Source organism: Podarcis melisellensis, assembly GCF_964234715.1.
Source record: "Podarcis melisellensis genome assembly, chromosome: 4".
Lineage (NCBI taxonomy): Eukaryota > Metazoa > Chordata > Lepidosauria > Squamata > Lacertidae > Podarcis > Podarcis melisellensis.
In genome coordinates, this window is record NC_138531.1 from 58,820,043 (window position 1) to 58,964,221 (window position 144,179).

At 41.1% G+C, this 144,179-nt stretch overlaps 5 protein-coding genes across 10 annotated transcripts in view; 3 read left to right on the forward strand and 2 right to left on the reverse strand.

Annotated features, from left to right (window-relative positions):
* SAMSN1 (SAM domain, SH3 domain and nuclear localization signals 1) overlaps positions 1-14,508 on the forward strand; it is a 46,445-nt gene extending 31,937 nt beyond the window's left edge. The window contains exons 10-13 of the mRNA XM_081909124.1: positions 1,977-2,144; positions 5,090-5,296; positions 8,133-8,283; positions 13,368-14,508. Of these exons, the coding sequence (XP_081765250.1) occupies positions 1,977-2,144; positions 5,090-5,296; positions 8,133-8,283; positions 13,368-13,567 (726 nt within the window). The 3' untranslated portion in view covers positions 13,568-14,508. The remainder of the gene's footprint in view (positions 1-1,976; positions 2,145-5,089; positions 5,297-8,132; positions 8,284-13,367) is intronic.
* Positions 14,509-34,131: 19,623 nt separating this feature from the next.
* Positions 34,132-42,843, forward strand: HSPA13 (heat shock protein family A (Hsp70) member 13). The gene is made up of 5 exons (XM_081907882.1): positions 34,132-34,289; positions 36,172-36,512; positions 37,100-37,313; positions 37,643-37,810; positions 38,589-42,843. The coding sequence occupies exons 1-5, from the start codon at positions 34,265-34,267 to the stop codon at positions 39,266-39,268; spliced, it is 1,428 nt and encodes a 475-aa protein (XP_081764008.1). The 5' UTR covers positions 34,132-34,264; the 3' UTR covers positions 39,269-42,843.
* A 1,052-nt stretch (positions 42,844-43,895) lies between these two features.
* LOC309368068 (multidrug resistance-associated protein 1-like) lies at positions 43,896-72,898 on the reverse strand. 5 transcript variants are annotated; one of them, XM_081907857.1, is made up of 28 exons: positions 72,623-72,887; positions 71,074-71,135; positions 69,202-69,343; positions 68,421-68,575; positions 66,398-66,575; positions 64,753-65,007; positions 63,738-63,803; positions 62,757-62,894; positions 61,767-61,913; positions 60,060-60,144; positions 59,892-59,958; positions 58,492-58,618; positions 57,954-58,130; positions 56,781-56,948; positions 56,491-56,677; positions 55,099-55,159; positions 53,827-53,869; positions 53,354-53,573; positions 52,616-52,770; positions 50,810-50,965; positions 50,211-50,410; positions 49,487-49,613; positions 48,880-48,981; positions 47,579-47,722; positions 46,531-46,689; positions 45,608-45,774; positions 44,907-45,101; positions 43,896-44,159 (listed from the first exon to the last, which is right to left on the reverse strand). In XM_081907857.1, the coding sequence occupies exons 1-28, from the start codon at positions 72,791-72,793 to the stop codon at positions 44,024-44,026; spliced, it is 3,990 nt and encodes a 1,329-aa protein (XP_081763983.1). In that variant the 5' UTR covers positions 72,794-72,887; the 3' UTR covers positions 43,896-44,023. The 5 variants fall into 5 exon arrangements, 3 of the variants coding, with proteins under 3 accessions (XP_081763983.1, XP_081763984.1, XP_081763985.1); XM_081907858.1 differs by lacking the exon at positions 50,810-50,965 and having other exon boundaries at positions 72,623-72,888; XR_014167523.1 differs by lacking the exon at positions 43,896-44,159 and having other exon boundaries at positions 44,963-45,101; positions 45,608-45,788; positions 72,623-72,898.
* Positions 72,899-74,321: 1,423 nt separating this feature from the next.
* On the reverse strand, positions 74,322-84,505 carry RBM11 (RNA binding motif protein 11). The gene is made up of 5 exons (XM_081907913.1): positions 84,027-84,505; positions 79,843-80,005; positions 77,907-77,979; positions 76,535-76,628; positions 74,322-75,681 (listed from the first exon to the last, which is right to left on the reverse strand). Exons 1-5 carry the CDS (start codon positions 84,126-84,128, stop codon positions 75,394-75,396), a joined length of 720 nt encoding a protein of 239 aa, XP_081764039.1. The 5' UTR covers positions 84,129-84,505; the 3' UTR covers positions 74,322-75,393.
* A 204-nt stretch (positions 84,506-84,709) lies between these two features.
* LIPI (lipase I) lies at positions 84,710-102,867 on the forward strand. Of its 2 annotated transcripts, XM_081907883.1 has the most exons (11): positions 84,710-85,157; positions 86,471-86,902; positions 88,798-89,174; positions 90,390-90,498; positions 91,534-91,635; positions 92,675-92,764; positions 95,041-95,208; positions 95,936-96,031; positions 97,488-97,599; positions 98,244-98,417; positions 101,486-102,867. In XM_081907883.1, exons 2-11 carry the CDS (start codon positions 86,815-86,817, stop codon positions 101,559-101,561), a joined length of 1,392 nt encoding a protein of 463 aa, XP_081764009.1. In that variant the 5' UTR covers positions 84,710-85,157; positions 86,471-86,814; the 3' UTR covers positions 101,562-102,867. The 2 variants fall into 2 exon arrangements, with proteins under 2 accessions (XP_081764009.1, XP_081764010.1); XM_081907884.1 differs by lacking the exon at positions 95,041-95,208.
* Positions 102,868-144,179: the final 41,312 nt, after the last annotated feature.

Sequence of the window (144,179 nt, forward strand, 5' to 3'; positions counted from 1 at the left end):
GCATTACATTTTGAGGGTGTGGTGCTTCTTTTAAATTATCATGACCTAGCAACCGTATTTATTCCTCCCCCATGTATAGCTAAGCAAGCACATCAAGTGAACCAATTTTTGTGTTCCATTATCTGTTTTGTCGTGGGAGAATTCAAGATGCTGCCGTTATCTAAAGCATATTTGAATGGAATATTTCTGTGCTTGCTCAAATGTGCTGATGCAGGTTTCTTTAGATGACAACATGACAGAAATCTTGAGAGTAAAACTTTTTCCTCTCCAGTGTGCAATTCTTTTGAAGTTCTGTACTTTGCGTATTCTAACACATCACCTGTAAAATGTTATCCCTGTTTGTCTGAATAAAGAGGTAACAGTCAGCAGATGGTTATTCTACATCGTATATGAAAAACACACAGTATTAGTTTGGGACCATTTTATTTCAGTGAGCCCTGAATAAAATCTAGGCTCAAGTCTTCACATCACTCTATTGATGGAGATTTTAACCATTTTAATTGCATTTCCATTGTTTCAGGATTTTGAGAACCAAATAGTCTATCTCTTAGCACTTTATCACAATTAAGTATTACCCTGCAGCATATGTTAATTAATTGCATGGGGCATGATCCACATTTGCACATCCACAGACACAGAATAGAGTAAGAGGCTCTTAACCTCAGGGTTGTGGGATTTGAGCCCCACACTAGGCAAAAGATTCCTGCATTGCAGGAGATTGGAGTAGATGACCTCCAGGGTCCCTTCCAACACTACAGTTCTATTATTCTATTAAATCCACTGCTAAATCCTGTGGACTGAATTCAGTAGAACTGTACATAGCTTATTTTTGGCTGGAATGCATCTACTCCATAGAAAGTTGACAGTAGAGATTAATAGGAATGAAGAGTAGATTTAAATGAAGCCAAGCCTAAGCCTTGGAGGAATTGGGTCTTTTCAGAAGTCAAGCAGGATCTCTGTGAGATGGCACAGGTGAAGTGGAAACCCCTAAATCACCTCATAGTACCTTGGTAATCCAGACATTTAAAAAAATCCTAGAGACATGCATCTACTAAAAGCAGAAATAGTGTCTCTCAGCTTGCCATATGAGAAATATAACCAAAATTGGGTGATGAGGGAAGAGAGAGGAAGTACCAGGGTGGGGAGAGGATGGATGGAAAGCCTTGTTGTGGTGGACTGGTCAAGCTAGTAATCAGAAGGAATTATTTTTACTTTGAACGTGAATCTATTTTAGTTCTTCCCACCCACAAAGTCAAACTTATTTGTGTAGCAGGTTTCTTACTCATGAACATCTCTCTTATGTGTTCTTTTTTTGCCCACCTGCAAACTGCAACAGCTGTCCTTGTGGGTAAGCCACTGCAGCTATCCTTCTGAAATTTGGCATAATTTATACCCTCTAAAAGGGTAAAGTTGAAGACATATCCTTTTTTGTTGGACAAACTTTAAAGGTGCCCAGCACAACAGTCAGTGCCCTATTTCACTGTAATTTAGCAAGCTTTGATTCTATCAAAGTTAAATTGTATTTTAATTATCTATTTTTCTATATTTTAGTGGTTCTTGTTTTATCTGTAAGTCACCTTAAGTCCTGTCAGGGGAAAGGGTAGGGTATAAATGAAATAATAATAGCAACAACAAACTCCTTCTTAGCAGTAAGTATGCCTTCAAATTTCATCCACTTCTGTAAAGGGAGGGGGGAGTTATAGTCTTTTTTTAAAAAAATAATACTTCCTCAAATAGTGAATTGAGGTGGGATGAAGTGGTCTCAGGTGAAGCCCAATCCAATTCAGACAGCCTACCAAGTGTCTCAGATTGAGGTGGGCTGTTTTCCAAAGGGCTGAATTGGGAGTCCAAACCAAATCTTGTGGCTCATGTACACCTCTTGTGATTTTTCTGTTTTATATCTTTCAAATGATTTCATCTTCAAACTCTTTTGGCTTCATGTTGTATCCATCTTAAATGCTGTGAAAGGTTGACCATTCTTATTGCTTCCAGGTGGGGTTACTAGTTGCTCAGATGGGACAAGCAACAGGGACAGCCTAAGGCTTGATGATGAAGTTCCTTACACTGGACCTTTCTGTGGCAGAGCTAAAGTACACACAGACTTCACACCTAGTCCTTATGATACAGACTCTCTCAAAATCAAGGTGAGTTAACTATTTGTTAAATTTGCTTTATTCCTGAAGTCACTTTCCACCTGTGATGCTCTCCCAGTTCAGGCAGCATTATATAGAAGTCATTTTTTTATAGAAGAACAAGTCTTGCCAATGAAGAACTAGCTTGGTTTCCACAAAGCCAGCTTGTGTCTAACTAATCTTTCCACTGAGCGTCTCAATGAGCATGTAGATTGGGTTGATTTGGTATGCTTTCAAAAAAAAATTGACATAATCCCTCACTAAAAATTCCTGAGGAACCTTTGCAGTCAAGGACACGTTCTCTTAAGATGCTTAAAGAGTGGGAAGTAGATAATAGGAATAAGTGGACAGTTCTCACAATAGAGGGATGTGAGAAGTGGAGTCCCCCAGGTAAGTAGACTGGAGTTTGTGGTTTTTAATTTGGTCATAAAATATCTGGAATTAAGAGTGAGTGTTGAAGTGACCAACTTTGCTAATAATATCAAATTGATCAGGATGGTAAGAAACAAGATGAAGAATGGAAATTGGGGGATCACAAAAAGAGTTTCTCAAAACCGGGTGAATAGGCATTTGAATAGCAAATGTGATTTAATATAAGAAAGTGTAAAGTGATGCAAACTGAGAAAAACAAACCAACCTAACTTCACATATATGCTAACAGGGTCTGAACTGGCAGAGACTGAGCAAGGTTACAATCTTGGAATTGTGGCGGGTAGCTCAACGTAAATGTCAATTCAGCGTGCAGCAATTGTGAAAAAGGTGGCCTCCATGTTAGAGATCATTAGCAAAGGGATTGAAAATAAGCCTGCTGACATCATAACATACAACATACAAATCTATGGTCGGATCACACTTGGAATTCTGACTACAGTTTTGGTCACCTCACCCTTCAAAAGCATATTGTAACTGAAATGACTGAGGGGCTGGAGCAACTCCCCTATGAGGAAAGGTTACAACATTTGGGACTTTTGTTTTAGAAAAGGGGGAGAATATATATAGAGAGAGAAGTATATACATGGTGTGGAGAAAGTGCAAAGGGAGACATTTGCTGGATCCTGGAGAAGATGGATTTTGGTCTGCTCTGGGGGGTCTCTTGATACGTTCTTATCAAACTTGTACCTTAAGCTTTTGTGTCACAAAGAAAAAGATGTAACTAATAATAATCTTCAGGTGTCTTTTCTAGCCTTACTTCACATTGTGCTGCCTCACACTCTGCTGTAGTTCTAGTTGAGTTATGGCTGAGGAGTGTGACGTGTGGGGAGGGAGCTGTTTCACTTTTCCATATTAACAGAGACAAGATGACGTCTCATGACCATGTTCCCAGCAATGTGGGGCATGATTAAGTGCTGATTTGCTACTAGGGGAACTCTGAAGTAATAATTTGAGTCCCAGGAGAAAGGAGGGACTGCCCAGGTTGTCAGTATTTACTGGAGCATAACGGTGATATGCTCTCTTTAAAGTGGCTGAAAGCAAAAACCAATGGCTGCTCCCAAAGTACAACATAATGCAGATGTTTCAAAAACCGAACACAGTACTTGCCTAACAGATGTGTTTGGATCAGGTCATATTTGGTAAGCTGCATATTGTGTTAACTTAAGTGCTTTGGCTTAAATTCTGCCTTGCCAGAGCAGAAAATAATTTCCACTTGCACATGGAGGTGGAAATCCCTTTTACATCTGCAGCAGCCCCACATACCACAATCCATTCTGTTTCTGAGGGTCCCCCAACCCTGAAGAGCAGATTGGGGGGGCACAGGTAGCTGCAGCAGGAAAGAACTTAAAATTGTGATATAGAAGCTGGTGAAATGTGTTGCACAACTACTTGTCCTTTGTCTTGGCACCTGTCTGGAAAGATTACCTCCTGTGTTTCTGGATATTTTGATGCTGCTCTTTCATTTTTGCTATTTACCTGACATATGTGTTTGGATTAACATGTTTTGAGTTTGAACAAAGCACATAGTTTTCATTTTTTTAAAAAAACCCGGCTTTAATTTTTATAATACTGCTTCATATACTAGGGAAGTGCAAAAGGGTAAATGACACATTAGTAGTGCACAGACCAAATGCTAGAGTTACATTTTAAGTAAGTATGTGAGGGGGAGTGCAGGGTCAATGATACTGTCATTGGAAATAATGAATTGTATTTAGCTAAGTCTTCCTCACTGAAATTAATGAATCTGTTAATTAATTAATGAACCATTAACTTCAATAGACATATTATGACAGGACACCATGACAAGTGTCAGAGCGCAACAGAAACAGAGTTTACCTCCCCACCACAGTGTTACCTATTTATCTACTTGCACTGGTGTGCTTTCAAACTGCTAGGTTGGCAGTACTAATAATTATATTATCAACCTAATAATTATAGCAATTGGTCTGTTACTTCTCTTCAGACCTTCCTGAAATGGTGTGGGAAACAGCTGTGTTACTGCAGTTTCCACTTGTCAATACGGAATTAAATCTATGGATTGGGCCATTTTTGTCTATCCTATTTTCTATTTCAGTTAGGTGTTCTTGTTTATAAGTCCTCATCCATACTGTCGTTTAATGTGGATATTAAGCTTCCTGTACCTTCATTAATTCTCTGTTGTCCATATGATATTTTCCTCTGTCGCAGCCTTCCCCCACTTTTCCCTCTCTCAATCTGGATTTTCTCATACTAGGGATACTCTGAAATGCAGAGGGCATGAGAAAATCTGGAGGGAGGGAGGGAAAGGTAGTGATTTAGAGAAGAACGTCATATGGACAACAGGATGCTTACTCTCCACATTAAATGACAGTATGGATAAATAAGCTCTCCTTTCTTTTTAGATAATGTGCATCACTATTTGAGCCAACTCTGATTTCCCATTGGTCTGCTTTTGATCAACTGAGGCAGACTAGTCTTGTGTATCACAAATAATACGTACAGTACTAGTTTCAGAGTTACATTTTGTTTCTTTGTTTTTCTTCCAGAAAGGGGATATCATTGATATCATCTGTAAAACCCCAATGGGTATGTGGACAGGACTGCTAAACAACAAGGTGGGGAATTTCAAATTCATTTACGTAGATCTTATTACAGAAGAGGAATCTGTACCTAGAAAAATAAAGCCACACAAGAGGAGTAAAAGGGCCAAGCCTAATTCGCTTCAAGAACTCTTGGACCGACTCCATCTCCAGGTTGGTAAAACTCAAAAAAATTATTTGGTAAAGCTTCTTTTTGCATATCATGATCATTCTCAAGCTCAAAACTTGTAGCTTCAGGCCATACCTTGGGAGCCACAAGCAAGATTTGTTGTGTACTTTGGCTAAAATGGATAATTCCTTTGACCTCTAGAGTCAAATTGCTCCATTTATTAGGCAGCTATCAAATTATCACCCAGGTTGGTTACATGTGTGTGGCCAGATATAATTAGCCAATAATCAGATAAGTGCCAATCAGGTATTGAAGGGGAGACTAAATAAATCCTCTGCTCCCCCTCCCAAAGGGTTGCTTGATGCTGTCACTGATTATCTGACTAGGGTTATGCATGTACAACTGACTCCTTGTGCAGACTAGAGTCACAGGCAGTGGCGTAGCGTGGGTTGTCAGCACCCGGGGCAAGGCAAGTAATTTGCGCCCCCTAACCCGTGGATTTTAGTAGGGGCAGAGAGCTGTGAGTGTGAGCGCGCACCCCCCCAGATGTTGCGCCTGGTGCGGCCGCCCCCCCCCTACACCCCCACGCTACGCCACTGGTCACAGGTGGCACATTTGCAGAATAGGAAAGTTTCTCAGATTTATATTGATGTTTGGTAACATCAATATACAGTAATATGTCTCTGACAATGTAGTTTGGGGGTTACTCTGTGAAATTAGATCCAAGCTCCCAGGTGACCCAGATCTGATGACATGCATAAAATCAATAATATATAATCTTACCACTTGTATTTTCTCAGCATTCAAAGCATTTCACGTACATCTATTAAAATAGCTGCTTTGTTTGTCCTCAGAGGAAAAGGTAGGGTATATATTGTCTAAAATGAATGATCAGGTTATAAAATTGTTGGGGTAATCTACGATTCTCCGGTTGTTACTGGACTAAATTCCCACCACCTCCGACCATTGGCTATGCTGACTGAGGTTGATGGGATTTGAACAACAACTGGAGGACCATAGAGTATCCTCCCTCATTTTACAACAGTCCTATATGGAGGGATGTATTATTTCTTTGACTGTAATACAGAGAAAATAACAATAACCTGAACAAAGTGTTGTAAAGGTTGCTAAAATAATACGTGATACAAGCTTCCAGTGCTTAAGAAAGCTTCTGTATAAAAAAATATCAAATTGATATTTATATAATTAAGATTATTATTCATCAGATCTGAGACAACAAGTAGACATCAGGAACCAAAGCTGAGCCATAGGCAAGGATACAAACCTATCTTGAAGCGGCAATTCTTTCGAAGAACCTGCCAATTGTATACTTAATATTTCATTAATAAAAATCCTTCACTCCACTTTCTTTATCACTAAAGAATGGTTTGTAGCTGATTTCAATGTAGTTCCTAAGGTATAGGAAACTTCCACACATAGTATTGGTCTATTTAACTAGGCATGTCCAAAGTCCGTTTTGGGGTCTAATCCGGCCCGCCGGTCGGTTTAATCCGGCCCCTGTGACAGTTTATTTCCTGGGATAAAATCCTTGAAAAACCTCAACAACTTCAATCCTAAAAAAGGTCAACAACCTTGGCCCTTTGGTTGGCCCCCATGGCCCTTCACTTCATCAAATCTGGCCCTCTTTGGAAAAAGTTTGGCCACCACTTTTTAAACCATAGAAAAATATTACAGCATTGATGTAATGCAATATAATCAGCATTTTTATTAATGCTTCAGAATCACAATGTCATTTTCTGTTGTTAATTAGTCCTCTTAACTTTGCACAGTAAGATACACAAATGCTTTTTTTTCACATGGACAGTCTTCAGAAATGTATGCCTATAAATATATAGCGTGCCACAAAATAAAAGACATGCCTGTGCTACTGCACTTTATGTTGTGTGCAAAAATGCAGTCCTGCTTGAAATGGCATATTTATAAATTATACTGGTGACATAATGATTTCCTCCTGCAAACTAGATATAAATTTTTCTTTATATAATATTCAGCAATGATTTGTTTGAAAAATGCATTAAAGAGGAATGTAAATCAATTGTAAAGTAGGAGAAAAGGTCTTCAAAGGGTTAGGTTTGCTCCAGCTTGCTTGTTGAAACCTTTCACTGAAACTGTAGGTGTATAAATAAAGAAAAACATATAAAGTTCTAAGTGCATTTCTAAAAAACTTGGGAATAATCTTGCCAAAGTGAAGCAGTTGTAAGGAAAGGTGCATAAAATCTTCAGATGAATCCTGAGTAGAACTGAGGCTTGGGAGCTTCAGAAAGATTCTGGACTTATCCAAGCTGAAGCAGGATCTCTCTGGAGTGCTCCAAACCAAACTGGGGGCCCAGTGGCGTAGCGTGGATTGTCAGCACCCGGGGCAAGGCAAGTAATCTGCACCCCCTAACCCGTGGATTTGCGCCCCCTAACCCTAACTCCCAGATGTTGCGCCCGGTGCGGCCAGCCCCACCTGCACCCCCCACGCTATGCCACTGTGGGGGCCACTGAAGCATATACGGAAAACACCAGAGTGGGCCCAAACAGGGAGAGTTCTTTATGACTGACAAGTTTAATCAGGGAACAAGTTTAGCTTCTGGAGGGACTACTATGCCTGCAAATGTCATTCACTTTTGTCAAAAGGAATAAAATGCCCCATTACTGAATGTAGCAGGGGGGAACTAAGTGCCCTACCAGAACAAGGCAGTCTGTTTTCTGAAATGCCAAGTCAGGGCCAAATCAGGGTTCACACCCCTGAAACAAACAAACAACACACACACACACACACACACACACACACAATTGCTTTTCTCTTCAGCAATACAATCAAGAGAGAAAAAACTGTAAATGGAGAAAATAACAGAAGTATGTTGTTTTTTTCAGGACTACTCATCAACCCTCTTACTAAATGGCTATGAGACTCTGGAAGATTTGAAAGATCTAAAAGAGAGCCATTTAATTGAACTTAATATTGAAAACCCAGAAGACAGAACAAGATTACTGTCGGCTATTGAGAATCTGCAGGACTATGAAAGTATGTCTGAAGTTTCCATTTGGTATTATATATCGTCACTTTTATGTGTAAACCTCTATGTCCCCTACCCGGGGGGGCGGGGGGGACTGTGATGGTGATGGTGGGAATCTAATACAGTAGTAGCTAACATGGTTGAATTTCAGCTCTTCTCAACCCCATCCAGTATGGCAAAAAAAAAGGTAAAGGGAACCCTGACCATTAGGTCCAGTCGTGGCCGACTCTGGGGTTGCGGTGCTCATCTCGCTTTTTTTGGCCGAGGGAGCCAGTGTACAGTTTCCAGGTCATGTGGCCATGACTAAGCCGCTTCTGGCGAACCATAGCAGTGCACAGAAATGCCGTTTACCTTCCCGCCAAAGCGGTACCTATTTATCTACTTGCACTTTGACAGGCTTTCGAACTGCTAGGTTGGCAGAAGCAGGGACCGAGCAACGGGAGCTCACCCCGTCACGGGGATTCGAACCGCCAACCTTCTGATCAACAAGACCTAGGCTCTATGTTTAACCCACAGCGCCACCTGCCAATAGTCAGGGCTAATTGGAATTTTTTTCTGGCAACATCTGGAAGGTATCCCCTTGTCTACCCCTGGTCTAATGCGCTACCATAGGTGTGCCTTTAAAAGATACTTCCAGTCTGCCAACACTCAGCTTCATGGGATGACCCTGAGTTCTAGCTGTATAAGGAGGGAGTAGAAAAACTACCAACTTATAGGGGCTGAACTGTCAGTAATTGATCAAGCTAGACAGTGTGCAGTCAAACTGACCGCTAACCACCTGAGCACCTTTTTGGTTATACAGAGGTAGGAGCTCCATAGGGCCAGGACCATGTATGTCTTCATGATGTCAGACAGAGGAATCTCTGAAGTAACTCCCTCTACCCCTAGAGAGGGAGATCTAATTCTTCCAAAAGGCCCTTTGATGCTCTTGCAGAGGCCATAGGACTGCAGGGCCCACTATCTGACTCATAGTTATAAAGAAGCTCTTAGCAAGACATTCTGCACTTAGCTTAATGCATGTATAAGGAACACTTTAATAAAGAAACTTGAAGCGGGTCTCAATGGCAAATTGATCTTTCCTATAGAACAGTAGCGTTTTCCCCCAGTGTAGATTGGTAATGCGGAAGATAAGAAAAATCTGCAAAAGTATGCAATGGGATATATTAGGTCATCCAGTCAAGTAATTATAATGAAAGAACGGCAGCCAACATGATCCTGGGGTTAACTCTTAGCAGAGTAACTAATTCTGCATGACCTTGGCAATACCATTGTGTTTAAGTCAACCCGAGTGGAAAATTGGGTTGAAAAAGCTGGACATCGTTGTTGTAACTAAATATTGCATCTGAAATCAACTTTCCAAGGTCAATATTTTTTTCTTAAATAGGCATGACTCTGTCTACTATAAATGATTTCCTAATTAAAATTGATTATCTGTACTGCTTAGAAGTGAGATGCATAATTACCCAATTGTACTAGAGAATCTAGATTCTGACCACAGAAATTACACTAAAGTGACAAAAATATAAGCATCACCTACAAATAGAAATGATCTTTTGTTGAGATTGTATGGGAAAATTCCACTTAAAATAAAAAGCTTGTCTTCCTTTAACAAAGATCCATAGCACTACGGATCCTCTTTTGAAGGTTTAGATGGCTGATTCACATATAGGCCAAATATGACATGTGAGTTTTTTCAGTTTCCCAAAATTTAGACAATTGGCCTTCCATTAGTTTGACTCTACAGGAAATAAATTACATCACCAATAACTTTATTTTTCCTAAAATAAATTCCAAAGAAGACTGACCCTGATCTTGTGAACAAGGTTTGTACTGCTAAAAATCCATTGTGAATCCCTTCCATGTGAAGCCATGGCAAATTCAATCGAGCTCCCCACCCACAACTGATGACTTCACACCACCTGAGCAACTCTGCAGCTGTTCTTATAGCTAAAAGATGTCTACTTTATTGTTAAGAGTTTTATTACAAATAAAGGTGATTGAATTGTATGATGAAATGAACTTCCAGCCCTCAGACCACTTTCTCGAGAACTGAACTGACCCCAAGAATACAGCGACTAGAACATCATCCAGTGTCTTTATAACAATTGTGTTTTGGGAAATAAGAGCCCTTTACATTTTAAACCCATCACCTGTACAGTTTTCACAGTGAGGAATCAAAATGATTGTTGTGACTCACCACTGAAATAATTGCAGGGCACAACTCTTGGGATTCTAAGAGCGCAGGTGGCCCATGGACTACATGCCTGGATTTTCTGCACATAGAAAACTAGCATATCACTATGCTAGAATCCATCTCCCTTATATGCTAGATTATGTGTCTAGGAGTCTTTATACTTGAGTAAAAAACTAAGCATGCAATCACTCATCTACAGAGTGTGGGTTGTATCCCAGCAGAACTAGCACATATTTCTATTTGGATCTGACGATCAGTTCTAAATGGACCTGCGGTTCAACTGAAGGACGTATCTAGAGCTTCACCAGGAGATGTCAAACTCATGCATACAGCAATTATTCTCCAAAGATCCTTTCAACTGCCATTTTCTTTATGAAGCAAGCCATATTATCACAACTTCCATTGCAGTGATCTAGACACCTGTACATTTGCAAAGGCAGGTTCCAAGGGCAAAACAAGGGCAAAAATGGAGATAATGAATATTTATAGCATAGCTCTTGTCAGTGTGTATGCATCAGCCTTATATTTCTTCAATATCCATAGCCTAATCCTACAGACTAAAGTAGTATCAGACTATACATGTCAAAATGATGCATATCATAGGCTGTGCTAACCCTATCTTAGACAACTCTGACTGAAAGCCATTTATCTTTTATGAAACTGCTATGCTTTAGGAAAATTACATGACTTCTAGTAGCTGATAAGATAGCATGTTCCGCTGATTCTGCAACATTTAATAGTAGCCCTTTAAAAAAAATTCTATCCTGGGCCTTTAACTAATATTTAACAGATTAAAACCAGCATCTGCCTTAAGTGGCACAACGCTTCAAATCAAAACTTGTGCATTGAGTCACGAAGCAAGCTTGCTACTTTTAAAATTAGAAGATTGAAGATTGGCATATGCTAAAATTTTCTGGTCTTTGGAGTTGTAGTCCTTTGTTATAGCAAGGTCTCAGCTTAGTTAGGGTCCCAGGAGTGGACTGAAGGAACAGCTGATGCACTCCTGCTGGGACTGGAAGGAGTCTCCTCCACATTTGGCCAACAACCCCTTGATAGGACAGTTTGCATGGAGCAGAGGCAGCTCACTTACACCTCTTCCTAATGGGCTTTTCTGGCCCATAGGTGCTACAGTGCCGGTATTTCCTCCTTCCATATAGGGCAAAGGATTAATTTAGCTGCTGCATAGGTTGATCCAAAGCTGATCTTTTGGAGTAAGGTGTTTGGGTTCTAGTGGTTCTACCATTGGTAAACTTAAGGACAGACTATTGCAATGCATTATCTGTTGAGCTACCCATGAGGCTCGTTCAGAAGCTGCAACCTGCTTTCAATTCTGCAGCCCTGTTTTTCTCAGGCATAGGCTACGGACACCTATATAAACACCTATACAGTATAAACACTGGCTGCCAGTATACTACTGAACTATATTCAAGGTCTTACTATTAGTATTGTTGTTGCTTAGTCGTTTAGTTGTGTCGGACTCTTCGTGACCCCATGGACCAGAGCACGCCAGGCACTTCTGTCTTCCACTGCCTCCCGCAGTTTGGTCAAACTCATGCTGGTAGCTTCGAGAACATTACCCAACCATCTCGTCCTCTGTCGTCCCCTTCTCCTTGTGCCCTCCATCTTTCCCAGCATCAGCGTCTTTTCCAGGGAGTCTTCTCATGAGGTGGCCAAAGTATTGGAGCCTCAGCTTCAGGATCTGTCCTTCCAGTGAGCACTTAGGGCTGATTTCCTTAAGAATGGAGAGGTTTGATCTTCTTGCAGTCCATGGGACTCTCAAGTCTCCTCCAGCACCATAATTCAAAAGCATCCATTCTTCGGCGGTCAGCCTTCTTTATGATCCAGCTCTCACTTCCATACATCACTACTGGGAAAACCATAGTTTTAACTATACGGACCTTTGTCGGCAAGGTGGTGTTTCTGCTTTTTAAGATGCTGTCTAGGTTAGTCATTGCTATTATACTATTAGTATATAAAGCCCCAAAAGAAATGTGGCCAGTGTTCATAAAAGATCACCTTACTCCTTCTACCTCTGCAAGTTCTTTGCATTCTGCCACTGAGGCACGTCTGACAGGGCTTGGCAGTGTTCGACTGCCCTCAACAAGGAATTGAGTATTTAGTGTAGTGGCAATGGTGTTGTAGAACTCTCTCCATAATGAAATCTAAGTTTGAAATCAAACTGGTTGCCATCTGTAACGAGGTGTTTTTTTAGGCAACAACTTATAAATTGATTATTTATTGTGAAAATTATCTACTTTTTATAACTTCCTTGTAGGACGAGTCATTCTGCACTTCTGTTTCCTTCCATTTTGTATTTTGATTCTATTTGTCATGTTGTTTTGGTTTTGAGATTCATACACACCATTTTTAAATAGGTCTGTGACATAGAAATGAATAAATAAATTTGGTGCAAGAAATCAGCCCTCCGTTTCTCTTTCCCCAATAGTAGATTATGCCCCCTGCTGTTCCTAGAGCAGTGGTTTTTTTCATCTTTTGGGAAAGCACGTGCAACACTGGTTTTCACATACGATTCTTCCTATAGGATTAGGATGCTATGAAAGCATGCCGTTTTTGGTTATGATTTATTTTTGACATTTTAAATCCCGCCTTCCTTCCCCAGAGTTCAGGGTTATGAGCAGAGTTCAACTCATGTTGTCCTTGCAATATGCTGAAAGATAGTGACAGGAGCCAAGGTCACCCAGTGAACTCCATGGTTGAATTGGGATTTGCATCTAGGCCTCCCCAATTCTGCTACCCTACACTGGCTTTCTGTGATATGAATGGAAATTGGCTAGTAAGTTGTCTGATGCCCTTCCTGCAGGTCGAACCAAAGCAGCCACATAACTATCAATCTTTTACTCAAAGGGATTTTTATAGCATATTGTTTCAATTTTACAGATGAACAAGACCAAGAAGCAGAGCAAGTGCCACAGACCTTAAGCCCTGACCTCAGCTTTAACAAGTCACAGTTAAATGACTGTCCAAGAGACTCTGGTTGCTACATCTCACCAGAAAATTCAGATAACAGCAAAGAAGACCTGGATACAGAGAACCTGTCTGACATGGTGCGGGCAATCACCATCACTGAATCAAACTGAAAACGGCTCGCATTTCCAGCATAGTGACTCACAATGAATTTGCCACTTCAGCAAATGCATGGAACTGATCTGTTAGTCTGGGCATGCAATAATTGACAATACCATGCATTATCAATGAACGTTAAGACTGGATAAGCCATTTGATTTCCATCTTTTAAAAAACTGCAAGAACAAATATGTCTGTTGAATCTTCTATATGTCTGAGCAATTGCATATGTTTGAACACTTGCATTTTTATACATTATTTGTACAGTAAACTGCTTTTCTATCATGTGAGAGTAACTAGATAATGGTTTATAGTTCCAAGATTGTTCATTAAAAAAAAAAAATCTAAATATTGTAAATAGTGTATGTAATTGCTATTTTGCAAGTTATCTTATTCTTTGTATCTAATTATACTTCCTCCACCACCACCATCAAAACACCACTGTGATTAAAATGTAGCCAGGCAAATATTTAAATATGAATTTTTCTTGCCCTAATTTCAACAATGCAATGCAGAGTTAACTCTAATCATCACTTAAAACGATTTATATTGTCATAAAGTAAAGGAATGTTAATATACATAGAAATTAGACTATAATCGCACTGAGTAGTGTCTTCCAAATACTTTATGCATGTGCTCCTTTTTATAAAGGGTTTACTTATTCATTTTGTTGTTTTCTTTGTAAACAAGTGAAAGGAGAGTTATTAGAAGCAAGTGATTTTCTTTTTCTTAATTCTCTATTTCAAACCCTTCTTCAATGTGCTTGATATAAACATAGACATTCAGAAATTTCTATTTATTAGTGAACAGTCAATTACAGGTTGAAAAATGAGTATATAACATTGTCTATCCCTCAGAGAACTATCATGTCTGCATGTATCTTGCAATGAAGTTTTTTTCCATTCTCTTCTTAAAAGTACTCTCCTTGAAAAATAAACCAATATCACTGAGTCCATTTAATTGTTAATGTTTACATTTCTACCCCTATTATTTATACTAATTTTTTCAGAACATTTTATTCTGTATTATAACAACATAGACAACATATAACAACATATTCCATATTATAACAACATATCAACATAGAAGCTCACACTTCACAATATAACTCCCATTTTAAAAATATATACCGGTAGTTTTAGTTACAAATTGGAATTTATTGAATTTGTAAGGTGCAAAGCAAAACCTACTAAAGTTGGGTGAAAAATATTGTATTCTGATCTAAAAATGGTTCAGTGAACCTATATTGTTCATCAGTCTGTAGAAGATCAACTCCCCACTGCAACTTCTGGAATCCATTCTGGACTCCAGAGGCCCACTAGTGGACTCCGCTAATGAATCTGCCAGAAGCTGGCATGTTCAGACTTTATCAGGTGCTTCCATGTTGGCATGGAATATGTTCTTTTCTGTGGTTCTCTTATATTTGGAAGCCTGGAACCAATTTGTGGTAGAAGTATGCAGATACCTTTCACACAACTGTTGTCTTTGCAACAAACTCCGTTTGGAAGAACTAGTGTGAATTGCCCCATGTACATGATTGCAAGTTTCCAAATATTAAAGCAGTAACCAAGGGTGATATGCAAATAATTTTGTACTCGGAGTAGAACCACTGAATTTAATGAACATGTCCACATTAAGTCCATTGATCTCAATGGGTCTAATTTGAGTAAAATGTAGTTGACTGCCACCCGTAATAAAGAATTAATACCTGGTTAGTATTACCTGAAAGAAGTAGAACCGGGTTAACAAAAGTGAATTCTGTATTAGAGCAGGATGTGAGATATGGGACTGCACAAGTCCAGGCAAGGAACAGAGGCTGTGATCCACCAGGCAAGGAACAGAGGCTGTGATCCACGCATAGGCAAACTCACCCCTCCAGATGTTTTAGGACTACAACTCCCACCATCCTTGACCACTACTCCTGTTAGCTAAGGGTGATGGGAGTTGTAGTCCCAAAACATCTGGACGGCCGAATTTGCCTACGCCTGCTGTGATCGAAGGGTGCACAGTTGTCGCATCCCCTCACCACCCTCTCCAAGTGGCCTTGCAAGGCTCAGATCTGTGGAGGGTGGCGCAAGAACGGAACAACTGCCATTCCACTTGGGGCTGGTGTCGCTCTAGTGGCAGCGAGGGCTGAGTATGAGTGATGGGCTCCGTTTGTTCTCCACCCTGCCCCTGGCATGCGTGCGCACGCATGTGTGGGCACACACAGCTACCCCAGGCAGCATGGAAACACACTCCACCACTGGAACTAGTGGTTAGCAAAATCCACTTTTCCCCAATACCCCAATGTCCTGGTCACTCACCATCCCCTGCTGTACACTGTCTATTCTAGCCACTTGCAATATTTTGGTGGAGCCAGTATTGGAAAACAGACCTAAAGATTGTGGGTAGAAAGCCATTGTCAGACTAGGACTGGGAGAACATGATTCAAATCTCTGCTCGGCCATGAAGGTCACTAACCTACTTCACAGGGTTGTGGTGGTGATTAAATAAGGAAGGAGAGAGCCATGTTTGCCACCTTGAGCTCCTTACGAGAAAAAAGGTGGGATATAAATGCAATAAATAAAATAAATAAAAACTTTGAAATAATTATAGTCTAAACCAGGAGAACTTAGCTTGTGCAAATAGCATCAACACCCAAAGCATTAAAATGAACAGGGGAAGAAAAGTGCTTTATTGTTGTGGAAGTGACAAAGAGTTTTGATATTAAAAGCCAGCAGTTCTCAAAAGTTATGTTCAGCATTTAAAATTCTACATGAATTGATTAGCTCCACACTGTACAGTACCTTATAATTTCAAACAAAAGCCTAGGTACTACTCATCCAATTAAAACCTACTCAACTGAAAATCCTATTTATCAGAAACAAATGTTTGTCCTATCTATACCGTCAACAAACTATTCACATGAGCGGCTAGCAATAAACAACAGAAAGCTGCACAATGAATGTCAATTAATGCAATTTGCTTTTCAAATAAACTTGCTCTCTATGTGCACAGCGTAAGTACTGTCCTGTGTAACCATTATATAAAGGTCAATTAACTTCAATTCTAGTTAACGTGCTTATACTAAAATAAACCCAGCAGAGAACCTTTTTTTTTTCCATTCTGTGCCGCTTGGTACACAAAGAAGTTGAAAACACTTTTCTCCCAGAATACCCCATGTTTCATGTTATAGATCATTCTGAAACACACACGGTCTTTGGCATCTACTGGGTGCACTTTTCTGTAACTTTAACATAAAATTTCATTATCTGGCACATCATATAACCATGTCAGGAAAGCAGAGGTCCGCAGTCTGTTGGCATACAAAGACTTTAAGACATGCACATTAATCCAAGACAATGCCAACACCTCTCTTGAAGTTGAAATCTTTCCTAAAGATAGCCCCAATGCTTTCAAGATTGTAAATGGGTTTTATCTTTGGCCTCAGAATGTCAGCATTTATAGCAAAAGTCAATCAAGTGCTTCCTTTGCTTAATCAGGAGGAATATTTGCCATGTAATGGGCAGCTTTGGAAGCCCTTGTGTGGAATTATGCAAGCAGCACTAATTGAAAGGCCCATCAGTGGTTTAGAAATAATTGAAGCAAAAGCAATTGGTTGAAGTCAGGAGTATTGGTCTGGGAAGGTACAGAACCCTATCCTCGCCAAAAAAGAAAAGGGAAAAAGGGAAAAAAGGGAAACTGTAAAGGCAGGTAATTTGAAAGAGCATTTGGTCTGACTGCTGTGTCATCATTAGCTTTTCTGCTGAATCTTTGTTTCTTTAGATCAGCAGTTTCGAAATGTTTTTTTCCCTTACAGTGAACCACAGAATTTTATTTTATATTGTTCAAGAAACACATGACTTCTTTCAGCATCTGGTGTGCCCTTGCCACGGCCAAAGTAATAGTGACCTGGCAACCCACTTCCAATCTTCCTTTGGTGGGTACAAAATTTATTATCTGGGATAGTATTAGAGTCAGTTCATACAGTCATTTTTTAATTCAGTGAAGTCAACCCAAGTCATCTTTTCCAATACCTGGCACGCTAGCCTAGCCTTGAAAATGTTCTAACATAACTCAAGACCTCTTTGCTCATTTTCTGAATGAAGGGTCAATGTGGATACAAAGTGGGTCTGTGGGATGTACATTTACCTCCCTGCCCCAGAAGTCACAAGGTTCCTCTGGCCCCTCCCAGGTGGAGAAGTAACTTCTGAAGTGAAGTGCCTTTTCCATCAACATAGCCTTCCTGAACGGTTTGGTACTGTGGATATTTAAACTATGGAATTCACTATGACAAGATGCAGTGACAGCTACCAACATGGAAGGCTCTAAAGTGGGACAGACAACTTGATCAAGAATGGGTCTATTGGTGACTACTAGTCATGATGGATATGTTCTACTTCCAGTGCATCTGGTTGGCCCGTGTGAGAACAAGATGCTGGACTAGATGGGTCTTTGATCTTATCCTGCAGGGCTCTTTTTCTGTTATTAAAATGACTAGGGAGTTACATTTCTATATCTGTTAGAAGATCACCAAATGTTTATGATTACGTTTTCGTATCTTAAACTTACATAACACATCATGTACCAGAAAGAAGTCCCAAAGTGATTTACAAGACAATAAAATACAGAAATACAATTGAAATCCATTAAAACTGTGCAATACAAAACTGGTTTACTGCAGAGAAAGCCTCTGTAAATGAATATCCAGATGGGTTGACTTAGCTATGTAAAAATAAGCATGAGAGCAAGACCTCAAAATCAGCATGTTTTTACAAACACCTGCAGTGTCTTATATAAACCCTGACACAGAATCATTTTCAAAGAAATCAGTGAAACTGATTCAGGTCAGTGCTTGGTTTCTTTTGTTTGTTTTAAAAGTATTTTAGTTGCTGATCTGATATTTCTGAAAACAAATATAATTCAATGTGGCAGTTGGCATCTTTTTTTTTAATAAATCACATATTCCGGATTACAAGGAGTTAGGAGTCCCAAAAGCCTCAATATAATTTTGAAGTACTTCCAAGTAGCCAGCAAAGGACAGATGAGGGCACAGACCTTAATGAATTCCTACAAATACGTAACCAGAGTTTTAAAAATATAAACTATTGGGGGTTATTCCAAGACAAATCACAAGCTCTGGGGAACTCTGGAGTTAAGGGAAAGTTCAGCTAAATCAATGCACTGCAAGACCCATTCAGACAAATTGGACCAATATAATTTCAGAGTTCAAACCTTGCAGCTTGACATTGCTCTCCATTCTTCTTGACAGGGCAAAGCACTATAGCCCTTCACTTTTATTAATCACTATGTATTTGTGTTTTAAATACTATTTGCTGTGCCTAACTATTTAAACCAAGGACTATCTCCCCAAAAGCAATGGCTGGGTTGACTGCATTCTTTTTAACAATGTGGTCCTTGTTTTATCAAACCACCAATATTCAGACTTTTGCTAGTTTACCTCTCAAGAAATTCAACAGAGGAATGTAATCATAAGTCAGTTGGTCATCTCATCTACTGAAACCTCAAGTGATTTTTCAAAGTCTGTGGGTTTTAAACAATATTGTATCATGGACATTTTGTTTATTTTCTGTAAACCCACACATAGCTTTGTTGCGGTCCACAGACCCAAAATATACATACAACAATAATAAATATCAACAGTTATTAAGGTGTAAAATCAGCCATGCTAGGAGCTTTCGCCTGTACATACAAATTTCTGATTTTCACTGCCTCTGAGAGGAATTTTGCTACAGCCAGTGTAATAGTATCAAATTTTAGACTTATTTTTTGATTAAGTGATCTAAACAACTTGCTAAATAAATAAGCAAATAATATGGCTGAACAAGATAGGCAATTATTTTCTACATTCATCTGTAGTAGAATCATGGAATCATAGAAGTGTAGAGTTGGCATGGAACATAAGGGTCATCTAGTCTACCTCTGGCAATGGAGGTATCTTTTTCCCCCAGCATGAGGTATCAACCCATGACCCTGAGATGAAGAGCCTCATGTTCTACTGACTGTGTCTCTGTCAGTCTCCAAGTAAAACCACAATCCTCCAGCTAAATGTGTTTTAATCTAGTGATGTGTATGTGAAAAGAGCCATACCTATATTAAAACAACCTTGGCTAGGGGTGGGGGAAAGGTTGTTCTCTTCTCGGATCTGCTTTTTCTTATTCAGAACTTTCCAAGACGGTCCATCCAAGATGGTCCTGTCTCAAACAGCAATTGTCTAACCTTAAGCTCTCAGAGCCTGGTCAGCAGGTTTGACAAAAACTTCAAATAGTCCTTTGGCTCCGTCAACCCTCTCCTGTCCCAACCTCATTAGTCTACAACAATATCAAATGTAGACCCAGATGTGTATTTGCATCAGCTTCTGCACACAGAGGTGGTCTGCATGCACTGGTAAGCCAAACCATGACTTCGTGCATATGGACAAGCATGGCAGATTCTGGAGAGAAGATTGTGGCTGCTGGTTTGGTTTCAGTCCTGCTGCTGTGAGCTAAGCTATGGTTCAGCTTAACATGTTGTCTGAACCCAAGCTCATGGTCTGTCTCCTCCAGACAAACCATGAGCTGTAGAGCCAAGGATGAACCTTGGTTAAAGCTCATGTCAGCTTAAGAGTAAATTTTGCTGAATCCGGGTAACAACATAAAATGGTTGCAATGGGATTTGCTCAGAACCTTTTCTTGATTTCACAAAGATTACTAGCACTGTATATTTGTATGTGATAGAGATCCTTATGTGTTAGCTATCTTTTCCTACAAAAAGCATTAAATAAGATTTCTTATTAACTGGCAAAAACAGCAGTGAGACAGCTCAGTGGACCACCTGAGAGCCTTTTTCAGAGAAGAAAGTATGATTAATAACTCATGTCTTATATTTTGATAAGGCTTCAAGAAATATGCCATCTGAGGCAGCCAGTTTGGATTCAGGCAATACCTCCTACAAAGCATCTTGAACATCATCAGGGTCTTGTGGAACAACATTTTGATTAGCTAAGTGAAAATGAATCACAAGTGTTGGCATACAGTAATGCTACAGTTTTTATTCAAGGAATGATCAATTGGTTGCAGAGTTGATGAAACATTAAAGCAGGAAGATCAATGGAAGACATTATATCCTTATAAGACTCTGAGATCCTCTGCTCAAGGCCTTAAAGGTTCCACCATCCTCATCAGACACGGATCATAATTACAGAGATATGGTAATTGGGGACATTAAATCAAGCACACAAGCGAGATCTGCTGTCACAGCAGGAACTCCTTCACTGAGAGCTGGCAAATATTTTCTCTCTCTCCCACTATTGGCACAGCAGGATCATCAGCCAGCCACTCGCACAGTGGCTGGCCCCATTTTCAATCTGTTGTAGCTACACCCTGTTGAAGTAATTCAGTTAATTGCAGGCATCAATCTTCAGAGAAATCTTTTGCTCTGCTTGTTGTAAGAGATATAAGGAAGACAATGAAACAATGTAGCAGCACACACAAGACTCTGGAAATTGAGCCAGAAGTCCGCACTGGGGAGGAAAAATCTTCCATAATAGTTTAGGCGTTTTAAAAATGCCTTAGAGTTCAATCCTAGGCATGTTGATTGCTTACAAGGGCTTTACCACCAATGCAAGGTTTCTGTGCTGAGGATGAACCTATATAAGCAAGACATCAATTTATGAATGTAACAAATGTTCTTTATTTACAGTGCTTTTACATAACATGCAATTCACTCCCACAAATTCTCTATTATTCTCCCTGCCCTGCAGATTCGTTTAACTTCCTTCCTCATTGCACTTAACAGCTGCAGCTCAGTGTGTGTCTTCCAAGCAGCACAGAAGCAAACAAACAGAAAGCAAGAGCCCTCTGGTTCCAAGCCCTCTTCCAGTTTAAGATTTAAACTCTTAGTGATTAGGCAAAGTGATTAGATGTTCCCAAGTGATGAAAGCCAAATCAGAGACTGGCTAACAGGAGATTGGCTCTGGGAATATCAATCTGGAACTAAGGTCTCAATTATGTATGCTAAATGAGATAGCAGTCGGAAGATGTTTAACATCTTGAACTGCTTTAGCATCTACATGGAACCACTAAGTGAGGTCCGCTAGAGGTTTGGACTGAGGTGTCACCAGTATGTAGGTGACACACAACTCTATGTTCCATCTACTAATCTCAGGGAAGCAGCTGAAATCCTGAGCTAGTGTCTTGAGGCAGTTCTGGGATAAATGAGGGCAAATAGATTAGACTGGAAAAGCCTGCTAATCTGGATTGGTTTCTTTCAAGTGGAATTTAAAGGCATTTAGGTATGTTTCTGGCCTGTCCTTCTGCTCTTCTTTTTAGTGAGGAGAGTTGAGTTGGGTCTGCCCTTTTATATACATTTTATGGATGAGGATTGGTGGTTCTTCTTTTATTCATGCTTTTATTTGGGATTTTAGTCTTTATTTTTGCATTGTGCATTGCTCTGAGCCACTTCTGTGAATAAAGCAAATGGTGATAGCGGTTGTTCTTTTCTTTTTTTAAGATAATACAGGTTTGATATATTGTAGATCCTGCTATTTGGTTTTTAAGAATTGTTTTCAACTTAATTGTTTTTAATTGGTGTTCTATATTATTATTATTATTATTATTATTATTATTATTATTATTATTATTATTAATACCCCGTCCATCTGGCTGAGTTTCCTCAGCCACTCTGGGTGACTGTATGTGTTTTAAGCCACATTGTGAAGGTTCTGTCAAGGTGAACTATAAATATATAAAATAAAATCACCACCACACAATCAGCCTGGTGACATATAACCTCATATGCACAACCTCATAATACCTAGTAACCCACTGGACATTCCAAGAGCAGATAGAATCAATGGTTAGATGGTGGCTTTTTTCTTAAAGTAAGTTGGAATAATTATATCCACTGATAAAGAGAAAGAATAGATAAAATGAATAAGGGCCAACAGTACAATATGACAGTGGTTTGCCTTAATAGTAATATCACATGTTAAAAACAAACAAACAAGGGAGATAATTATTCTGCTGTATTTGGCAATGAGCCTATACAGCTTGGAATGGACTTTGGCTTTTTGTATTTGACTTGGCACCAGCAGGCCTCATTTGGAGAGCTGCATGCCATGTGGGGCACCACATTTTAGAGGAGAGAGAGAAAAGCTGAAGAGAGTTCAGATGAGAGCAACAGAAATGATGATGGAGTCAGTAAATAACAGCTCTGAAGGAAGCTTAAGGGTCTGGAGCCCCATCATTCAAAGGGGAAAGAAGACAGAAGGGAGGCATTATCGTCTTCAAATATGCAAAGTGCTGTTACACTAAAGACACGGGCCAATTATTCTCATTAGTGCACAAGCACTAAGCAAGTTGTAATGGCCTTAAGATGCAACAAGGAAAATGTTTCATTTTATTAGGAGAAAAATTTGAGAACTGTCAGAAACAGGAAGTACTGAAGCCGTTCAGCACCCAACTCTCTTCTACTGGAGATACAGAAGAAGAAGGCTGTACAGGTCACACCCAAATATGTAGCTTTAGAACACTGGGTGACTGTTCAATAAAAATGCTAGAACTTTGATTTCAACTTCAGTTTCCTTCCATGCTGTGATGGGCTCATCTCAGTTTGGAACAGGGTAGTCTTTCCCACTCTTTTTGGCACAAATCTTCAAAGAGAACCCAGAACTCACAATATCTTATCTGTGAGGCTGGGCCAGCACAACAGTCCTTTTGTTTCCCTCTTTCAAACCCAGGAAATTCATTGTGCCTCTGAGGCTGGCAGATGTAGATGAGGAGCTGTGCTTGATCTGGCAAGTCACAAGAAAGGTCTGCAAAGCTCAGAAAGATCAGTGGCTAAGTTTCAAGATGGGAAGGAGGTAAAATAGCATCCAAGGAGTTGTTTATATAGCTCAGTTGGTAGAACACAAGTCTCTTAATCTCAGGGTTGTGGGTTTGGGCCCCATGTTGGACAGGATTCCTGCACTGCAGGAGGTTGAACTAGATAACCTTTGTGGTCCTTCCAGCTCTACAATTCTGATTCTATAAGACGGGGTGGGAAACCTCCACCCCACGGGTCTAATAAAGCCCTCCAGGCATCTCCATCCAACCCTCAGAATTTTCTCCAGGCCACACCCCTCACCAACCCTGCTCTGTTCTTTCCTCAAGCCCTCAGCTGGTGAGGTGAAGTTGCAGCAATAACCTTCTAGCAGTGGCATCACTGTCACTTCCTGGAATGGGCAAGGTAAGGGCTGTGCAGGCACACTAGTACAGCTAATACAGCACTCCCATTAGTGCACCCAGTATTCTTTGTGACCTTCCATGGAACCTGATTTACATGCAGCACTCATTTTGCAACCAACAGTTGCCTCAGGTGGTAAAATGTCTTCAGCCAGCCCTAAGCAGAGATGGGATACTTCCAGCATCTGTCACTGGGCCAACCCGACTTGGGACCTATTAAGTTGAAAACAGTCCCCCTATGCCTGACAATCCTTGGTTTTTGTTTCAGACTTTCAGTCAAGTGCAGGATGTCAATCAAGCCCTTAGGACTGCTAGATTTATGTACTGTACTAGATTAGCACTGGAATTAATGTGACTTACTAGGTCTCAGCTTGTCTTCTGTATCAGGCCCAGCTGCCTGCTGATGGTGAGGAGTAAGCTGTGCACAGAGGTGGTCTAGGTTGCTAAAGACTGAAAGGAGGGCTTGCCCTTGTGAAGCAGTGGCCTCCTAACATAGGGTGCTAAGCTTGCAAGGCAGGGGGAATGGCTCCATGTTGGGTATTGTTGTTGGCAGGACTATGTACCTGTCCCAGACCTTCTGCTTATAAGATATTTTTTTTAATGGAGGTCTTGAGAATTTATTCACAGGTGGAAATGCATACACACTGCACAGAGTAAGTGACTTGTCCATAAGGGCACAAGCAATCTTTTACATATTGGAGTCAATGGTAAATATTCCTTGCTTTGCTGGAAGGTGATTACTCCAGAAAAATATCTGGCATTGACTCTTTCAAAGCACTTTTTACATGAGATGGTAATAGTTCTAAGATCAACACATGGGCTGACAAAAGAACCAAGATGCCAGAATTCCTACTTCTCTGGGGTGGGGAGTGTGGAGAGAGAGAGAGGCCAGCTTCTCTTTGCAAGCACAAGATTATTAAAGCCAGCTTGGCAAAAAAGCAAACCCCAAGGAAAGGTGCCAAAGTTGGAGAGAACTGTGACGTTCTTTCGTAGCTATAGCAATAATTTTGCAAACGACTAATAATAAAGAGTCAATAATCAGAAAGATGTTCTCTGAAGTGAACACTACTAAATTACTTCAGGGAGGAAATCAATTATCTCCAAGGTAGCTGCAGCTCCCCAGCTCAATATCCAAATTTATGATAGCCACTGCAGCTACAGAATGCTGAAATTCAAAACCTTTCAGCAAGGAAGTCACCGCGGTTTCTCGGGAAAACTGACAACTCCCCTGCATTACAGAAATATTTTTGACAACACTCTTTACTATATTTTTTTTGTAACCTGCAACACTATTGACACAAAATTCACGTACAATGGCTAGATCAGCCATTCTCAACCTTTAATGCAGCATAGCCAATGTGGTTCCCCTCCAGCTGTGGTTGGACTGAAACTCTCATCAGGCCCAGCTAGCATACCTATTAGATATGGATGATGGAAGCTGGTAGTCCCACAAATATTTGGATGACACCATACTGACTACCCCTGCAGCATATTCACTGAATGCTCCCTCCTTAAAACCACCAGTTAAAAAATTGAGAACAAAGAGCACTCCAGACAAAACAACTCATATATTTGCTATATATTTGACTATACAGTGTATGTAGCAGTGAGAATGGCTACACAGACACACACACACACACACACACACACACACCACCTTTCTTCCATTATGGAGCCCAAGGCAGTGTACATGTGGTAGCCAGGCAGTCATTAACCAAGCTCAGACCTGCTTGGTAAGGTGGCAAGACCACAACCTGGGAGTCATCTACCATTTTTATAGAAATGATGCTTAAATAAGGTGACATATATTGGTGTTTATACTGGAAATGCATAAGTGCGCATATATATATATATATATATATATATATATATATATATATATATATATGAGTTGCCCATCTCTACTATATTTTATAGACTCTTTCATGTACTAATCTGCTGGATATTGCCTCTTGCTTTCAGGATTACTAAACTATTATTCCAATGAACATTTCACTCCCTGGCTGTCCTCTTTCTTTATAATTGCAGTTAATGTGGAGCGCTTATGTACTATATCAATTTAATATCTGATATGGCCTCTGTCAAGGTATTACATCCTGCACTTACTGGGTGATGGACTCTAGCCTAATAGGGCTTTTCTGTCTCTAACTACCCTGATTCAGTGTCCATTTTGCTATTCAAATGGAACAGTGTCTGCTGAGATGGAAAACTAGAAAGCAATACTTAGATGGAATAATTTAAATTTAACAGCAGTTTAAAAGCATTTGTTTTAAATTGCAATAATAACAGAGGGAAAACACATATGGAAAAGCTGATTCATTTGTGATGAATACATCATCCAGAAAGCCTAATCTTTTGCACAGACAGCATACAAATCAATTGCAATATCTTTGACCGTCTTTATGTTGTGGGTGTTTAGATTGGAATGAACATGCTAGGTATAGCTGTACATGTCACACTGAAAGAGGACTCCATGGCGGTCAAAGAAGAGGAAGAAACAGCGAGATCCAAAGTGGACTCATCTCAAAAAGAAATAGGGAAAGGAGTTAAGTACACATTGAATGCAAATACATGTGACTGAACTCCAACACCATTTTTAAAAATGAAAAGCCACTTCAGAAGAGTGGAGAAATGGAAGGGGGCAAAGGGGTAATCAACTTGTTCTCCATCTACAGATACTTTGTCCCAAACCACATCCTAAACCATAGCAGTGTGGACGGACAGACAGGTACCTGGGCTGCGTCTGCATTTTCTCCTAACAGCACATGAGCTAGTAGCAGTGGAAAGAGATAGATAATTTTGAACAGGCAAATGTGAGGACAGGAAAGATTTCCACTCATCTACCAGCTACATAGCTCAGTCTGATTTGGACTCATCACTTGGTGACTTCTTTTATCTTAAAGAAACAGTGTGTGCTAAATTTAAATGGTTTTTTTAAATTAAGTATTTTATTTAAAAATATATAAAAAAAATGATACAATAAAATTCATGGATTTATGTCAGCATCACAACCAGTTCTAGTGCATACATTGACATAAAAAGCCCAGTCAACTTGGGTCCCAAATATCTGAAGGAGCACCTCTTCCCATATAGAAATGCCCAACTGCTGACATCTGCATGGGACGTCCTGCTGACAGTTCTGTTGTCCTCTGTTCATGGGGCAGCAGTGCATGAAAGGGCCTTGCCTGTGGTGGCTCCTAGGTTGTGAAATGCCCTCTCCTCTGAGGTGCACCTGGCCATATAATTTTATTTTATACATTTCAGTGCCAGATCAAGCGTGGGTGGCGCTGTGGGTTAAACCACTGAGCCTCTTGGGCTTGCCTATCAGAAGGTCGGCGGTTTGAATCCCTGCAACGGGGTGAGCTCTTGTTGCTCGGTCCCTGCTCCTGCCCACCTAGCAGTTCAAAAGCATGAAGTACAAGTAGATAAATAGGTACCGCTCCGGTGGGAAGGTAAACGGCATTTCTGTGCACTGCTCTGGTTCGCCAGAAGCAGCTTAGTCATGCTGGCCACATGACCCGGAAGCTGTACGCCGGCTCCCTCGGCCAGTAAAGTGAGATGAGCGCCGCAACCCTAGAGTCATCCGCAACTGGACCTAACGGTCAGGGGTCCCTTTACCTTAGCGGTAGAAGATGAGATGAGACTATCCCTGCCATTTAATATTTATGTAGTACGTGGTTTAATTATATTGAGCTGTGTGTAACCCACAAGGCAAAGGGTGGGATATAAATGAAGTTGACTGCAGTGGGGGAAAGTAGCTGTTGATGAAAATGACTAAATTGGAGGGCAGAAAATGTCTGAGGGTAGGAACAGACCCAATGGGAAAATGCTAACGGAGTGTGGTGTCAAGAAACAGGACAAATGTGACTCATTTAGGGAAACTGTATGAATTGCTGATAAACTGTAGCAGTTGGATGGCAACAATCAAAATACAGTCATACCTCATGTTACATCTGCTTCATGTTACGTTTTTTCAGGTTGCATCCTGCGGCGACCCAGAAGTACCAGAAAGGGTTACTTCCGGGTTTTGCCGCTTGCGCATGCACGGTAGCACTAAATCACGCCACGCACACACGCAGATATGGCGCTTCAGGTTGCAGGCTTTTCACGTTGCGAACAGGACTCTGGAATGGATCCTGTTCGCAACCCGAGGTACCACTGTATAGTAGAAATGATAGACTGGCCAAAATTTGGCCAATCACATGTTTGTCCTGGCATTTATTAAGAAGGCAGCTTGAAGAGTAAAAGTCCAGGTGTAAAAGAGTTTCAGAGACAGGAGGACTATAGGACAGGGCAGTAAGGGAGCTTTACATTATAGAACTAGGTTTCCTATACATGCCTATAGTTAAAGCTTTAGTGTTCCCAGTAGTGATGTATGGAAGTGAGAGCTGGACCATAAAGAAGGCTGATCGCCGAAGAATTGAAGCTTTTGAATTATGGTGCTGGAGGAGACTCTTGAGAGTCCCATGGACTGCAAGAAGATCAAACCTATCCATTCTTAAGGAAATCAGTCCTCACTGGAAGGACAGATCCTGAAGCTGAGGCTCTAATACTTTGGCCACCTCATGAGAAGAGAAGACTCCCTGGAAAAGACCCTGATGTTGGGAAAGATGGAGGGCACAAGGAGAAGGGGACGACAGAGGACGAGATGGTTGGACAGTGTTCTCGAAGCTACCAGCATGAGTTTGACCAAACTGCGGGAGGCAGTGGAAGACAGGAGTGCCTGGCGTGCTCTGGTCCATGGGGTCACGAAGAGTCGGACATGACTAAACGACTAAACAACAAATTAGGGAATTGGAAACTGCAGCTGATAAACTCTGTAAAAATTTCAGTAAGTGTAAGTTCCCTTAATGCATAGTTATTCAGAGGCATAGCGGAAGATCTCTCTAACACACACAGACACACACTAAATGGCATATACAATAAACCAAGAATTGGTACAGAGGACATAGTAATGGCAAGTTACATAAAGAGCTAAGATGCAACCCAATGGGCCTATAAACTCCAGCCAGGCAGAACAAAGCTAGAGAGCCTTGCTGGATATTTTTATTGTTCTGCAGTTTGTGCAGTAAAGAGTTGCTTCTATTTTTACAGCTAGATCATGTTCAAGAGAGGTGCACAGCCTCTCTGCAAGGAATGCAGGTTTACAGTATCTGCTTTCAACAAACTTTTTCTCCAGGCAAAACAGACACTTGCTACTCACATGACAGCATACGGGGGAGTGATGCTGAGAAAATGAGACAAGTTGTGGGTAACATTTTTGCTTTTCTTGTAAGAATAATCTGACTAATGTCGGAATGATTCCATCAGTATTGTCAGAAATAGCTCTAAGAACCCTCCAGGTATGTTGAAAGTCTTAGCAGAGGCTACAGCTAAAGCAAACTGGATGCCAAATGACTAGAGATTTCTGGAAAGATATAAAGCAATAGCACTAAGGACCTTGACTTATGCTGATGAGTTGGAAGTTTTCACTTTACTAATTACAATGAGGTCTACTGGAGCTGGACTTTCTGCACCTTCACAAATTGTCTTACACAGTGTCTAATAGTTTCTACGTGACCATACCTAGAGAATGATAAAAAATTGATTGGTTTTTTAACAATTCCAACGGGGCATTATCCCTTATTAATCATTATCTCACTATGCATTGATTAACTATATCCTACTGTAAAATAATGATGGATGTTCACATACTAATGACACCTCTCACCTCTGCCTGAAAGTCACAGAGGTTGTGATTCTGAGCCACAGGCAAAGAACTTTTCTGTTGCTTAAACTCTGTACAGTGCCTAGAATAAACATTAAGCAGCAAACAATAAATAAAATGAAGGCTGAACATAATGAAACATGTTGTCTCTAAACTATGCCAAAGGCACAGCTATTCCTGTATATTATGATGTTTGTTAAGAGTAGCTGCAACTTCTAATAGACAGGATAGTTTGCTGTTCAATAGTAACTCTGTCCTAGCATTAAAAATAGCCGAATTCTATTTCCACCAACATTAGGCACAATATTAACCACCTGAAAGCTTATGAACGCAATCCAGAGATGGTTTCACATGCCTAACTTCTCCCCGCCACCCGGTGTGGTACTAGTTGCCTACTTTAGAGAACAATGACAATCCCACCCAATTAATGCTCACAGGATTTGAACATAAATATGGCTATTTGTAAATAACCCACTACGTTTATGCCCATAGCCCTTCTGGCTTTGTACCTGTTTTTTGTTAAGTGGGAATACAGCTACAACAACTCTGGTTCCTTGCCTGGAACCTAGTACAATGATACCTCGGGTTACATACACTTCAGGTTACATACGCTTCAGGTTACAGACTCTGCTAATCCAGAAATAGTGCTTCAGGTTAAGAACTTTGCTTCAGGATGAGAACAGAAATCGTGCTCCAGCGGCATGGCAGCAGCAGGAGGCCCCATTAGCTAAAGTGGTAATTCAGGTTAAGAACAGTTTCAGGTTAGGTACAGACCTCCGGAACGAATTAAGTACTTAACCTGAGGTACCACTCTATCTGCCAAGAAGAAAATTCAGTATGAACCAACAAGGGAGGGACATTGACTTGTATAGTATATTATTATTATTATTATTATTATTATTATTATTATTATTATTATTATTATACTTTCCTTCATCCATAGATCTTAGGGCGATTCACAACCGGTTCACAGGGCAGTTATTTGGGAAATGAAGTGGTACGTAGTTGTCACATGTCAGTAGTGGGTGGGCAAGAGGTAAAAATGTATAGAACAATGAACACAACTCTTAACTTTGTATAGCAGTCAAAGTTCCAACCATGCAAAAAGAAGTTTCTACACATCACCATCCACCTCCATCCTCTCAACCAAAGATGCAGTAACAGTTTTTAGGTAAAAGCAGCCAGGTAAAAGCAGTCACAGAGGGCATGGGCACATGGCCTGGGCAGAGTCCCAAGAGAGGGGCCTGGAGGACCATATTTAGACCCTAGGCCTGAAGTTCCCCACTCAGTTTAAAGAGACATGTGTGCACGTAGAGCTATTGCCATGACTGTCAAAAGACTTCTAAGTTGTTGTCTTTTAATGGTATCTGACACTTAAATGAGAGAGAGATGCAGGTGGTGCTGTGGGTTAAACCACAGAGCCTAGGGCTTGCCAATCAGAAGGTTGGCGGTTCGAATCCCCGCAACGGGGTGAGCTCCCGTTGTTCGGTCCCACCTCCTGCCCACCTAGCAGTTCGAAAGCACACCAGTGCAAGTAGATAAATAGGTACCACTCTGGTAGGAAGGTAAACAGCATTTCCGTGCGCTGCTCTGGTTCGCCAGAAGTGGCTTAGTCATGCTGGCCACATGACCTGGAAGCTGTACGCCGGCTCCCTTGGCCAATAAAGTGAGATGAGCGCCGTAACCCCAGAGTCGTCCATGACTGGACCTAATGGTCAGGGGTCCCTTTATCTTTTACTCTTATATAAGCTGCCTTATACCAGTCAGGCCATTGGTCTACCTAGCACTGGCTCATATGATTTTGCTGTTAAACTGGTAATTCTGTGCTTAAGATCTCTATGAAATTCACAGATAATGAATTTCATCACTAATAAATAGTCCTGCTTCTTATTACAATGGAAACATAAAAAGATTTCTTACACAAAAATCTTCTGATGCAGTAGGCAGGCTGTGGCTGTTGTCTGTGTATCTTCAGATGCTCAAGAAAGATTGCATTCCACTCTGGAAATATCCTAAAATATTCAGCATCTATTAAGTAGGTCAGAGCATCTATCATTTAGAGCTCATCATAAGACACCAATCAACTTCCCATCTCCTTGCTTTTAAGCTGTACATGCCAACACAGCTCAAGGTTAATATTAATACACTATAGAGAGAGCAGGGAAACTGGTCGCTACATATGAGCCTTGAAGCTGCCCACTTTACTTTGGGGGGGGGGGAGGTTGATGATGGGGAGAGAAACTTAAAGGAAACTAGAGGTGAGCTCTGTAGCTGGTGCTTCTCTTCCTGAACATCATAACAGAAATTCACACCCAGGCAAAAGCACATTGAGGATGGACATCTCTCTACATCCAAAGTACCTACTGTGGGGAAGAGCAGGGAAGGAGGAGGAAGAGAGCAACTGCTGGGTTGATGGAGGAATAGCTGACCACCACCACTTGTCTCTCCCTTGAGCAGGTTTGGGGAACCTATGGACCTCCAAATTGCTGGACTACAATTCCCATCATTCCTGACAGTGATCACACTGGCTAGGAATGATGGGATTTGGGAGTCCACCAACATTTGGAGGACCACAGGTTGCCCATAACTGTCCTTGAAGAACCAGTTGTCACAGTGAAACAGTGCCTATTCCCTGCCTTTGTCTCTCTCATGAGATCTTGACTGCTCTCTGCTTGGGGCCTCTGGCATAACAAGCTGCCACAACCACCTTTCAAATCAGCCATCTGAACCCTGAAGATGCAATTTAGCCTCACCCCAACTCTTTCTAAACAGTGGAGCAGGAAGAAAAATGAGTTTTGAAAGTGGGTAGGGGGGTCTTCCCTTTAAGTGAAAAGGAGAATATTTAACTCCGTCTCTTCCTTAAGAGCAACCCAACCCTCGCCATATGCATGCAACATTCCTCCCAAGTTGAAATACTATTATAACAGTGGTTGCTGAATGCATCAGGATTGTTTAAAAAAAGAAACCTGAAAGCATCCACCATTGCATAAATTGAATTTAGACACAAGATTTGCAACATATGGTTTTGACTGCACTTGTGAAGGACCTACTGTCTTCATGGAATATTCACCCAGAAAATAACCACTGTAGCTAACATGACGTTAACGTCGTGACTGTAAATGTGAAAATGAAAGAATGGATTTCATTGTCAGCTTCCAGAATGATTTCATAGGAAGGTTCAGTGAATTTGTTAGACCTAGAGAATTAAATATAATAGGCAGAAAATGATGAGGCTTCTTTATGATTTATGCATCTGCAAAAATTTGGATAAAGATTACCAAAGGTTAATATGCTCTCTATGAATCTGAAACACTTCAAAACTGTCCTATCAAATCCGCATCTCCAGCAATATTCTGACACCTAGTGGGAAATGAGTATAACTGCTTATACAATACAGCTTTCCTGCCGTATTATACTTTTTTCTCTGTACTTAATGTATGCCCACCAATGTCACACATCCAAAGTGAATTTTAGTCCACAAAATATATGATACAATAAATATGTAAGTCTTTAAGGGGCCACAAAATTCTTTGTTGCTTCTGGTTCCTAAGACAGAATAGTATGCCTTTGTCCATTGTTGACAGCTGATTTCGTGAGTAAGAAGGGAGAAAAAAAAATAATTGGGCTGGGATTACCCTCTCCAAAAAGGTGAGGAAAAAGTTGTGTGGCTGAAAATGCAAGATGGCTACTCCCAGAGAGTAATTTTCATCACAATTTCTCCTATGGAAGGTCCCGGAGGGTGGTTTTGTATCTAAAAATATGTGCTTGTCAATCTGTTTTTGTCGACATAAAGCATTTCATTGACTGCTGTGATGTAAAACTCAATTTAATACTTATATTAATACTTATATTAATACTTTAATATATTTCGTCTGGGCAGCCTTAAAAACAGTGATTATTAGAACACCGGGCTAGAATTTGGGAGACCAGGACTTGAATCCCCACTCAGTCATGAAACTCACGGCTAAAGAGTGGCACCTTCAGCAGCTTGGATATAAAGCTGGGATATAAATGCAATAAATAAACAAAAACACAGAGCTAGGCTTTCCAACGTGTCTGGGAATGCTGGGGCGACCAGGGCTCCAAATCACATGGAAGAAGCTACCTACTCACAGCAACCGGCTGTGGCATTGAGCTGCTTCCAAGCACTTCCACTCTCGCCCTCTACTGGCTCAGCCCACAGCTCTGGAAATGGCATTCCCTGTAAATGCTTCTAAGCATCCTCTGGAAAATCCAAAATGCCTTTAGGCGGGAAGGGAGGGGGACCCCGTTGCATATGATGGGCTTTGAGTCCTTAACTATTAAAAGGGGACCGGGGGAGTTTACCAAAAGCAAACTAAACAAAAACTTTAACGATAAGCATCAGGAAAACTACGCAGCAGCTAAGACAACAAACTACCATTCCCGACAGGCAAAGCGCAGGAAAAGCTGTCATAACAGACCCCTCTTCCTTCTTCCTCTGTACGTCACCGGAAAGTTCCTCCCACGTCCCATCAGCCCCTTCGCACGGATTGGGTGACGTGTCCTGAGGGGAGGGGTCAGCGTGGCACGTAAGAGTGCGCGCCGACTAGATGCTTGGCTGGCGGGCATTGTAGTTTCTCTGCCTACGGACTGCGCTGGGGCTTTATGAGAGGAACTACATTTCCCAGCATGCACCGCGTCGCGCGAGGTTTTTTTTTTCCCAAGCTGCGAAGGTACAGTCATCACAGCGGTAAACGGCCCAGGAAGCCGGCGAGTGTCACGCATAACAACAGGCGGGGCGTTATAGGACCGGGCCAGGGCAGCGAGAAGTTTCGAAGATGGCCGGGGAGATGACGGTGCTGGGTGAGTGAGAGGGGCCGGCTGAAAGCGGGTGGGTGGTCGTGTCAGCCTCTGCTCGGCGCCTCGTTAAGATCCCCCCTAAATTCTCGCCTGCCTGCCTGCCTGCCTGCCTGCCTCCCGCTGCTTTTTTCGGGGGGAACCTCGGCCTAGATCCGCCGCTGAAACCCAGGGCTCTACGCCGGAGTACTCGAAGCTAAAATGAAAGCTTTTGAGTACACGCAGGGCTTTGGAGGTGTCTGAAAGGAGCCTCCAGTTCCAGAGGCAGCCTACCTGTGCGTTTGAATGCCAGCCGCGGGGAGGGACGTCGCCTTCATGCGCTGCTTACAGGGTGGCTTGAGGCAAAAGAGGACAGAATTCCTCTCCCACTAATTCGCTGTGTAGGAAAGGGAATGGTGCACAACTACTAAAAGTGCAGGAGATCTATGTTTTTCTGTCTCTGGTTACCCGTGTCGGGTTGGACTAGATGACACTCGAGTCCCTCCCTACTCTACAATTCTATGAATCCTGGAGGCATCTGGTGGGACCCTTTGACTTCAAGACGCTGGACCAGATGAATTTTTGGTCTGACCCAGTAGGACAGTCTACTGATTTTTATGCTTTTGTATTGTGGTGTACTGGCCCGGACACTGAGGTCCAGTTCCGAGGGCCTTCTGGCGGTTCCCTCGCTGCAAGAAGTGAGCTTACAGGGAACCAGGCAGAGGGCCTTCTTGGTAGTGGCGCCTGCCCTGTGGAACGCCCTCCCACCATATGTCAAGGCAATAAACAACAATTTTACTTTTAAAAGACAACTGAAGGCAGCCCTGTTTAGGGAAGTTTTTAATGTCTGACGCTGTATTGTTTTTAATATTCGGTTGGAAGCCGCCCAGGGTGGCTGGGGTAAAAATAATAAATTATGATGAGGGGGAGGGGTGGAGCTGCTGCCAACCAGAAAAAGGTGATCACCTCAGGCGTCTGATCTTTGGTATCATGAAAAATTACAAATGGTTTTGCATGTATACAGTATTTTCACTGCCCAGGAGGGAGAGAGGCACTTGTGGGATTTTCTGCTTCCGGTACCAAAATAATTTGACCAGCGTCACTGCTATTCATTTGCTGCTTTGCCTCAGGATGGTCCTGGACTTAGGGGATGAAAGTGTTAAAGCACTTCCTTTGCAGACTTCAGTGTCTATAATTTTGCTTCTGGGAAACTGATCAGTGATTGGTAGAGTCACAGGAAGAGGGGTGTTTAGTGAAGCAGTTGAAGAAGGAGAGGATGAAAGTTGTTTGTTTTCTCTAGGAGGGTGCCTTTCATTGTCTTTCTAGTTTGGAGTTTGTTACACAGGCAATGTGTTTGCCATCTGCCAATACTGGAAAAAGGCTTGATGGACCTGTTTCAAAGAACTGGCAGTGCCCATGACTCATCAGAAAGATTTTATTTGAGTGGATAGCACAGTGAAAATGCCAACAGTGTGAGGCAGCTGTGAAAAAGACACTATGTGCTAGGGATTATTAGAAAAGGAATTAAAAATAAAACTGTCAGTATGAAAATGTTCTGATTCAAATCCATAATACACCCCTTTTGGAATATTATGTACAGTTCAAAATGATATTATAGAACTAGAGTAGACGCAGCTAAAATGACCATGGAGTGTATTAAAATCTAAATGGTTTGGGGATCTTTAGCTTTTTTAAAAAATATAATTTATGAGTGACACAATAGCTGTTCTAAAAATTGTACCTGCTGTGTATGATCCTGCATAGTTGAGATTCCTGCATTGCAGGGCGTTGGACTGGTTGACCCTTGGGTCCCTTTCAACTCTATAATTCTATGGAAAATATGGATAGTCTTGTTAAATACTTCTGGGATTAATTTTCTGACTTTTAATTTTTCTTTCTTTCCTTTCAGGTTCTGCTATTTTGACACTTTTATTAGCTGGATACCTGGCCCAACAGTATTTACCTATGCCCACACCAAAAGTAATAGGGGTTGACCTTGGCACCACATATTTTTCAGTTGGCGTTTTCCTTCCTGGCACAGGGCAGGTGAAAGTGATTCCTGATGAAAGTGGGCACAACAGCATTCCAAGCATAGTGTCATTCACGGAGGGAGATATTTATGTGGGATATGATGGGCTAGAGCTGGCAGATTCAAACCCACAGAACACTGTGTATGACGCCAAGCGATTTATAGGGAAGCTCTTCACACCAAAAGAATTGATAAGTGAGAGCCGCAGATACCCATTTAAGGTGAGTTTAATGTTTTGTTTACCAGCTAACTGCCAATGAGTGTTTGATACCCACACTTCTCACTGCTGTGTAATAAGTTAGAAGACCTGAGATTATTCATTTGTTCTAGGAATAGGTGAAGCTGAGGCTTTGTGGTTAGAAGTGCTTCGTACAAATGAGGAGTATGTTTTTACGTTTTGGAAATATATTTTGTGCTGTTGGGAACTGCTTAAATTTACACCACTCTTAAATATTAATTAAATCGTATGCATCGTGTGATTTCAGGTAATGTCTAGTTCAGACAAATCCTTTTAAATGAAAAAGAAAGCCTCTATGATGAATTCTGGCATGTTTCTGTGGTTCCTATACATATGGAGTTTTAATTTTGTTTTAGAGTATACTTTACACTTTTTTGCTGTGTGAGCCACCCAAAGAACTGTCATGAGATGGCTATATAAATATAATGAATAAATAAGGAATTTTATTTCTTAACAGCACACTCCTATGTTCACTCAGAATTAAGTGAGTAATTCTGTGTACAGGCAGGTCCACTCACTCATATGTATGTGATAGCAGCTTAAAGATTCTGCTTTTCTCTTGTTTTTCAGATTATTAATAACAAGGGAGCTGCTGAATTTTCCATTGCAACCAATGAGACTTATAATGTAACACCAGAATATATTGGTTCTCAACTCCTTTTGAAATTGAAGAGGATGTCAGAGGACTACCTTGGAATGCCTGTTTCCAGAGCAGTTATTTCAGTGCCAGCAGAGTTTGATGAAAGACAACGAAACTACACTATTAAAGCAGCAAGACTTGCAGGTGATGCATATTTTCCCTTGTATTCTTGCTAAACTCAGTTTATTTTCATAATGCCATACTTGGAGCCTATATAATAGTAGGCCAGCATTGACTTGTCTTTGGCTTTGACTTGTGCAGCGTTAGAAATTGTGAATGAAATTTCTCCAGAATGACAAGCAGAGTTAGAAACAAAATTAAGGAAACAAAATCACTTACAAATACACAACCATTTATTGTCTGAAGGAGAGTTAGACACACTTAGTCGTCATATTTGGTTTAGAATCATTATTTTACTAGATGGAATAGGAGGCAAAAATAAAAATATTGATAACATATTTTATCTTTTAAAGGACTGGAAATCTTGCGGGTAATTAATGAACCCACTGCAGCAGCCATGGCATATGGTCTCCACAAAGTTGATGTTTCTAATGTTCTGGTCGTAGACTTGGGTGGAGGAACGTTGGATGTTTCTCTGCTGAACAAGCAAGGAGGGATGTTTCTGACCCGAGCCATGGCAGGTAAAGAAGAGTCTTTAATGCTAGGGTTTGAGTCACTAAAATAATTTTACTTGGCACTTCTAATACGGCAAGCTGTAGGTTGGTTCTACATCTTTCCCCCTGCTTGTATACCATTGGATACACTCATGCTTATCGCGGGCAGCTGAATATGTGAACTGACTTCATTAAAAAATGCTGTAGTTAAGATTACATTGAAAGATGTAGAAGTCCTGTCCGAGGTGCTACATTTGTGATGGCCTGCCCATGCATGCAAATTAACACTTGATGTTGTAGTAAACGAGTCATGAATGAATGCCTTGGGTCCTGTACTGGAAGAAAGGTGGGATATAAAGAAAATAAATAAATCTGTAAGACTTCCCTATAATGAGGTGAACATAGAGAGGTCAGAGAGGCGAGTTATTGGCCTTAATTTTTGTGTGTCCCATTTATTCCTAATATATTTTCTGGATAATGAGCACCAATGATTTTTTTTGTGGAACTTGCTTCCAAATGAACCTATACTTATGAGTAGCTTAAGCCAGGTTATGATGCACCAAGCTCAGTACAGCCAACCAGCTGTCTGTGGCAACCTCTCAAGTGCTCAGTGAAACCACCTGTTTTAGGAGATAGCTCATTCAGTGGAGCAAGAGACTCTTAATTTTTGGGTCATGGGTTCATGCAGGGGGTTGGACTAGATGACCCTCATGGTCTCTTCCAACTCCTCAGTTCTATGCTTCTAAGCTATACTTATCATTGTCTTCAACTGCTGTGTTGTCTGTATGTCGGCTTTGTATTTTAGGTAACAACAAACTTGGAGGGCAGGACTTCAATCAGCGACTGATGCAATACCTATATGATGAGATGCATCACACATATGGCTCTCTGCCTTCTAAAAAGGAAGAGATACATAGACTCAGACAGGCTGTAGAAGCTGTCAAATTGAACTTGACGGTTCACAACTCTTCCACAATCAGAATTTCTCTTACTATGCCACAGCGGAAGCACCAACATGAACCCTTGAAGGAAGAGAACAATGTATACAGCAAACATGAAAGTGTCCCTTCAGAAATCGAAACAGGGATGAATGAGGACCTGAAGGGCAGTCTTTCAGAAACACAGAACGTCCCTTGGAAAAAAGTTCTCTTTGAAACAGAAATTTCCCGGAAACTCTTTGAGACATTAAATGAAGACCTTTTTGAGAAGATTCTTGTTCCTATTAAGCAGGTATTGAAAGAAGGACATCTACACAAGACTGAAGTAGATGAGATTGTATTAGTTGGAGGCTCCACCCGAATTCCAAGAATACGTAAAGTTATTACAGAATTCTTTGGGAAGAAACCCAACACTTCCGTTGACCCAGATCTAGCTGTGGTAATAGGGGTGGCCATTCAGGCTGGAATTGTGGGGGGATCTTGGCCCCTCCAAGTTAGTGCTGTGGAAATTCCAAACAGGCATTTACGAAAGATAAATTTCATCTAAGTGTCAGTGTTCTTATCCCATTTTATTTTCTTCAGTTCCGTAACTAAGCAGGGCTCTATATGTCCTAACCTAAATCCATTAGCATGTTGGACTGTTCAGTGTACATTAGTTCCTTCCCTGTGTCCCTTGTAAGGGATTAGCTATATAAAGAAGAAAATATTGTTAATACTTGAGCTACAGGAAAACATGAGCTCATTTGTTAAGGAAAGCCAATGATCAGAAACATTGTTTCTGAAGCATGATTTTATTTTATTTTATTAATTTAATAATCAACAGAACCTCCAGACTTCTTTACTTGAAAATGGAATTACACCATTCTGAAGTAATGAGGGAGATAGTGTTGGCATTGTTTCCTGGCATTTCCCAGGAATATGTATTGACTGTGAACTGGCCTGGCAGTAGCAGTATTAATGCAGATAGCACAGCTGAAGTTCATCTTAAATGGCATTTAAAAGCACTTTTCTTAATGTTGCATTGAAGCTTGAATGTGCTTTAGATAGTAGCACTTTACCAAGAGCTGTTCTGCAGATCCTACCAAAAATCTAATGCATTCCTTAACATTAGCCATGGGGAATCATCACTATTGGACACCTCTTAGTATTTCTAGTATAAGGTAGTAAGAGGCAAACATTATGGTTTCTACTCATGTGCTGAGGGAAGTTTGCAATTGTATGTGTTATCACTGGAAACTCCATGATTGTATGGTATGTTGACTTTGTTCAAATATAATTCTAAAACTATGGTTTAGTTTAGTGCTATGTGAATGAGGCTGTGGTTTGTGTGATCCCACTTTCCTTGTCCTCAGGCAGCTGTGAGTAGGTTAGAAACTTTCTTCCTTTTTTGGTTAATGCAGTTTAGCTTTACATCCAGAACCTAAACTGTGGCTAGTCTTAACTATGGTTTACTGAAAGAAGCCAGCTTCATAAGCCACTATTTTGAAGCTGGCTTGTTGCAAGAATCCAAAATCAAGACTAGCCAGTTCAAATTTTACTTGAGGGAGTGCTTGCACCTGACTCTTATTCATGTAACACTAAACTATAGTCTAATGTTGTGCCCCAAGCGAGGCTAGTGTAAAACTTGTATTTTTCGGTTTTGATCAGTTATTACTACTGAAAAATTCCATAATGCAGATAACTCTACCTTTGCTTTAGTTGTCACAGTTTGTGCAATTCAGAGAACAGTCTTTTTAACCATTCCATAAAAAAAGTTGAAGTAGCAATTTCAGTCTATGCTTTTGTAGAAAGTATTGAAACTAAATATTCCAGGACTCTTGAAAACACTCCATTCTTGTTAATAAGAAAACTGGTATTTTCTGGCTGCTGATGTTAGTCAGCAGCATTGAAGTAAACATCTCATTGTTTACTTATTTTAGATTTAGATTTGCTTCTAAATTTGCAATTAATGACATAGGGATTAATGTGTAATCCTAATGTGTCAAAACGCTCACAGAGTGTTGCAATGTTAATGCAAACAATACTGAGTGTTTTTTTGGGGTCTCACCCTCAAACATGTGCAAACCTGAGATACAATGGTCAGAAATTTTCTTAATTATGGTGGTTAAAAATGTGCCATTGTTGAGGAGATAGTTAACGAACATTATATCTCATTGCCCAGGTTACTCTGTGTTTGTCTATATCGGCACTTTGTCAAAGATCGTCATAATCGTGTGTAGAGCGAAATGTACTGTACAATGTGGCTCAAAGAACATGGCTGAAACCTAGTTCTGAGTGGTTGTTTTTTTGTGGTGGTGGAGAAAGGGCACGGAGAATGTTTTCAAGGAGCAGAACCAGTTGTGTAAAGAGCAGGATGCTGTGTGTGAACTGCACTGTAGTCTTTGTATAGATACTGAAGATTATATTGCTATTAGTAGGACCACCAACTACTTGATCAGGATTCAAAGAGCTGGACATCTAGTTCTAAGAGCCCAAGGATCTTCTGACTCCTAACCCATCCTGCAAAGCAAACTGCTTTTAAAATCTGGATTTTGAAAGTAGATTGTCATAAGTCATAGGTGTTCTGAATTCATGGTTATCAGCTGCTGAAAGAAGCAAATACAAAGAAATCCACTTGTGAGCCTCAGTAGCTCATGGGAACTCGGGCCCATTGTTTCTTACTTCGGATATAAAGAAGCAGACCAGTCTTTACTTTTAAAGAGACTTGAATTCTTTAGGTGTACAGCAACAAGAGGTGAACCAAATAAATTGAGAATGTGAATCAGAGATTGTTGATGGAATTGAAGAAAACGTCAAACTTATTCTCAGGCTGTCCTTACAGTATCGGTAGATAGAATATAGCATTTTATCAGCAGATGGCTGTGTGAGAAATGAACTTCCTCTCCTTCCCCCTCTCCCCATATGGCCCTGGCATACTCCCTCAATCTCCTCTGGGGGGTTGGGGAGGGACAGACCCTTTGTAGCAGATTTTGGGGGAGAGGAAGGTGAAGTCCTGTTATGCGAGAGGAAATCCACTTGCACAATGTTGGAATGCAACCATAAATTGCATTTTTCTTGTAATGAGAGGAATGTACATCTCACATTTTTTTCTAAACTTTCCAACACAAGGCCAACTCCTGTTGCCTTTAAAAATTGGTTGTAGCCCTTCCATATATTAAAGGGGTAACCCTTCTTGCTTAGCTTAGCAAGAAGAGAAAGCTTTGCCTCACAGCTTTCTGTAATCCATTTTTATTGAAGTTTTACGTTGCCAAGTGATGATTTTACATGGCAAGGCAAAGTTACAAGTGAAAACCATACAAGTTTAGGTCAAATATTGGTAAAATTAAGCTTCATGGAAGTCACAGTTACCCAAACTATCAACGTCTGGAAGTCTGTATCTCATCGATCAGGATAGCTTCTAGAAGTTTCTAAAGAGCAGAAGGGCAGCCATCTCTGGTGGACCTAGCTCTAAAAAACTGTTTTAAAAGCAGCTTACTCAGGTGCTGTTAAGGCATGCCTCTGTTTATGGCAAAGGAAGCAGACTTGATTTTCTTCCCCACCCATAGTGATTTGATTATGCTGGAGCCGGCTTACTGGCATCCTTAACTGTGCCCCCTATGAGTTGCTGTGCTGGTGCAGTAGCTTGCAGAACCCAATTAGTTTTAAGGTTTACTTGAAGATTTAGAGTTGTTTTGCAAAGAAGTAAATGTATTTCGGACATTAACTTATTATGGCAAACTTGTAAACCATAACATGGCCCCTCCCTATTTTTAGACAAATAATTATAGTAAAATATTTTTCTTACTGAAGCCATTGGCTTTAAAACACACACACACACACACACACACATTCAAATTGTTCTCACAGGTTTCTATAAAAAAGAAATAGACATATGAGAAAAATAAGACTTGGACAGGCTTATTTCATCAGTTGGAATCCTGATGGGTTAGCTAAGTAACATTTGTATCGGCGTCTCTTGCTGGAACTACAGTTCCTTTCACACTGGCACATAAAACGATTAAGCTGGGTTGCAGGCTACTGTGAAGCGGATTTTCTGTGTGGAAAAAGGATAATTTTGTTTGGAGACTGCATTTACAAAATTGTCTTTTTGTATTATCAAAATAAAAGACCTTTTATACTGTCTGTTGTGCTTATTTTGAGACTGCCCTATTGAATGTAAATAAGGTCATGGCCATTAAACTAGGGTGTTTATAAGATGGAGGGGAATCTCACTGCCACATAGAAGTTTAATAATGCTACTGCAGAAGTATGTCAAGGCTTGGAAGGATTTCCATAATCAACACATACACACAGTTTTCTTAAATATTAAGAGTATTCGCTCTGCAGTTTGAGGATTTTCCAGCCCACTTCAGACAATGCCAAACCATGGTTTGTTCTGAGGCTGACAGTTTCTCTTCTCCTTTCCTTCTCAGAGTGAGAGAAAGAGAGAAGTTTCTATTCACAGTTCAGAACAAATTGCAATTTCCCAGTTTCATTCCTACAGAATGGAAAACTGCAGCTTATTGCAAACGCTGGAACAGAAGCTTCACATTTCTTAAGGCTAAATGTACCTTGTGGCAGTAACAAACCTTGGTTTATCATTTAATTGAACTGGGCTATGGAAAATGAAGGGCTTGGTGTCACCGGCTAATGAATTTGCTGGATTTTATGGCAGGGAATGTCCAATTGCGCGGTTCTATCCTACTTCACTTGCATTTTCTGGGACCTCACAGGTGATATTTTTGTTGGGAGTACTTTGAGTTTAGTAGTAGCGAGTTATCTGGTCATTAGGCAATACTGTCTACCCTGAACCATAATGACAAACTGGCAGGAAGAAAGTGAACCAGGGTATGTGTTTAGGAACTGAAATCAAAATATTGCTTCACTTCAGATTTTTATGCCATGCTTTTTCAAAATTGTAACAAGCCCCCGCCCCCCCCATACTTGGTGATGATCAGGACTGTGTTCGCAGGCCTGCCTTCCCTTTCCCCAGTCAGATGTCCAGACTGCAGCTCATCGATCCCAGCCAATAGCCAAGGTTGATGGGAGTTGCAGTCCGAAATGGACAAATAGCACTGGGTTAGCAAAGGCTGCTCCAGAGCCAGAGGGGCTAAACTGATTCTCATCAAGCTCCTTGTAATTAATAAGCTGCTACAAGTTTGCTAACTTTGATAATGTTTACAGACACATACACCTTGTATTAAAAACATTTAATATTGGCAACACAGTTCATTTTTAATTTTCTTTTTAAAAAATTCCTATAAAATGAAGTAATTATTGATATAATTCTTGTAGAAGAATTCAGGAAAATAATAAGCACTGTTCATATTAAAGATTGGGTGTCGGCCTCCTGTGGTATTCCAGTTTCTGATACCATTTCATAAAATATGCCTTTCTGTTGTAGCAACCTGGCTGGAGTATCAAATTCAGCAATCCTTCCAGAGTTCAGAACAAGCACCCTGAAAGAGCAAAACAATGTAATGGGGAAACCTTTAATCTAGGAAGAGTTAGAGCTGATCAACTTGCAAAATAAAATTTACATTAAGCAGTTCATTTGTTAATTAAAGATTTCGGGGATGAAGGCTGACTACTTTAAGGCAGGAGAGGGGAACCTGCGGTTCTCCAGGTGTTGCCGGACAGGAGTTGGAGTCTCAGCTTCCGGAAGGCAAAAGGTTCCTGACCTCCGCAAGGAACAAGGAACAGCGCAGTATAAGAGCACAAGCTCTGCTTATTGAAGATTGAAGGTTAAATTTCTATTTAAACAGAAGATAGCAAGTGATGTGAAAGACGAAATAACCCAGAGTCAACCGTATTGAGGTAGATGAATAAATCTGACATGATACAAAGTAACTTCCTATCTTCCAAAGAACTTTCTTTAAAAAAAAATGCTGACCTCTAAATTCCTGAATGCAATTACCTTTTCATCAAGCAAATTTGATTCTACAAATCTGTGGCTCCAAAAACACTTAGCCATTGAGCTTTGTGTGTATTACAATGGGCAAATTCTACTGAATCCAGTAGTGCTACTTACCTAACATTCAATAGGCAGCAGATGGCAGTTCTTTTTTATGAGGAGACAGTCCATGTAAACTGAGGCGGGATGGAGATTTTGTTTGCCCCAGGCCCAAGAAGAAACAGTTTATCCCTTTACTTTCAGGAGCTGCTTAGAGGGGTGGGAAAACCACATGCCACTTATAGCAACATACCTATCAGAATCCAGTATGGAATGCAGCCTGTGGGCAATGGTTAGTACTGTGCAGTTGTGGAATTCTGACCGGATTGTGGATTGCACTTGATTGTCTGTTTCCATGTCAACAGAGGCTGTTGCTTCATCCAAGATTAATACTTTCGTCTTTCGTAGCAAAGCACGAGCCAGGCAGACAAGCTGTCTCTGCCCCATGCTGACAAAAACAGAAATACAGTTTTAGTATGTGCTCTCGAATGGCGCTAGGCCTCAATTTCTGATTGGGCAGCTGGTGGCTGCTGCACCATCATGTGAATAGGCATGCAGGTTTTATGTTTGTGTGCGTACACAAAAAAGGATGACTACAGAAGGATCGCAGATGTGAACAGTGCTAGGAATATGGATATCCCATTAGAAAACCACTGCTAGTCTGAGAAGCAAATATGGGGATATGTGAACAGACTCTGTCTAGGGCAGTTTACTATGTGCAAGAACAACCCCCACCCTGCAAAACTCTGGATAGGTCTAAGGTGAACAGACATCCAAGTAGAGAATGGTAATGTTTCTTCATCCTTTGTCCCTTACTTTGGCCTGCCAAGTAACACTATCTGTGGGTAGCTTCATCAGTAGAAAACCACTTTGGAATACTAGTACTCCTCTGCTAGTGGAGATCATTATTCTTCAGGTTACTTAGCTCACCCCTTAACATAGTTTAAGACATACCTCAGGTTTTCACCACCCTCGGAGATCTCATGGAGAAGTTTCTTTGGGAGTGACTGTACAAAGTTCTTCAAGTCACACAATTCCAGTGCATCCCACAGTTCAAGATCAGAGTATCTTCCAAGTGGATCCAAGTTTGACCGCAGTGTCCCTGAGAATAAGACCGGGTCCTATGGAATAATGTCTAGACAGTATTTCCATGTAGTATAATATTAGCGAGTTTAGGTTTCAGATTGATAATACTTTTGGGGTGGGGTCAGGAAGGGCTGCTGTTCCTCCGCCTCCCCTCCCCATCATCAAGCTATTAAATCTTGACTGGTTTTAGATATATTTGTAAAGAAGCAATAGATTGGCATCAACCTCATTGAGTGCAAACAGAATAAATGGCAAATTTATTTTTAAAGATAGCTGAATCTGAAGACCAGGAGGGACAGACCATGGGCTGCTATTCCCTTTCAGAGCACAATAAACTTGGCCAAAGCCAAAGGCTGTTGTCATGCCAGTTATCTTAGAGTAAGCTTTCATCAGAAGGGCAGTTGGAAAAAAGGCAGGAGATCAGTAGGCAATGAGAAGCCCATGCAATAGGAAGTGAGAAAGGGGTGGAAAGAACTCTGAAATATGCCACTAACTAGGCATAAATTCCTGAATCCCTGGGCAGGCATTCCTGATACATGTTTCATATGTTATCCCCTATTTTCCCCTCTCCTAAAATAGTCAGTAAAGGACTGGTTTCTTCCAAGCCAGCAGGCGGTTAAATGCAATGCAAAATCAACAAGTGGACCTAATGGATTACAATATTTTTTGACAAGTTCATTAAAACTATTGCAAAAAGAATAATGGCAGAATTCAAAAGACTAAAGCTTATAAAAGAATTGTATGTGTGGATATTATACAGACACATACAAACACACGCACACAATGCTAACCTGTGGAATAATGTTCAGGTTGCCACGTAGGTCATGCAAACCAATAGTTGATATATCAATGCCATCAATGATTATTTTGCCTCCAGCTCTTTCTATTATCCTAAACAAACTATTTGTGAGAGTCGATTTGCCAGCTCCTGTTCTTCCTATTATTCCAATCTGTAACAAAATATATGTGCATTTTAAAATGGTAGCAGTTTCACTATGTTACTTAACACATGCAAAGAAAACAGTATAGTTCCATATAAAAAAAAGCAAAACGGTTTTGAAAAATAAAAACCTTCAACAAGAAATCTCTACTAGCAAAGGTTAGTGCCCAACATTAGTAGATAACTGATTGTTTTTTCTGGTTCACACATCAACCACAGTGCTTGTGCCATGCAGGAATATCCATAGAGCTCAACAGAGTGCACCCACCACACAAATATAGATTGGGTCCTGAGATCACTAACAAAAACCTAAATGCCTTCTTTTTTACACAAACCTTTTCTGAATAATTTTTAAAATTGATTGTCCACTGATTACCTTCTGCTGCTACTGCTACTTTGTCATTGGTTTTGGTACACATTTGATGCTTATTTTTTTTGTTTTCTTCATACCACTCTGATATTTTATTATGCGAGCAGTTTATACATCTTTCAAAATAAAGTAATAAAGAATGGAGCATGTTTTCAACTGGTCAAGGACACTGGCTGACAATCCAGTCCAGAAGAAAGTTTGCTCGAAACCAAGGCCCTATGCATGTTCTGGTGTGTACTTGGGGCTGTGATGCCTGAAAAATGCTACATTTCCAAACTGAAGGGACAGCCTGATAGCACAATTGAATACAGACATGTTACAGCCCTCTATTGATGTTAGATGGGCAGCATTTTAAGACAGAGAAGTGATCCAACTCACTTTTGTCCACAGGAAATCACTTAAACCAGGGGCACTCAGTTTCAAGAACAGCAGCCACAAATAACACAACAAACTTTGAAAACATATATTTAAATAGATATATTTTTAAAAGGGAAACAGTTGTGACAGAGTACTTAATTTGGCACGTTACCTTCTCTTCTTTGCAGCTTTGAAAAGTTACATCCTGCAGAGCCAAGTCCAGATCTGGCCTGTACCGAGCTTGGAAATTTACAAACTGTATTATTCCTTCCTTGGGCCATCCCACAGGTGGACGATTGGATAATATCCAGGGGGCCTAAAATGGATAAACAAACTTTGAAGCCGATAAAACAAGCCACAAATTAGTGAGCATCAAAACGTGTACTTAAAAGTATTTCACAATACAGTCATACCTCGAGTTAAATATGCTTCATGTTGAGCATTTTCAGGTTACGCTCCATGGCAACCCGAAAGTAACAGAACGCGTTACTTCCGGGTTTCGCCGCTCGTGCGTGCGCAGACACTCAAAATGACGTGCGTGTGTGCAGATGCTCAAAATGATGTCGTGAGCGTGCGCAGAAGCGGTGAATTGTGACCTGCGCAGACGTGCAGTCACGGGTTGCTTTTTACTCAGGATGCGAATAGGGCTCCAGAATGGATCCCGTTCACATCCAGAGGTACCGCTGTATATAAAATTAGCCCCTCCACCACTGCAGATGATGATGTCACAAGCTGAAGCTGCCTGCCCAGGCTTCTATCCAAGAAAGCGCTAAGCTACTTTTCCTATTAGCAAAAGGATTTGTGCTTGCACAATGGAACTTTGCCCCATCTCCACCCCTGTGCACCCCCTAAATCTGTTCTGTGTTCCCCCACCCCCAAGCAAATTTGGAGTGGGCAAGGGGAAAGGAGAAGGGAGAAAATTCTGTTGCACAAGCACAAATCCTCGTGCTGCAAAAGTTTAGAGAATCTCTGGCTCATGGCTACCTGCCCATCAGCTGAAATAACTGATACCATCAGATACATGGGAACTTCTTGGAAAACCCACTGCATGCTGATCCTTTCAACCTTTGAAAAGGACCATCATATTCCAGAATAAAGGGTCTTCTTGCTATTGCTTTCCCCTAATTTTTGTCCCCTTCATCACTGTGTGGCAAAGCAGTCCCTGCCAGAGTTAATGTAACTGGCTCTCACAGAGACTGCTCCATTGAGCAGCAATGAGGTAAAAAGCGTAGGGTTCCCTGCTCAGTTCCTGCTCCTCTCTGCTTACACAGGAGAGCAGAGACTAACTGAAAGCAGGTGCTCTTTGCAGCAGTTTATCCTACCCTTTTAAAGGATGCTCCAGCAGCAATCACAACCTAAACTTAGAAAGGTCTGAGCCTTCCAGTTCTCTGCCAACTAATTTTTTTTAAAAAAAAATCTTCATTACTTAATTTCAAGCTGTATACTTATCGTCATTTCACAAAAGCTGTTTACCTCTTTGTCTGTCTTTTCATATTCACAAACCCTTTCAATGGCGACTGCATTGGTTTCAATTTCACATGCTTTTCGGACCCAAAAATTCAAACTTTGAGTTATCTGAAATAAATAAATACTTGTTTATAGAACTTGTTGCAGTGGGTTTAACCTGTTAAAATCTGTGTGGTTCTAGAGAGTCACTGCATAGAAAAAATATAAAGGAGAGGATAGCTTTATCCTGTTTTAAGAAATACTTAAAACCAATGTTATGCTGCTAGGCATACTGAATGGCTTAGATCTAAAGGCATCTTGTGTGAGCAGAAAGACACTTCTTAATTTTCCTGTCCCACTGCAGCCCCTCCATGCCGTTCCAGAGGGTCCCTTGAGATAGGAAAGGGGAATATAAACTGAATGAGCTAGGAGACCTGTATGCAAATTGGAGAGCCACTTGCCCCTATCTGGAGCCAACCCAATGTGTTGGCAGCACTTTGAGACTTCTTAGAACTGCTGGATTACCGCAGAGTTTGGCTTACTGTAACATCAATGATTCCACTCCTACCAAATTTGCAATCCATTTTCCAAGTAGTGCAACTGCATTAAAAAAAAAAAAAGCTTACTTACTTACATTCAGTGCATATGTTATTGATAATCCTACTGTGGCAGAGTCCACCTTGCTCCCAGCGAACACTGCAAGCAATGCAGCAAGGAAGACCATCAAGTTTCCCAGTAATTCAAGTCTGACAGCCAGCCACCTGTCATAAGTGCATGCCAAGATTAATTAGGATTCAATTACACAGTTATCAAATTGGTTAGAAGTATCTGCATTTTCAGTCCTATCAATTAAAATAAGAATATAGCTTGGTGCTTTGGGGAAGGGCCGTGGTTCAGTGGTAGTGCACCTGCCTAGCATGTGCACAAGGTCCCAGCTTCAATCCCTGGTCCTTGCCCCCCCTCCCCCCCGGTAGGGCTAGAAGAGACCCCCCCCCCCGCGGTGCCTGAAATCCTCGAGAGCCTCTGCCTGTCAGTGCAGCCAGTGCAGGTAACTTACAACTTACAGACATTTAACTTGTGTGCATTCAGCTTTGTGCGCTTGGAAAGTAAAAGGGGGCAAAAGTGGGGCGGGCGTCCAGGGAAAAAGCTACTTCTGGAAAAAGAACTTTGGCAATCCCACCCGCTATTGAACCCAATGTGTTTTGACTATACTCAATTTTGGATTTACACGCTATCCCCGGAACATAACCCCCACATAAGTTGAGAGTTGCTTTAAATGAACTAGATGGACTCTTCCTATGTTTCTAATCTGTGTATAAATCCTTTCCCATGATATCCTAGGATCATTAATACAGTACCTGTTTGAGATCACGTTGTTGTAGAAGCAAACCATGTTCTCATTGACGACATCTTTGTTCTGATTAAGAAATCTTTCCTGATGTCCAAATGCTCTGATTGTGGATACACCTACAAGCGTTTCACTGAAGTGTGAAATTATTGGTGTTTGCGTAGCTCCAGATAACCGTCGGATTTGTCTGGAACTAGCAATATAGTATCGCTAATGAAAACAGACAAAGGGAGGGACAGGTAAGAAGTGTGTATAGGGCACCAGGGCATTGTTTTGATTTGATTCAATTGCATTGTTTTATATGGTATTGTTGTAAGCCTCTCTGTGGCCTACTGGCAAAGGGCAGCATACAAAACTCTTAAATATATAAATTGCCTTAGACCAGAAAACCTCCTACATACCCTACATCTTAGAATAAATATAGGCCTCGGATTGCAGAACAGCAACTTTCCCCTGAATTGTGCAATGCAAGTCAACTGCTCAAGAGGAATGCAATCCTCTACCCTTTTAGTTAGATAATATAATTAAAATAAAATAAATGGGAGTAAAACAAGGATGTGTTTTATTATTATTTTTCTGAATGCTCAGCCTGGCACTTATTCAACTTACCTGCACAGTGAAATATAAGTATCCAAGTGGAATAACCCCCAGTATGAACAGGGGTGATGTATACACAATCACAAGGATCGTTCCAACCACATCTAGTGTACAGTTCAACCAAGTCCGTAGATAATAATGGAAACGTATATCAACTATAAACATATCCTAGGATAATTGGAAAGAGGGGGGAAAGAACAGACATTTTTTTTAAAAAAAAAAATCCTTCTTATATATTTGAAAACACTTGATTGTTTCTCTACTACCATGTTCATAGAACTGCATTTGTAGGTGTTGCCCCTAGGCTGTATACCTTTAAGAAACAGAAGCAGTAGTGAAGTCTACAGGGTCAAAGTGTTATGATGATATGAGTACTACGCAGCTGCAAATAAGCTCAATGTTTACATCACATGATGGGTCTAAGCGTGGGACAGGAAGTTCCAACCTGTTCTTAGGGTTGTGTTCTCAGTGTAACATGAAACCTTCCTGTTGTTTGTGTCCAGGAGTAGTGAGTCAGTTGCTCGGAGGATTCTGAGAGAGAAGTCATGCTTTTGTACAGTGTACAGTTCGGGAATAAAAGTAGGATCAAATAGACTACTTTTCAGAACGTTTTCTTTCTCCTGCTGCTATGCAAGGGGGAGAGGAGTGTGCACGTTTCAGGAGGGAGGTGTCGCTTATCAAAGACCTTCCTGGTCCGGATGCCAGCCAGGGTAGGTCACTGGAAACAGGCCCCAAGTGACTGGGAAGAGGAGCCAGCCTTTCCCGAGGGGGGCAGTTTCCAACACAAAGCCCAACATTTAAGTAAACCATGACAGTGCACTCATCCCTCACTTGCCTTCCAGGAATAGACTTTATTCACACAATTTTCCTAGAAGCAATTAACATGGAAATGAGCACATAACTGCCACTAGATCCTGGTTGATTTCCGGAAGTAGCTTTTACATGAAACTGAAATATAATGCATAAAATAACAGTGAAATATCAGCAAAACAGACCAGCCATGTGAATGCAGTCTAGATCTCTTTTCAATTTGATTAAATACACCTAATCAGACTCTTTCTAACTTCCAAATAAATGCGCAAATTATTTTAGTGCTACACTGCTATACATAGTTGTGCTTTTGTTGTTGTGTTCTTAATTTTTTATAATAAAATATATTCAAGGTCACACTGCAGTTGATACTTGCCCGGGTAGGTCTCATAAAAAATAAGAAATAGGAAATAGCTGTAAAAGCTGGAATAAGTTGACGGGGGTACCACAGAGTGAGAGGTGTTGATTTTGTTGCATTGCCTGAACCTTGGCAAGAATTCTCTTGCACATGAAGCCATTTTACTGTTTCATTTAAAGAAAAAGAGAGATAGAAAGGTAATGACAGAGGTAATGATAGGCTGCTACGAGAATCTTTCAAACAGATACTGGTTTTAACTGATTGTTTTATTTAAATTGTTGTAAGCTGGCCTGAGCAATGCAAACTGATTAAAAGGGTGGGGCATATGTTTACTAAAGAAATGGGATATAAAAAACTTTCCAGAATGCCCTTCTTCTGAGAAAGGACTGACATTTCTAGATGAAAAAACTCAGGTGATCTAGCCCTGTGTATGCATCCTTCCAACTGGAAATTGTCATCACTGTCAACATGGAAAGGAAAATGGACCAGTGGCTTCTTGCAGTGATGACAGTCTGAGATGCATTCACACTGGGGGGGGGGGGCACGAAAGGGTAAGTAACTTTCCCGTGACCCAAGGATGAGAGGCAGCAGATTCTGACCACCCTCCCAAAGGTGACACACAAAACAGACAGAGAGTATTTGCTCCTTACCTTTGTGAACCTGTTGATGATTTGACCTACGGGGTTAGTTTCAAAATACTGGAGTGGAAGGTGGAGCACACTGTCTAGCAACTGATGATGCAAAGACCGGGATGCAGAGAGAGATCCTCTAGTGAGCACATATGCACCACAGCAAACCAGAAGACCTTGGATGAACAGTATTAAAGGCAACATTAAGAATTTCATCTAACTTAGTTTCAAAGAATTCAGCACAGCAGCTTCTCCATTCAAGATAGCTTTGTGTGAACCTTAATCCATCCTCTCTGCTGGTCTCCCAAGTATGGAGAGAGATGATGAAGTAAAGAGTTTAACTCAGTGGGCCCTTCAAACTTCCAGGAAACCCCAAGCAGTGACTCAACGCTGCTGGGAAGCCTGAGGTACCAGAGCATGCAAAATCACAGTAAGCAGTTCAGATTGTATTATGCATGCAACAAAGAGGTTCCCTGAACTGTTTGTTTCCTACAAAGCATGCCTTTGGCATACCCCCTCCACAGATCTCCCTAACATGTGTTAAGTGGCATCACACTAAAGCAGTGTTTGTAATCTTGATGAACAATTAAATGCTTCCTTTGCCATCTGGAGATGAGCAGAAGGGGCCAACCTTGGAGAATGACTGCAAGAATTGACCCTTGGAGAATGACTTACATGAATCTTAATGTAGGAATGGCAAGGAAGCTAAACTGGGAAAAGCAAAGAAAATAGTCAGATGCCTCATATGTGTAGGCTTACCCTGTAGGAATCCCAAGAGCCCATAGATACTAAGTTTGTAGTTTCTTAATTGTTTCCATTCTGTGTAGTCTTTGATTTCTTTTGCTTCTGTTGTCCATGTGCTGAGCCACAGATTTTGCCCTATGGCTACAACATTTTGGCCTATGTAAGCTGCTACGGTTAGCCACACCCATGACCAGCCAAATGCTTGTAGGTACTTCAAAACAATTGACATTCTCATCTAAATATAAAAGATGTTCATGAGAGTTATTACAATATGCAGACAGGATAGTCTTGGTAAATTATGTAGGTAGAATAAGTGATTTATACTTCTTCAAACCCAATATAAAATTATAAAACTCAATTTCGCATAATGAGTCTTCAAAAATACATTCTCCCCTTCAAGCAACTGATTTCACATTTGCGTCTACAATTTATTTTAACTGCTTGTTGCATTTTAGAAACATGTAAATAACATTTTAAAAAATACTTACAGAACCAGTGGCAACTTTTTCTTTCTTCATTAAGAATGCATTCCTTTGATCAAAAGAAGAATTGCAATAAAAGCTGTTTTACATTAAAATAAAAAACGAAACATAGAACCCATCTAAAAACAAGTTGTGAGTGTTAAAACCTTCAGGCCCTCTACAGAATAGGCAGAAACTGTGCCTTCTCTGATGGACAGGAGTACAGGTGTACCCCAGCCTCAGGCCACTTACATCAAGGGCGGGTTGAAGAAGACAAACCCACAGTTGTGTGTAAGTGCACAATAAGGAATTGGAGCACAAACAAAGCAGATTGCCACTTACATTTCCTTCACCAATTCCTCCTTCCTGTTCCATCTCCCCATATCACATTCCACACCATTAGGGGTGGGGGAGAGGTGGGTGGGTTCCATGAGAAAAGCTTTTCCATTGGCACAGTGTGCTCCAGTGGGAAATAGGCAAAGAGCCCAATTCCACTCACGGGCATTAGGATCTTGCCCTGTGTTTCTATAATATGCCCACAAGAGGGCTGCACCACAAATCTAAATGAAAAGCAAATGATTCAAGGGGATTGAGGATGCACTATTGCATTGTTTTTACTACTTTGTTGTTTGCTGCCTTTGGAAGGAAGGGAAAGACAGAAATTTAGCAAACACTCATTCATAGCACTGCACTCTTTGGATGCCTCCACTCTAGGAGTGAAAGCTATTAAGAGTGGTTTTCATATAGTACTGAACTGAAAACTCCATTTTAGAACTCCCCCATTCCCAAGACTGGGGCTGTAGAAAAGGAGAAAGACATCTGGGTATTTGCAGGGCGGATGGTTAGTTACAGCTACACTATCCTGGTCTCTGCTTCAAAATGATTCTGTCAAGCCGGCTACCTACTCTGCAAGAATCCTCCAATTTCATAACTACCACATATCCTATTATCTTGGTTTGAGTAAGGCTAGAGTTTCTTTGTATATGCCTTCAGCTTTGGGGTCACCAGCCACCACTGGATCCACAAGATCCAAATGACAGCCAATGTATATACTAAGAGATCTGCTGGTCCCTCTCTGAATGCATTTGCAGCTCTACTTTTCTCCCTTTTGAGCTATTGTGTATACTTTATTTCATAAAATTCATAAACCACTTGCACTGTAAAGACAACAACTTCAAAGCAGCTTACAAAAGATAAACCAGTAAAATAAAGAAAAAAATACAACCCTACTTTAAAACAAACAAAAGTTTAAAATTACCTCATGGAAAGTGACTCTAGCAGCTATTTCTGAGTACTCACCTGTCTTTTTCCCCCAGCTGTCTTTTCTTTGGTACAATGTGGTCTCTTGTTTTGATTTTACCTTAAGAACAAGGTTAAACAGGATTTATAATAAATAATAATAATTACCTACTGAAATACCTACAATATATTGGGTTGAATCCAGAGACACCAGAAATTCTGGCAATGGTGCTATGAGCTGAACAGCACCATGAGCTGTTGTGCAAGATCTAGCAGTTTGTGCACTTTGTGCAACATCAAACAACAGCTTATGCAATGACTTGTACAAACAGCAGCACATCTCTGGATTCTCCTCTCTCCTCAGGCAAGGAGCTTGTGCAAAGTCATAAAAAGAGACCTTGTGCTTTTGTGCAAACACAACGTTTTTGGATTCAACACAATAAAGTGTAGTCAAATGAACATTCATCAGGATAGAAAGATCATTTAACTGCTGATACAAAACATATACAAATGGTGTGAACTTAATTTCTATGTTCGTTCATTAGTCGGTCAGTGATCTCCACCCTCCCGCTGCCCCAACAAAATGAATGCAGCCATCCATTCTACTGGGCACAAAAGAAGTACTGAAATATTATAATATGATATTCCAGCATCTAAAGCTAGCTGAATTTAAGCAAAATAATTAATTTGACTGTTACAAATGACTTGTTTATACAAGTGATTATCTGTTCACTTTTTTCTTTCCTCTTCCATCAAAAGGCCCATCAGAGCCAACAACCTCTGACAAGATCAGAGTTGGGGCCCACCTCTCCTTCATCGCATGGGAGGGATTCACAAAGAATAGTTGGACTGTTATTTCTAGAGAGTGAATCCTATAGACAAATACAGTCAGTTGTGAATGATCTAGGCTAGTCAGAACATTCAGTGCATGATGGGGCAGAAAGATCACACTTGAGTACCATCCCACTGCACTTTACATGCTATTTGCTATAATATGTAAATGGTGAGTTTCATGACAGTGTATGGTGTCATGGGTAAAGTACTGAACTTAGAATGAAGAGATCTGGGTTCTCTTACAACTCACCATGAAGGAAACTGGTGTCCCTGGCCTCCCACTCAGTTTAATCTACTTTTTAAGTTTATAGCCAACCCACAGGGAGACACTATATTCTGCCTGAGCTCCTTGGGAGGAGGAGAGACAAAAAGTAATTGATTTCTACATGCACATATATAGCAGATAAGGTGTCACAGCTACTGTTCAAAACTAGGGAAGTCCTACATGTCATGGAGGCAATAAGCCAAATCTATGGAAACCAGGGTTATAACAGGTATGTCTGAAGGGAGGCGGGCACAATATACATGCATTGGCTTTTATCATTTTGAGCACAGGGTTCAAATGTCACAAAACAAAATCACACAAGTTGGCTTGTACAAATCTGTTTTGTTACCTACTTGACACTGAGGGCATCTCTTCATCTTCCTTTCCTCCACCAAAGGTTTGAATAAGCTCAGCAAAGTTTGCTCTTCGAGAAAGTAGGTCTTTGTAACTTCCCATTTCAGTAATTCTACCATCTTCCATCATGACAACTATATCGGTCTGAGAGAGGATTGCAAGGTTGTGCGTCACTAAAATACGAGTCTTGGGAGAAAGAAAACACAACCATGTTTATATTTTACACTGTTAAATAGGAGAATGTTAAAAGTATTAATTCCAAAGACTGAAAAGAAGCATCATTACGTACCTTGTTTTTCAATAAGCCTGAGGGCCCAATCACCTTCTCAAAAAGATGCTTCCCAACATGGACATCTACTGCAGATAAGGGATCATCTAATAAATAGAGATCAGCACTGCTGTAGACAGCTCTAGCTAGGCTGACTCTCTGTTTCTGGCCACCACTTATATTCACTCCCTAGGAAAAAATAAGGCCAATACTATTCAAAACGTTTAAAAAAACAATAATGTACTTCCTGCCCCAGCCCCAAAATCCTTAATATAACACATTAATATTGATAATATTAAAAAAGAAATACTCTTATCAGTAGAGTATAAAAACAAGATTATAAAGTAGTTAGAAAATGACCTGTGCTTTGGCCAAGTTTCACTCTTTTACCTGCTGGTGTGTTTAATATTGGGTGGAGAACATGGGGCCCTCCAGATGCTGTTGAACCACAACTTCCATTAACCCAGCCAGCATGGCCAATGGCCAGGGAAGATGAGTTGTAGTCCAACAATATCTGGAAGGCCACAGATCCCCTGAATAATATTCACACTGCAGTCCCAAAGGATTTCTGTCAATAGATGGTGTTCTTGTAAACATACAGTCATACCTCAGGTTGAAGTAGCTTCGGGTTTAGCATTTTTGGGTTGCGCTCTGCAGCGACCCGGAAGTAACAGAGCGCATTACTTCCGGGTTTTGCCGCTTGCACATGCGCAGACGCTCAAAATGACATCATGTGCATGCGTGGAAGCGGGTTGTGCTCGCCTAAAGATGCGAACGGATCTCCGGAATGGATCCCGTTCACATTCTGCAGGAAGACCTTTTACAGAGTTCTGTAAACGTTAAGTGACAGTTCTTCATGTAAGATCTGCACAGGGACATGTCTGTCAATGTGAACTTGAACATCTTGCTACGTGCCAGTCACTCCACATGGAGTAATAGTGTCACTAAGTTAGTGCAAAGTCTATATTCTGTGTTATGTTAAGTACACAATATTACCCCACTCTCAGTCTGCTTTTCCGATTTTATTAAGGGCACAGTTTCATCTCAGCAATGAACTATCACCACAACCAATAAAGTACAATTTGAAAATGGCTCACACAGATCCCTAATGAAGCCCAACTGTCTTTCTTAGTACTTTTAAATTTAATCCCTATCCTGAATAAACTGTCCACGCACATGGGCATTTTCACTTACCCTTTCTCCAATTTCTGTTTGATCCCCAGCTGGTAATTGCTCCAAGTCTGGCAACAAAGCACAGGCTTCCAAAACCTTTTCATAGTAGAGTTTGTTCAGTTCCAGGCCAAAAAGAATATTTTCCCGTAAGGTGGTATTCTGAATCCAGGCTTGCTGGGACACATAAGCAACTGAACCCTGAAAGAAAGAAGAAAACACACTGAAGTGTGCAATGCTCTGAGAAGAGCTGAACTCCATGAATGAATATTCATCTTCCTGCAGACACTACAATTCTAGCTCTCTTCAGACCACACTGCTAGAATAAGCCTACAATAGGACTGGCTCAAACCCTTATCAGTGTAGAGAAACAATGAATTCTTGAGAGTTCAAGAAGAGCCACAGAATTTGTTTTCTTTTTTAAAAAACACCTTGTTAAAAAGGTAATATGAAAAAAATACTGCAATTTTTTCAAGACTCAAATACACAGGAAAAATACACTTACAAACAATAAACATTTTCAAAATAAAAATAATCTGAAGCCAAAACAGTCTCATTTTACTTTTCTCTGAGCAGTTCCTCCTGTTTTTTCCATTTCTCCCAGAACTGCAGAAAGGAGAGATGATTTTCCAGCTCCTACTTGACCCACAACAGCAACCAGTGAACCTTCTGGGATCTCTAGGTTCAGTCTAGAAATATTGAAGGAAAGAAGTAGAATTTATTTAATGGTTGTTCTGAAGAATAAGAATCCTTACTCAACAGTAAGCTATATCCTGCCCTCCTTGTACTTTTGGGTCACCTGGGTTGCATAGCTTCCTGCAGGGTCCTAGTGTTTCAGTACCACTGTGTGCTGTCACAATAAGGGTTGCCTTCCACAGGCTTTATACACATCATAGCTAGAAGCCACCATCCATTTATCTCAAATTACACTCTCAGCCATCAACATTTTACCATTCCCATCCTCGTCTAGTTAAAGTTTGTTTCATATCGCCCCTTTTATTAGCTCATGTGTGAAACATGGGGCAGGGGGGGTATCCATGGAGAGTGGGTACCCACATCTTCAAATGCTTCTGGCACATCTACAGAGTGCACAAATTAATTCTGTAGCAGCAAGTCTCTGGTGAACCTGGCAAATGTTTTACTGTTTACCGGTGGACCCGAGTTAATGTTTTAACATGCCATCCATACAGATCGTGGCAGTTCCTTTATTTTGTTGTGGATGTCCAACATAGGCACACACCTATTATATATACACACACATAACTACTATTGTTGATGTGAGAAAACCTAAGGATGAGGCATCATGGCTGTATATCAATTTTTAAAAGGGCTATCACATAGATGATGGAGTAAATTTGTTGGGACTCAAATGAATAGGTGTGAATTACAAGAAAAAGAATTTCAAGTAAATATTTAAGAACCTCCTGACAGTATGAGCTGTTTGATAGTGGAGCAGACTGCCTTAAATGGTGGTGAACTCTTCTTCAGTAGAGGTATTTAATCAGAGGTTAGATGAGACATACTTTACTAGTGAGTTGTCTGAATCAACTGGAGTTTGAATTAGATGACCTTATATAGAAACTGAGCTTTCACCTTGTTTAATAACCAGCAGACTCCAAATTAAGGCACAGCTCTTATATCCTGGATATCCTGTTTGGGCAACATATGATTATTTGCTTTAGGCAGAAGAGGATGCCAGGACCATTCTCATAGCTGCTGTCAGATGTAGTGCATATGAAAAATGCAGAGCTACCTGTACTAATGTTGCCTGCAAATCTGATCTTCCAACTATTTGCCCTTTCAGAGATTCCTTCCCTTCCCAATAAGGTTTTCCCCCTCAGTTCCCCCTCACTATAGGATGTATGAGTTCTCCTTTTCATTTGATCACTCATCCCCAGTATTCAGGACATTGACCTTAGCACATGATTACAGATTAGACTGTAAATATAGTTTGTTTCTTACTTATTTAAGGTTGGAGCTCCAATCTTCTCCCAGTGGAAAGAGGCGTTAACAAATCTAAATGCATGATCTTGAAGTTCAGAAACAAAACAACTCAAGTTAACAGACACAGACTCTTCAGCCCAAGTTCTCAAGCATCAGTCATATACTGGAAACAGATGAAAAGCTTACCCCCACTGTAATCTGTGTGGATGTTTTGAGGGTTGAGGTCTTCAGAAGACAGAAAATCATCTAAACGAACTATAGAAACCTTTGTCTGCAAAAACAGGTGCACGCTTAGTCAATTTAGATTTTACAAAATGATTTCGAGGACATTACAAACCCATGAAGATTTTTTGCTATTTCCAAAAGCAAAGTAATGCTGAACTGCTTACAATTAGCCTGAGGCTGAAAACGCACTGTTTGTTTGCAAAAGTGTCCCATATGCTTTTCTTTAGCCACGTGGGGAGCTAGTTCTCTGTAGGGTCTAGTAAACAAAATAGAGCACACTCTACTTCCTTACAATAAGACAGCAATCCTATAGTGCCTCCTGGGTGGACTAGATGGGGCTGAGAAGAGTTCTAGCCCAAAACGCCTACAGAACACCAGGCACAGGAAGGCTGCATTAAGTATTCATCTGTTTTCACTCTGATTTTGATTTAGTAATTCATTGCTGAAGGTAGCTTGCAGCATTGCAGGCAATGAAAGGTAAAGCATCATGATCACAGAAGGGACCCCATTTGCAACATCCTTTATACATCACCTTTGGGCTCTCAAAGTGATTTACAACAGTTAAATGATAAAGAGAGCATTAAAACAAGGCAATAAAACAAATTCAGAAACAGGTAGGAATCAAAAGATGTCTAAACGTTAGAAAGCCTTTACTGCTCAGATAAAAAGCATTACTGAAGGGGGCCAGCCTAATTTGGGTTGCCATATTTTGAAGAGCAAAAAAAGACACATTTACCAAATTCTATTTTTAAGTATGGATTTCAATGATGACTCTACCCATGAAAAAGAGGACATGTCCTGGAAAAGGAGTACATATGGCAACTCTATGAGTCAGGGTGTCACACTCGTTATCACTGGACTCTCATGCTTAAGCCATAATAATAATAATAATAATAATAATAATAATAATAATAATAATAATTTATTTATACCCCGCCCATCTAGCTGGGTTTCCCCAGCCACTCTGGGTGGCTTCCAACAACACACTAAAATACAATAACCTATTAAATATTAATAGCTTCCCTAAACAGGGCTGCCTTCAGATGTCTTCTAAAAGTTTGGTAGTTATTTTTCTCTTTGACATCTGGTGGGAGGGCGTTCCACAGGGCGAGTGCCACTACCGAGAAGGCCCTCTGCCTGGTTCCCTGTAACTTGGCTTCTCGCAGCAAGGGAACCACCAGAAGGCCCTCAAAGCTGGACCTCAGTGTCTGTGATTCCATTTTTAGGCAATCTGTACCTCTGCCTCACCCTTGATGCTTATTTCCTTTGGCAACTGAACTGAGGGCAGATGCATTTGTATAGGAAGAATAGCAACAGGGAAGTAAGTGGTGGATCCCATATGAGTTTGGCTTTCCACACTCATGCATCAATTTTTTTCTAAAATCCAGGGTCATTCCCTTCCTGCACTATATGCAATTGTTAAAACAAACAGGTCTGGCCCCAACTTTCAAGATGTGCTAAGAGATTCATCAAACTCCCCCCCCCCAAGATAAACTTTGAAAAGGGAAGTTTGCACATCAGTTTAGCAAAGTCCCTTATAATTTTATCTAGCAGCATAAACCAATACATTTTAAATGTTAAATAAAAGATGAAAAACGTGCACATTATTAAATGTTATTTAAGTACCACAAATATCCTTTCTAGGATATGCTCAAACAGTATATTTACCTGAGCTATTCCAGAAATTGCTGTAGGCAAGTCGAACAAAGGCAGTCGTAAAATATTAAACAAAGAGATAGAAGTAAACACTTTAGCAGCGGTTAAAACATTTTCTTCATCCAACAGAAAATATACTCCAAATGTAGTCAAAGAGACCTTTAAGAGAAAGAAGTAATGGGGTTCCCCCCAAAGGTTAAGAGCTCAATTTTCAGTAGTAACTGACTGAACAGTGCTTTAGTTTATTGCTAATAAACAGCATGACTGACAGGAAACAACTCAATTCAACATATGTTTCCTTGGCAGAAACCACTAGCAAAAACCAAGCTCTCTTAAGTGCCGTTTCACTTAGTTTAGCTTACTTCCAACTGAAAGTTGAAGACCTTCATATTCATAGAGAAAGAAAGCATATAAGTAAGGCACAGTTTGGACTATTTGCTATGCAGATAGTATCGATTTGTCCTACAGCTAAAGCCAAAACAACATTAGGCTGCAATCCTAAAATGGAACTTATACATTCAAAATGAACTGCAAAGTTATAGCAGCATAAATGCACCAAGTCTTACCTAATAACTAGCATTATATTCCAAACTAAGCTTAAACTAGACCCATTGGGTTGGATCCTAAATTGTTCTTCCATTCATATAATTTCCCAGACTTTCCTTAAAATTTTATTTTGCTTCCACCATGGTTTCTTCAGAATTTCCCCAAACTCTTTACTTTCTTGTTACATCAAATTAAAATCTAAGCACGAAAACAAAACCCTACTTTGTAATCAGGAAATTTATTTTAATAAATTGCTCTATTTGATGCCCAATACAGAAGGATTACTTCATACACTGGTGGTTTTTGAACCAGCATGTGATAAATCTTGGATATGTACCACATATTCTTAATGGTGGCAAAATGGTTCTTTATCAGCAGGGTTGTCTTGCACCCAGCAAGATGTAGGATATATAATTACCCAACTGTATAAATGAGTGCTATTTCATTAAAACACACCAGGAAAGGGATACAAGTCAACGTCAACATGGAGAATGTTGTCAGGTAGCCAGAGGATTTCAAAACATCGATTTCACGTTCCCGAATGTCCACAATCTTTTTCTGATATGATGGCTCCCATGTGTATAGCTTGAGAATCTAAACAGAGGTGTACATTTTGAAACACTGGCACCAGTTAGCAATATTGTGAAATACAACTTTATGCTCAAACATGTGTTATTATAGTACATTTAAAGTGCAAAACATGCACACACACCCCTCATAGTGATGTGAAAAGTAGGCTGTGTAGCAGTTCCTCATAAAACCCATGAAGACAACTTTTCCATTCTATATCAGAGGACACCATCACGGTTTGACATTTACCTCAAACAGAGACTCTTCCCTAAGAGACACAAAGTGATCAGGTAGTCCATTCTTTTTCAGGTAGGGACATTCTATATGGCAAATGGAAGGACCTCTGCTTGAGGCAATTGATTTTTTCTCTAGTGCCATCAGTGTGTGCAACACTTTATGGCATACAAGAGGACAAGTTGCTGCCCTGAGGAGCTTGCAATCTAAGATGTGACACAAGAGAAAAAGGAGAGGAAAGGGAGGGGAAGGGAAGGGAGGCAGGGCTAAACAGGTAATATGTGGCTGTTTCAGTTGCATGCAATTAGGCTTATTCTTATCAATTAGGGCATTGAAATTTCCTGGTTGTGATGCAGCACACTATACGGCAGAAGCTTGCCCAGTCCAGACTCTGAATGAATGATATGAGAGTCATCTTGAAAGAAATATAGTGCACTCTTCCTGAAAAAATTCACATTTTTGATAGTGAAAAAGGGAATGAATCATAATCACAATAATTGTTCAGAAATGGCAAAGTGCATTATCTATTATCAAGTTAGCTCAAAATAATCTACATGTGGTTATGAATTGAGACATATATATTGTCCTCCATAATCAGACTAAACAAGTATACAGACTCATTATCTGTCTTACCTTTATTCCATGCAAGATTTCACTTAGGAGTTTAATTTGCTGATCCTTACTCTTCATTTGACTTTTCTGAAAAACAATAAAGTTTATTAAGAAAGGTTATAGGATTAAAGATTCCTTTTTTATGCTGCATAGCACATATATGTTTCATATCCCACAACTGATACAGCCATTGAGAATGCAAATCAGTAATGTTTCAGGCAGAATAACTGTGGTATTTATTTACACTGGTAGATGACTGACTTTTTTATTTGTTTGTTTTTTTAAATAAGCATTATAAAGACAGAAGATTTGATAAATCTCATTTAGCAATTGGGACATTGAACCTGTGTGACAGACACCCTCACTTAAGTTGGGTGCTGGGTAATGTGCTAGATGTGTCATTAGATAAATCTTTCCCTTTATTCCCATAGTAGAGGTCTTCAATTAAGTGTTTGTGGTAGGGTTTATGTTTAACAGCAGTAAGTTATTATAATTAGATGAAGGGGAACCCAGAGGATCTAAGTAAGGATATGGCACCTTTGGAGCACAGCTAGAACTTTATGTGTTTGCACTCAAAGATAGCTTAGTTGCTACTTTGGAAAGGCACTGCACTTTGCTTCAGACACTCCTTACTGAGATATTTAAGATCTTTTTCAGCTTCATACTTCAAAGCTGTCACTGGACAGATAAATTATTTCTAGGATGACTACTGTCTTACGCTACACATAAAACACCCCAACCTCTCTTAGAAACCCAGCCTTTCCTCAGGTAGCTTCACACTTAGCTTCAACATGCAATGTGCCAGACCTGTTGCCTTTGGGAGACCTCCTGCTCACTGTCGAGTGCCATCATGCCCTGAAGTCAATGCTGCTCTTGGGTGAGCATGAGGGGGCAACAATGGGATCAGGGGCTGGGAAAGCCTGAGTGCTTCTACTTACTTACTTACCTAACTCAGGATGCAACCCATTCAAATTAAAATGATCGTCTCCCTATAATGCAACAACTTTCTACAGTACGTTCAACTGAAATTTCTTACCTGCAGTTGCTTGACTTTGGCAGCAAAAAAAGCATTGGCTGGTAACACCAGAAGCAGCACACTAACACCCGCTAGCACCGAGGGGCCCAGTTCTTGCCAAAGGAAGGTAATGGCCAGGAGGATCTGAAAGGGAGCTGACCATAAGAGGTTGAGGTTGACTGCCAGTTCCGTGAGTTGCTGGATATCTGATGTCATCAAGTTGACAGTTTCCCCAGTTGTATACTTCTTTCTTGAAGAGCTAGATAAATTTAAAGCCTGCAGCCAAGGAAAGACAGATGGTATAATTAATATTCTGGAAACACATTTTGTAATAGTCCTACCATTGTGATACAAAACCATAAAAGATGGCCACTTTAAATTATCTGGATGGATTTATGGGAATGCTTTTAAAACTTAAGCATGCCTCCATCAATCCAGCCCAGCAGAACTTTGCATTCACTATTAAAATGATGAAACTTATATACAAGGAAGTTCCATGTGCACATTGGAACAAGACTAGAACCTTTGAAATATTTGCTAGAATTTCTTGTTTCCACTAGCAGATCAGGGGTGACAAAACTTTTTTGACCAGGGGGCAGATCTTTATCTCCCCTCAGCTCCCATGGGCCAGCTCTGACAGGTGGATGGAACCACCCATTTCTCAATCACTTGACATCATAATGATGACAGATGATTGACATATGCATAGTCCCACCCACTTGCCAAAGCTGACCCATAGGAGCGAAGGGAGATAACGACAAAGCAGAACTGAACGCCCCACACATCAGCTAATGTGTGGGAAGTTCAAGCTTACTTTCTACAGGGTATGGGTGTATCAGTCGCTTCCCTTTGGGAAGTGGCCAGCACACCCTAACCAAGCAGGATGGAATTCCCCATGCATCAACGGATGGGTCAGCGCTCAGTTTTGTTTTCTGCAGGGATCAACTTCATCTGGGGAAATAGTGTGTGCAGCTGAACCAAACAGGACTGAACCCCCACCCAATGGTTAACATCACCTGATTGACAAGTGGACGTGGTTTTAGAAGAACAGCCTGGAAGGCCAAACTGGAAGCCCTGGCAGGTCAAGACTGCCCCAGGTGCCACAGGTTCCCCACCTCTGATTTATATTCTCCACTTTGCAAGAATTTACTTTATGTCAGTATCTGAACTTTCTATAAATCAGTGGAACAGCTCAAAAAGCCTGTTCACCTTCCAGTCCTCATTGTCTCCTACCCACTCCCAAAAGCTGAAAATACCAGATTGAACACCTTTTGAAAATGTGTGGACTTGGGTTTTTAACCAGAGCATCTGCCACTCAGTTCTGAAAGAACTGATGGAGGAGACATAAGGAAAGGAAATTCCTCACCTTCTGTTCCTCAAGGCAGATCTAAGTGCCCCCTTGGAAAGGTCTGTCCTGAGGACCCTGGAACCTGAACGGAAGACCCCAAATGCAGGGCAGGGGGAATTGGGAAGGCAGCTTGAACAAGCTAGATTCATTTGTGCAGGCTGCTTCTATCCAATTTCCCCCTGATAACAGCCTACTACTACGGCCCCCTGCCCACATCCCAAGGCTTGGGAGGAATGAAATGTGGAAGGGGCAGTGGGGATTTCCCTTCTGCAGGCATCATTGCCCCCGCCCCCAATATGGACAGACAGGAGAGATTACCTTTTTGTATACAAGGCCAGTGACGGCAGTTCGAATTTTCCCAACAGTAAGCAAGTTAAGGCGCTGGTAGGCCTGTTGGATTAGTGTCTGCATAACAACCACAAGCAGAAGAGCCACTGCATAGCCATAGCCATTCCAGAGTGGAGCAGAGGAATGCTCACACAACAGAATCATTTCCCTGCAATGCAAAACAGCAAAGTTTATTTGATTTTATTCTTAAAGCAAATTATGACCCTATACCTATTCATATAACACAGTGAATAAGCTTCCAACTTTCATTAGATCCACCTAGTTGAAAAACCAGGAACACCTGGGTGATGTTTATCTTGTTCCTAGAATGTGGACACTGAACAAAGATGCCGAGTTTCACCCAGGTCCTGACCAGCTGGATGTCATGCCCGGGTGGGCTTCACTGTGCCAGGCCATCCGCTGTGACTGAGAGCAGATGAAGGCAATGGGTAAGCTGGCTGAAGGGTGGCCACCATCATCTCAGCCAATATCCTCTCAGCTCCTGGGACACAATCCATATGATCTGCAGCATCCCACCCTGAACACAGAACCCCTTCAAAGGCTGCATCCTAAGTGTAGGAAATGCTATGTGCTCCAAGAATGCTTAGCATATACAGCGGATGAGTGTGGCCTTTGCATATGGAGGCAGAGGGAACCATCATGTCGAAAGCATAGAAATATGCCTCTCACTGCAACAATCTGGCAGCAGATTCCAGAAACTACTTGGCCTCTGATGCATTTGCACAGGTTGCCCAGTCTCCATATGTCACCGACAGGGGCAGGATAATTTCTAAACTGAGCAGCACTAATAGCAGAGTTAACTGTGATAAGAGGGCTGCAAAGTTAAATTAACTGAAAGCCTTTAATCAATAAATAGGCATCAATGATGAACTGGGCAGCATATTTTTTAAATACAGTCCTTTTAAAAACTGAAAATGGCACCCACCATCCTAAAAGAGGTATTCCTCCTTTAACTGCAGAAGGAAGCAGATTTTCCTAAGCTGATGGCAGTTGAACTACATGTAGTCATCTAAAAAATGAATTATTATTTATGTGCCAGAAATATTGTTATCCATATGCTAATTTAACAAAGTTCCTTAATCAATAACAATTATTTTTTAAATCAGGTTGCAACTATAGTAGTAGTAGGGCATATAGCTCTTACTGGCACTGTATGCCACTTCAATGTGTGCAATACAACTGCTATAGTAGCCTTAGAGTCCTTGCGTTAGCATAAAGCACTTCTGCTTTCACAAGGAAAGACACCTGATGTCAACAACCCTCCCTATCTACTGATCTGCTCTTGATTACCGAAGGATGCTCTGGAACATTATCATATATGATATAGAAAGATGCAGTAAGTGAGGGAAGTAAGTGAGAGCCAGGTGCTCCACCTTGCATAAACAGAAGAACCTCATTGCTAGCACAAACTAACCACTGGATACAGCCCACAGTTAACCACCTGCAAGCTGCTAACAATTAACCCACAAACATTATCTGACAGACATATGCATGTGATGGCAGCGGTACCCAAACTGATAGCATCAGGTTAATCCAATGTCTTAAACACAGACTACATATCTCTGATTTCAAGAAACTATGCAAATTCTGCTTGCATTTCATTCAAGTTGAAAATGTATCAACATGCAAGAAGCACAATTGGTAAATCATCTCCTTCAAGCCAAATAATACTGGAGATTTTAAAAAGCATATTATTTAAAAGTAAACAAAGCGGTATGACAAATGTATGTAATTAAATAGCAGGAGGTCAGATTTTACTGTCAATGGTCCAGATTTTCCAGGCCAATTACTAGGAAGAGTAGTCCTCCTTCAAGCCAATAACTGGTTTCTAGCTAATTAATATTACATATAATTTGTATTAATTTATATCTCAACATACAGATACATTTGTGAGATTTTTGCAAGAAATTTCAACCACGCAACAGGAAGATCTGGAAAAGCCCAAGGCACCTGGATCTGCCAGCTTGATATTAAGGCATATTTGCAAACTTACTTCATAATCTGTGGGCTCAGGAAAGCTAAAAAATCAGTGGCAACTTTCAGAATAGCCACCTTGATCAATAAAAATTTAAATGTTTGCCATAGTGGTGAAAGGAGAGATGGCTTTTGGGAAATTGGCTTTTTTGTCACATCTTCATAAGCAGGAGCCTGTGGATTAAACAGATATGAGATCTGAAAATATGGAAATGCTGTTTGCCTACAACAAAAGAAAACCCCTCTAAAACCAATAAATGTACAGTAACATTTTAAAAGTGGCTCCGCATACATGTTTGCTGCAACACAATTTGTATGTGTGGTGGCAAGCTTCAAGCTTCCAAAGGAACATCAATGTTCATTCCTAGCAACATGTTTAAATCGGTTGTTACCAGATTTCCAGTAGTTGCCTAGAGCAACATGCATAAACTCTAAGAGGCATCATCTTCCTTCAGATGGTCAGTTCTCACTGTACATGGAGGGTATAAATTGTGTGATTCACCTAAGGGATTACTCATCTAAGGCATTAAATCATGTATCTACTGAGGCGATCAGGTGTTCATTCCAGGGAAACATCTTGAGCAAGCAAGCATCACACAGGTATTGCAATCTAAAGAGACAGACTGGGTGGAGAAAACAGGTAAAAGGAGAAGCAACAGCAGCAGCTTATGCATGTGTGACACAGGAGTTCTTTAAGAGATGAAAAGTCATTCCAGTTCTTCAAGGCCAGGTTATAAATCTTGCCTCTGGAAGCCCATGGCTTCTTTCAGGGACATCTTTTTTATTGCCATCAGAATTACCTTTATGTCCTTGGATTTCTTAAATACTTCCTTTCTCCAATGCTTTTCAAACTCTGGACACACAATGTAGGATGAAACACTTTCAATGAGCTCAGACAGGTCTTCCCTTTCCAATGGTTTCTTATAGCCTAAAGTTATAAATCTGTTAAAAGACAAGTTAATCACAAAACAGTTCAAAGATAAGTAACAACCAACAAGATAGTAAAACATAAAGGAGTGAAAAGAGAATTGAGAAAGTGCTTATTTCTATAGTTATAATCTAGTTCCCTATTTCATCCAACATCTCCTATAAAACACTGTCAAATCAACAAAGTGACCGCAGGGGAAATGTTCCATGTGATTTGCTTCCATAATAATAAAAGGAAATAGTGTTGGTTACTCACTCCCCTCATCTGTCCTGTGAACAGTTATGAAACCACCATGGCATGGCTTTAGAAGTATGCAGGAAAATAGGAACAGGGCCCAAATTTGCTCACACAATCAAAAAAAGGTCAGAGGTTCTACACCATGGGTATTTACAACTGCATTTTACATTTCAGCTTATGAAAATAAAGCCAAAGGAGCGTTCAAACATGAGGGAAGCACAGCACGCAAGACAGCAGTTACTGTCTTGTCATGGTTTACTGTGAACCAACAGTGTGCTGCTTTACGCAGCCCCAATTGCTCCCCCTTTGCTACTTTCCTGGCAGAAGCAGAAGAAATAAGACCATAATTTGTTGTTGGCTGATGAATCCTGGCTTGTTTGGGAGCAACTAACCAGGTTGGTTTATCATGAGGAGCCAACCTAGATTGCAGCTCCACGATTGGTTTCTCCCGCAGACGCCAAGGGAGAGGCAAAATGGGAGAGTTCAGGCTACATGTAGCAGCATGCTGCTCATTCACTGTAAACCACAATATTGTGACAAGAAAATATGACCATTCTGACAACAGCAGGGAGACAGGTGACAAGATGGCTCCAAAACAGAACACATCAAAAAGAGGAAAATTCCTCAGAGGCAACATCCTTAAAGAATATGTCAAAGGTTCAATACTGTAGCCAACATTACTGTGCGTCTCCCAACAGAGAAAATTGCCAGTATCAGGAAGAACAGGAAGTTTGAAAGAGGCAGAGCTGGGGGAAAGCAGCCCTGCGGCCTATATAAAGAAGAAGTATCTTAAACAGGAGTGACAGCCTGCTGATCATGAAATCATTGTCTGGTCAGCTGGTGGCCATTCCAAGTCTTGTACAATGGCCTGCAGTCCTATGCATGCATATACGTGTATGAGACACAAGCACACGCAGTTACACAGAGAGTTGCAGCTTATATTAATATCTCATTTGCAGCCAGTATCATTTATGTGCTTAACCGTTCTTTTCAATCTAGACTTTTTTCAAAACAAGTCCATGATTTAAAAGATGTAAGGAGTGCAAAACCACCACGGGTAATTAACATAATACTTAGTGATGACTGACTCACCTAGCAACATTAAATGTTTCAACTTCTCCAAGAGGAGTTCAAAAAGAACATTTTTTATATAAAAAAATCTTAGTATGAGTTCTGTTGACTTAGGGAAGTGAGTATGCAAGAAGCCTGTGCACAACAGCACTCTGCACACCTGTTGTTCCCTGCATCTTAGGTATTCAGAGGCATAAGGCCTCTGTGCAAGCGTGATAAGTCAATGTGGGACATGTTTCTCCAGTTTATTATTACCAAAGCTCCAGACCTACATGGAAGCATGTATATGTTCTGGGGTGGGTGTGGCTTAAAACAAATAAATCAACCTTTAATCATTTATAAGACAAGGCTTTAAAAGCTTTCCTATCTTTCCAGTGTCTGGTTAAGCACAAGGACCTCTATTGTGAATTTAAAACCACATATATAACTTTTGTACCTGCTATACCAGGAATATGTTATCTTGCTTAAAAAGGAAGCACTTTCTTCAGGACTGCATTTCTGTAAAAAAGCAAACAAGAAAAAACTAGGCTAAAGCCTTCTCTGTGTCCAGACTATATATAAAAAAGTGAAATTCAGAAGAAGTCTACAACTTTGCTATCAGATTTATATGAAATGAGAATTACACACACTATTCTAATATGCATATTATTATTTCTGTAATGTCATCAAACTGTGGGGCACTTCACAGAAGATACATTTCTAGATCTTTTATTTTTCGTGTGCATGCCAAAAGACATACATATAGACATACTTAAATAATAGGGACTGAAGGAACTATGGCTGAATCAAGTATTGTAGTTCCAACCAACATCACAATGGCTGGTTCTGTAAAGAGGTTTAGGGCAGGCAAAAGTTAAAGGGCTTAGGGGAAATCCAGTCTGTCTACGACATACATATTTTTTTGCCAAAAAATGGGTGAGACTTGTTCTCAATTCTTCCTTTTTTCAAACTCTCTGCTTCTGTTCTATTTGGAAACCTGCCTCCTTTGCACATTCTTCCCTTAAATCTCAGCTTCTCAGAGCTCCATTACTTGAATCAGCAGAGTTAGTAACAGTTTGGGATGTGTGAGATTTTGATCAGGACAATGGAATGGGGCAAAAGGATTAATTAAGCATCCCCAGCAGGAGAAGCAGCACCTCGACCCCAATTCAATTCCAACCCTTCCTCCTTTCAGGTGGCTTTCTAGATAGGAAATCTGATCACAACTACAGTAATCTGCTTCACTTCTATTTCAGCCCTTTGTGTCAAGAGTCAAAGTGACTCATTTAAGGGCATTCAGAGTGTGTTATCCTTTCCACCCAGTACTCTCACTGCCCAGATAGCAAACATGAGAGAGAGGTCTTCCAGATCTGAGGGTGCGTGCAACTTCCAGGTATGTACTTGTGAGACCACTTCCAAAATAAGAAGTTATCTGTTGATAAACTCTTCTGGGTCTTTATGCTTACAAGCTGTCAGCAGAAAAGAAAAACTTTCAGAATGCAAAGGGCTCACCCGATCAAGCTAGGAAGTCGCTTGAGACCTTGATTCATACAGGTGTAAGCTTCTGCCTCCAGGCCCAGCCAGTGCAGAGAGGAGCCGCTCATTTTCTTCCGCTGCCTTTGACCCAGCCCCCGCTTTAGGCTTTGCCCAGACGCAGCCTGTCCCCTTGAGCCTCTTAGCATTTTAACCAGAGCACCCTAGGGGTCCTTCCCAGCGCCTATCTGAACACAAAGCGTACTCAGCATAACCAGCTGGAGGACACAGGATGTTTTTCTGGAGAAAAACCACATCCACCTTTTTTTTAATTCTCGGGGTCTCTTAGGATTTCCCAGCCCAACCTTCCGCGTGCGTGTGTGTTGGAGCCTGGAGAGTGCTTTTGGAAGCTAAAGGACAATGATTTCCTAAACAGCCACACCGCCTGGAATCACCTAGTCGGATTTTACGCGCGCGCGCTCCCCCCGAACACCATGCAAAACCCATCTATGGGCGAGTCGCCTTGCAATTACCTTTTGGTTGAAGGGCCGGAGGCGCTCGTAGGAGCCCCGCTTGTTGGCCCACGAGTCCCCCGGCATATCCCCGGCTGATCCCGCAGGCTCAGCGCCCGTCGTCCCTAGCGCAGCTTCAGCAACAGATGTTTTCCGCTTAGCAGCAGCAGCCCCCCCGGACGACGACTGCATCGACAGGCTCGGCTCCTCCGATCGGAAGCGAAAGGAACCAATCTAGCCGCCGGCGGCAAATCGGGGGCGGAGCTCCCGAACTCAGCCGCCCGGAGACAGCGTTGAATAGAAAGGTGAATGGGGAGATGCGCGATTTATCGCCAAAGCAAAAGTCCTGACGTCCACGCCCGCGCGCGTCAGAAGTGATTGCTTCTGATGGCGGGGGAACAGTACACGCCTTTTCCCTTGCTTCCAAGGCGTTAGGACACCGCCGTGAAGTGAAGTAAGAGCGAGAGACGGCGATCAGAGATAAAGAAACCTGTGACACTCCAGATGTGGACCAGGAGGTCCACGGGTTCTTCGCCCCTGACTAGACTAAGATCTGCTTTTGCCACCTGGGGTTATTCATCCCCCCAGCGCTTTCAGAGTTTATTTGTGATTTACCCAGGACTCAGAAATTATACTACCTTGCTTAAGACTGGACTGATTTTCCTAAAGAGTATCCGCTGTTTTAATATGGAAATCATATAGAATCATCATAGGAGCCTATGCATGCCGGAACACCTTGCCCTGTTTCCCACAGAACTGGACATGTTAGAACCTATGCTTCCAAAAGATAGCCAGCAAGCTTCTGGATCCTTCCCTTCAGGCTAGCTTACTGCAATAAGTTCATCTAGCTTTTCTTTTTTATTGTTTCCCAGGCAGATGCCAAGAAACCAGCACAACCTGTTTATGAATACGTGGTTGCACATCACCAACATTGGTCAGTGGAATAGTCCCTCCCAATGCAAAGAGCAAGGTGAAATTTTAATTCAAATTGTGGGAGGGTTAAACTCCCCCTACACCCACCACAGTTCCAATCCTGCTTGGCCTTAATGGTACTTATCACCATTTAAAAAACTGAATATGTGCATATTAAATGCAGCAACATTTTTAACGTTTCTATGAATTGGTGTGTAGGAACTTCAGAATTCTTCCTACCAAGAATATTATTGATGACTAGAAATGCACTGATCAGCCAGGAGGCAGATAAGGATTGTTTCCCCGCCTCCCCTCACAAGTAATACTTAACATGCACATGGGGATAAAGTGGGAGGGATAGCTCTCCCAAAGTTGTAGTGTTTCTGACCATCGTCTGTAATGAAGCTCTGTGGAATATATGTATATGGCACTTGGAAGGTCAGGACTTCCAATATACAGTATGTCATTTCTACAAGAGAAGGCATTTCCTTGTAACAGTGCAATTGAATACAACCTGTGATGTGATTCACAGAAAGCTGCATGTACTGTACACAACTTGATTTCTACACATAACTGCATGGAACCAGCAGGTGTATGAACTGACGTCATAGAAAAACACTGTATGTAACGTGATAAAAGTATGAATGTAAATGCGTGACTGACTCCAGATTGTAACTGAAATATTAAGAATAACTGAGTTTCTGTTAGTAATAGAAAAGTAACCAATTGTTCTCTCTCGTCAGTTTTACAGGAATAAGACATATCTGCATAGGTCATGAAATGGAAATATCTTGCAAAACATCAAAAGCAGGTTTTAGCAATAAGCTTTATTGTTTACCTTCATCACATTGTGACATCGTATGAAAATTCAAGCCTTTCAACATTTGCATGTGCGAAAGAACTTAACCAATAATGTGTGCCTATATATACTCTGCAATCCAGAATTGCAAGGCTAGTCCCTTGAATTCACAAACAACTTTGCAAGCAAGGCATATCTTCAGAGAAAAATTACTTCATTCTCATATCTCCTTCAAATAGCAGCCAGCAATATTCTTACAGTAGTTGTGTCCCTTGTATATATGGATTTGGCATTCTTTTCATAAATATATTTACTCAGAATGAAATCCTTCTGGTTCCAATACAGTTCTTGGATTTCCAAGTGAGACTGCAATCATATTGCACTTATTTGGGAGTAAATCCCACAGAATTTTGTGGCACTAGATCCTCAAGCTGAATCAAACTGCAGCCTTAAAGCCAACTCAAACATGCAGAAATAACAAGTGCTATGACCCTTTTGAACCAGTAAGTGAGCAGTTATATATATGTATGTTTCTCCACATTAACAACAAACAAACAACTTCCACAAGGAAAGCTAGCATAGTTGAGAGAAGTGCTTAATTTAAGTCTAAACCTAACATGTTAGATTTCCATGTACACAAGTATTTTGTTTCATTTACATGTTTGAATGCCCCACTCTCCACCATGATGTGGGAAAGCTGAAAAGGGTAACTCCACATGCTATTTATGCATTTCCAGTTGGCTGAACTCCTGCAGCCATGTAAGGAATCACAAGGACCAAAAACTATATAAACAGTTTTGAATAACTGCAAGCTAGGCTAAAGACAGCCACTCTTTACTGTGGACAAAGTTACTAGATGAGATTAAAATGCTTTGTATATTCTTTTCTGTGAAGTAGTAAGGTGATTTTTAAAAAATCCAAAAAATGCTATTTCTCCCTTTTAAGCAGAGTGTAACTTCTATAATACTTTACCTTAAACCATTATAAATAATCTTATATACCACAATAGCCATGTCATATTTCTTAGTAGGGTGCAAATAGGCACTATGTAGTCAACCCCATTGTACACATATTTACGTCCTTATAGTTTTGTTGACTTTCTTTTTGTTTTTTTCCTATCATTTCCCACACTACTATCACTGTCACTAGTTTCCTGAGACCTTTTCCTTTTAGATGAACCTTCCTTAACCAGATACTGTGTGTGGTTCTTTGGCTCTGGGTACACACATTCAAAAGAGGTTTGTCCTGGATTCAGATAGGCTGGAAAAGGAAAACTTGGAAACGATGGTGGTGATGCCATCTGATAGCAAGGAAATTGCTGTCCCATTGGATTATAAGGGGTATATTGGTGTGCTAAGAAACACGTCATCTAGAAAATAGAAGGTAAATTAATATTTTAAAGTTTGGAAGAGAATTGCTGCATTAGTTCTAGAGAATGAAAGGTACTGGACATGCTGGACAAGCTTTGATTTACACTAGTCCTTTATCAGGTAGACTGTAAAAATCAAGTAATTCTTACACACATGCGTTGGTTATAGATATGAAGTTTGGCATGACTGGTCTGCTCCTAAAACCATTTCCAGTTCAAGCATGACACACTAATGTATAAGGTTTTTAAAGGGGGTCTTAACATGAAATAGACACAGAAATTACGTGAGGCAGACATGCCAATGTAAGCAATGAAAGAATGTCTCCATCTCATTTATATCATTGATGTTCACAACTATAGGCTGATAGATTATTGGAATTTGTCACAGTGCTGTCCTAGCCTAGAATGCTTTATATTGGAAGTGCTGAGGACATAAATGTGTGTGTGGTGTGTGTGTGTGTTTTGTTTGTTTGTTTTGAAGAAAGGCAAATTTTGCTGTAGCTCAGCATGACCAGCAAAGTGGTTACAAACTCATTGGCCTGGATCTACCAGACATGGCTAGGCAATAGCCTAGTACAATGAGTTTTGTTGCAGAGTCCAGTCAATTTCTGTTTCCGGAAGGATGTTGGCACAGCTGGCAGAGAGGGGCAGATTGCCAGCTATAATCTTGGCTTCACTAAGCGGCTGCACAGGTATGGGTGCAGGTTCATAACTAAAGCCATAGCATGGGAAAGGGGGAAAGAGTTTCCACAAGTTGTGTGTTTGGCAGTCCCCCCTTCCATTACACATCCTATAAAGTGTCTCTACACTATCTATTGTTGTGATAGATTTGTGATCATTATGTCAATCTTACCATGTTCTGAAAGGCAGAATAATCCTGTGGTGGGCTATTATTCACCTGAAAAGGACTTAGAGGTAATGGAGTACCACCATAAGGCTCTAAATTCCTATAAAAAGAGCAAATAGGGAGATATGGTGAGTGAATGCTAATGTATTATTTCAATGCATACATATATAGGTGTGATTCGGGGCTCTTTACAACACAACCCTTTGCATGTCCAGCAGGATTTACTCCCAGATAAATTTGTACAGATTTGAAGCCAGCAGAGCAACCCAGCCCTGCCCATCTCTGCCAGTCTCCACTGTCAGGGAGGAGTGGTCAGCTGAACCTGCCCAAATGACAACTGCTACAATGGGGGCAGGGCCAGCACAGAATTTGCTGGATCCTGTGTGGACCCCACTGCCACAATGGGATATGGACCTCTTCATTGTGACAGCCTGGGAGCATTCTGTCTTTTTTTTTAAAATATTTTTTATTAAGGATTTTCTTGTTTTACAGAAGTGTAGTGCCTCGTATTTTTTTTCTTCTTCTTCCATGTAGCGTTTTTACAAATCTGTTTCATTTGTTGAGGCATTAGGGGGAGAAGAAAAAAGAAAGAAAAAAGAAAGGGGGTGGAGAGAGGGAAGATGGATGGGGGTGGGGTCGGGTGGCGGTGTTTCTATTATGTTTAATGTATGTAGAGTTTGGTGTCAGCGTTGCTTGTGTTGTTCACTTGTGTTCCTTTGGTGGTGAGAGAGGTTGGGGTTGGCCTAGGGTGTGATTGTTTGCTTGTGATTGGCTGTGGTGATCTTTGTTTTCGTGTGTGAGTGAGGTGGGTGTGTGTTTTGGATCAGGTTAGGCATATTGATTTGTATGCTGTTGGTGGATTATTGTCATTGTCCTGTTGGGCTGTGTATGTGATAAAGGGGAGCCATACCCTCCCACTCTTTCTTGCCCCTCCCAGCTTAAACTTTGTGGCTGCAGACGCAGCACTCACTGTACTGCTCCATCAGGCCCTGTTACTGAGAGCCAGGGGATAGAACTGGAGTCTATGTCAGCTTATAGAACTTCTTATCCCTTCAGATGGGAATATACAAAGGCTGTGATTCTTACATACTTACCTGGGAATAAATCCCATAGTAGAATTTACAAGGAAGTAAACATAGGATAGGCTGAACATTATACATAATTTAGGAACTACGGTAATTCAGAATGCAAAAATGATTGGATTATTGCTTTAGGGAGCTAAAATTGATATGGCACTAGAAGGGAGTGGGAAACTGAACATTTTGGAAGATTAGTCTATACTTTCAGTGCACATATACCACATAATATTGGGAATGAGAACAGAGGTTGTGTCTAAACTAAACTCCATGATATTTTTATACTAGAGAAAAGCCATTACCTGTGTATTGATGACTGTATATCATGTTCCACATTCTGGCAATGACTGATTAACTCTACACAGTGGGAACTCCCTATGAATGGAATAATAATAATTTTGAAAATGATTAAAATTGGTCTAGTCAAGAGTTGATTTCATTTTTTTCTGAATGCTTAACATACTTTACAATATAGAAATGATGTCCAATATAGAAACAAAATTCAGCAATCATACTATAATTAGTTTATTGTAAACACCTATTAAAATTAAAACCAAGTGCATAACCTATCCAATACCAAGCTACAATTTCCACCCATCTCCAAAAACCCAAAGTCGAATTTACTTTTATGCAAACTTTTTAAATGGAAAATAATTTCATTTTGGAGCACATTATTCAGTAGTTAATATGGGAAACATTATTATCATAGCAAGCCCCAATGGTAATTTCTTTATTGGTCTCCAAGAATCGGGGTAATATTCAGGCTATACTCAAGAGCAGACCCACTGAATACAGTGGTACCGCAGGTTAAGAACTTAATTCATTCTGGAGGTCTGTTCCTAACCTGAAACTGTTCTTAAACTGAGGTACCACTTTAGCTAATGGGGCCTCCCGCTGCCGCCACGCTGCCGCTGTGTGATTTCTGTTCTCATCATGAAGCAAACTTCTTAACTCAAGGTACTATTTCTGGGTTAGCGGAATCTGTAACCTGAAGTGTCTGTAACCTGAAGCGTCTGTAACCCGAGGTACCATTGTATACTTAAATGTCTGTTGCTTCCAGTGGTTCTCTGATTATGACTGAGACTGCAAACCCAACTCCACTTACTGGGGAATAAGCCCCATTGAATTTGATGGGACTCGCTTTTTAGTCATGGCTAGGGCTGCAGCTTTAGTTGGATCCCTATGAATAATAATAATTAAAAATAATTTATTATCTATACCCCGCCCATCCGTCTAGGTTTCCCCAGCCACTCTGGGCAGCTCCCAACAGATTAAAAACAGAATAAAACATCAAATATTAAAAACTTCCCTAAACAATTAAAAAAGTGGGTTCTAGACTAGTTTTTTTTCTCAAACGGCAGTCTTTAATAGCATATGGCAGACTGCTATTGAAATGACTGAAAGGTTCAAAAACAGTTAATGATTTATCATGTTGCCCAGATAAGTTCAAAGAACAAATATTGCAAGTTTTCCCAGGCTAAAGCACAAGGTCCTTGTGTGAAACCAAGACGTTATGTGGATCCTGGCCAAGGTAAGTTTCTGAATAACTGTGATTCATTGATATATTTCAACTTGCAAGTGGTCATGAAGACTCACTGGAGATTATCAGTGATAAAAAAGTATTTGCAGATTATAACATAACAGGCTCACAACTCTTCAAGGAAAAACTAGATTACTAACTTATAATATTGGTAGCCACTACATATTTCAAGTTTTCTATTGAAAAAAAAATGGAAAAATTACAGCATAGTTTTGCCAGAAAGATTACAGAACAATGTTGCATCTAACCTTCTACATGGACATAATAGAGGGAGGGGGGAGTTTTGTACAAAGACATTTTGAAAGTCTGAACTAAAGGAATTTGAAAAAGACCAGCAGTTTCAAGTGAACACATTACAATGTTGTACTCTGCTAGGACGGTAACAAAGTACAGACTGTAAAATAATAATATATTTTGTAAGATTTGGCTCTCATTTATTGATTCCCAAAATAATATATCTATTACCTGATCACATTTTTATTGTGATAAACTCAGGATTTTTTTTCTACCTTCTTGCAAAAGTGGGATGTCTTAAAGGGTAAAAATGCAATATACCAATTAGTTTGAGAATTTTTATACTCTCAGAATTGTTTTTTTAATGCATTAAATATCCACTAACAATCACTTTTCACGTCAGGATTGTGCATTATATGCCCAGGTTTTGTAAAAAAAAATTGTTGGCAGGTAGCTAAACCTACCAAACCGATATTGCACTTTAATTGGTCTTCCGTATAAACGAATCCCATTCAGCAAAGCTATGGCATAAGGCACTGACTCTGTGTGTTTAAAGCAGACAAATCCAAAAGTCTTGGGTTTTCCATCTTTGTCCTTGCATATGGTCACTTTGGTTACCGGTCCAGCCTGCAAGAAACTTAAGCATTACTTTCTCATAAATCCCAGGAAGGAAACAGCTGTTTGTTTGCTGATTCTAAGGCTTGCTGGACCAAAAGTCGAAAAAAAGGTATATAATATTGGCTACCAGCTATTTCAGCATTGCAACAAACACATGCCATTATGCTGTAATTTTACTTTAATATACAAAGATTTCCATGACATATTCAAAGTCTGCATATCTCATATTCATACATTTTATTCTATTTAGCATATCAATCCAATTCACATGGACTGTGGCAACTAGCAAAGCACTTAAGGATTTTTTTGGGATATATGTAGGCAGCCCAAAATATAATAAATTGTTGTTGTTATTTCTCACCCACCTTTCACCATAAGGTCTCTGAGCCCTACAGCACTTTTAAAATGCAATATTAACACTATTGTAAACCTGTTACCAGGGGTGCAGGTGGCACTGTGGTCTAAACCACAGAGCCTAGGGCTTGCTGATCGGAAGGTCATTGGTTCAAATCCCTGCGACGGGGTGAGCTCCCATTGCTCAGTCCCTGCTCCTACCAACCTAGCAGTTCGAAAGCACGTCAAAGTGCAAGTACATAAATAGGCAACACTCCGGCGGGAAGGTAAACGGCGTTTCCGTGAGCTGCTCTGATTCACCAGAAGCAGCTTAGTCATGTTGGCCACATGACCCAGAAGCTGTCTGCGGACAAACGCCGGCTCCCTCGGCCAGTAAAGTGAGATGAGCGCCGCAACCCAGAGTTGTCCACAAGTGGACTTTTAATGGTCAGGGGTCCCTTTACCCTTTACAGTCAAGAGAATAAGGTGGGTCCTCTATATATAAATCTCAGGTGTAAAGAGGTGTGTCTTCAGCATAACTACATAATGAAGGTGCCCTTCCTTTGGGGGGAGGGAATCCCACAGCATAGGGACTGTCAGAGGGAGTGCCCTGTTCAAGGCTGCCATTCCGTGAACTTCTGAGGCTGGTGAAAATACCAAGAGGGCTCCGTCTGCTGATCTTAATGCCCAAGAAGACCTGTAGAGAAAGAAGCAGTCTTTCAAATATTTGGGGATTAAATCATTCAGGGATTTAAACACTAATGTGAGCACAATGAACTGGGCCTAGAAATGAACTGGAAACCAGTACATGTGGTTTAGAACAGGAGTTACATGAACTCTACACATCTGGCTGTTCATTTTGGAGCAGTTGAAATTTGATTGCTGTACATGAGTTATACAGTACAAACAACAAGGAAGTGTAAAACTGTAGAAGGATCTACAGGTAAATATAAGAGCTATCCAAGAAGAGATTGAACCAATTGTTGGCTAATAGACTGTATGTATCTTGATCTTCTTTTTCTGTGCTAGATTAGCAAGGCAAATAAGATGAAGAAATTCTGACACTCTTCAAATGAGCAGAAGTTCTTGTCAGGCAGAGATGAGTCTACAGCCCAAAGAGCAGAATGATTAATCAGGCTTTTTATTTGTGTGTGTAATCCTGTTCACATTTACTCCTCAGGCTTTATATGAAATCCAGCAGAATGCCCATGTGAGAACAGGTTTCCCACAAGCATCTGGTTGGCCACTGTGAGAACAAGATGTTTGATTCGATTGGCCATTGGTCTGATACCGCAGACTGTTCTTATGTTCTTACTATAAACAGACAGTGTTCCTTCTTTTAACTGCTGTGTATACTGGTAAAATGGGGATGCGGGTGGCGCTGTGGGTTAAACCACAGAGCCTAGGACTTGCCGATCAGAAGGTCAGCAGTTCAAATCCCCGCAACAGGGTGAACACCCGTTGTTTGGTCCCAGCTCCTGCCAACCTAGCAGTTCAAAAGCACCTCAAAGTCCAAGTAGATAAATAGGTACCGCTTCAGCGGGAAGGTAAACGGCGTTTCCGTGCGCTGCTCTGGTTCACCAGAAGTGGCTTAGTCATGCTGGCCACATGACCCGGAAGCTGTATGCCGGCTCCCTTGGCCAATGAAGTGAGATGAGCGCCGCAACCCCAGAGTCGGTCACGACTGGACCTATACTGGTAAAATATGATTGAGGGAAAGGTATATATTAAAAACCAGTAAAAAATGAAATTATATGGATCTTCAGCATCTCTTCATTATAACAGATTCAGGCAGTAATTTGTGAAAACAGAGATTTGCTGAATTAATCAATAAAACCCACTTCTGTCTTGATGAGGAAACTGAAAGGGGACATGTGATAAGAATGTGACAACTCACAGAAAACAAGCTAGATGTCTTTGTATTTTGCCAGTATTCAGTAGTGTCAAATATCAGTTGCTGCTCAGCATAATGGCTCTATACATTTTCCAATGTTTTAAAAGTAAACATCACATCTGACAGAGTCATAATTGAAGCCTTCAGCTTTTCCAAGGAGAATCAATGTTTGTTTTATCCCACCGCCCCACCCCAGAAAAGACAAGTTTTCCTGAAGCAGCATTTTTCCAGTCTGTGTTCAAGGTTGCCTACTGCAGATGATGGAGTTCTTCAAGGAGTAGAAGTAGCAAATCAAGTATTCTGGTGCTTGTTCTTTTTAACATGTAGATCTCCCTGTTCATAAATAAATAAAAATACCTGCTCAAGCAAGCTACAGGCACAGCTAGATTTTTAAAGCTTTAAAACATCTACCGTAATTTACCATTATTTCTGTTTTACCAGCTCTAAGATACAAAGAATGTGTGAATCTTGTGAATGTAACAAAGTTACCAGAAAGCTATTAGGTGCCAATTTAGTGAAGGTTGGAACAAGAAGAACATTGATTATTTGTGCTGTGCTACTGGAGAAGAAAGCATTTCTGCTTTATAAAATATAAGTATCCATGTAGAAGCAAGAAAACCAAAATGGGAAGGATATGAAGCACACAGAACGAAGGAAAAGTCTTCCAGCAATATCACTGTAGAAAGAGGGGATAAGTCCAAACAAGATGCTAGCAGTTAGCCTGACGAAGTAACATAAGGAAACCACGAACCTTCCCCCATTCATTTTGTGTTTATTGTTAAGGGTGTGGTAAGCTATTATCAGTTGCTTGGCATGCCAAAACACAACAAGAACCATGATTAAATTGTGGTTAAAACTGGAAAGCAAGGATTGATAGCAAGTATGTATGAATTATCTGACACCTGGGAAACAAAGAAAGAGGCCCTTTCCACCTAAGATTGCAACCACTCTCTGGGAAGTTCCCAACATTTAATATGTTTATCAATCACATTTCCTTCCTTTACTTCCATTCCCATTGCTTTCCGTGGTTGTCTGAGAATTTTTGAGAAGATGGGGAGAACATAGAATAATAGAATCTTAGAGTTGGAAGGGATCCCAAGGGTCATCTAGTCCAGTGTTTCCCAACCTTGGGCCTCCAGATGTTTTTGGCCTACAACTCCCATCATCCCTAGCTAGCAGGACCAGTGGTCAGGGATGATGGGAATTGTAGTTCAAAAACAGCTGGAGGCCCAAGGTTGGGAAACACTGTACCCCCACACGGCTTGCAGGCCACAGTGAAATAAATGTAGCATTTCACCTAATTTTATGCCTGCGCCTCAAAAAGCGTCACTTTTTAAATTTTTGCTTGGTGTAAAAAGGTGGTTAGCACCACAGTACTAACATGGAGGAAAAGGTGGCAACCCCTTTGGGTTTTAAGAATATGGTCATAGTTTTCATTTTGTATTGCCTTTATTTTCAATCACCTTGAGAACTGACCAGCCACCCTGAATGTCAAGCTTCCGGAATATTTACAAGGAAAAAAATCATAAATAAAGCCCTGTTTTAGGCATACCTGATGACTATTTCATCTTTCCATTTTGTTTTGCTTAAGGCACCTCTTGGTACATTTCACACATCCTTGATGGAATGGAAAAGGACTGAAGCCTTGCTTCATACTGCGAATTTAAGACTCCTGACAAAAATCTTCCACCTGCTGCTCCTTTTAAGCATTCCTTCCCTGCTGCCGACGGCTCGCCAGCCCCGCCCACTTCCAGATCGCCCTGCCCACCTGCCAAGGTGGCCCCGCCCCGCCGCCCCTTGCACCTGCAGGAAAAGCTCGTAGAGAATCTCCTCTTGCACGCGGCTCTCCAAGTTCCCCACAAAAAGCGTCCGGTCCGGCTCGTCTGCTTTCCCTGGGCTTGTCATGACAGCGGCCAGCAGCCCAGCTGTGCGCGAGAGACGCAGGGAAGAGCCGGTCAAAGCGTCAGCTCCATCTGCACGCTGGAATAGCAGATGGAAAGTGGGTGGGGCAGGTGGGGGAGAAGGGGCGGGGCTGCCGCGGACCCGAAGCTAAGCGAGAGAGGCCGTAAAGCAGCGGACGCGCGCGACAGGCAAAAGAGGGGGGCCGAGGGTGAGCGCGCTTTACGGCACACCGAACCCTTGTTAAGCAGACGGGGGTGAAGGAGCCGCCACCCTCCCTGCCGGGTATCCTAGCAACTGACTGACGGGGCTGTGGAGAGGGGCGGGGTTTCCCCAGCTGCAAGGAGACCGCCCTTCCCTCTCCGCCGTCGGAATTGGCAAAGTCACCCCTGCGCTCTTTTGCCTCCTGCGGCGATTGCGTGGTCCAGAGGAGTGCAGTGACACACAGACACACATACACACAGTGTGATTCACAGCACCTTTCCTTGGTATTTCTGTAAGAAAAGCGTGTCATGTGCATTAACGTTGTGGCACTACAAACTGGCACTACACAACTCGAATTAATCCCGAGGGTTCTTTTTAACTCGGTGCTTTTATTTTATTTTTGCAAACACATTCTCTCAACTTTTTACGGTTTTGTTTCAGGGCCCCGAGGTGCCCCTCCCTCCGACGTTGTGAACTGCAACTCCCATCCTCCTTGACTATTGGCCATGCTCGCTCGGAATGATGGGAGTTGTAGTCCAAAACATCTGGAGGGCGTCATAGTACTGCCCAGGATGCTATCTCGTCACCATGCTTGGTTTCTCTAAACGCCTCGCTCTTCTTTTCCCCGCCCTCCTAACTCGTCACCTATCTGCAGTCTAATTTCTCTTACCTTCTGCTACCCTTCCTTATGGGGAAAAGATCCCGAGAAAGTGAGGGAGGCTGCTGAACAAGCCTGCTCCTCTTACAGCTGGGCTGTCCCTCCCACCAGCTGTCCTTCGGTCACAATCCTTATGATCCGCTATATGTTATTACTTGGTGTATAATGTGTTGGTACGTGCGTTTAATTTTCATTATTTTTTTCTGGGCATGCAACTATTATTAAACATATTTCAGTAATAGAGACACGGGTGCTGGGTTTGAAAGAATTGTAGGCTTCCTAAACTTTGTCTGCCATCCTGTGGCATATCTTGATATTGCACTAGGATTGCCGTAAGGTGGGGTTCTAAGATTAATTGAGTACAGTATCAGCAAAGCTGTTTTTAGCTGCGTGTAAATAATTTAAGATAAAATATATTCGCATTTAAATCGGTTTAGCACAAACTGCTTTTAGAAAATTAACTGATTTTTTTCAGAAGAAATAAAACGCATTGTCACAATGACTTTCAGCTAAAAATGACCTCCTTGTCATCTTTTTAATTTTCATCTTTATAAAGTTCTAGATGACCCCCCCAACCATCCCAGGAACTGCAGTTTGTTAAGGGTTCTGAAAGCTATTAGGAGACCACTGTTCCTCCCACAGAGCTACAATTCTCATAGTGCTTTAACAATCCCAGGGAACTGTAGGAATTGTAGCTGGGGGGGGGGTTCCTCCTAACAACTCTCAACATCCTTAACAAACTATAGTTCCCAGGGATCTTTAGGGGAAGCCATGGCTGTTTAAAGTGGCATGATGATGCTTTCAGTGTATGGCATAGCGAGGACTTGGTCACAAATTTGGCAAATTTAGGCTGTGCAAACTGATTTGAACCTCTTGGACAGGAAACCTGCATCCTCAAAAGACTGGACTTCTTCCAGTGAGGAAGATGGTGGGAAAATGTACTGGAAAGCATGGGAGAACTGTTGCTTAACACAGACCACAGAGACCACATAACACCCGAGCACAATTCAAAGTGTTGGTGCTGACCTTTAACGCCCTAAACAGCCTCGGTCCAGTATACCTGAAGGAGTATCTCCATCTCCATCATTCTACCTGGACACTGAGGTTCAGCGCTGAGGGCCTTCTGGCGGTTCCCTCACTGCGAAGTTGCGTTACATGGAACCAGGCAGAGGGCCTTCTCGGTAGTGGCGCCCGCCCTGTGGAACGCCCTCCCACCAGATGTCAAAGAGAAAAATAACTACCAGACTTTTAGAAGACATCTGAAGGCAGCCCTGCTTAGGGAAGCTTTTAATGTTTGATGCATTACGGTATTTTAATATTTTGTTGAAAGCTGCCCAGAGTGGCTGGGGAAGCCCAGCCAGATGGGCGGGGTATAAATAAATTATTATTAGTAGTAGTACTGGTAGTAGTAGTCTAATCTCCCCACAAACAAATCAGGGTAAATACACATTAAATCGCCAGTGTTGTCTAAACTTTCTACAAACAGGTTAGGATGAACACTCTTGAAGCAGGTCACCTGGAAGTAATCCCTTCTACATCCCACCAAACCTGCAATGTTGCCTCTTGCATTCTACATCAAGTATCTACTATCAGGATACAGAGTCCTGTAAAACAAGGTTCCAAGAAGTCCAAGAGAGTTTAAAAAGAACAGAAACTGCCTACATAAGTTAGTTGGAAAGGAGGAGTCACCAGATTGCAAAAGGATAAAGGCTGGGTTTCACTCTGCCAGGTACTTCCTTCTACACACCACACCCATTTTATCAGCGACTCTTAATTGAATACTGAAGCAAACGGCAGCATGTTAAAAGGAGAAAGCAACACCCTCCTGAAATGTGGTGGTTACACGCTGCTTTTCAAAGATCACCAGTGTTGGGATTATGTGCCTTCACCTGTTTCGTGGCTTGGTGTGTGAGAGCAGGTAAGATAACAAATTACAGATTCCTCATGTATTTTTGCTATAAGGAAACGAAGCATACATTTCAGATTTTCAGACGGTATTGTGTGAGTCATGATTCTCAGTGCCTGTCAGATTAACGTGACTCCTTCACAAACAGTACAAAGGTTATTCTCCGTTGTAAAACAAATAAAGGTGCCTTTGACCTCTGGACAAAAAAATGCAGCTAGATTGACCTTGTGTGGTGAAAGAGAGCAGGAAAAAATAATAATCCCTTGCTGCTGAGATGTAATAGCGTAGCTCTACCACTGAATATATTGTATAGTATAGAGGACTGGCTCAGTGATAGAGTATGTGTGTTGCATGCAAATGCTTCCAGAATCAATCCCTGGCACCTACAGTTAAATGGCTAGAAAGCTGTGGTCAGAAAAGACACCACTAGGCTGGATGAACCAGTGGTCTGACTCAGTATAAAGCAGATTCATACAATTTAAACATCTAAGACCTTGATTCTTCAGAGCATGCTTATTCAAAAATAAGTTCCACTGCATGCAATGGGACTTACTCTCAACAAACTATTCTCTCATATGAACCTGCCCAGGCCCTGAGATCTTCAGGGGAAGCCCTTCTCTCAGTCCTGCCACTCTCACAGGCATGCTTGGTGGGGACTGGAGAGGGCCTTCTCAGTGGTTGCTCCCTGATTTGGAACTCCCTTTCCAGAGAAGTTAGACTGGCTTCCTTCCACTGGCAGGTGAAGACCTTTTTATTCAAACAGGCCCTTAGGAACTGACTGTTTTGAAGGAAAGAATTAGTGCTGTGGTGTTTTTTATCATTGTTGCTTTTGTATTTTTAATACATTTTTAAATATTGTTTTATTTTGATTAGCATTTAATTGCTTTTAAATGATTATCTTAATATACTTTTAGCTTTTTCTATTTTAACTGTGTGTTTTTTATCTGCCTTGAGTCTGGGAAAAAGGCTGGAAACAAACAAACAAACCTAGAACAGAAGCCTAACCTGTCATTATTTTAAAAAGTTATTTACTTCTCATATTCAGACATATCATAAATTATATCTGTACAAAGATATGGGTGTCTCAGACACACAAAATGACAGAAGATCAATGTGAGGTTTTGCATTGATGTTGACTGACACTGTGGAACAGTTTCTGTTTGCTGTGTTACATTTAACATATTCAAGTTGTATGTGTCCAATGCATTTCTGTATTGTAGTGGTTACATTGTAGGTATTTTCAGCCTGAAGGCATTATCTTTGACACAACAGGAACATTTTATGACAGAAATGTATTAAAGGCAACCATTCTAACCGTAAAAATGCACACATTATATTAAAAGGACTAACACAGGTTAGGGACGGTGGAATTTTCATTCCTTGTGATAGAGCTTGTTTGAATGACAGTAATTTGAATGCATTTTTAGGTACAAAAGATGAAGAAGATGTAAGCTTGTCATAATGGTAAAACTCATTGAAACATTTGCAAACTATGGCCTGTTTAATCAGATGCAGTGTTGTATTAAACAGAGCAGACTTTGACCAGCCAGCCCAGGTTCAAATCCTTTCTCATGTGAGCTATGATGTTTGCTGGGTGACCTTGGGTAAATTCCTGATTCTGATGCAGCAATAAACCACTAGCACATTTGCAAAGCTAAGCAGGGTCCAGTATGGTTTCAAATTGGATGGGAGACCACGTGTTGAGATGCCTGTATTGCAGGGGGGTTGGACTAAATGACCCTCAAGGCCTCTTCCAATTCTACAATTTTATGAGGCCAAGGTCCTTTGCAGGTTTGTTGGAGTAAGCTTCTTTGTATACTTTGTAGGTTGGTGAGGTAAATTGTGGTTTTAAAAAGAATTGTCTTAACTGATCAAGTGTTTTATTTCTCACTTATTTTATCTTTCAGATACAGAACAAGAATGCCCTAAATTTACTGATCTTAACATAGGCAATGCCGTGATTGGTACAGACGTAAAAGTGCAACTGCTTTTGCATACAAGGAGAAACCAAAACTGTGCAGAGATTGTCAGTGAAAACAATCTAACAGCTTCTACACATCTAAATCTGACCAAGCAAACTATTATTATTATTCATGGTTACAGACTTACAGGTTCCCCACCAGTATGGATTGATGAAATTAAAGAGCTTCTGCTTAAAAAGGAAGACAGCAATGTCATAACGGTAGATTGGAATCGGGGTGCCACGACTGTGTATTATCCTAGTGCTGTTAAAAATGCCAAGACAGTAGTAGGAATTTTGAACAATCTTATTGACCAAATGCTGGTAAGGAAGCCATGGCACAACAGCCTTCTTACCTCTCTCTAATCCAGTATACTGTCTTATAAGGGTGACAGGACCTTGGTTAGTTCTTGGTAAATGTACCTAGTATAAGGGTGCAATGAGATGTATGACTTTTCACTGTTTGCTTTGCCATTCACATTATGCTTTTGTGTATATGGAAAATATTTTTGTGCAGAAAAATGTGTGAACTCACATGCAGGCTAACACTGCAATAATTGCACAGTTGTATATGTGCCACAGACCCATGGCCAATCATGCTTGCCCAGGATTTGTAAACACAGTAAAAAAAAAAATATGTCTGTGCATGATCTGCATAGCTTTCACACTTTTTTATAACATGAAAATGTGTGAAGTAGCCTTTAGAGCTGAGGCACATCAGCCACAGCAAACTAGCAGTGGCTGCTTTCATGTTTGATGATGCAGTGGCTCCGAACTCCTGCTGAAGCATGCTGCTGAACTTGCTGCTGGGTGCAATACTGAACTGTCTTGTACTCTTCCACATTTTGATGGGTCTACAATGGCAAGAAATAATCAAACCTGGATAGGCTGTAGCTAATTGGAAGAGCTTGACATACAAAGGGCCTCAGGTTCAATCTTTAGCATGTCCAGCTAGGGCAAGGAAAGACTTCTGCCCCAAATCCCAGAAAGCCACAGCTTGTTAAGGGAAATTGTAAACAGTACAGAGCTAGTTCCCCAGGAAAAGGGATTGATTGTTAAATCACTCTGAAAATTGCAGCTCTGTTTCCTAACAATTCTCAGCCTCTTTAACAAGCTACAGTTCCCACAATAAATTGGTGGAAGCCATGGCTGTTTAAAGTGGTATCAAAGTGCTTTAAATATATGATGTGAATGTGGTCATAGTCTCCTTGTTCCCCTTGCTTTACTGCACTGAAGAAAATGGTTGCTCATGCTACGTAGAAATAACCAGAAATATAGTCAATGTGGGTATATATTGCATAGTAATAAATATATGGCATTTTTTGTATCTTTAAAGAGGCAACAAAGGCATTAGTTTTCTGCTACAAAGAACCTCCTTTTGAAGTTGCTAAAGAAATTGTTTCATGTCTCATCTTCTCTTGAAAAGCCTTTGGACTTCCAAAGCTGGAACATGGCTATTTAAGAAGGAAGAATAAAAGCTGGTTTGCCCTCTGTGGTTCACATTCCTATAACCTTCTATCCATACATATTTACTGACAGGCAAATGGAGCATCTCTTGACTCTGTATATATGATTGGAGTAAGCCTTGGGGCTCATATAGCTGGATTTGTTGGGAAGGCATACAATGGCAAAATTCGCAGAATTACAGGTAAGTGTTAAAAACTGGACATTCTGGTGTTTTATTCTCATTCTTGTTTCCCTATGCTGAATGATTCAGTTTGTCATAGAAAGCAAACAAAGTCAAGCTGGCTTAGTCACCCAACATAAGGTACAGTGCCTGGGGTGGGTTTAAGTGAGTTGGTCATAGTCATGCACATAGTTGAAATTTGTCCACCTTCTAAAAGATACAGTTTAAACCAGGCGCAGCCAACATGGTGCCCTTCATATGTTTTGCAGTGCAGTTCCCACCAGGTCCAGCCAGCATGGCCAATGGTCAGGGATGTTGTGGACATGTTATCTACAACATCTGGCTCTTGTGGTGTTCTGCATTATTTTATAAAAGTATAATGTATGTTTGTGTTTATAAATGTTTTGTGAAAGCTGCTTGGAGATCTTTGGCTAACAAGCAACTAAACAGTCAGATTATTATTATTATTATTAATGTACCAAATTGGCAACTTCTGACTTAAACAACGAAAAGGCAGCTTCTGGTGATGCCCTTCCTCAGTTTTTAAAGTAGAACCAGTGGAGGTCAGCTGTTGTTTAAAGAAATCTTAGTCAACACTGACCTTCAGCAAACACATCATGAATGCAACGATGTTCAGGGTTATGAAATAAGAGTTTACCACTTTAATCCCAAATACTTGGGTCAGAATTTACAAAGTGTTAAGTATTCTTTAGTTACCTTGAATTCAACTGTTGTGACTCTTCAGTGAAAGTGATTGCTGCAATCAGTGGATTTACAATCTCTCTGATAATCCTGACCTGCATCCTTCTTTCCTTTGGGAGGAGAACGGGCAAATTGGAGAGAAAGCTCATTTGTTTAAATAGTGGGTGTGTTTTATATTACTTTTGTGCTGATGAAGCTTAACAGTTGGGAGGAAGCTTGTGACTATATACTTGTGTGTTTTATCCTGCTGTGGTCTGCTTCCACTCAAATACTATTTACAGATTCATATGTACATACATGTGTGTGTGTGGAATTCCTATTATAATAAGCTAAATTTTTCATTTCTCATACCAGGTCTTGACCCAGCAGGGCCATCATTTACAGGAAAGCTGCCCAGTGAAAGATTGGATCACACTGATGCTCAATTTGTTGATGTTATTCATACTGATATTGATGGTAATTATACCATTTTGGATTTCCATTATCGTGATGGAGAATGATTCCCCACAACCCTAATCTGGTTTGCTGGGAGAAAAATAACTATTTCAAGTGTTCTGAAAGGCTTACACATAACCAAAAAACAAAAACAGTTTTTTATTCTTTTGAAGCAACACTACTGGCTGGTCTTGAATACACACTAATTCAAACTCAATTCATTCAGGCAGAATTATTTGCACTGTTCATTTGTTCCTGGCCAGTGCAATTAACCAATTTCTGTAAGTATCCCCAGTGGGTTTTGGTGGAAAAAACCCAACTGCTTTGAACTCACAGGAAGTCATGCCTCTTCTTAAATAAAGGGGAAAAAAATGTAATGTTTATCTTGCTAGATTGTTCAGATAAAAACTCTCAAGAATGGCTGATAGTTCCAAGCGTGTCTCTGCATAGGAATACAGTCTAAAAAATTGTACGAAACACTGCATTTTAAAAGCCTGGGAAATAAAAAGGGCTTCACCTGGTGCTGAAAAGGAATCAGACTCACTGCCAAGTTTGGCTCCATGAGGAGAGCCTTCCGTGCTTTATGTTTGGTTCCCTGAACAATCTTAGAATTTATCAGGGCTGGCCCAATAATGGCATCTGGCAGGTCATTATGTTTGCCTGTGGAAAGGGCCATCTGCTATTCCAGGGAAAACATGACCAGCCTTGGCCAATTTATAACCCACCTACTCACCCCAGGCAGGACAGGATGTTCTAGCCAAAGCATCGGTCACATAGTTGTCACACACTTGTCACTTAGTTATGTGTCACTGGAGCCTGGGAAAACTGGGAAGGGTTCCAGTTTTTCTGAGCCTGCAGGACCATCCCTCCTCAACCTCAACTTCTGTGCATCCATTAGTTACTTCTCCATAATATAATCTCATTGGTTGTTGTTATCTTTGTAAATATGAATAATAGTTCTTTTGTCGTTTTGAACATTCTGACAAATGCATGAGAAGAGTGTTATTTATTGTGAAATGACATCTGTATTTTTCTTCACTATATGTCTTATTTTTCTTAGCTTTGGGCTACAGGGAGCCTTTGGGAAACATCGATTTCTACCCAAATGGAGGAACAGATCAACCTGGATGCCCAAAAACAATATTCAGTGGTAAATACAGATAAATTAATTCTAATAGATAAAAACATCAGGAAGGGTTATGCTCTGGAGTCAACTGGGTTTTCACAAATCAACTTGCAAATATATTAGCATCAAATAAATATTTCCTGGCAGAATGTTGGAATGGTCCTCCTGACTGATATTCTTTACATGCACCCTTTATGGTGTCATTCTCCCTTTTGAAGCGAAAAGACTGCACCAATTTTAATATATAGGTTTCACCATGAGGTGGGACTGCTGCTTCTAATTAAGGTTTTCTCCTATGGAAGGAAAACAAACTTTACAGTCTTTTCTATGCATTGTACTTTATGTACCGTGTAATACTAGAAAATGAAATTGGTTGGGTTTTGAAGCTGCTTGGGTGAAGAGCATTCCACTCACACAATGACAGTTCCCCTTCCTTTGCTCCCATTTCAGCATACCTCCCCCCCCCCAGTTTGTTACAGAGAATCTCCCCAAGGCCCTGCAGCAGATTATGAGGGTGCCCAGGGGGCTGCAGAGGAGTGGAGGACGAAGTTCCATTGCACAAGCAGATGCCTTTCTCAAGCAGAAGGATCTGATACAACCTCAGAAATGTCATATTACCATATGAACACCATATGTTTACAATATTGTGCATTGCTAAAATTATATTCCAGAATGCCAGTGTGGCTGAAGTAGGCTCAGTCACAATGAGTCTAGTTACAAGAGAGCAGCAGTCAGTTCTAACTGAAGAAATACCTGCACTTATTCAGGGAATCAGAAGTTTCCTTAACATCTGCCAGGGCTTCAGCAAAGACATGATAAGAAAGCCTGCACAAGGCAATACAGATAGAATAGCTGCTTACAGCTGAAAGCATGAGTGGGATGTCATGTTCACAACATTATTGCATGTTCTTTTACAAGTGCAGATATCTGCTATGCAAACTGTCCATAACTAAAGGGGAGAAAGAATAGAGAGGGATGGCACCAGACTAGGAATCTCCAGAGGAAGAGTCTTCCAGTGATGGCAGTCCCAAGGAGGAGCCATCAGCCTGTATGAAGCCATGGGCACCATAGCTCACATCACCCCTGAACCACCAAAAGGCACCTCTGCCACCAGACTCCAATGACTGGTCCACACATACCTCTGAGGAGAGCCTTGAGGAGATGCCCTTACAGCCTGAAGCCACGGGACCTAGATGTCCTGGATCCCCAGCCTACCTGGCAACAATTCCCTCTAGCATATACAGTATGTCAAATCCAAAGTTCAGCTGTCATGAAACATGGTCCAGGGGGCAATCCACATAAGCAAAGTCCATCAGTCCAGAAACACAATCCAGAGTCAAACCCAAAGCACAGTCCTGTAGAAGTCCTGCAGCACCCAAAGCAAGCTCCATCAACATAGACAGTTGAGCAGACACAGTCAGCTTTGCTTCCCTTTTATCCCTTGCATGTTAGTTGCAGCATCTGGGCTTGTCAGGACATGTGACCCTCACCTGTTCTGAGGCTACTCCAGCTGAGGAATCACACACCTCCTCTCAGAGCTAATGAGCCCACACCTGGGCCATGGGCCCTAGCCTGCCTCGGCCTCCAAAAGCATACCTCCCACTTCTCCCTGTGCCCCAAAACCTGCCTTGTTTGTGAAGACAGCAGCTTCTCTGGCTCTGATGAGCTAGTTGAGTCTCTAGTTATTGGATATGCAGCCCAAGGAATCCTCCACTTTCTTCAGAACACTGCTGAGGCAACTGGTATGTTTTGCCTCAGCAGCAAGGTGGGCTTGAAATCCCAAACCTTGGTCTCTCTCCAAGGTGCTGATCCTTGCCTTTCTGTATGGAACCCTGGGACCACTGGCCTCAAATTTGCCACTTTAAAACATAATACTGTTTAGCACATGTGCCACCAATATTTGACAGGCAACCTTTTTGTGTGTGTAAGATTCACATTAATTTGGCAAGCTTTTATATATGCTTAGATGACAACCTAGTCTTACACTGATAATCAGTGATTTCCCCCCTAACAAAATGTTTAGCGGTACTCTCATTTTGACTCAAGAAAATCACCATTTTATAGTTCAAATCAGGAAAAATAAATACAGTAAATGGACAAAAGTACAAAGATTCACAAAATGTTTAGGGGTATGTGTACCCCTGTGTCCCCCCAGGGGAAAAAATCACTGCTGATAATCTATAAAAGGAAACTATCGGTTGAACTTAAAATGTTGTTGCTTAATAATATTAGTATTGCTTTTATAAAACTAACATTGCATTGCTTCATTGTTTCTTTTGTAACACTTTCTCTACTTTAAGGCACCCAGTATTTAAAATGTGATCATCAGAGATCTGTTTTCTTGTACATGGCATCCTTGAAACAGAATTGTAATGTAACTGGATACCCTTGTGACTCGTACGTAAATTATAGGAATGGAAAATGTGTGCACTGTGAAGCTTTTCAGCCACTCCCATGTCCAGTTTTGGGTAAGAGCTATTAATTATCCTGCAAGTGTAAACAGCATGCTATGGATAATTTCCTGGTTGTGCAATAATGAAGATACTGGCTGTGCACAGATAATTAAACATTAGCTTAATAGACCAGTTATATGCATGTATTTCATACACCTGCACAGCACCCCTTTGCTTCTTCTTTGCTTCTGGTGCAAACCAAGGAATCAAACCAGGAAGTAACTGTACTTCCTGTTACACATGAACCAGGAATTACTGTTGATGTCTTCCAAATAGGTTCTAAGTTACCTTCTGAATCTGACTTGTTTTGGGGATGTTCTTGTTCTTATGGTTTGCACAAGACAAAAGAAAAGCAGTTAAGCCAACTAATCCAACTGAACTGAGGGCAATTGTGGCTACTCTCTGAGTATCTCTTCTTCACCACACCATCGTCTGCATGGGGCCACAAGCTTAGTAAATCAGTAAAGTAAGATGACTAATAGTGACATAAGACAGAAAGGAATGCACATAGTTATTATATTATAGCTGGAGTGACAAAGGAGCCAAAGTGTAATCCATTTTCCTGTGCATAAACTGACTGACTGTAATAGAACTCAGCGTGCATTACTTGAGTCTAAGTTCTTATGAGCTGATGTTAGTTTTGATTTCCCAGAACGTTATATAACAAAAACCAATCTTCATGATTTTTATCTTTCCTTTGTTTGTTAATTTTCTGCTGAACACATTCCAATTTAAATTTCAGGCTATTATGCTGATAAGTGGAAGGGCCGTTTAATTGAAAAGAACCCTCCTGTGACAAGAGCTTACTTTGATACTTCAGACAAAGACCCATTCTGCAGTAAGTGATTAACCATTCTCTGTACCCTTTCTCCAGTTTTCATTATCTAATAACATTATGAACAAACCGCTTTTTTCTGTACAGATAGCATTGCACACTCTTGATTAAACTTCGTTCTCTGTTGCGGTATTGTTTATGCTCAGAAGATCTATGTGTAGGAAGGGGAAAACGCTGAAAACAGGAAATTATCTGGGCACCTGGTAAAAGATGACAAATGAGCTGGAAATGAGATTCAGCTGGATTTGCATCGGATAATCAGAAAAAAAATATTTAAGAATTACAAAGAAAGAGAAGCAAGTTAGCTAGGTGCTTGCTCCAATGCACTGCATCATGATTTGTATGTCATGTGATTTTCAGATGCTCACATTTCTGTGGGTTTAAAAATTTGAGAATTTGATGTGTGTCAGCCAATCCTTGCATGCTACGTGGAGTCTGAAACGGGGATTAGGGGGATTACAGTATCATCACCACAGTTTTTCTTGTACATATAACCAGTGCTGTTTTTCTAGAAAAAGAGGTGCCAAAGCTCACCACGAACTTCTCCCTTGTTCTCTTACAATGGCAATGGCACCCATTTACAATATGCACAGTAAGCATAAAACACCACCACATCATGAGCTGAATACCAGCATTTTAAAACCATCTAACTTAGTATTAAGTATCTTTGATAGGATTAAAATCACAGATATTAGACCTACATTCTGTAATACAATATTACAACAATACAATGCTTCAAACATTTAGTTTTGCTTTCTCTGTTAGCATGGACCTATTGTTATCTTTCTATCTCTCTTGAAAATATTGATTGGTGTCTACACAACAAAGGGATTTTAATGGCACTTTTTTTCACCCATCAAAATCTGAGGGAGGGACAGTTTGGAGATGGGGAGCTAGGTACAGAACAGATGGTTTTGAACTCTGGCTGAACCGGATGCAGCCTGGGGGTTGTAGAAGTTCATGTTGCTCTCTGGGAATTGAAGGCAAGATCAGTGGTTTGGATGCCTGCCACTGGACACCATTTGCTTCTACTATGCTATGTTTGCAGTGTATGTTTCCTTTACAAATACAGTGGTACTTCGGGTTACATACACTTCAGGTTACATACGCTTCAGGTTACACACTTCGCTAACCCAGAAATAGTGCCTCAGGTTAAGAACTTTGCTTCAGGATGAGAACAGAAATTGTGCTCCGGCGGTGCAGCGGCAGCAGGAGGCCCCATTAGCTAAAGTGGTGCTTGAGGTTAAGAACAGTTTCAGGTTAAGAACGGACCTCCGGAACAGATTAAGTACTTAACCCGAGTTACCACTGTATGCAAAGAGATCACAAGTCTCAAGAGTGCTCTCAAACTGAAATCCCTGGCCATAGCACCACTTGGGGAAGGGCAGCCGAGGTTATTTTTTGCTAAGCACAATATTTTATTGCATTAATTTACCTTTCTTTCCTCCTCTCCCTTCAGTGTATCATTACTCTGTGGATATTATTACCTGGAACAGAAATAGTAGGAGAGGTTTCATAAACATCAAAATAACAGATGATGCTGGAAATACAACAGAATCCAAAATTAATAGGTGGGTCTTATTTTAGTCGATCTTTTCTTTATAGAAGTCACTTCAGCCATAAGTATACCTAAGTCCCATTGAGATAAGTGATACTTATTTCCCAGTAAATTGCATTTGGAATGAAGTGGCAGTTTGAAGATAAATATACAGAAACACAGCAAAATACAAATAGTTGTGTCTGTTTTGTCTTTTAATCAGTGTGATACAATGGCAAAGGTGCTGGCCTAAAGGAAAATAAGCATGTCTCATCAGTGTTGATGAGTTTGCAACCTGGCTTTTTTCCAATAAATACAGCAGGTTCAAAGCTAGGAAATAATACCAGGCATATAAGGAACACCAAGAACATAACTGGTGTTTTTCTCTTATTGATTATGTGTGGATGAGAAAGCATGCGTAGCTGAGAATGAATATACAGGATGCTTGACATTTCCCCTATCTGCTGATGCCCCTCTATTTTAAATGTCTTTCTTCACCACCACTCAGGCCAGGCTCAGAAGACTGGCTATTTTTGCTGCCTGCCTGGGATTGCAAGAACAAGCAAGGATTATCAGCTGGCAGACATGGATGGCAGGCTGTGTTTGGTTTGCAGGGCCACAAGTTGTAAAGACGTAGAATAGGTGTTGAACTAATAATGTGTCCTGATATCTCCTTAGCGGAGCAGCTGCATTTCACCAATATAGACAAGCCCATTTGCTTGCTGGATTTGACGTGGATTTCAGCAATGTATCCAAAATTGCCTTGACATTTTCTACAAGGAATGCAATAGGCCCCAAGTACAAGCTTAGGGTCCTCCAAATGAGATTAAAATCTCTTTCAGATCCCCAAAGGTAAGCATATAGTTTTTCTTGCAGCCTAACAAAACCTGCATTGATTGCCTTATTTGGAAGCCTCTGTGTGAACATCTTTTTATGTATAGTCCTTAATATGACTATTGATAATGCCAACCTTATAAGCAGAGGACCGTAGCAGTTTGTATGAGATCTAACTTTGATTTCAGCAGAATTCTTCCTTTTATAATGCTCTTTAGCACATAGTTCTTACGAGGATCAGGAGATGACTGAAAGATGGAAAAATTATTTACAAATGGGCCAGGGAACAAGTTATTGGGAGCATGTTGCACAATGGCAATAGGAGAACATGACTTTAACCTGATTGGACCTGGAGCAGAAATTTCAAAAAAGGTAGCTGAGCAGCCCATCAAGGTCTTCTGCTCAATAACAGCATGGACCATGGGGTGCTGTAGAACAATGGCAGATGTTATTGGACTCCAAATCCCATGAGCCCCAGCCAGGATGGCCTATGGTCAGGGATGATGGGAGTTGTAGTCCAGGAGCACCCTGAGAGCCACAGGTTCTTAAGCCCTGCAGTAGAGGGTGGTTAGGTAGTATGAGAATAGTATTGAAATGAGTAGCCCCCATGCCACCAGAGTAGTATGTGCACCCCCATCTCTGAGTAGTGAGGGACTCTAGAGGTTCCAGCACTCACGTGGGGTTCCGCTTCCTTGGAATGAAGGTTAGTGGATATCTAGTTTTATTTGCACATATATTTGAGTGGAACACAGGATGGAAGGACTCATTCAGCACAGCAAGGAAGTCAAGTCTCCTTCTCTCCAGTTTCCAGCCAAACTTGCACACTAACTCTGCAATTGTTCTCCTACTTACAATATGATGTCGCTGGAACCAAGTGGTGGTCTGGGGAAAGATGCCTACTCCCTCCTGAAGAACATCACCTCTCAGTTGTCTTCATAGCAACATGGCCTGCTCTTTTAGATTCTAATCAGGGTGCTTAGCTGGCCCTAGCTGGGGTCATTAGCTTACAAAGAGTCTGGTTTGACCAGTTCAGCAGGTCTCCAGTCTACTGCAACCCCCATCTCACAAATACTGCATAACAGGCTTGTTTGAGACCTACCGGCAACATCCAAACCAACCACAAATCCTTTTACAGTATGGTGGGCTAAATAATACAAAAAGGGAAGATTGTACATATTTGTTAATGCTGTTTCGTTGTTAATGCCAGGGTTTTGTTCTAATCCTCATAGCCAGGCTCAGATCATGGTAGGGGGAGCTGTGACTGCTCGGAAAATAATTTCCTTAGCCAATTACCTTTGCATTTTGTGCAGCATTTTGTATACTCCACTAGACTTTCTTTAGTCTTAACTATTACTTGCTTCAGACATGAATTCATTGGCCACAATCCAGCAGAGAATTAGACATACCTAAATGCCATTCATTTTAGTGACACTTAAGTGTGCATAGCCAATGCATTGGATTGTGACCACTATGGTTTTAGTTCTGTATATGCTTCATATGGACAGCAGGTGAACTTATTTATCAGTATATTACGTGCTTTGTATTGTGTGTGTGTTTTGTTGTTGTTGCTCATATACAATTATGCAAGTCTGGCTGGAATGACAATTGAATTATTACATTGCCCAAAGTTCCTTATTACACAATCATAAGCTGTAATTGCATAATTGCGTCTTGCAGTTGGGTAAAATATGTGAAATTGATGTGAACACACACATATGGCTTCTGTAGTTATTCATCATTACTGTAATTGCATAAACAGTCAGAGATATGTTAAAAACAACAGTACTTAACCAAGCTCTAAATGTTAATTAAATTAGAACAAAAATAGATAAGGAATTGCACAGGCATGAAAGAATAATGCTCCAAAAATTATATTAATTTGTGATCTGCCAACAGTATCAAGTACAAAGCGGAAAGGCACTGGAGGAAGAGCTAACACAACCTCCCTCTCTCACCACAACGTACTTGGAAAAATAGCCTTGAGGAAAGGGCTGTCAGGTCACATGACTCCCTTTTGTGTGTGCTTTGTGGAAGAGGTGTTTCCCCAAGAACACTTCGCTATGCTAATATTGGTGGGAAATGTTTGAGCTGACTATCAACACCTCAAAAAATAGTAGTGTGGATCAGCTCTCCAATTGTACAGTGCAGGTGCAGCATTATGAAAAAAATTGATATATAAAACGACTCCTCCCTGTACATCCTTGTCATCTTGATTTGGCCCATTTGTGGTGTATTTAAGAGAACGTTCCCAGGTGATCTTAAAAATCATGGTAGAACCCGGGGGGGGGGTGGATACATGGAATTTCACTGCCATTGTGCATGCTGGCTGACCTTCCAGTCACCACTCAGAAGCTCAGTTTGAATACATGGGGGGATCATTTGACACTTTAAACCAACTGGTATCCCTGAGAACTGACACCTTTAATTAGAAGAATAAAAGAAGGCTCAGATAAAAAAATTTGAAGCCCAGATGGCTTCTAAGTAGTTTGCAGGATTAAGAGCCTCCTAATACCACATACATTATATGTAAAAGTCCTTTAAATAGGCAAGTGATCATGCACTATATAATCTTCTAGCAGGTCTGTGTGTGGCTTAGTATGGAATGGGGAAGCAGAAGGGGAATAGATCGGAGCTGCATCCTATTAATAGAGGATTTGAAGGTGGCAATTTTGCAAATGGGGGGCCTGTGGTGCAAAAGGTGGGCAACTGCTAAAGATAGGAAAGCAGTCTGAGTGAAGGTTGCAATTAAGAAAGAGGTTGAAATCTGTAGTGCAGTTCAAAATGGAGTACAGTGGTACCAAGTGTGAGACTGAACAAAGAGGAAGATGGCAAAAGATGGCAAAAAAAAAAAAAAAATCAGAGGTCAAACACAGTGCCTAGTTGTTATGTGTCATCCCCAAATATATGGAATAGGGAGTTTTCTCGCCTTTCTGAGGCTGGAATGAAGACATCTTCCAATTTAGTTATGGTATAGTAGTTGTATGGGTGAAAAGCAGCGCATTTTTCAAAAGCATGTTCAAATCAAAACAAAACAGATTAGGTAGTCTTTCTATTGATAATATATTACCTCACTTTTCTCTCTACAGGATTCAGCTATGTAGGTATGATTTTGTTTTGCTGGAAAATATTGAAATGACCTTCAGACCTATTCCATGCCATTGATATTGAAGTGTGAAACAATAGCATCTTTCAAACCTGCCTGCGTGCATAATGCACAGACAGCACCGAGAAGTGGCATAGAGCTAAACTTGCTCCCTTCAAGAAGGCTGAACTTTCAAAGATTATGGCTCAGATTAAGGATCAGCGAACTGCTACAAGAAAATCAAATAATTTTTATGCATAAAGATGTGTATGCTACCAGCAATCAATTTCTAATTAACAAGAGGAAAATCGATACTGTGAATCATATTCTGTGTAGACTTAGACTACTGTCTTGCACACAATGCTGCTGATGTCCCATTGAAATTATAATTTCATCCCTATGTGCTTAGCAAAGCACATGAAAACATTGGGTTGTATCCAGCTCAGTTCTGCTCAGAGTGGATCCACTGAAATTAATGCCCCTTTCCATGAATTTCAGTGGGTCTTTTCTGAGTATGGCTAACATTGAATGGATTCCCCCTTTCCCCCCACAATAAATTTCATGTCGGTAGAGGATGAGACTTTTAATCTCAGGGTTGTGGGTTCAAGTCTCACGTTGAACAAAAGATTCCTGCATTGCAAGGGGTTGGACTATATGCCCCTCGTGGTCACTTCCAGCTCTGCAATTCTATGATTCTGTGACTGTATGTTAGACAAATGTAACGGCTTTTAAGAACAAATGTGGTAGTGCCAGAAATCAGGAAGATAAGATCGCTGAGATTATTCTTTGGGTCTGTGCATTATTGGAAAAGGCCTTGGTGGAGAGGACCACATTGTGCACATTGGAGCCCACAGCCTCACAAAAGCCAGCTAAACTGAGACTATAAAATGGATCACGTTGCTACTTTGGGATATTAGAAATTATTAAAACTACACCAAGAAGCAAAAGATTAGCCCCTTTCAGGTGTTTGAAACCCACAGATGCGGAATGCATAAAGGTGCTGTGTGGAATGCATGAGCTACTCCTCTCCCCTAGGTGCCAGTGCACATGCCAGCCATAGACTCTGGTTGTTCACCCAGCTGGAGGATATGTCCACTGTGAAAGGATAGGAAACCTTTTCCAGCCTGAGGGCCACAGACAAGAGGAGGGTGCAGCAGAAGGCCAGTAAAAAGTGTGGTCTGGGAAGAGAGAATATGTCATGCAGGGAGTCCTAATGGCCAGGGAGAGAGAGGCCTGAAGTTCCCATCCCCTAGACTAGCCTGTATGTTCCAGTTAGCCCACCATATCTGCAGTTCCTAAACAGGCATCTAACAGGGTCTCATATATTCTTCAGCATGTGAACATTATGATTTTAATGTACATTTAATAAAGATTTGTTTATTTCAATCAGTGTGCAAGATGCTACTTAAAATGTGATACATTTAATGGAGCACACATGAAGTACATTTTTTCAGGAATGTGGAATTTGGGGAGCTGTAGTTTGTTTAAGGTGTTGAAAGTTGTTAAGAGCAACAAATTTGAATGTTGGGCTGTGTCTTACATATGCTCACTTTAGTCTTGTGGCATCTTAATGCTACTTAGCTATGATAACGTGGGAAGTGTGCTTATATATTAGAGTGTTGCTGTGGCAACAGGCTTCCTATGGACAACCTTTTGTTGCTGTTGCAATATTGTATGCAGCCCTCATCTACAGAATATGGTGTGGATTTTGAACGATGAAGATTTGACTTTCTTGCGTGTTGAGTCCCACAATGCCACCCACCAAAAAATTCACACTTCACACATGATTTTTTTTGTTTAAGGTTTTTGGCATAATTTTGGCCACAACTTTATTAAAATACAAAAAATGTGAGTGGTTGCTTAGGCATTGGTTGACTATCTGTCCATGCCCTCAGGGACAGAGCTGGCCCTTCCGGATTCCAGCGGAAGCCAGCGTGGGAAACAAGTATTGGGTGAGAAATGAAGCTGGGAATCAGACTAACACTTCTCACCCTCATGTTCCGGTGGGGCTTGCACGGCCCAAGTCCGACTCCGGGGACAAGGACGAAAAGAATGGCAAGCCCCTGGATTCCTTTAACGGAATTCCCTTCGCATCATTTGGAGGGATAGGCACTTACCCCTCCAAGCACCAATTTAACCAATGCCTAACCGCCAACCTTACAAGTTGTGACAATTTGCTACGCAGTAGGCAAAAACCAAATGGCACCAGCCAATCAGCCAGATGGCAAAATTCCTACCAGGCCCCCGCACCAAGGCGAACGACCCCATGACAGGCATAGCAAGGTCAAGCGATATGAAAAAACCACCCTATAAAAGGGAGGGAGGGCGGGTGATCCGGTGCAAAAATGGCCAAGAGGACGTCCTACGTCTGGCCCCTGTATTTAAAGACTCTGACCCCTCCTCCAAATTGGCAACAATCAAAACTCCCCAGCAACCCAAAGTTAACCACTTAAAGGCTTGGGTTCCTCACCAAATTTGCCTAGTCACTGCAGGGTGGCCTGTTTCCCCAACCGCAACACGTGCTCTCTGTTAGGGAGAACACGCTTTGCGTGTTGAGTCCCACAATGCCACCCACCAAAAAATTCACACTTCACACATGATTTTTTTTGTTTAAGGTTTTTGGCATAATTTTGGCCACAACTTTATTAAAATACAAAAAATGTGAGTGGTTGCTTAGGCATTGGTTGACTATCTGTCCATGCCCTCAGGGACAGAGCTGGCCCTTCCGGATTCCAGCGGAAGCCAGCGTGGGAAACAAGTATTGGGTGAGAAATGAAGCTGGGAATCAGACTAACACTTCTCACCCTCATGTTCCGGTGGGGCTTGCACGGCCCAAGTCCGACTCCGGGGACAAGGACGAAAAGAATGGCAAGCCCCTGGATTCCTTTAACGGAATTCCCTTCGCATCATTTGGAGGGATAGGCACTTACCCCTCCAAGCACCAATTTAACCAATGCCTAACCGCCATGGAGCCCTCAGCTCACCGCCAAACCACTCACAGCCTCAACCAAGACCTCAGCTTGGTCACCACCGCACCAATCCAAGCCTCATTCCCTGAAGCAGAAAGGTGCACACCATCAGCACTGGGGAAAAAAAGGATGGCCTCTGAAAAAGAATCTTGGGGTGGGAAATCACATCACCACCCAGCTCCAAAACCTTTTTGACCACCGCAGCATTGATGCGTTTTCTGGCCCTTTCAGTGGCGGCCGGGCAACGACTGCCCCTCCAAACGCAGCGTTGCAAGAGCTTTGACCAAAAGATTCTCGCTGTTGGCACCATTGCCCGCAGCGTCTCCAGGTCACCCAAAATTGCAGCACGTAGTGACAAGCAGTCCATGGTCACTATGTCGTTCTCGCCCAGCTGCACCACAATAGCAGCTGGCGGCCCCTCCAGGAGCAACTGCCTCCGGATACTTGGCAGGAACTCTGACCAGCGCATTCCTCGTCTGGACAGCCAGGACAACTGAACGTGTGGAGGAAGACCGAGATCTGGACCCCATCCAGATTGCTGTGCTGCGACGCCAGCCCAATGGACGATACTGTGCCCCACCATCCAAATGCGGACCACCGCTAAACCTAATAAAAGTATAAAATAAAAGCAGTGTAAGATACCAATTGTCAGCGAACATAACCTTTGAACGCATTTGATTTCCAGCGACCCAAATCCTTTATTCTGGCAGCTGACAAGCCCCAGTGGGCAGCTGTCGTGGCAGCCCCTATCCTAAAAGAATGGGGGGCGAAACCTTGTGCTGTGCCGCCACAAGCCAGAATCGCCTTACGCATCACCTTTGCAAACTGGTGTCTTGACAGGGGCAAACCATTCTCATGCCTTAGCAGAGGCCCCATTGGTTCACGACTAGCAGCACCTGACCTCAGCAGGGCAGCACTGATGACTGGGCCCCACCATATCGTCAGTACCAGCAAACATTGAGGGGAAGCAAATAATCCCAAGGCAATCGCATCCCGCCAGGCGTCGTTCCCCTTAGGGGAAAGATGCACCCCATCTGCCCTAAAGAGGGCAACAGCCTTGAAGAAAATAGCAGGGTGCAATATTACAGAACCACCTAAAGCAAGGGCCTATTTTATTTTATTTGTTATTTTATTTTATTATATTTACTTTATTTTATTCTATTGTCCACCACCTTATTAACATGCTTTCTGGCCTGCTCAGTGGTAGTTTGTCTAGGCATTGGTTCCCGACTAGCTGCACCTGACCTTAGCAGGGCAGCACCGATGACTGGGCCCCACCATATCGTCAGTAAAAATAAACAGTGTGGGGGAGCAATGAAACAGGATCAGACTCAAGCTCACCCCCAAATGCTCCCAGGGACTCTTGTGTGGCCCTACCCCTCGAAAAGGGTCGACAAAAGCATAGCGAATCCTTGGATTCCCTTAATGGAATATCTTTGCGCATTGGAGGGGACATGTGCTCCAACCCCCCCCCCTCCAGACCACCTTGAACCAATGCCTTAAATTATTTTGAGTCCAGGGAGAGCTGCCATCAACTCAATCCAAGTCCTCTTGCATGCAGGAATGCAAACTTATGCTGGAGGAAGACAGCAAATATTCTCGCCCAGCTGTACCACCAGCACTGCGGGAGGACCTGCACAGGTCACACTCGACCACACCCAAGGAAGGATCTCCTCCCAAAGCATTCCCCATCTGGACATCCAGTAAATGTTCACATGGGCAGGAAGACTGAGATGGCGCCCCATTCCAAACTCGTCAACATGCTTGTCAGCCTAGTGTACAATGCTGTGACCCAAATGTGCACAGCTGCTCCTATGAAAAAAGGAAATAACAGACAAGCATCAGCACAGACATCATTTGACACTTCTTGATATAACCCTTGTCAGCGTCAGACTTCCAACGACCCGTATTCACAATCCTGTCTACTGACAAGGACCCCAGTGTGCAGCCTTTGCAGCAGTCCTATTCGGAAGGAATGAGGCGTGTTCAGCGGTAAGCAAGCCGCAGGCTGTGATAACTGGTGCATGACGTAAGCACATTGATGCCTGGCTAACGGGAACCCATTTTCATGCACTAGGAGCGGGCCAGCCCCCAGGGAATGAAAAGCCAAATATTATGTTATCCATAACCAGGCAAGGGCCCTCCTCACTTGTGGCGGGAACCCTGATTGTGGCACTCCTGCCCACTAAGTCTGTTTTTGAGTTCCCGATTCTAAAGACAAGCTCCAAAGGATAAGGAAAAGTCCTGAAGCAATAAGCCTCCAGACTCTCAGCCCCATGCTGGCACCAACAACCATTTTCCTAACCCTCAGTGCGAAAATGCAATGGACTACTGAAAGGAATCTCGCCTTGATCTTTAACCAGCAGACAAGTTTTAACTTGTTGCAGATACTACATAGGTAAAATTGACAAACTTCCTGCCCGCTGTCCTATGAGGTTGGAGCCTATTCCAACCTTCCAAGGCCCTGCGCACTATAAACTTTATACAAGGGTCTCTGAAAATTAAGCTTCAGTGTAACAGATATTGCAGCGGACTGAATTCTGATAGTTATAACAGCACGCCCAATCTGCAGCAGGTGGACCAAATACTGCAGGATCTGCTCAGAGGATAGGGGCCAATTCATCTGAATGGCCGAGGACTGCCAGCTTAAGGCTAAGAAATCCATCCAGGCCATCCCATAAGAGCTAAAAGCAGAAGGGGAAATGGAAGCTGCTGCTCTCTGTAAATACTAATTGTTGTCAAAATGCCACAGGTGGTCTGGAAAAGTCTGGCAACAGCTGAGATCTGAAGCACTTCATCTGAAAATGGGATAGAGTGACAGCAACATCATTAGAGGATCCCGTAATTTGGAGAGAGGAAAGCACAATATTAAACCTTAAGCGGCGCAGTTCGAAAGCGTGAGCGGAGGGGCGGAGAATCTGCTGGAGCGTGAGGACTGTTTTGCCAAGACGCTCACCACTACCTGGTTATCAGACCAAAAGCAGATCCGATGGTCACTGAACTCCTCGGGCCACATGTGAACTGCTACTACAATGGGGAAAACTCAAGAAAAGTTATGTCACATGATTGCCTCACCACACCGGGCTTGAGGCCATAGCTTTGCACACCAGCGGCCCTTGAAATAAAACCAAAGGGCAAAGATCCAGCAGCACCAGCATGAACCTGAAAATCCTTGTGCAGGTTCAAGGTATCCTGCCATGACGAACTACTATTGCATCCATTCAGGAATTGCTACCATCGCCTGATATCTGCCTTCACCACACTTGGTAGGCATACACAAAGGTAAGGGCACCTCAGGCCGCAGGCAGCTTGGCCTAGTGGGAAGATTAATTAAGTGGCCCAGAGGAAGTATTACAAAATAACTTTCTTCAAGGCAGACAGCTTCTCCATAGGCAAGTGGTTTGTTTTAGCAACGATATCCACTGGATCCCTAAATAAAATGGGAATAAGGGCAAAAGGTATTGAGCTATTGCTTGCCAGCTTCCAGCCCCCGCTTGGGCAGGGGGCATCTTGTGCTGCCATCATGATATGCAAATTTACAGGGCCGACGCTGGCCAGAACCCCTAAAGAAGTCCTGACAAAGCTGCCGCCGAGCCAGCTTCCTTTTCCGACACACACTCTGTGCAATGCAAAAAACACGCTCTGTGCAATGCAACTACACACTCCGTGCAATGCACACACAAACCCTCCGTGCAATGCAACTACATACTCTGTTCAATGCAACTACACACTCCGTGCAATGCAAAAAACATGCTCTGTGCAATGCAACTACACACTCCGTGCACTGCACACACAAACCCTCCGTGCAATGCAACTACATACTCCGTTCAATGCAACTACACACTCCGTGCAATGCAAAAAACACGCTCTGTGCAATGCAACTACACACTCTGTGCACTGCACACACCCTCCGTTCAATGCAACTACACACTCCGTGCAATGCACACACAAACCCTCCGTGCAATGCAACTACGCACTCTGTGCAATGCACACACACTCTGTGCAATGCAAAAAACAGACTCTGTGCAATGCAACTACACCCTCCATGCAATGCACACAAATTCCGTGCAATGCAACTACACACTCCGCGCAATGCACACACACACTCTCTGTGCAATGCAACCGCACCTTCCGTACGATGCAACAACACACTCCGTGCAATGCAACAACACACCCCTGTGCAATGCAACAATACACTCCGTGCAATGCAAACACACTCTCTGTGCAATGCACACACCCCTGTGCAATGCAACTGCAAATCTCTCACGCAATGCAATGCAATTGCAGCCCGTGCAGCGCTGTGCCCTGCAACGCACAGAACAAACTGCAATGCGGGCACGCAAAGGTGCTTTCTCCCACTTGCATATTGCAAACGTGGCGCCCGTTACATCCCTCGCAGTGAGGTAAACACCAAAAGGACCTAGGTGTCCAGGTAGAGCAATGGGGGAGCATGCAGCTGTCCCATACAGGGACCAATCCTGCAACCTGGGCATTACCGGCACTATGCGCTGACCCAGTGAAACCAATGCTTATAGACCACATAAGGACACTATTCAGGCCGGAAACGCTTCCAGGCCATCAAATTCTAGGACAAAGCCCTAGGATCACCTGCTAGGCCAGGCATAATTGTTTCCAGTGAAATAGGAGAGTTGAGGTAGCCCACAGCTTGCCCTTTTAGAAGGAAGCACCCCTTCAAGAAAACCCAAAGTTCTTTTATCACAAATGGGCAGAACTACCCAGCAACAGAATAGCCTAAAAGGAGCAGTTAGTTTTGTTTTGTTATAACAATGGCTAAGAGGGGGTTATGAACCCTGTCTCCCAGGTCCTAGTCTTACACTTTAGCCACTAAGCCACAATGGCTCGTCTCTAAAATGGCATTCACCACTATCAGGGCAAAACAAACTTAAAGAAAATAAACTTGTTCAGAAATGGCATAGTTCAAGAGCATATACAGAGTGCTCCAATCCTTGGAGGCAGAGAGCCTCTGGGGCCGTCTGCCTCAGATATACATTAGGAGCAACTGGGCCTGCAAGCAGATACATTCCTATAGCGAGAATGAGTCACGTTACAGAGACTTAACAATTAACTGCTACCTGTAGCAGACTTAGGCTTGGAAGTTAATGTGCAGGCCGAATAGGCCTCCCTGTTTCTGCTCTTGAAAATCTTAGTCTCATAGCAATATTAAAGGAAGCCAAATTAGTGCTCCCACCCAAGGCTAGCTTAAAATTTGGCCAACAGCGCTGCACACACTCAAATTAAAGCCAACCTTCGGGGATACTATAAACGAAAGTGATTCCAGCTAAGCTGGGAATAGCCCTGACTAGCCCCACAATTTCAACGAGAGAAATGGGGGAAACCTTTTGCGAAAGAAAGCCCCTAACGGGGGCTCTTTCCCTATTGGGAAAGGCAAGCCACAGATACAGGGAGAATCTTCCCACAGGGCAGGGTAAGGGGTGGGGTGGGAAATAGAACAGGAAAAGGGGGGAATTAAATTATTTAAGGGACTAGAGAGGATTAAAAAGAAAGGGGAAATAAAGAAATAAAGAAATGTAACCAGACAATGAGAAGATTGTCCAAGTGCTCCAAATGATCCGGTGCAAAAATGGCCAAGAGGACGTCCTACGTCTGGCCCCTGTATTTAAAGACTCTGACCCCTCCTCCAAATTGGCAACAATCAAAACTCCCCAGCAACCCAAAGTTAACCACTTAAAGGCTTGGGTTCCTCACCAAATTTGCCTAGTCACTGCAGGGTGGCCTGTTTCCCCAACCGCAACACGTGCTCTCTGTTAGGGAGAACACGCTTTATCTTTTCAGAGGCAGGTAGAATTACAATGCATAGCCCAGGAGCAGAGCCAAGTGGAAGTGTGACCAGTACTCGGAATTTGTCCCATCTTTGCTGAAATTCCAAACCACAAAGCTTAGGAGCAAAAATCTCAACCCTATCTGTAGCAAAACTGGAATTTGGCAGCAGCCCTAATTTTTAATTGATTTTTTTTAAAAAAATGAAGTTTAGTTCCATTTTAGCCGTAATGGAAGGTGTTTGCTCATCTGATGACAGTATATCCCAGGAGTAAATGTAGAATCTGTAGCTAGTTTGTTGCAGCAATAACAAAGAGACCCCATTAGCACTTCCTTGCAGAAAAGTACTTAAACCTGTTCTGCTTCCATATGCTAAAGGGCTTGGGAAGATTGTGGCAGTGATTTATATTTAACATTTTACAAGGGAAGTCGAAAGGGGCATATATGACAATATTATTGCAAGTAAATTTATTATGCCAAAATCTCCCCCTCACCCACAATTTTTTAAAAAGAGTCAAAATATAGTCTTAGACAAATCTATGTTTTGCTACAGCGAAAAGAGAACAAAAAGTTTCACAAGAGTTATGAATGAAGCTCATTCTTTGGTTGATGAGTGTTAACTGGCATTGAAAGCATAACATGAAATATATTAGGATAATTATGCTCCCACACTCTTCATTTCAAGGAGTGGTGCATAGTAAACTGTCTGGCATGATTGTATCACACAAGGTCATAGTTCATTTTGCTGCGCACAGCACATGAACCAGAATTTATTTCCCAAAGAGCCAAAACAAGTGCCAGCATTGAGTCCAGAAAGGAAGGTGAGACATAGCCATGTGGGAAATTAGGATTCACACTGTCTGTGTTCATAAAAAGGCTTTAGGGGGTAAACACACACACACACACACCCTATGCCTAACATCAACAGTTAGTATGATCAGGCACCTTAATAGGTGGATCACTATCAACTAGACTCTGGCTGCTGCTTTATTTTCACCACTCTCACTAATAGAAATCTACCTTCTGGATTCAACCCTCAGTATAGGGGATGTGAGCCAGGGAGCAGGGAGCAGGGAGCTGGTGCCTTTCAGGACTCTCAATGCCCTTTTAACCCTTTAGAAAGATTCCTGTGTAAGCTTCACAGTCATGGGAGAAGTCTTACCTGATAAGAGGAGAGGTCAGTACCATTCAAAACAGTCACAGAGCTGTTTAAAATATAACATTGGAAATTCTGCTCGAACATGACTTTCATTATGAGCATTCTCTAAAGCAGGCAAAGGCAAACTCAGCCCTCCAGATGTTTTGGGACTACAACTCCCATCATCCCTAGCTAACAGGACCAGTGGTCAGGGATTTCTTTCCCTCAGAGGCATAGCAAGGTCAGGTGGTACCCGGTGCAGAATATTTTGTCACCCCCCCCCCACATCAACGGTTTGGGGTAGGCTTGAGAGTCATGGGCGGGCAGCATGCCAAATGTCATCCCCCTCAGTGATGACACCAGGGGCAGTCCGCCCCCTGCCCCACTTCCTATGCCTCTCCTTTCCCTGAAACCCTGCTGACCTCCACTTCAGTAGGACTCCTCTTCTTAGGAAATATTTATTCACACAGTGAAGAGATTCACTACCACAAGATGTGGTGATGGCCACCAGATTAAATGGCTTTGAAAGGGAACAGGTCTGTGGAGGATAAGGCTATTGAAGCTACTCGTCATAATAGTCATATTATACCTCTGAATACCAGGTGCTATTGTGTGTAGGATTTGCAGGGTGTTTAGATGGTCAGTGAGAGCAGAATGCTGGGCTAGAGAGGCCTGTGGTCTGATCCAAAGCAGTTTATATGGCACTGGTCTTTTAATCCAGGGATGGATTTTCTTGGGAACAAAACATACATGTGTTTTATTCTGTGTATTTAGTACCAAACGCCTCAGAGAAGAGTTAAAAGAAGACAATAAGAAAGTTCTCACAATGCACAGGGGAGGGAAGGTCCCTGCCCCTCAAATATACCCATTTATTTTAAAATGTTTTATTCCATACAAAATCATATGGATAATAAAACATGGACTCCAAAGTACAAATTATACAATGAAAGAGAATGATTCCTTTTTAACAAATTAAAGCTCTTCTGTCAGAAGAGGGCAGCCTTTTCACATATATTGTAAACAAAACAAAACAGAAAACATCCCCTTAAATTATTCCCTTCATTCAGATTCAATATGCCACAAACAATTGTGGAAAGGAGATGATTAGAAACATTAAACCCAATCTACCTGATTGTTAACAGATTGCATTCTTGTTAATTCTTTCTGTTCTCAGCAGAAGACATGATTATAACTATTCGGCAAGGTGAGTGCGTCTTTTTGCTTTGTTCATGTCATAACAGACTTCTTCCCCCCTAAAGCTAAACTTAAGAGACAAAGCCATTTTCAAGAATCAGAAGTATAAATAAATAAAAGCTGACATGTCGTGAAGGAATTATCTTATTGCAGCGGAGGCTTGGTGTGGCAAAGCAGATGGGCCTAGTCACACAGCCAAAAGTAGGAGATCAGAGAAGCATCACCACCATACTTTACAGGAATATGTACATAAGGGTGAGTGTGTGTGAAAGAGAGACTATTTATTTTATTTTATTTTATTTACTTTTTATTATCTTATTTATTACATTTATATGCCTTCTTTATAAGTTCAAAATAGTTTGCATGGCCCCTCACATTTTAGCTTCACAACAGCTCTCTGAGGTAGATTCAGGTAGGTAGCCATGTTGGTCTGACACAGTAGAAATATATATATATATATATATATGCTTTCGTAGATTTTCACGGGTACAGGAATGCAGGTTTTGGTGTCCTCGGGTGTCTTCCCGTGTAAAAGTTGGGGTGTCTATGCGACGTTTCGACGAGGTCTCACTCGTCATCTTCATGATGACGAGTGAGACCTCGTCGAAACGTCGCATAGACACCCCAACTTTTACACGGGAAGACACCCGAGGACACCAAAACCTGCATATATATATATATATATATATATATATATATATATATATATATATATATATATATATAATGTCCAGTAGCACCTTAGAGACCAACTAAGTTTGTTCTTGGTATTAGCTTCCTTGTGCATGCACACTTCTTCAGATACACTGAAACAGAAGTCACCAGACCTTTATATATAGTGAGAGAGTGGGGAGGGGTATTACTCAGAAGGGTGGTGGGAATGGGTTATAGGTGTGGCTGATAGGTGTGTTAAACCTGTTGAAGACTGTTAAGGGCGCTGTTGGCATTTGATAGCATACCCATTCCCACCACCCTTCTGAGTAATACCCCTCCCCACCCTCTCACTATATATAAAGGTCTGGTGACTTCTGTTTCAGTGTATCTGAAGAAGTGTGCATGCACACGGAAGCTAATACCAAGAACAAACTTAGTTGGTCTCTGAAGTAGATTAGGCTGAGTATATTTGTATGTGTCCACATGTCTATTTATTCATCAGTTTATTGCCTATTTGCTTGCTTCAGCCTAGAGCTATATAGCATGTCACCCAGTTATATCCATCTGTGAAAGGAACAGACTTCTGCTCACACAAAAGGAGTTACTGAAGCCCTCATCACCTCCTAAGACTGCTTCAAAGGCCTCCCCTCTGGATCAGACTTGGGAGGTGAGACAAGGGCTGTGGCAGGAAGGGGGAAAGGGGAAAGGCAAGGAAATTCTCATAGTACAAGCAGAGGTTCATTTCCCCAACACTGGATATCACCCATAGTATTTCATATCAAACAAAAACATTTTACAATAATTTTGCACCATAATTTGGGATCCATAACTCAGGTATTGACCTTCATACTTAAAACCACACCCACCCTTAGTCCCTAGTGGTTTCTATAGCAACTAATATATTTCACAGAGAAAACAGCAAACTAAAATTAGAATGAAAGGGAAATGTACCGTATGTTTTAGGAATTTCTCTTCCACTTGTTTTGAAAATGTCTCAGCAGCATATGTATAAGGTTTAACCAGTAAGGAGACAGTTAAAACCCATCTGTCAGCACAAAATGTTCAGAAGCTACCTCTGTGCTAGCTGAACATCTTTAAGGTGAGAAGAAGAAGAAGAAAACATTGCTGTGGTTTAGGAAAGGTCATGATCCATCCAAGGTGCATATATAGCAGTGCAGGAAATAGAAACTGCCCTATTCCTACCAGCAGGGAGTTCTGTGTCCTTACCATACCCTCATTTTTAAGCATGAGTCAGTCCTAAATGGCTGGATTCTCAAGAGCATGTCCATGCTGAATGTTGTGTCCATTTACAATGGCTACATTTAGTGCTTTGCCATTGGCAATCAAAGAAGGTCGATTTACCTTGACATTTGAGAGTTTGTCCTTGCAAAAGTGGCTCAGCTGAAAGCCCATGCCCTTCTATATTGTAATTTTTATAGGGATATAAGAGCCCGATTTATCTCCACAGTATATTCTTTACACTTAGGGAATTGAGGTGAACTTTATGTTCCATTTTAACAGCAGGCACCAATCCTTAGACTAAGAAAATAATAGCCAATTTCCTTGGTATAGCCAAGACTAGGAGACACTTGTTAAAGGGAGGATGAGTTCTGAGTCAAAATTGTAGGTTTCTTTAAACAAGTTTTGATCATGCATTTTGTTATCCTCTTGAGGACCCAGGCACTGTGAAGCCATCGGCAGGGAAGCAAGTTTCAAATAAAGACAAGGAGTGCAGTGTTGAATTTAATTTAGCCACAACTTTTTTGATTACAGAAGAATAGGTTTGACATAAACATTGGGCATATATCCATTGATCAATCAGCCTGCCTGCTAGTTGATATGCTGTCAGCTAACAGCTGGGTTTGACCAATGCTGAATTCTTCCTTCCCGTAATTGTATGTAAAAAAATTATTCATCACCATGATATCCTAACTTTGCTTCAGCCATGGATCATTTGATGGAACCATATTTGTTCTTCGGGGGTTTTTTATGACCAAGATCCAAGCAACTTTCAATATTTGCATTACCAAAACAGTCTGATTCTTTCTCTGGCTTTTAAATATAACCTGAAAGCATTGTGACAGGATTCATTGGTAAACTGGATCCTGTAATTTCTCTAATAATCTGACACAGCCCCACACATATTGTTAAATTTGAGTACAATTCCACAATATATGAGCAAAAGTCCCTTCATCCTTGTTACATTTCCAGCACATTACTGAACATTTTAAACAACTTTTTAACATTTTAACAACTTGCAACCTAATAAATAGGAATGGTTCTTGCACACTGTGTATCATGTGCTACTCTGGTAATCCCATATCTAGCAACAGGCAGAAGGACTGGCTTTAAAGGATTTGGTCCCCCAAAATCTGGTATCTGGAGCTGACCCTACACATGTTCTGATATCCAGACTGGATAACAAGAGGATGTTTCCAAAGGGTGTAGAGATTGTGAATGTTCAGATAATTAGCCCATCTCCTAAAAGAAGACTGTTAATAGTTTAGTGTTGATAAGTGTTGTGATAAGAGATTAGATACCTACACTCATGCTGGTATTCAAGTTGCAGTGTGGCAGTCAACAAGTCTGGCTTCTGGAGATTCAGAGAGAGATTATGCTGACACCAAATACCAATCCGAAACCAATGAAGGGGAAAAATCCATAATCACTTACCAGCATAGACGACAATGCTAATGAAACTTTGAAAACTCAATCCATCTTTTAAATAAAAGTAAAAACAAAGCTCTGTCTGTAGCCCTCCTAATTATATCTAAGGCCATAAACATTACTTGCAATTTCTGTTTCACAAGAGATTTTCAAAAAGAGGCAGTGCTTTTCAGCATACAAATTATGACAGAAAAGGACAGGAGATTGAAGACAAAGACACTTGGAGTGATTCTCTCTAGATGAAGGCACAATTCCCCCACCCACCATACTAATGCATTACACTTTGGCATTTCTAAAATATAGCTGTGAAGAATTCTGTGAATCCACTAATTAATATGACATTTTTCGTTAGACATTTCATTAACCCACATATTCAGGTTTGCATGTCAATTTTTTAACCTCACAATGTTGGCTCTTAATGCTATAATTCATGGATTTCCCACAGCAGTAAGACAACAATAGCTTCTATACATATATAAAAGAAATATGCATAATGTATACTAAAGACATTATCTAAAGGGTTTGTCCTTGGCTCATGTGTACTCTGTGCACTGAAATACTGTATAACTGTCTTCACAAAATTATCACCAGTAATTTAAATAGGGAATGCTTATTTGTCAGTGGGGCGGTAGAAGGTCCCTCAAACTCTACTGGTAGAACGCTGGATAATATGCAACAGTTTCGCAAGAGTTTCTGACCAACAGAAAGTCTCTTCCCCCCTAACTTAGGCTATTATATTCTCTGCTCTGCAATAACTCAGATATCGATTTGTGCTTGAATATACAAGTCATGCCTGTGTAGGATGCAGTAGGTAATTGGCTTCATCATCTGAGCCACCATTTTGTATCTGGCACCAGTCAACGGACTTTGGAGTTCAAGTAAAAATCAGAGTAGATTCCACAGCCCTGTAGTCTGCTCGCACCTGGTTTAAAGACTTAAAGAGCAACAAAGGGCTGATTGAAAGCCCTTTTCCTGGCATACTCATGCTGCTCCTTAAACTGCAGAGAGCGGTGTTTGGGAATGGGCTTTCAAACAGCTCAGCAGTGCTAGGATGGAGATGCAGTTTCTGTTGAATAGAAACAGCTTCCACCTCCTTGAGGAAGGCATGCTGCTACCACCCATCAGCCTTGCTCCAACAAAGGAACAGTTGAATGCTCACTTGAAGCTCCAAACTGTTCTTTTGAAGCCCTGCAGCACACCTGATGTCATGTCTTATGCCAGATGTATGGCAGGTGGGTGTGGCTTCCAAAAATGGCCTTGCAGTACAAATGGGAAGGCCAGGCAAGCCAAGTTTGGTCCATAGGCCAGAGGTTTATGACCCCTGTCTTAAACAGTTGTGTTGCACACCACATGTGGCCTTACTAAAAAGCTGGTTCGTGTGAAGTACAATATAACTAAGTGGTATGCAAATAAGGTTCAGCAGACGTCCATCTATAACCACACTCTCCTTTTGTTCAATCCAACGCTTCTACAGACAAGTTGTATAGCCTAGATCTAGTAATTCTAGATAAATAGATGATCAACAGTCCTTTGAATTTCTGCAAGACACTTCAGCACACTGAATTTTAAGAAGCTGAATTTAATATGACCATCCAGTGACAACATTCTTGATGTTCAAGTGTGGTTTTTTAAAAGTTTGTGATATGGTGATAGTTTGTTGCCAGAGACATTGACCTTGCATATATTCATCTGCTTGCACACCTTCCCTTCCTCATGCAGAATATTGAAGGTGCACTGGAACACAGGCACATCATTGCTTATGATATAACCCTTCAGTGTGCACTGTGAGAAAGGGTACATCTCATAGGAAAGTGTCACTTTGCCTACACATCTATTTTCTTGTGAAGAAAGGGATGAAAAAGTGCTATATTGTGACACAGCCTGTATTGTGATACAGGCTGTACACATTTCCTCAGAAACAACTGTGAAATCAATACAGTGTGCTATCAAATGCACACACCTGTCCCTGTCTACTCAGAAGTCAGTTCCACTGAATCTTAGCTTAATGGGACTTACTCACAAGTAAGTTAGTATAGAGTTGCAGCATTAGTGTGCTTTGATTGTAAGACAGTGTGGCATAGTGGTTAAAGTGTAAGACAAGGATCTGGGAGACCAGGGTTCAATTACCCCCTTAGCCATGAAGCTCTCTGGTTGACCATGAGTCAGTCACGGTCTCTCAGCCTAACCTACCTCTTGTAGGTTAGGCTGAGTTCTTGAGGGGATAAAATGGGGAGAACCATGTACACCTCCTTGAGCTGCATGGAGGAAAATGGGATAGAAATGCATTTATTTATTTTTTAAAAAAGTACTTGCGTGTGTAGGTCCCCAGGCCACCCCTCAAATAACTTCACACATAACACATAATTTTAGTTTTGGTTTTTGGGCACTATTTTGGCCACAACTTTATTAAAATACAAAATCAGTGAGTGGTTGTTATTGGTTATGACTATCTGTCCCCCCGCCTGGGACAGAACTGACATCCCGAGGTCCGATCGGTAGCCAGTAGAAGGGAAAGTTAAACTTGGGGGTCATTTGAGCTAAGCGTCGGACCCACGCCGCTCACCCCAGCAGCTCCCCAAGGCTCGCCGGCCCTGGTCCCATGACAGAGATTGGATGAAATCGTGGCAAGCCCCAGGATTCCTTTAATGGAATTCCCTTCAGCGCAATAGGAGGGGCAGGCACAGCCTATCCTGACCCCTCCACCACCAGCATATTATAACCAATGCCTAACCGCAACCTTACAAGTTGTGACGAATTGCTGAGTAGTAGGCAAAAACCAAATGGCACAGCCAATCACCAAATGGCAAAATTCCTACTAGGCCCCTGCACCAAGGCAGACGACCCCATGACAGGCAAAGCAAGGTCAACCGGAAAAGAGGGCGGGCAGGCAGGTGATCCGATGCACTCTGCAAAGAGAAAGAGAAACCAGGGTGCACCAATATTTAAAGACTATGGTCCCACCCACCCAATTTGCAACATACAATTTGCCCCAGCAACCCGGTTATCCAATCACAATGCCAGGCAACAACTATTAACCTGCCTGGCAACAAGAGGCCTGGCCCGGTGGCCCACACCGCAACACGTGCTCTCATTTATTGGAGAACACGCTTTCCACATTGAATTTCTTTACGGCCAAACCATCCTTCTAGTTTTTCAATTTGGCATAAATAAACATTGAGCCCTGTGGCTATGCACATCAGTATAAATTCATGAAATGTTCAGAATGTAAATGTTTCAGCATTTCTTTAGCATTTCACCTTCTAGTGTTCATTCTGCTATTCCCTTTGTAATTGTTATGACTTAATTGGTGTTTGTTCTATACTTTCCTACTAATTTATATGCTTGTATAATTGCCAAGTTTATATTTCCAATGTCTGCTATGTGTCTATTCTACAGCTCTTCATTAATTTTTGCAATATGCTTTAACCGAATAATCACTCTGGAGACTGTCCTTAAGGTTACTAATGGAATTTTTTAGTTTTTTTAAAAAATGGCACAAAAACATACTTTTCCAAACACATTTTCAACTTGGAATAAAAATGGCATAATATTAAGGCTGCAATCCTAAACATATTCACCGAAGAGTAAATCTTACTGAATTCAATGGAACATACTTTTAGGTAAACGCGGGGATGGCCAAATCTATCAATTTCAGTTTCCATCAGTTTGTAACTTTCCCAGTCACAAGTTCAGTTCTTCACATTTCTGCATTAGTTTGTGTTTTTTAAAAAGTCCTCATGAAAATTCATCAGTAATTTCTCACAATATGCATGTCTGTATGTAATTTGGCCCCAAATACACATTTTAATGCAAAGCAATTTCCACTAATTTCTAAAGATATTTTCACAAATATAAGAATTTTATGCACAGTTTACGCTAGCATTTGCATTTTTGAGCTAACTACTTGGAAGGAGAACTGCATTGCAAAAATCAGCGGAGTATCAGTTTCGAAGGGTGGTTGTTTCAATCTGTGTATTATTTTGGAAAGTACAAACAAGGCGGGTTTGACTTTAAATGTGAACTGAATTGAATTTCTCCTCATCCCTATGTAGACATTCACTGGTGAGTGGCAGGGAAGAATTGAGCAAATTGGAGATCTTTGCGTTGTCACAGATATCCACATGGGTCCAATGATGTTTCAGTTCTTTGATCTGTAACAGCTCCTGCAGCACCTGCCCTATTTCTTGGCTTTCTTAACTTCACATTATTTCACCCGTTCATTTTCTGGGGCTTGTACTGATCGTGCATCACTGGGGTATCTATTTAGCCCTGTTCATGTATACTTGGAAGCTGTGGAGAAGCCAAGGGGTTGCCTGTACCCAACTTCCTTACCCAAAGCAGCTGTACCCTGATCTTATACACAGGTGGAAGGTATGAAAAGTGATTCTTTGAACATTGAGTTAGAGACCTCCCCACTGCTGGAAACCCTGAAATATCGGAATTCCAGATTGTAGATTTGAAGGGGGTTCTGTTGAATGCACACAAAAAATCCCCTTTCAGACTAACCCTTCAGGAGTAGAGCTGAAGAGGTCAGACAGAGATGCTTATGTTGAGGTTGGTGTGCATAGTCCCAAGTCCTTCCACACTTTTGTCTTCTATTCTGTTCAAAATCTGTGGCCTGGAGTGGCCAGTTCATATATTTTCATGGTAGAGCTAACAGTGATTAAGACCAGGCCTGTTATCTGCCTATATTATTCAATGAAACCTCCCAAGAATAGAAAGTTCAAGTGTGCTGCAGTAAGGGATGCCTTTTCCAGTGGTGGGCAACTGGCTGCAATCCTGCACTCACCTGCTTGGGAGTAAATCCCATAGGACTTAATGAGGCTTACTTCTGAGTAGACATGTATAAGAGTTTCCTGACTAGCAATCAGCTACAGTTAAAATAAGCCTTAATAGAAAACCAATCAGTACAGCAGTCACCCATGTTTATCTTTCAGATTTCTCAAGGTAAAACAGTAATTTTAATTACTTGCTCATGGTGTATTGAAATTTCTTTTTTTAAAAAAAAGCTTGTTTTTTTACTTCTATTATTTGAAGTGAATTGTTATTAAATTTGGTTATTAAAAGTTGGTGCCTTATAAAAAGTGAAAGATTTACAAAATATCAAACAAGAGCCAGGAGTCTAATCATTATAATCATTTCCCCTTGCACTCAGGTGTTAAAATTGCCAGGGCAAGTGATTGCAGACACTTCCATTAAGAATTCATCAGGAGTCCTTTTTAATAAACATGGCTGAATTAAATAGGCAATATCAAATAAATCGTAAATTACATCTGATTTGGTTAGTTTCTTTAGTCTTTCTAGGCCAGGTAAAAAAAAAATTAATAGAAAAATCAAAAGAATGTTTATATCAAAGAACAGAAGGAGAGAGAAAATCAGAAGCATAGGTCTCAATTGAAGAACAAAGAAACCTAGCTGCTTGAGATTATAAGCGGTTACTCCTAAATTCCTATAACAGGTGGAGCACTGATTTTTTTTGAAAAAAAATACAGGAGCATGCTAAGCTAGTTGGAAATCTAAATCATATTTAATCATTTTCTGTCCATTAGTTTCATAAAAATATAAGGCAAGGGCCATGTGGCTTTATTTCTTTCTATTATTATTATTATTATTAGTCCGTATAGTTAAAGCTATGGTTTTCCCAGTAGTGATGTTTGGAAGTGAGAGCTGGACCATAAAGAAGGCTGGTCACTGAGGAATTGATGGTTTTGAATTATGGTGCTGGAGGAGACTCTTGAGTCCCATGGACTGCAAGAAGATCAAACCTATCCATTCTAAAGGAAATCAGCCCTGAGTGCTCACTGGAAGGACAGGTCGTGAAGCTGAGGCTCCAATACTTTGGCCACCTCATGAGAAGAGAAGACTCCCTGGAAAAGACCCTGATGTTGGGAAAGATGGAGGGCACAAGGAGAAGGGGACGACAGAGGACGAGATGGTTGGATAGTGTTCTCGAAGCTACCAGCATGAGTTGGACCAAACTGCGGGAGGCAGTGGAAGACAGGAGTGCCTGGCGTGCTCTGGTGCATGGGGTCATGAAGAGTTGGGCACAACATTATTATTATATCTACACCCCAATTTTCCTCCAAGGAATTCAAGGTGGCACGCATGATTTCCCCCTTACAATTTTAACCTCAAAACAACCCTGTGAAGTAGGTTAGGCTGAAAGAGGGTAATTGGCTGAAGGTCACCCAGTGAGTCATGCCTGAGTGGGGATTTGAACTCTGGTCTGCCAGGTCCTAGTCCAATCTTCTATTCACTACACTGGCTCTCAAACACATGATTTAATGTTGCAGTGCATGCATTTTTAAAAATGCAGATAGATGCTGGGGTAGGGGGCAGATCAGCATTAAGGCAGCAGTGGGTAGAGAAGTGGAATTTCACCCTTTACTCCACCACAGTCTTGCTGAAGTCTCTCCCCTCATGGTCATTATTCTCTCCCCCCCCCCCCCCGCTGCTATTTGCATCAGGAATGAAGATCTCATTGGCAACATTGGTTAAATTCTCCCTTGACACCTGCAGTAGTCCAGGTCTTGATCAGTGTCTCTAGCTATGTTAACTAGAGTTTTAAAAATATACATGCGATATTAAGTCATATATTTAATGACACATTGACTCTTACATACGTTCCAAAGAAGACATAAGCAGAAGGTCATTTCACACAACTTGGGCAACCACTAAGGATGTCACATATTAGAAGAAGGACAATCTAACTTTCTGGGTGGAAAGAACCTAGATAGTGATCCTAAATTGGGTCCATATTGGGGGAGATACTCTCTAAGATACATACAAGCAGAAGAGAAACATCATCACTGCATCTGGTCTTATTTACACAACTACAGTATTCAGATTAAAAATAAATCTGACTCTAATGTCCTGAAATGAAAGGTCATTCAAGACCCAAGTTGAGAAGAATCAAGCAGTGCAATTTTTCAAGAAACAAGTTCCAGCAAGTCCAATGGGCTGACCCCCCCAGGTAAATGGGAGATGGCAATCCTATGGACTTAATTTTGAATAAACATGCATAGGCTTGCAGACAGGGTGGTCTCTTGCTCAAGGTTCTGTGAAGGGTTCTGCTATCCTCTTTCATTTAAGTGGAAAAGGCAAATGGTTACATCCAAAGATAACTGAGCATAATCTGCTTGTGCAGTGGGGTTCTCTTGGCTCCTCCCTCCAATCCATCTCTCTGCCCCCACCCCCCAAAGATGCTCCCATGGGTTGAAGAACTGTCTGGAATGGTGACAAGAAAGGGCAGAAATGGCTGCAGCAATGGGGACAATCCAGCTGCGAGACTGGAAGGTTCACCCATGAGGAAGTTTCTTTAGCTCCTGCAACTTTTCCATGAAACTACTGGAAGTGGAGTTGAACAATTACTACCGTTGTTCTGTACATAGCACTATAAACTTCAGTTAATGCATCGTAACCATAAATTATAAGAAATGCTTAGCTGTTAACATAATGAATCAACACAGTGTTGCCAAGGGTAGTTTATCACAAGGTTTAACTGCAAGTAGCACCCCTGCCTTTGAGCTCTGACAAAGATTTAAATATTGGAAAACAAACAATCAATTCTGCTGCAGTGTGATTTATTTATTTATTTTTGCAGGAAACATTAGCACTTGAACTGCTTTTAATTAAAGATGTGTATTTTCTTCTTTGGTCCTTTCTTTGTTGATTCAAAGCATCACAATCCTTTTCTTCAGAAGCTGATCTGGCAAAATGTGAAAATTATAGAGACTGGATGAGGGTGATAGGGTGTTCCTACTCGCACAGGATGCATATAAAATGTTTGCTTGTTTGTTTAAAAGATTTCTATGCCACTCTGCAATGTGGATATCAATTCCTTATACGATTAATCAATAAATACTTAAAATTTCAACATAACATAAATATAAATAACATACAATACAGGCAGATGTTAAAATCAGAAAAAAATGCAACAAGCTGCAGGAAAAATAGAAGATATGATGGGAAACTATATCTGCTTTCAAAAACCAATGTAATTGAGTGTGGGAAGCTAATAGGTGGCCAATCCAGATACCGGTACTCGTTTCATAGAATTGTAGCGTTGGAAGGGACCCTGAGGATAATCTATTCTAGTCCAACTCACTGCAATGCAGGAAAATGCAGCTGCTCCATACAGGGATTGAACCTGCAACCTTGGCATTATCAGCACCTTCTTCTTCTTTGGCGATCACTTGTAGCCAAGTAAGATTGTCTTGCATAAACACCATTTTAACAATGAGTCTGTAAGTGACTGTGGAGGCCAATTCTGGAACCACACATCCTACCACAACGGGGACATTGGTTTCCGGGCAGGAGTTGATCAAGGTGTGGATTTGCCAAGCGTGCCTTCCTCTTAGCACATTTCTCCCTTGCATCTTGAATTATCAGCACCACACTCTAACCAACTGAGCTATCCAAGCTAACTGCAATGCATAGCAGACTGGGATCTATGGGAAAACCCCTGCTGTAAATAGGACCACCCCCCACTTATCAGGGTGCAACCATGGGTCTACAACTGTTCTTGGCATCTTCAGGTTCTTTTCATTCACACCACCTGATAAGAAGGCTACATTTGCTTATACAAAATGTCCTTGTGGCAACCCTGATTCATATCCTCAAACACCTCAAAGCTAAGACACTGCTATATAGCCTATTCCTGTTGTGGTAAAGACAGCCTGCAGATACCAGGTAACATCGAAGCAGGCTAACCCTGTGGAGGTATTTAGCGGCAAATGGAAAGCTGCTGCTAACAAATCATCAGCTGCTGATAGTAAATAGGAAGGTAGCAAAGGAACAAAACAGTAAGTGACAAGGTGGTACGGTGTCTTACGGCTATAACAGCTGCAATTTTAAAGATACCTATTGGCAATCTTCCCACTCAAATATTGCAATGCTCCAGTTGTGTACACTGGGGTTGATCAGATTGGCCATTGTGGGGGGAAGTTCTCCAGTCAAACTTGACACATTTCTACTAGACGAAGCAAATACAAACTTGCCAGTCTCCAAATTAAAACTAGGCAAAATCTTGCACTTTAATGAATGAAAGGTCTTCAGAGTTTCAGCAATATAATATTAAAACTTTCACACAATTGCACAATGCCCAACTCATTTACAGCAACTCTTTGAAGTGTAAATTGTATGTTTTCCCCTAAACAATTAGAGCAAAGAACGGGAAACAATAATTCACACTACAGGCAAAAATAGAAAGACGACCACTATTTGTCACAAGAAAAAAGGGTTTTTAATTTGCATGTTTCACCCACGTGGCGAGGTGTAAATGAATTATATTTTTTATCCAGATGGGTATGTAAATTTCCCTGGAGGTTTGTTACAGCACAACTACTGTACAAGTACAGTATAAGCAAAAAAAGCAGCCTGTTTCAAGGTCATTTTCCATGTTGTGAATTTACTATGATTTATTTTAGTGTCTCACATCTTCCTCTTTCAAAGCTTATTGAACTCAGTGTGGCAATAATTCCAATAGCTTCAACAGGCTTTGGAACAAACTGATATACTTCAGCGTTTTCAGTGTTCTTACCACAGAATTTAATACAATTATTGACTGGTTGAGAGACAATTTCTAAAAGACAGCAGTGGTGGGGTTAAAACTTGCTGAATAGTGAAGCCCTTTAACCTGGGAAATACTATAATTTTAATTGTGTGGGAACTAAAGGTAGGCCTTTTTTTTTTCTTTCTTACTGGCAATAGGATATTTTGTGGAATGCTCTCCCCAGACAGACTCGCCTGGCAGCATCATTACAGATATTTAGACACCAGGCAAAAACACTCCTCTTTACCAAGACCTATGGCTACTAAATAATCTATGGCCTGTGAAAGGGGAGTGGGAGAGGACTGTTATTATTACGATTATTTAACGATTCAGCTGTCTGTCCGTATACCTTTTACTATGTTTTTATTTTGTTTTCATCACTGATGTTTAGTAATGTGTTTCTAATGTTGTCCACTGCCCTGAGACCTTTTGATGAAGGGCAGTATATAAATTGAAATAATAATAACAACAACAATAATTCCAGCTGAAGAAAACAAATAAGGTCAATGCACAGTTGAACTGCAGACCTGCCTTATAGCTATTGAAAAGCCTCAAATTTCAAAAGGCAATTGCATACCAAAAATTGCATGCATGCAATTGCAAAATGCATGGACTACTTTTTATATATTTGCAAGGAACACAAATTTACTGAAATATTTCCCGATACCCTTGTCTTTTATCACCTAGCACAGCTTTTTTCCGTTTTCTTTTCTTTCTTTCTTTTTTAGGAAGAAAGAAAATCTGCAACTGCACAGCTGATGGTTGGAAGGGCCCCCAGAAGGCCAGATGAAACCTGGCTCTAGTTCACGTCTAGTGTGGGAGTTTACCACTCCGGATTTATCAGAAAAACTCATATTTCAATTTTCCTGCTATCTGTACCATCTGAAAAGTGAATGTTTTCCTTAAAAAAACCAATTGTCATCACTATCCTATTCTGTCTTCCTTTCACCCTGAACAATAACCTCTTTCTCTTCTCAAATTCCTGACATAGCTTTGGAAGAAAACAAAGCATTCAGGTGGGAGTTAAGCTTCCCAGGGCATGATCCATTCTATGGTCTAGCACTTCCATGACAGATGACAAGGATATACTGTGCCCAGGATGTAAATAATCTCTCTCTTGGGTATCATCCATGAGAGCCAGCTGCCAACCATTCTTCTTTCAGGTAATCTGCTCAGACATGCCATGTCACACCAAAGGTAGCAGAAAATTGCAACCATAGCATGTACCACATGGAGAAACTGTGCCATTAGTCCATCCATCATGGAACACCACAGTCACTGTCATCAGTTCCATCACATACAATTCTGTGCAGTGGATTATAGTTCTCTTAAGCAAATTTATGTTTCATTCTACACATTAATCACAGGAAGCTGACTTATACCAGTAATTCACCTGTTGTGATCCACTCTGATAGGCAGCAGCTTTCCAGGGTCTCCGGCAGAAGTCTTTTCATCATCTGCTACCAGATTCTTAAAAAAGAAGAAGTGAAGATGCCAAGAACTGAACGTTGGACCTTCTGCACTAAAAGCATGCTCTCTCTCTCACTCAGCTCTAGTCCCTCCTTAGTCATGAAACAGTAAGGACAGAATGTGTGGCTTTATTACAAAAATGGGTTGGGACCATGGACATAGCAAGGATTTATTCTAGGGGGAGCAGGCTTTATGTTGTGGGGGAAAGTACCAAGTTATCTGTGATATAATTGGTCAGTTAGTTAAGTATTTTCATTTATTTACTTGATTGGGGGGGGGCTATGCCCATAGTTGGGACTGCTCCAGATTTCTTTTTTATTGCACATTCATGATTATTTGTGCTCATTATGCTATTGGGATGATCATGCTGTTTGCACCAGCAAAGATAAGAACAGAAGAATGTAAGGGAGACCTGCTGGATCACGCTGATGGCCCATCTAGTCCAGCATCCTGGACCAATCAGATGCAAAGCAGGACTGAAACACAAGAGCATTTTCCCTTCTTGTGGTTTCCAGCAACTGGTATTCAGAAGCATTTCTGTGTCTGACCATGAAGGCAGAGCATCCCTATCATGGCTACTAGCCATAGATAGCCATGTCCTCCATGAATTTGTCTAATTCTCTTTTAAAGCCATTGAAGTTGATGACCATCACTGCCTCCTGTGCGAGCAAGTTCCATAGTTTAACTATGCACTGCATGAAGTTTTGGGCTCGTCACACTGCTTAGTTTCCAATCAGTGCATATCTGCCCACTGAAATCCTATAAACTTTTTAACCACAAAGGTTTCAGTTTATTTTTGCCCTTCTTTGTTGTGCTATAGCCACTCTGGAAAACAAGGATGTGGAAGCACTACAGAACAAACTAAAACTGAGATTTGATCCAAGGCCTTCCCAACTGATGAGTCAAGTGCTTAACCACTATGTTATACCAGTCATTAGTGAATTGTAATGAGATTTTCTCTTTGTTCAACTTATACATGTGCCTGTTGGATAGGATAATATAGTGGTGTGTTTTTCATACACAGTATTGTTGCTGGTTGCATATTTCTTTCATACACAAGGCCATCCAATCTCATTAGACCCCAGATTTCTTTTTTACATGAGAAATAAAATTAACGTATGCATCAAATGTCAAAACTACACTGCAGACTTTTGTTTAGCTCGGAGTCACGTGGGTCTGTCTAATCTAATTGCAGCACTTCAGAGATGCACAAGGGTCAAGGATGAAGAAGTAGAATGAGGGAACAGCAGCAGAAGGAAAAGTGCCCATTAACTAATTGCAACAGAGAAGTGTCCGTTTTATGGTCAAGAAGAAAGTGACCTTAATTGTGATGTGAAGGATACAGCAAAGAAGCTTGAGAGAATGACTGCTTTCCTGACTGAGACTGGTCTGTACTTCCTTGGTTACTCTGTAGTGATCACATACCCGCTAACATTTCATGGATAAATATAGGGACATTTACTTACACAAGTGGGTGGGGCTAGGTGTAAAAGTTGTCAGTCAGGTACACAGCCTGGTAGTGGACATTGAGAGGTTAAGTACAATCTGCCTAAATGCACAAGTAGCAAATTGTATTTTTATTTATTTATTTAAAACTAGGCGCCTTGTAGTTGCATTGCTTGGGAATTTTAAGCAACCAAAACAATCAGTGCAGTTTTGAAATCTGTGATGAAAATCTAAACATAGACCAAAAATTGATGTCATGAATCATCATGCAAAATTTGGTTAAATTTAGCACAGTTTTGAAAGGTTTGGTCTGTTATCCTGTTTCAAAATGTCACACCTGCTCTTTGATCTCAGGAAATAGCATGCAAAATTTGGACATCTCTTGAGAGGTACCCAAATGCATAGCAAGCAAGCAAGCAAGCAAGCAAGCAAACAAACAGCTATCAAAACTATATAGTAGTTTTTACTAGACTGCTTAACATTTAAAATACATAGGATGCAGCCATCCGCTCCCACTGCACATTTTATTTGCAGCATACATTCAAGAAATGCATGAATAAATCTCATTATATATGTCACAGCCACACAATACATTTAAAGCACTATGATACCACTTTAAACAGTCATGGGCTTCCCAAAAGAATTCTGGGAATTTGTAATTTGTTAAGGGTCCTGAGAACTGTCAGGAGACACCTATTCTCCCAGTTAGAGTTCCCAGCGTGGTTTAACAATCAATCCCTCTTCACAGGGAATTGTAGCTCTGTGAAAGGAATAGGGGTCTCCTAACAAATTTCAGCACCTTTAACAAACCACAGTTCTCAGAATTCTTTGGGGGAAGTCATGACTGTTTAAAATGGAATCAAAGTGCTTTAAGCATATGGTGTGAATATGGCCATAGTGTCATTCCTGGAGCACTATGGGGAATTTGCCTCATCTGAAAGACGAAAGAAAGGAGCCAGTAAATGCAGGTTGTGCTTTCAAAAGTTTGCTGCCCCCATCTTTTATTTCCACACTTTCTGAAGACTCACAAAATGAATAGTGCTGATCACATTTGACTATGAGTGTTAACCACTGTAGTGGCTCTGATAGTTTTTGACAACTGTATGCTTTGGGTTTCCTAAGTGAATCTTGTCAGTTTCCAAATTTCAAGTTTTTGTGTCAACAGTAATATTTGAGGGGGAAAGAAACTAGATCTTGGGAAGAGAGATGTATGAATCAGTATGACCCAGTCTCTAAGGCTCAACTCATTCACACTGCCCAAGTTTAATTAAGTCAAATTTTTATTTAATAGGTTCTGTAAAATGTGGTTAGCTTGATTTTTTATTAATTCTGATTGGAATGTCATAAAGGAAGCATGTTTATCTCCTTGTTATCACATATAGTTACTGAGATGCTTATCAAACTATGAAGAAGAAAGAGCAAAGCACAGTGGCAGCCTTTGAGAGGTGGTTCCTTGTTGTCATGGCAATGTTCCTAATTCTGACAGCAAGAGAGACACCCAGCCCAACAGAATCTTGGGAGCAGCCTGAAAATAAGGTTCCCTCCTTCCCCAACTCCATTAAAAACTGCTATGTGATTGGCTAATGTGACTTGAAGGATCACCTTATCGTATATTTGCCCACTCAACCATTTCAATCTGCAGAACTGGCCCTATTACTGGTGCCAGGTGTTACTCATTCCATACTAGTAAGAAATTATTCTTTTAGTGTGGCAGCACTTAAGACTTTGGAACTCCCTGCCTATTGACACCAGGCAAGCAACTTTGCTATATTCTTTATTTCTGCTTAAAACATTTTTGTTTAGGCAAGCTTATCCAGGCACATAGACATGTTTTAATCTCTTTCTAGTTTACCACTGACTTTAATTTCTTAAAAATGTTTTAATTACTTGTTTTAGCTGTTTTTATTGATAGTTTTAATATTCTTTGCAAACTGCTTAGAGGTTTTGTTACAATCAAGTGGAATATATATTTTGTTAAATAAAGTATTTAAGTGCGTGTGGGGTTTTTGTGTGTGAAAGATATATAAAACCTAATATTCTCTTTTACATATTTTAGTTATGTTTGGTTAAGTGTATTTTTAATTTGTCAAATTGTATTTTAAAAAATTGATATTAGCTTCCTTGAAGACTGAATTATTGAAAATAAGTCTAGAAATAAAAACAACAATGTAGTAAGTATTAGGGTACTGAACATGTGAACAGTTTTTTATTATTATGAGCATATTTTAAAGTTTTAACCTTCTAAATTTATTTTTTAAAAACATTGTTTTTATGCGTCTGTCTTTATAAAACAATTCTTGCCTCTATATCAGCTTTATGCTGCTTTTCTGAAATGGTTGGGGATTGTTTTTAAAATTGTTGTTTACATAGTGATTTATTATTTTATGTAGGTCCTCTTGTGAGCATCATGCCCTAAAAGGCAACCTATAAATATTTATATAAACAAACAAAATAAAAGTAGTTTCATCTGGACCCAAAAAACTTTCCATCCAAAAACTGCTTGGAAGGGCGTTCCCCTTATGCCTTTCATGACACACAGTATATTCTACTAATTTCTCCTCAAACTGGACGGTGTATTCAGATTGATGCATTAAGAAAGTATGACTTACAGATGGCTAACCATCTGTAATTAAGTGCCAGCTGGTTGACTGACATGGATGATCAATTAAGGGAATGAGGTGACACCTGCTTTGTAGAAAAGGAAAACATCTCAGTGGCAGTGAATGGGGATTTGCTTGGGGAATGAAAGTGGAAGTTGGTCAGACCTGCCCTCAAAGAAAGCCTGGCTGAATTGACAACATATACCCTTCTATTAGGCTCACATAACCAGTACTCAGTGGCCACATCATATATCCCCTCCACCTGTTCACTATGCCTCCCTTTCTATTTTGATCCACTTCCCAACACTGGCCGCTTACCATCTCTCCCCGGTGAGCGATGGTTGAGGCCCAATGTGGTGCTTCCCTCACTGCTTTAACCATTTCCTTTTCAGCTAAGGGGGCTTTGCTGTGGTCTATTGATGGTCGCCATATTTGGTGCCAGGAAGGAATTTTCCCTGCACTGCAGGTTTCACCTTCCTCATAGCAATAGTCACAACTCTGATGGTTTAGGCCTTGGATGGAATCCTACAGCCTTTCATTCAACTGGGGTGTGGTGAAGTCGTGACTCACCCACCCCCTGTTCTCTGCAGCGGCGATATCAGGGTACCCCGTTAGAGGGGTCTGGAGGGAAGTCTCTGTCCAAAGTGCCAGTTGCGGAGGGCTAGAGCTTCCCTCAGTATTTGGGGGACATCTGCATAAAGCTGCTTTTTGCAGTGGACCCACCCCTGAACTGACCCGGTCATGCTTTAATTCCCCAGCATGTGGCTGAGAGGGATATACGCCCAAGCCTATGCCAAGGCTTCCTATATAGTTGTGGCCATTTTAAATCCCAGATACTTGTCCATTTATTTACCCCCCTTTGCAGTCAGGCGCACCTGGTGAGGGGCTCTGTGGCTGGGCATGCAATGTTCTTACTAGTGAAGTGCTTCCCCTAGAATCCAAACTAAAGACCACATCCTGGCTTTTTTGCAGTTACTCAGATTGTGACTGTCTACTCACATCAGAGCTTTTTTTTAGGTAGGCACACTAAGGAATGGAGTGATACTCATTTTGATGTTTCTAAGACTTTACACAGCTGCTCACTTCAGGGTGAAGCATTCCTCCTTTTTACTTCATCTAGTCCTCGATTCACTACTTGTCATCTCTACAGCTTTCCTTTGAACCCTCTCCCATCTTGAAATGAGCTTTAAGGAGCACAACCATTTTTTCCTATAAGACAGTCTACTTTCAGTTAGCACTGAAATGCCATTTATTCTTTTTGTTACAGAATCATGTTGTTGCATAGTTAGGAACGAACGACAGAGGGTGACAAGGGTAAGGGCAGGGAAATGACTTAAATGTATATGCCTATGTGCAAGGAAATCTGGTAGGGATTTTATGCATCCAAGAACCTATCATGGTATTTTAGACATTCAGAAGAAGCTTAAGCATGTACACTCAGAGGTAAGTCCTATTGAATTAAATGGGGCTTACTCCTGGGTAAGTGGGGTTAGAATTACAGTCTAGATTCTGCTTCCAGTCTGTCTGAGAAAATATAGAGTTTCATCTTTTGCAAATGAGCTGATGAGTTCCCCTGCCTTCCCTGTATTTTTGTTTTTTCTTCATCAAATTAAAAAACTATTTTTTAAAAAAACAGATAGGTGACCCCTTAAGATTCCAAAATGAAACTAGACTTGTATGAATTGATTTGTCATGTTCTATATTAGTTTAAGATGTTCTTAATATGCATCATACCCATGCAGACTGCACCAGAGTTGTTCTGATGCATACACAAGAAGTATGGTCATCTTAATTCAAATTCTGTTGTTGAAAGAGGGCCTATTTTGTCAAAAATCTTTTAACTTTGCTCAGCTAGCAAAGCTGCTGCTACCAGGACAACTCTCAAACATCAAGGCTTCTCTCATTCTATCAAAGTCATCAGTGTGTTCTTGAATAGAGCATTCCTTGATAGTAATTGGATAGTTGCCTTGGTACTGTTTGCCATGCATAAACTATTACACAGTTTGAAATATGCATTCATTGCTTCCTGTGATACCTTGTTCAAAGCATCCTATTGATTTCTTCTGTTTCATCTGTCAGTCACATACAAACCATTCTGGTGCCTGAGATTCTCTGCAGTCTATTCCCTAAAGTTCCACCTGACATTGATTTTTTACTTTTGTGAGTGATTTTCTAGAATTAGACTTTCTCTAACAATGTCTGTAATAGGGAAAGGAAAGTGGAAGAAATCACTTGAGGCTTTACAAAGGATATGACCTGCAACTTTATAGTTCTCTTTCAGCTTTAAGGGAAAAAATATAGAGATGCTAATCACTTTCTAGTATATCTAATAAGAGAATAAAAGAGGCTTTTTGAAAATTCATATTGAATTTCTTTTTTATCTTTGTCTTGAAATAGGTTTATAAAAGCAATTGAAAATGTGATCTTACATATTTTTTCTTCTATTTAGTTAGTGGTTCTTCCCTTCCCTTGCAATTCACTGAATATCTCTTACAATGCTGAATTCATTTCCTTGTTATGTAACTAGGAGGCCGATAGAGTAGATTGAATTAAAATGCTGCATTTAAATTCTGTATACAGTAGTCAGTCTCTCAGATAACAGTGAATCTCTCTGGGTTCCTTGTCAATTATAATGTTGCCTGGTTTTCATGATTCACAAAGCAATTGCAATACTTAAGAAATGGAAGCATCATATATTGGAATGGCATCTAAGTGAAGAAACTAAATACAACATTAGATATTTCCAAAGTTATGTGGTATGGTAGGGGGCTGCTCATTCTCTAGCCTTGGTTGCAGACACTGCTTAATAACTGTACATTTGTTACCTTATAATTTGAAAATTGATGATCTTCTGAGAAAGAAAGCTGTCTTATCCACAAAAAGCTTAGTAATTGTAAAACAGAATGAAACAAATATCTCTCACTCTCAGGTGAGTTGCCATGCCAGCAAATAGGTGTTCAGGAAGGAGTGTAAGGACTGCTGTACTATCACTATGCCACTCAAGTGGCCTTGCAAAACACAGTGCGTGGGTTGGTGTATTGTAATAGCAAGAGCTGTTATTGCTAGGTGCAGCATTGTGAGCTATTGTACACTCAGAGCTATTACCCTGCATGGCATTAGCCACACTCACACAGTATCCTAACAACAATCCAGCTGCTACAAAATCAGCTATGAGGAAGAACAAATGAAGACTTAACAAGATGAGCATACCTTTCGTGCACCCAGGTGAATTATTTGTGGGATAACCAGCCTCATATAACCAACATGCTTAAGTCTACTTAATGGATGAAGGGGTTAATATCACAGAGTAAGCTATTCTGCTGGGCTTAGCTATATCTAGTTCCTCTCACCTTGGGAGAAACTAGCCTTTATTCCCCTCCAGTCTACCTGATGAACTCAGCACAAGTCATTTTTGTGTCCTTATAACTTAGGGTCTTTCACCACTTTAGAACTAAACTAAGTTTTACTGCTTGTGCAACCTTTCTGACCAATGTATGGAAAAGCACATGAACCTGACCTTTGGAGAGTTTGTAAGTAAACCATTCTTAACTTACAAAATGTGTGGTCTTTTCCTAGGCTGGGGGAAGATTGGAATATTTTGGAACTCACTTAGAAAAACCGTATTTTAAAGATCTATCAACTTTATATTTCCATGTCTTGTTTTGCTACATATTTTGTGATTTTAAATCTATTCACGGGTTCTCTCACCAAAGAGTACTTGCTCCAAACATGGATTTTGGCATCTAGGAATTTTCCTTTTATACCCAGTGCTTCTTTTCTAGGGGGACGGAGGGGGACGCATACCCCTAAACATTTTGTGAATCTAAGTTTGGCTCATTGAAGGGCAATATTTACAGATGAGTAGAAAAATGAGAGTACCCCTAAACATTTTTTTTTAAGAAAAATGCACTTATACCTATTTTTTGTCTTTTGCTGCAGCATTATGTTCAGCTTGTTCTAAATGCTGCTATAAAGCAACAGATGGAAGCCTTAAAGAGTACTCTAGATTGTTCCTCTGTAAGCATAGCTTGGAATGGGTGACTTGCATGTTAAGATCCCCAGGAGCTTCCCAATAAATAAAAACAACTGACATGGAATTTAGTTTTAGGCTATTGGCATAATTTTGGCCACAACTTAATTTATTACAGATAGTGAGTGGTTTGTTTAGGCATTGGTTCCCGACTAGCTATCCCTGACCTCAGCAGGGCAGCACTGATGACTGGGCCCCACCATATCATCAGTACAAGTAAACATCGTGGGGGAGCAATGAACCAGGATCAGACTCAAGCTCACCCCAAATGCTCCCAGGGACTCTTGCGTGGCCTTACTCACCAAAAGAGGTTGACAAAAGCATGGTGAATCCCTGGATTCCTTTAACCGGAATACCTTTGAGCATTGGAGGGGACAGGTGCTCCAACCCTCCCTCCAGACCACCTTCAGGCCTAACCACCAAACCTTACAATGTTGTGACGATTAGCTATGCGGCAGGCGAAACCCAGGTGGCACCAATCAATCAGCCAAATGGGAAAATTCCTACAGCGCCCCTGCCCCAACAGCAGATGACCCATGATGGCATAGCAGGACCCTAAATATAGGGAGGGTGGGTGGGTGAGTGATCCGATGCATGAGGCGCTAAGAGGAAGCTTGACGCAACGTGCAGCGATATATAAAGGTCCCTTGGTTAATACACAAAATTCCCCATTGGTCAGATCTGCCTAGAAACTGAGGGACCACCAATCAGGTTGTTGTGGCTATCCAATCGCTCCCACCCACACAAACAGTGAGGTCAGTCCTGTTGATCTCACCGCAACACATGCCCTTTGTGAGGAGGACTCGATTTCCAAGTTTGGCTCCAAATGCAAGGCCAACTCGGATTGGCTCCACTCAGGAGCTCCCAATCAGGGCTCCTAAGCGCAGTTGATCCCTGCTACAAACAAGGTTTGAATTTGGCACCGAATCTGATTTTTAATTCATGCTGGTCTGCAAAAGGAAATGCTTTACCTGATGTCAGGTAATGATGTCCACCTAATAAAGTGGTTTGCAGGCTTGTATTTGCAGTCTGACCCAACATTGTCACCAGAGACTTAAGAAGCCTCCAAAACGTTACCTGGATTGGTTATGATTACTCATCATATACCGGTACTCTGTTAACTTCCCATTTTGGCTATTGTATTGCACTGAACATGAGGCTGCTTTTAAAAATGTCCCAGGAATGTACCTTGGTTGTTGAATGCCTTGGTACTCATCCGTTTTGGCTCCCAAACAACACAAACTCAGAAGTGAGTGTTCCGGTTTGCAAACATTATTTGGAAGCCAAATGTCTGACACAGCTTCCGATTGAGTGCAGGAAGCTCCTGCAACCAATCGGAAGCCACACCTTGGTTGTCGAAATGGTAGCCCATTTCTAAGCTCAATTTACCTTTGAAAGCCCTAAGTTTTACCTTTGAAAGCCCTAAATGGATTGGGAGCAGGCTACCTGAAAACCTGCCTTTTCCATTATGTGCTTTTTTAAGATTCTCTGCTCCCGCTGCCCCACTGAATCTATGCTTAATTTTGTGGACATGATGAGTTATATTTTCTAGTAAGGCTTTCATCTCTTTTTAATTTGTTGTTGTTTAGTCATTTAGTCGTGTCCGACTCTTCGTGACTCCATGGACCATGGACTCTTTTTAATAGATCTACTTTATTATTTCAATTCTTGTTTACTTCTCAAACTTTATGTCATGGGGTGGCATACAAATGTCATAAATAAAGAAATGATTTCAATCTTATCTGTCACAGACCCCTCATGTTTATTATTTTTTTAATAGCTTGGCACAAATGTGCAGGCTCTAAACATTGCATCAAGTGGAAAGAGTATAATAGCACTTCTGTTTGAAACAAAGTAGCCTTTAATATTGAATTTGATCTTGTCTCAAAACACAGTATGCTTTAAAATGGGTGCTGATATAAGACTCTTGTTTTTTTATGAAGTGATACTGCTGTTTCTGGCATCTGGGCTGTGTTGTGTACATGATGGCATTTTACATTACTCTTAGCGTAATCCTGTGTTTACCTACTCAGAAGGAAATCCAATTGAGTTTAATGGGACTAAACCCAAGACAAGATAATATCAGCATGACTTTGCAAAAAGGCTGCTGAAGCTAATGTAGAAATAGAGTTACTTTTCCAAATAAGTCATGGTGAATCATATATCTGTATCTGTATCACTGCATGTTGCTTTTCTTGACACTGAGGGTTCAAAAGTGAATGGATGCTACTTAGGGGCATAGCTAGCTGCTCCAGCACCCGGAGTGGCAGGGGCGGGGCAAGCTGCCCACAGAGTCCGCCTGGTGGACGCAATCCCCATGCTACCATTTCGGGCAGAGCGGGGCCCGAGCCACCATGTCACTCCTAGGAGAGACGCGTGGCTCAGGCGCGCTGCAGGCCAGGCCCTGTGGTAAGTGCCACCACCCGCGGTGTGCCATTTTGTCACCGCCTCAGGGATGACACCTGGGGTGGCCCGCACCCCCCTTCCTACATCCCTGATGCTACTGAATTTTGAACTTTGAATGGTATCACGTCTGAGGAAAGCTTGGAGCCTTGGGCTCACCGATCAGAAAACTTTTAAATGTTTTTCAATACTTTGAATTACAAAGAAATTAGATGGCTTTTTAATTGTTTTGAAGCGTTTAAAATATGTTTTTTGTTTTTTATTTTCATGGAACCATACAATTGTGGAGTTGGAAGGAACTCCCAGGGCCATCTAGTTCAACCCCCTGCAATGTAGGAATCTCAACTAAAGGATGATTTTAAAATCATATTGGTTTAACTTTGCTTTTTGCCACCCTGGGCTTCTTTGAGAGGAAGGGTGGAATAAAAACTTAATAAATAGGATAAATTAAATATTTTAAAATGGTTCCTAATCTGAGCTATATGGGGGCTGGTTATGGCTGCTGGGTAGTGTTCAAGCTCTGTACATGCTTGCGATGCCTTTGTTGTCACTCAGCCAAGCTAAAACATGCCTGGGGGCATGTGAGCCAAGCTCAAATGATGTCCTGCATATTAACCAATGCCATCTAGCAGCTTACAGATTGAATTCAAATACAGTTATTTTAAAAAGCCTATCTTTTTACATTTGCGTCACTCATGCATTTGTGATATAATTTCCACCATAACTCCATTGGAGAAAACTTTGTCTGATAATAATCAAAGTTGATATAAAATCAATTTCAGATTAGTCTCATTATGGACCTGATACGACGGATCAGATTCCACCCATCTAAGTGTTTAACATTCTAAGCCACTGGGGTTTTACAATGTTGCTTTTCACCTAAAAGCATGATTACATTATGAATTACGTAACAACACTGCTGTGCTAGTATACTTGGCATATGCAATGTTCCCAATTCAATTTGCCAAACTGTACATTCTTATAACTGTTTTTAGTAAGCACATTTTAAAAAATGCATACACCCATCACTAAAAGAAAAGAAAAATAGCATATTGATACACTCTCAGACCAGTCTTAAGTTTGCGTAAGGTTTTGTTGGGGCTCAGTTGCACTGGTTTATGCCTTGCCGGCTACATAGTGATGAATGTAAGCTACATAAGGATCATGGAAATTGCTACTTGCCTACATGAGAGAAAGTACAATGTTGGGTTCATTGTGGCTGCACAGACATACATGGAAAACTGTTGCACAGAACTCCTGAATTTAAGGGGGAAGGAAACTAAAGCAAATGGAAACACATATGTAATGGGAACTGTACTTGGTAGCAGGAAAACGATTTGGACTTGTGATTTCACAACTTGGAAATAAGCCCAGTTCAACTCATCTGGTCACAGATTCCCTATTCCTGAGGTATAGGATTGTAGCCTGAATGAATATATCCTGCATGTGAGATAAACCTTTGACAATAATAGGTGTTTGTAAATAAGCAGAGCATTGAATGGGAGAGGGGAGGGGGAAACATATTGGATGGACAATGCTGTACAATGTAGTAGCCAGCTACCAAATGGCTTCTCCATTTTCTGAGAGTCATACAGAAAGACACATGTGAAAGCTAACAGAAGGTGGAGGCAGTTACTTTTGAAGGGAGTAGTTTTCCAGATGCAGGATTGACATTCATTGATCAAACCACCAGTCCATTTTCTTGCTGTAAGAAGAAATGATAGTGCTGTGTTTCAATGTACAGAGCACATGGTACATTCCGAGAGCTAGTGTAGCAAAGTGTCTCAGCTATGAACTACTGGCATGTCTCTGGTTCAAATTTCTCTTCAGCCATGAACTTACTAGGCGGACTCAGGAAAACCATTATATTGTGCCTCAATCCCTCAGCAGTAAAATGGGTATAATGCTGATTTACATTACACAGTTTTGCTAAGAGTTACTGAGATCACATTCATGGCACTTTAAACAATATAAAATGTTTTGTAAGTACTAATACACTCTACATTTAATTACTAGGTGTGAATACTGAACTTGGGCAGACATGTTCATGTTTTGAATCTCTGAGGGATAAAAGGCTTCACCCTGACATTTTCACACAATGGAAAATATTGGCACAGCTCTGTGCCCAAACCCAACAATATGAAATGATATACCTCCCCCTGCCACCACAACCTGGAGCAGTTGTAGAATGGCTGAGCTTCCTGAAATCATGTATCTCAAAGTCACTGAGAACATTCAGTATAACTAAGTTTATGGCTTTAGCCTCCAGCACAGTAGCTATCTTTTTTTTTAATCTCTCTTTTTCCATGCTTCATATCTCAGACCATCTGTACACCTAAGTGACCTCTCAGTACAAAGCCATGACAGACTGCATTTCAGGAACCATACTGAATTGATATGGGACAAAAATGATAAAGTGAAAGAAGAAAATCTCAGTCATTTTGTATGTAGAATTGACACATAATTTGTGAACAGCTAATAGAAAAGAGCCCTACTGTAAACTAATGGGTATGATTTACATAAAGGCATTCTTAGAAATCCTGATTATGCATGACCTTAATCCCTTTGGTGTCAAGCATAGTGGCAAAGTGAAAGCATAGTGAAAGGGATGGAGCTTAGCTCAGTGGTTAGAGCACATGCAAAAGGTCCTAGTTTCCTGGCATCTGATGACCAAGATTTTCTTTGTAAATCGCTTTGACTTTTTTATTTATATATACACAATAAAGCAGTGTATAAATTGTCTGAAATAAGAATAAAATCTCTAGCTGGACTGCAAAAGATGTCTGTCTGAATCCTTGGAGAGCTGCTGCTGCTCTATGCAGTTAATACTGGCTAGATGTACCAATGGTCCGACTCAGTGTAGGACAGATTCCTGGGAGCCTTTTGACCTCAGACACTTCAAGGGCTTGCTTGTTAAATCTGTCTAAAAATTTAGCAAGCACCGGTTAAGTATGTTTTGTATGAACTGAATTATAATTAGAAATATATATCTATATATAACTGATTTATTATCACGCTGCATGACAAGTTCATTTTATGGTAGCCTGATCCCTATCGTTACCAAAATTCTATTTTTTTATGTATCTGTGGATACATAACAAAATGAAGAAAGGAATTTGGCTCCAGCTAACCCGCCAATTCAGTTGCTGTTGCTTTTTTTTAGTAGAGAGTTCAGATGTAATGTTGTATCTTAGAAATAAGGACTAGTGTAGCACAGATGGCCTGGTACTGACTTGGCTACAGATTCCATGAAGGCTTCTGCAACTTGAACTAGATTCTCTAGACTTAGTTGCCCATTGTAGCAACCAAGATATGCTGTAACATAATAGCATGAGTATGAGCTGGGCCATAGCAAAGCACTCTTATCTTTTGGCTTTCCATTGGTGATAATAATCCTAGCCTACCTAACAGGATTACTGAGTTAATGTATATGAAACCCTTTGTACCCCCAAAATGTGCTGTATTAATGCCACACGTATTGTACACCAGCTCTCTGAAGAAATGCTGTGGCAGGAACAGCCTCATCCATCCTCCAGGCTCTGCTACCCTTATGTGCTCTACTTCGGCTCTGATCTTGGTCAAGGCCAAGGCCAAATCAGCCAGAACTGCCGCATACAATATTCCATTAAGACAGGAATAAGGGGATTCAATCTGCCGTCACGTCAACTATCTGAAGGAAAAAGCTTTGTGGCAGGTAGTTTGTCACCTGCTCTGCTCCATTACTGGTAAAAGGGGAAATTCTACCAGATGTTTCTGAATTACAATTCCCATCAGTCTCAGCAAGCATAGCCAACAGCCAGGGAAGACGTGAGTGTAGTTCAGCAACATCAGGCGGGCCAAAGGTTCCCCACTTCTGTTCTTCTGTTCTACCATATGCAATACTTCCATTGTATGCTGCATAGGGCACTTCCTAAGACTGGAGACAGAGGTGCTCAGCAGCAAATGAAGTCACAAAATAGAAAAAAAACACAACTGGCAGTGAATAAGTACACTGAGTTGCTGGTTACAGCAAATATAAAATAACTTCTACAAGCAGAAGGAAAATCAATATAGACACTAGAGATCTGCAGCCAAAGATTTGGCTTGTAACTTCAAATCAATAGGTGAAATTAAACCTATAATATCTGTTTAGTCTACTTTCCCCCTTGGTTTCCTGACCCACAGCTCCCCCTTTCTCTTATCTTTCATGTATTTAGAGTATCTCCTGTCCATAATCTTACAAAAAACACAAAGATCCCCCCTCCTTATCTTTACATCCTGAGATACCCCAGATACACAATATATCATTCTTATATTCTCTCTACAAATTGTTCTGGAAAACTATCATTCAATGGATTCATATAATTACACTACAAGGGTTAGGATGGCTTCAATAAGTATTCATTGAAAGGCTTTAAAAATCTACTTTTTTATTGCTCTTTAACAACCTGATCTTCAGTACTGCAAAGTAATTAAACTGTGTAAAGAAGCTGCTAACCTCTATTAACAACCTTGAAAGTGTATCCTGAGGTTGCCCCACCAAACATACCTTTTGTAATTTTTTGAATTAGTTTTAAAACTTACAGCACAAATCTACAACTTCCTCCAACACCCATACAATGGGTCGCCAGTATTAGGGTCAGAAATATACTTTCCTTCCCCACCCATCTACAATAATTCAAGGCAACATGTAAGCCCAGTCCAGGAGAATCCGATGGTGAACTAATTTGTTCATGCAGGTGGTCAATAATACAATTAAGATATACAAAATCATGAAGACCAGATTTGTAAGGATGTAGCTGGCAGAGTGTTTTTCAGTTCTATGTCATTTATTGTATATATACAATAAATCCCCACAATATGGCTTAAAATTTTTGTGGTTTCTTTGGTTCCCTAGTATCCTCATCTCATCTCACTAAGACTATTTGCCAGATATTTTTACACCAAAGTGTGATACTCAAACCCTGAAACTTCTTCCATTTTTAGCAATAGTTAGCCTTGCCACCAAGGGACGCGGGTGGCGCTGTGGGTTAAAGCCTCAGTGCCTAGGGCTTGCCGATCGAAAGGTCGCGGTTCGAATCCCCGCGGCGGGGTGCGCTCCCGTTGTTTGGTCCCAGCGCCTGCCAACCTAGCAGTTCGAAAGCACCCTCGGGTGCAAGTAGATAAATAGGGACCACTTTCTAGCGGGAAGGTAAACGGCGTTTCCGTGTGCAGCTCTGGCTTGCCACGCTGGCCACGTGACCCGGAAGTGTCTTCGGACAGCGCTGGCCCCTGGCCTCTTGAGTGAGATGGGCACACAACCCCAGAGTCTGGCAAGACTGGCCCGTACGGGCAGGGGTACCTTTACCTTTACCTTTACTAGCCTTGCCACCACTATCAAAAACCTTAATAATAACCTTAAAATGTAGATAGCAGGAATAAGATGTGATACATTCCCCTTTGTCTGCAGCAACAAAATGTGCACCCAGAGAACATATGTGACACCTAGGCAGGCATCCTATATCATCTATGCAGAACTTTAATTGTATTTTCCTTCATATAGGCAGGTATTGTTTTAACTGATTCATCACACCATAGGGATTTCCATTTTTGTTCCTATCTCTCACAGTCCAGATCAGTTTCCCATATACCTTTAAGTCCCATCAATGATCCTGCCAACATCCCAGACAGTTCTTTATAAACTCTTGATACCATTTCCTTATATTGGATTTGATATCCCGCCTTTCACTCCCTTTAAGGAGTCTCAAAGCGGCTAACATTCTCCTTTCCCTTCCTCCCCCACAACAAACACTCTGTGAGGTGAGTGGGGCTGAGAGACCTCAAAGAAGTGTGACTGGCCCAAGGTCACCCAGCAGTTGCATGTGGAGGAGCGGAGACTCGAACCCAGTTCCCCAGATTATGAGACTACCACTCTTAACCACTACACCACACCGGCTCTGATATTCTGTAAAAGGCAATAAGTGCATTCTTTCCAACCATGTTATTGTTATCTCAGCTTATCTTAATTTATGTATCTTAACTTATCTCTAGTAAAAGGCAAAAATTTATACAATCTGAAGAGAAACCAGAGTATCAATCTATTTGATTCAGTGAGCATATTCATGACATCACAGCAGCTCAACCAATCTATTTAGAAGTTGAAAGGGAGCTGGTTTTAACTTGTGGCATGCACTCTACCCATGAAAATGTATATTTTTAAAAGGAGATAAAAGATCTGCTTAGACAACTGGGGGAGTAGCAGTAGTAGTGTAGCCAGCACAGGACAGGAGACTTGCAGAGCTGGTCTGAGCTCACAGATGAATGGGAATGTTTCAGAAGAGAGGAAAGGGGAAATGGCATTTTTAAAAATTCCATCATTTGTAACCTTTCCCAGCTCTGTAAAGGTTTAGGGCTGAGTGCCAGCTATATAGTAGGGAGGGAGGTTTCTGAAATGAAAGTGTCCTTTTTAAACACACACACACAAACCCCACTCTAGCAACAGAGGGGAACTTGTGATCCTCCATATGTAGTTCAATTCCCATCAGCCTCAGTCAGCATGGCTAATGTTCAGGAATGGCGGGAGTTGTAATTCCACAACTCTGCTCTAGAGAATATGGAAGAAAGCTTTTAAATATATCGGCATATATATCTCCCAGACCTAAATCATCCTTCCAGGATACTGTAAAATGTTGGGTAGGCCAATCCCCACCTACCAACACCTTAAATTTGCAGTGGCATAGTTGTCTTCAGTATTTGATAGACTATAGAAGGTCACTGAGAATAACTCTTTGTTTGGATTTTTTAAAATGTTTTTAAT

What these genes read in the sequence shown, in the direction of transcription:
- HSPA13 (XM_081907882.1), top strand. Translation starts at nt 34,265, where the DNA reads ATGGCCGGGGAGATGACGGTGCTGG. An exon ending in GCCGCAGATACCCATTTAAG is followed by an intron (nt 36,513 to 37,099) that starts GTGAGTTTAATG and finishes CTTGTTTTTCAG; the next exon opens with ATTATTAATAACAAGGGAGC. An exon ending in TAAAGCAGCAAGACTTGCAG is followed by an intron (nt 37,314 to 37,642) that starts GTGATGCATATT and finishes TATCTTTTAAAG; the next exon opens with GACTGGAAATCTTGCGGGTA.
- LOC309368068 (XM_081907857.1), bottom strand. Translation starts at nt 72,793, where the DNA reads ATGCAGTCGTCGTCCGGGGGGGCTGCTGCTGCTAAGCGGAAAACATCT. An exon ending in CTGAGCCCACAGATTATGAA is followed by an intron (nt 66,576 to 68,420) that starts GTAAGTTTGCAA and finishes TTTGCATTGCAG; the next exon opens with GGAAATGATTCTGTTGTGTG. An exon ending in AAAGCTGCAAAGAAGAGAAG is followed by an intron (nt 46,690 to 47,578) that starts GTAACGTGCCAA and finishes ATTTTGTTACAG; the next exon opens with ATTGGAATAATAGGAAGAAC.
- LIPI (XM_081907883.1), top strand. Translation starts at nt 86,815, where the DNA reads ATGTGGTGGTTACACGCTGCTTTTCAAAGATCACCAGTGTTGGGATTA. An exon ending in GGCTTGGTGTGTGAGAGCAG is followed by an intron (nt 86,903 to 88,797) that starts GTAAGATAACAA and finishes TTTATCTTTCAG; the next exon opens with ATACAGAACAAGAATGCCCT. An exon ending in CCCAAAAACAATATTCAGTG is followed by an intron (nt 92,765 to 95,040) that starts GTAAATACAGAT and finishes CTCTACTTTAAG; the next exon opens with GCACCCAGTATTTAAAATGT.
- RBM11 (XM_081907913.1), bottom strand. Translation starts at nt 84,128, where the DNA reads ATGACAAGCCCAGGGAAAGCAGACGAGCCGGACCGGACGCTTTTTGTG. An exon ending in TAAAGTGCAATATCGGTTTG is followed by an intron (nt 77,980 to 79,842) that starts GTAGGTTTAGCT and finishes TTCCATTCATAG; the next exon opens with GGAGTTCCCACTGTGTAGAG. An exon ending in ATTCTGCCTTTCAGAACATG is followed by an intron (nt 75,682 to 76,534) that starts GTAAGATTGACA and finishes TCTATTTTCTAG; the next exon opens with ATGACGTGTTTCTTAGCACA.